General features: G+C 41.3%; 2 protein-coding genes and 1 long non-coding RNA gene across 7 annotated transcripts; all 3 read right to left on the bottom strand.

The window, feature by feature from the left end:
• Positions 1 to 2,457: 2,457 nt before the first annotated feature.
• On the bottom strand, positions 2,458 to 54,032 carry nsg2 (neuronal vesicle trafficking associated 2). 2 transcript variants are annotated; one of them, XM_080867777.1, is made up of 5 exons: positions 53,790 to 54,032; positions 53,231 to 53,400; positions 40,133 to 40,243; positions 9,042 to 9,152; positions 2,458 to 3,900 (listed from the first exon to the last, which is right to left on the bottom strand). In XM_080867777.1, the coding sequence occupies exons 2-5, from the start codon at positions 53,357 to 53,359 to the stop codon at positions 3,706 to 3,708; spliced, it is 546 nt and encodes a 181-aa protein (XP_080723903.1). In that variant the 5' UTR covers positions 53,360 to 53,400; positions 53,790 to 54,032; the 3' UTR covers positions 2,458 to 3,705. The 2 variants fall into 2 exon arrangements, with proteins under 2 accessions (XP_080723903.1, XP_080723904.1); XM_080867778.1 differs by having other exon boundaries at positions 53,231 to 53,397.
• A 9,635-nt stretch (positions 54,033 to 63,667) lies between these two features.
• Positions 63,668 to 98,689, bottom strand: cpeb4b (cytoplasmic polyadenylation element binding protein 4b). Of its 4 annotated transcripts, none has more exons than XM_080867139.1 (11): positions 98,241 to 98,689; positions 96,268 to 97,499; positions 81,311 to 81,401; positions 74,878 to 74,928; positions 71,302 to 71,325; positions 70,036 to 70,206; positions 69,658 to 69,747; positions 69,175 to 69,293; positions 68,894 to 69,008; positions 67,676 to 67,857; positions 63,668 to 64,823 (listed from the first exon to the last, which is right to left on the bottom strand). In XM_080867139.1, exons 2-11 carry the CDS (start codon positions 97,450 to 97,452, stop codon positions 64,596 to 64,598), a joined length of 2,256 nt encoding a protein of 751 aa, XP_080723265.1. In that variant the 5' UTR covers positions 97,453 to 97,499; positions 98,241 to 98,689; the 3' UTR covers positions 63,668 to 64,595. The 4 variants fall into 4 exon arrangements, with proteins under 4 accessions (XP_080723265.1, XP_080723267.1, XP_080723266.1 ...); XM_080867141.1 differs by having other exon boundaries at positions 70,036 to 70,182; XM_080867140.1 differs by lacking the exon at positions 71,302 to 71,325.
• Positions 98,690 to 119,306: 20,617 nt separating this feature from the next.
• On the bottom strand, positions 119,307 to 143,964 carry LOC308387159. Its single transcript, XR_013969895.1, has 3 exons — positions 143,888 to 143,964; positions 139,488 to 139,599; positions 119,307 to 119,851 (listed from the first exon to the last, which is right to left on the bottom strand). It is a non-coding gene; the product is annotated as an uncharacterized lncRNA (long non-coding RNA).
• Positions 143,965 to 144,179: the final 215 nt, after the last annotated feature.

The following is a 144,179-nucleotide window of genomic DNA, read 5'->3' as shown; positions in this document are numbered from 1 at the left end:
TGTAACACCAACATCCTGTACCACGGGAAGATGAATTGTAGATATTTGCAGTTACAATAGAAAAGCAAGAGATATTATTAAGAACCGTTTATTCCCATATCTCGATGCCAGCTGCTCATTTTAAAATAATCAGGACCACAAGGCTTGAAATTAATGATCTAGGAAAGTTTGATAGGCAGCAAACGTATCTGAGCTCATGTCAGCAAGGTTTACAGTTCTTCAAATGTTCTTGTGACAAAAGATCATCAGCCCCTTAGGCTTTCTGTATTTTCTCTTTGTGTTTACCCTTGTCAGTTACTTCTTCTTTTCCGACTTGCTTAGTCATTCAGAGGCGTACCTTGGTCTAGTCCCTGACCCTTGTTGATCTGTGAAGGAAACAGATTGCCACTTACTGTCTCTTGGACACGTTAGGTCATCAGCTGCTCCTCTTCACTTAACCCTTCAATTTATAACATGTCAGGGTTGTGTAAGCACGGCATAAAAGAACATCTGTCCATGCGTATGTCTGAGTCAGTACTGCTGTGTTGCTGATTTCCCTCCCTTTTATCAGTTTCTTTTCGTTTCCTGGTTGTTCGTTCTTCATCCTATTGTTCTGTTTGTTTTGTTCTGTTTTGTGTTGGATTATTTCATGATTCTGTTACCTCCCTCTTTCTTTCTGTGTGAGCGACAGTGATACCTGCAAACCATTTAATTAAGTTCCATTTGTTTTCATCTGGAAACGGGTGGCTGTTCTTTTATTTATTGACTTCGAAAAAGATGCAAAACAAAAAACGCTGCGTGTTGGACCGTGAGGAGTCGTGTTAATCTGTTATTTTGACCGGCAGCACGCACATGCACACTGGGCAATTCTTTAAATACACAGATATGTTTTCAGTTTAACAGGAGGATTAAGAAAGGTTGAATTATCAGTTTCTTTAGATCAACAAGCAGTGTTGTGTTTGGCAGTATGTCTGTGTACTCTTTGCATTATAAGTTATGTAGTGTGAACACAGGACAAAGAAGGACCTGTGACCTGCGTTGTAAAGAGCTTCATTTTTCGCTCTAAATGGGAAAATGTCCAATTTTAATCTTGGTCTTCAAAAATCAAGAGGAAACACTTTGCATTATTAATGATGGTATAAAATGGTTGACTCATGATTTAGAATAAAAGTAACCTCCCTATAACTAAGGAAAATCTGTGGTTGCTAGGTGACTGCATTGAATATTTTGGGATTCAGCGACTGACTGCAAGCAGCTCTGCCATTCAACTGGTCACCCAGAGGTTAAGCGTGCAACACCCTCAACCTCTGGGCGACCACTATCGATTTCACAGGTCAGCTGGTGACAGGAAACCTGTCGCCACAAAACAACTAACACTGACAGCAATCACTCTCAGAATGATTTGCAAATAATCGCTGTCTAATTTAAAAACAAACTGCCCCCAAGAGCGCCACTCCTCTGACACATCTCTTTGCAATAGAGGACTGATTGCCAATTGTTTGTATTCTGCTTATAGTCCCTGTTGATTTGCTTCCCCCTGCATAAGCTGCCTTTATAGGTTAAAAGTATCAGTATAGGCAATATTGGTCCTGTATTTACTTGGTATCCCACAGCACTATCAACAACAGTAATTAATTCCTGTTATGCTAATGGAGTTTTCTCAAACTTTTACTCGCATGCCTTCCTTGCAAAGAAAGTTCACATCCCCGCACCCCACAACTCTGTATTTACTATTAACAAAAATGAGAAATTAATTTAAGTGACAGTCGGCACTTGTTTATTTCCTCTAAATAAATTACATTTATTCCACTTCCCTTCACAAACCACCCTTTTTCTCCCTGGGCATCAACATGGTCCAATGGCAAGTTTCTCCTCTTACATAATGAACCATGGCCCCTGCATGATTTGCATCATCAAATGAACCCAGTGCTATTTGAAGTATTGAAACTTCATGGATATTTTAAACACCAAATGTATTATTTCTTTGTTTATTCTGCTTTAAATCCTACATAGCTGTCTTTTCGTCTTATGGTGCTTTCTTTGCTCTCAAAAAGCTGTTGAATTCAGGACCATTTTCACTCTGCACAAGTGATAAACAGCTGACAGATTCATTAGAATACACATTTCCGATTAGGACAGTCAGCTATTCATGTCACTGAAATGCCTTATCTGCCATTTACAAGACTATAGAGACATGTAATATATCCAGTAGTTATTATTCATACAGGTATTTTTTTCCTAATAATTTTATTTTACTGTCAATCACAGGTGCTCATTATTATAGCAGACAAATTTGCCCCACAGCTCTGGAAACTTTAACAACGTGGTTTGAATCCGAGTATGTACATCTCAATAACATAACATGGTGCAAAAAAGCCGTCGCTCTCTTTCACGATGCTCTGCCTCGGGCCCACATTAGACGCCGTGTGAGCGCTAAAGAGACGCGGCGGTGAGCGGGACTGACAGACACACTCGGCACAGGTCACACCTTGTTTTATTTTGAATTCGAACCAAGAGAAGAGGGACAAGGATGCACACGGATAAATTACACCAGGTATCGCTACATATCAACTAACAACATCACAACATCTCATTAAAGCGCTCTTGACAACAGATCCAACATTACCAAATTGAAAAAAAATTAATAATAATAAGAGTGCAGGAGGAGAACTCGGCTGCAGCTGAAGCCCATCCATAAATAGAACAATACACAGTGGCAAATAAAGAGTTTTGGCAAGAGACAGTTGTATGCACAATATCTTGTTTCCCATCTGCAACATTGTGTTTAATGAAGCTACAAGACTGGCAACTGAAGCAATATGTAGTTCACATAAAGGAATTGTACTAATTTTTAAAAAAAGGAGAAGAAGAAAAACTCCCTAAAGCTACTACAATGCATACACACAACCTAGCCTGAATGCACATCTTTATGTACAGCTTAGCTCACTGCAGGATCTCAGGATTTAAAATGTATGGCACATCACATTTAAAATGTTCTTCTTCTTGTGTATGAGCGATTAAACAGCAATGAAGGGGGGGGGAAAGTCGTTCGGTCAAGTCAGAACTGACGCGGGCCTTGGCCTCAGACAGACCAGCTGAAGCTTTGACACATTTTGGGTGATACGCCTGTGTAGTTTTTGACAGGTATGCCTGAGGTTGCCTAGTCTGCACAAAAAAAGCTAGAAAGAAGAGGGGCTGAGAATGACTATACAGTAACTACAGTATACACACTGGGGAAAATATGACTTCAAACTTCAGAGACTCGCACAAAGAAGCGTGAATCTCAGCGTCAACTCGTGCCTTCGTACAAAGAGTTACCTGGTAATCACATACAAAACATCCATAGATTACAGTAAAAAATAAATAATCATGATAGTCAATGAATAATCATTTTGAGGAAGGGAGTAAACAAGATAACAAGAGAGCAGACTGCAGGTGGATGTGGGTGTACGTCAGCAGATGATGATAACCTCAACAGAGTAAGAGATCGGATGCCCCTCGATAAGAATGAGCACATAAAAGAGCAGACAAGTTAATCTGAATACAAATGTGCTTGTGGGGTTTAATGTCTGCATGCACGATTTCACTCTATATATGTACTCTTGTGTGAATCTGTCTCTTTTGTCTACAAGTCTAAATATTCACTGACATGTTGTCGGCCTGTGTCTGCATGTACGTCTTCATGTCTGCATGTGTGTCTTTACATCCTTTAACCATTCAGCTAACTCAGTGGCCCTCACCGCCACTCGGGGGTTTGGCGTCGCGCCCTCCTGACCCTCCAGGCAGCCAGGGGGAGACAGAGTGCGAGGTGGTCTGCTTGGCCATGCTGTAGTGGCTGATCACTGTATAGAAACGGCCCCTGGAGTTGGCATCCTGGGCAGCGTAGTAGGCCTCAAGAGAGGCTGGGATACACCGCTTGTGCTGTAGGGGGAACAACAGTGAGGTTGGTGTGATTTAGCAGGAGAGTAACATGCTAATTAAAAACTCTACTGAATCATTTACAGAGTTAAAGCAATGAAACCAGAAGGAAAACATTAAAATCCCAACTTCAATTACAATCCAGGCAAAATGTGTTTATACCACATTTATTAAGTTTTTACACTGATTGTATACTTAGCATTGGCCACATCAGAAATATTCAAAGATAACACTACATCAAGGAAAAACAGGTACGGTGCTGCTACTGTACTATAATCACTTGTGCTCCAGTTCTGACAGAGACTAGAAACAGAGATGTCCCATATTAGCTTCTAGCATATTAGCGTTAAATCCTTCTGCTCATAAGCAAAGGTTTTAAATAACCAGGTCCAGTAAAGACCTCATAGTCCCATTTTATCCTAATAGCACATTCTAAACGAGCTGACAGCTCTGCCTCCCAATCTAAAAGTGGACCCGACTCCCAGTTTGGGTCTGGGAGACAGCTCTGCTTTTAAGACAAGACTTAAAGCTTTCCTCTTTCCTCTTAAAGCTTATAGCTAGTTGTTTAACTCTGGTTTTCTCTCAGAGTGTGTATCTTTTGTCCCAGAAGCTTGGAAAGAAAAGCATCTGGACTTCTTTAAGTTACTTGAAGCCGTTTCACCTCTCATCTGAGAAGCTTTTTCAGTTCTAAGGGAAATTGGTGGAGAGTCCCAGATTTTAGAACTGAAGAAGCTTCTTGGATGAGATGTGAAATGTCTTCAAGCAACTTAAAGAAATCCAGACACTTTTCTTTCCAAGCCCCTTAGACAATATACACAACTTTCTCCCCACAAATTTTAAGTATACTCTTCTCTATTTGTACTAAGTTTGTGCAGAAGAGACAGAAAAAAAGATTAATAATATTGCCACAACATAAATCTTCTGGTGGCATTTGACATAATACAATCAGGGTCTTATGAAAGGATGAGAAACCCACTGTAATATATAATAAGAACAAGGTAATTATCTCATGTTTTCTAATACTTTTTGTTAGAACACTGAACACACACAGTAATATTGTCTCTTATTAGGTAAGTCACAGTGAAATTGTGTGTACTCTGTCACATTAATGATTTTTTAGTTACCACATTACCTCATTGAAATACCTTATTTATTAAGCAGTTACCTTTTTACATTTTCTATGTAAATAACTGTATGTTTGCTCTGTTATCTGATGGTGTAGCCGACCAGCTACAGCTTTCATTATACATTGTAAAATGTCAATAAAAGGCTTCTATTTCTGATTCTAATATTAGTTGTAATAAGGAGGTAAAGTCAGAAGACACAAGAAGACGCCTAAAGCTCTGCATAAGATTTATAGGTCAGTGTGCTCCAGTGTGTACCCATTTAAAGCCTCACATAGTTGTGCTGTGTGTGGCACACTGTGTGAGCAGGCGTGTCTTTCTATTGACACCTTTCCACCTTGTGAATGTGGATGTGACACTGCTAATAATACCTCAGCAGACTGCAGTCAGAGCCCCTGCAGAGGTTGTGGGCCTCAAACTAGATTTATTCCACCTTAAAGACTACATCTGTCTAGAGACACAGACTTGCAAGGTGACCTCTTACAAGGTAGAGTAAAACTTATAAGTAGAGGGCAGTAGAAATCAGCAGAAAAGAGGCTGTCTGTATCCATACACTGTAAAACCTAAAACAGACTGTTGCATAAGGACATCAGTGTGAAACATTTTCTTTTACGACCTCAGCCGTAATGATCAGGAGTCAGTCATAATGTGGTAATTACCATAAAATATTCAGCATGTCTGATTTTTCTAATTTTCATCTAATTGTCAACCAAGCTATTAACATATGATAGAGGACTAAATTAAGTGTCTTTTTGGCTTCTGTGTCAAAGAATAAAAGCAGAAAATTACACCGGTCATAACAAAATCATTGACGCCATTGATGGATTATTGCCTGTCAGATAAGCCTCATCAGCCTCTTCGGTTAACATGAACTCAGAAATGAATAAAAGTAGGGCAGAAGTTTTTTTTCTTCACCCAGGGGAGACTGCGCTCACCTCTATTTCCTGATTTAGATAGGTGGGACGTTAGAGAAGAGCGGACAGGATTCTGCAGTTTATATGGCAGAGCAAATATTTGCCAACACGAATGGCCAATGACAGAGAAATTTATTGTGAAATTTTAGAAAAATACTTGGATGCTCCAGTTTCTCCTGCTGTCAGGGGAGGAACAACAGAAAAACAAAAAAAGGAATGGAAAGAAAATCTCATTATGGTGACATGTCGTAGCTGGACCTTAAAATATTCTTCACAGCTCATGCCTTCTTCAGGATGTAGCACGAATGAGCTGAAGGGGATGTATGTACAGGAGAGGCATGAGCACGCGAGCATATAATCAAACAACAGCTGCTCCACCTCCAAAACAATTTGATCCTATGAGCCTATTGATTTTGCACACGCTGAGATATCTTTCAGTTACACAGATGCTCAAAAACAACAGCAACGACCAAACAAAGAGGAAAAAATGATAAATGAGAACCACACATGTGACACCGCAGAGTATTGAACATTTTGGTGTTAAAGAACAGCACATATATTGATTTAAACAACAGTAACACACAAAGACGACATAAACCACACAATCATCACAAAAATAACTAAAATCTCTTCCTTAAAGACCTGGATCCATAGCTTACCATTGCTAAATCCAAAATGTTTTACAGTGTTAATGTGTGATGCATTAACATCATCACACATTTTTATGTTCTCACTCCTCAAACAAGCACATCAACTTTCTCCACTTGGCTATCTTTGCACATTAAAAAAAAAGCTTTCACACATCAATAAACCAGAAAATCTTTGCTGAGGGCTCACAGTTTCTTTTAATGGGGGCTTAAAATCAATATACCTCATGGATAGCTGAGTGTTTAAGAAGATTTTGTGCTGATGAGAGATTTGGAAAAGCAGGTTCAAGAAATAACATCCAGATTTTGTACCTATGAGCATAAACCGAGGCTGCAATAGCTAGGATGTGTTTAGAAAGCAATGTGCAACTAAAAATACTCACGTCTCAGTTCGATTAAGCAAATCATTTAATTGAACCCTATCTGATAACCCTGGGTGGTCTGAGGTTAAATATATCATTACTCCTTTGCCTGAGCAAACCATCTACTGTGAGGCTTCTCACCAGGTCCTGTAAAGGTCCCGTGTGACAGTAATTCTGTGGTCTTTACACTGACTCCCTGTAAAGTTTGGGGCTCAGTGTGAGACTTTGGTAATCACTTTCAGAGCGCTTCATGGTCAGACGCTTCCCCTAGTGAACTTCTCCATCCACGCGTAACTAATAAGCCTCTGAGGTCAGCTAATCAGTGCATTTGGTGGTACCTCGATCTAGGTCAAGGACAAACTCAGACGGCGCTTTTTGGTTTGTGGCTCCCAAGTTGTAGAACTCGATTTAATTCGACTTCAGCTCTGTGGACACTGTCTACACCTTTAAAAAGAAGCTTATGACCCACCTATGCAGGATTGCTACTTTTATCCATTCATAGCATTTTAATTGTTGTTTATATTGCCACACACTTTGCAACATTTATTCTTGAAAAGTGCTACATAAACAAACGTCACTTACTTAAATCTTTCCCAATCCACCCATGACTACACTCGGTAATGCACCATCCATAGGAGACAAGCTTTTAAGCAGTACACACCAGGATCCAAACAAAGAACGTGGCTAAACAAAAAGGCTTTGGAAACCTTGTGAGAATTTCACTTAGAGCAAGACATCTGCTACTGAAGAAAACACAGCAGAGCTTCATCATTTGTGTGTTACCTACTATTTACATCTGGATGCGTCTTTGTGGACTAAAAGAAAATTAAGCGACTGTATGTGAGGTGATGGGAGACACTTTGGACCCAAATCTTAAGAAGGACATAGATTATAGGCCTGTTCTTACTGTCAAGTGGCTCCCATGCTGTTCTTTATTACTAAAAGGTTTAATTTTCTGTATGCTTAAGACTTGAAGACCATGCTTTGAACACTGCAAGTATTTTTTTTTCTTAGTGCATGCATAATTAATAGGAGTGAATGTCTAAACAATGGAAGAGTTTTGGAGGTATGCTGATGTGCCTTACTAATTAACTGAACACAGAGGTGGGAAGTACCGAAGTACAAATACTTCTATATTTTACTTAGGTAGAGTTTTCAGGTACCTCTGACTGAGCACGTGCTGCATATTTTGATCAGTGTATTCTTATGACAATGCACTGCAGCAAAAAGATGTCAATATAATACAAATTTAATCGAATTATGGTTAAAATCTCGCTCTTTATTGATTGATTAAACATCAGATCATTTTGTACATCCCACTTGACATCCTGTGAGCATGACTTCCAGTTCAAAGCCTAAATTCAAGGGGTTTAACAAACATATTGCATTAACTATTTAGAAATTAGTTCAGAAACTCAAAAGTATTTAGATAATATGATACAGGGATTGTTTTGGGGGGTTTTTTTTATACAAGGACTCATTTACCTGTAGTAGGCTAAAACCTGATATTAGGTTATCCAAAATATTACAATATTCACAGAGGAATGAATGGGCAGTTTGAAGAAGTGCACCTCGATAGGCATGATAAACCAAATGACATTATATTATGTGGGGCTTTTACTTGACTCTGTGTCTCCTTTTGAGACCAACCAGATTAATTCAGACAAGTGCTATAGAAGTAGTGAAAAACCACAGTGCTATTGAGATTATTCATCTCTTCTTGACATGATCCTATTTAAGATGTGACAGATGTGTTTCCACTTGATATATTACCTGGAAATCTCCAAGACAGGAAAATATCTACTGTAGAATACTGATAACCCTCAAATATGTTGTTTTGGAGAAAAGGAAGAAGGTAGTCCAAGTATTCACAAAAGGCATGAAGGTGCAAAAATTAAGATAGACATATTAATAAAAAAAAATGCTAAGAAATGGCTCAATAATAATAAGTTATCGTGTGCTGCAGGCTTGCTCAGCACTGAAGAGGCTAATCTACAACCCACATTCCAGCACAAACCAGCTACTGTGTTAAACACCTCTCCTAATAAATGTGCTGCTGAGCAATAAAATGAAACACTGGCCGTTTATGGGTATTACCTTATAAATGAATCCATCTGGGCAGGCGTGGTCGTAGGTGAAGGCTTTATAAACCACCAGGAACACAATGCAGGCAAGGAAGGCCAAGGCCAGGATGATCAGAATCGTCACCTGCAGGGAGGACAAACACTGGTCAGAGCAATAATGGACGATTGTAGTTTTCGTGAGGCAGGTTTAGGGTTAGACAGCGAGAAAGACTGAGCGTGTGCACCAGTGCGTGTCTACATGTGTGTGTGTAGTCATGACAAATGGTAAGATGTTGTTGACTGAGGTCAAAAGCTCCTCAAGGCAAGGTGTTCCTGTTGAAATGTGTGATGAATGACTCAAGTGGTGACACTATTAAAAAGTACCTTGTTTCCACGGTGACAATGCTGCAAAGATAAGACATTAAGTGAGCGAGGTAAATCACTGTTCTGTTTACCTTTGTTCAGGTATATATGTGTGTTTCTCTGATACAGTACATGCATATTTTGCACCAACACCTTTGTCACTAAAAGGTCTCTTTTTTTTTTCTTTCAAAAACTCAGTTTGAATCAAAGCTCTTTTCTGTTCAAGCATCCCAGTAAGCTGTGACAGGTGTGACAGCGAGCCTCCACATACCATCCCTGGCCTGTCGTGCTACATATCCATCTAGATCGCTTTGGTGTGAATTACCCACCTTCGAAGACCTTGCTGTAGAAATGTCTGCCCTCTCTTGGTTGTAATGAAACTGGCACTTGGTTTATAAACCCACAATCCATGCTGAGAGCAATTTCATGTGGGAACTATTTCTAACAAACTACACCCACCAGTTGTATCAGTGCATAGCAAAAAGCGAATATCTACCCACGGCGAGAGGCTGTGTTCATGACAGGATGTAAATATTAGTGACCACACACTGCAGAACTACAGTATAATGTTAGTGAGCTGGATGCTTGTTTTACTTGGCAGTCAACCCACAACAGGGTAATTTAGATGGGTAAACAGTGTTACAGATAAAAGGAAAAGCAGGTAAAATTGATTTGGGGATAATGACCCCTTCAATTTTTGTCATCATCTGAATTCATTGTCTTTTTCCTGTCTTCCTCCATCCACCCCCAGTTGGGGGTAGAAGATTTAGATTTGTTCTGTTTGTGCATGATGTATTGTATATGTTGTTTTAGACTGCTGTATGTGAAGCAAATTAGCCCACAATGATATGGCATTAAATTGGTCCTGAAAGATACGTATCTATGAATTCTTATTTCATAGATCGAACAAGGTGCTGGAAACATTCCTAACAGGCCTGACGGCATCACGCAGTTGCTGTACAACCCTTATACAAATTGTGTATTTCACCAAAAAGGTGGCCTCTGGTGACTGTGAAAAACATTTGATTACAGTGAACTATTGCTATGTTCAAGAAACTATTCTAAGTTAGTTTAAGACATCAGAAGATGGGTACACTGTGGTCATAAAGGACTGTACATTGTCAGAAACAACACTCAGGTAGGCTGTGGCATTTCACCCTCTATCACCCAGGACTTACACTTAGTATAAGTAATTTTGGCTGTAAAACTATTTTAAAAATCTAATCTTTTAGGAACCATTTGAATGTTTTCCTCAGCCCAGAATAGTTGAGGAGTTACGGTAATGTGAAGTGCACATGGTAAAATCTAGGCAGAGCTGATTTTTCCGTCTGTGTTCAGACGGCAGAACCTAATGAATGCTTTATGCTACTGTGATACATCAAAAATCCCTGTAAAGCTCGTCTTTTCTTCTTTCTGAAGCCATTTTAATTTAATCTGTAGCACAAACAGTAAAAGAATGACAGTTAGTTAAAGAGCACCTGTAAAAAGAGCCAGGGTTAAACAATGCTTAGCTGGTACTAAAGGGCCCAAAGTGTGCCAAGAAAACCTCCTCCATGCCATTACATCACCACTAGCAGCCTGAATTGCTTAACAGGGCAGGATGGATCCATGCTTTCATGTTCTTTACACCAGATTTTCCATTTTTCTAAAGTAGAACAGTATTGTTTTTTTCTGTTTGCTTGTTTTGTTTTTATCCATGGAGATATGCTGCAGTCACTCTGTTGTTAAAAATGCTATCGATTGGTTTTTGGACGTCTTGTCTGTGAGTCATCCACGTGAATCAATCAGAACCCTTCCTGCCACCAAACCTGCGCTAATTGTCAGCGCACTTGAGTTAGTGAATTTGCCCACCATTTAATTTCTGAAATTCTCCAGCTGCTCACTGCCAAAAGCAGAAGAAAGAAAAGTGCCCTTCATTTTTCACTGTAAATAACAGGGTGCACAAAAGAGAATTATAAATTGCATATTCTTGATCTCAATGAAATATAATTTAAAAGAAAAGAAATGAAACAAAGCATAATGTTTGGGTCAGTTTCAATAACAAGGGCCAATGAAATGTTATCAGCCTGGACAAGCACTTGTATGGAATCAAAAACATTATGCAGTGTGAAAAATGCCCAAATATCAGCCCAAAGCAGAGCTAATCGAAAATGATGGAAGTAATGCATTTATTTCTGCATGCTGATGCAAATGTGTAGTTTGATGTGTGAAATATTCATTTCCCTGGCAGGCTAGACAATGTTGTAGTAAAGTAGATTAACATATAAAAGGATTTGTTTCCTCCTACTTTCTACTTGACACCCTGATTGGGTGCTTCTGAGTGAACATTTAATTAGAATTATGCAAATGGAGTACAAAGGATAGCTGTAGGTAAGTGTGAGCTGAATGAACATAGCTGTATCTCCTAAAAAAAAAAGAAAAACGTTAATATTAAAAGTCAGAGTTATCCCAGGGAGTCAGCTGAAATATGGACTCTTCCATAATGGATGAACGTATCTAATTTTCTCTTTTCATTTCTAGACCAATGTTAAAGCCCGATTTACTGCTGTGTATACAATCTGTCACAGCGAGATGTCAGAGCAATTACGCGCGGTTGTAATCATCAGTCTCCATCAGCGTTATGCGGGTGAACAGTGACACGCAAGCTAAGTGACTGTTTACTTGGTGTCAACCGGGGGACACGACTCTCAGCCTCGGTTGCTGCTGACACTTTTTGTAAATTACATCTCCCGCACTGCTAAACGTGAAAAGAATGCGCTGAAAGTCATAGCTAACTCGTATTTAGGGAGCAGCGGCAGACGTGGAGTGACTGACGAAGGACCCACCCCCTTTTTTTGAAGTCCTGAATAGCGATGCACATGAAACGGGCTTATTAAGAAGAAGGATTACTGTAAAGCTCCTCATATCATGAAGAAAGCAATGTGAGTTGCTCATGCATGTGGGCTTTAAAACTTAAAAACTCTGAAGCATGAAAAGAAGGCTGGAGTCTGAAGAGATCTGCACTTCTGTGTGCTGCTAAAAATGGAGGGAATTTAAAGAGTCTTCATCCACGCGCTGGAACCGTTTGTCTGAAATAGTCATTTAGGGGATTATTTACTAAATGACACTTTTAAAATTAGGTCGTGACATATTACATACGTAAAACAGATTAGCGGGATTAACCCTTGCACCGAGTGTGTAGCGTTGATGTTTATGTTCAGTCTCTCTCTGATGTTAATTGTTGTTGGAGTGATGACTCAAGCAGGAATTTAGCCCACCCTCGGTAACAGAAATGATCGCCCTAAAATCCCTGTTGATGCAGCTGCTGTGGCCATGTGGTGTGCAAATCCATTAAAAATCTATCCTGACCTTTCTCCATTATTCATAATCTGGCTGAACTCTGCAGTAAACCTTAGAAGGTTCAGCTGAGGGAAGTCGACTCCCTCCATGCATGTAATGGCTTCAAACTTCTATTTACTGTCTTACTGTAATATTTCGCTGCTATAGGATGACACTACTGTACTCATGTATCTGATCTGAGCGTAACAAAATGCGCATTTATGGAACAGAACAAGCTACACCAGAACATAACAGAGCAGAGAAAGGCTTTTTTTGATTTGATCACTACAAAACTATAATTATTCTAGCAAGGCACCCACATCAGCGTCATCCCATTTTCTTCTCAGTATACTCAATGTGACTGTTTTGTCACTAGCACTTCAGTATGTGTCATACTACACTACTATCACCACCAACACAACCACCATCCCGTTTGCTGTGCAAAACAGATAACAGACAAACGCTTGTTTGTCTTGGATGCAGGTAGAGGCGCAGCATGTTGTTGCGCTTTGAATAAAGAACAGCGTGTCTTTAACAAGGATTGGCTTCATGAGCAGAGGCTGGGTGGCTACAGGTAACCGTGCCTGCTGGGGCTTTAATCACTTCACCTAATCCACCGTGGGGGTGGGGCCGAGGGAAAAAGACCTCAAACTGTCTGCATTTAAAACCACACAAAGCAAAATAAATAAATAAAAATAGATTTGACAAGCATCACAGGCTTCCTGTGGATCCACACTGTTTGCTCACATGAAAGACTAATAAGAACTCATGAGTAAAGTAAGTACAACAACGTTGAGAAAAACAAACAAAACAAAAAAAAAAAAAAAAAAAAAAGTTGCTGTAGACTTACCTGACGGACTTTCGTAATTGAAATCTCCACCACAGAGTTGCTCTATTAGACTGAGATCTGGTGACTGTGGAGGCCATTTGAGTACATTGAACTCATGTCATGCTCATCACCCAGTTTGAGATGACTTTTTTCATGTTTATTAGCATTTGCAACTTACATGTTTAAATAAAGATTTAATTTGTTCATTCAAAATCAAATCAAACAAATGAAGTCAGAAACTATCGGCATCATCTTCTTGGTAAATCTATTTCAAAAATACTGACGGCCTGTGATAGTTATTTTAAAATCCTATAGGTGATTTTCAGAAAATTTGACCTCTGACCTTGACAAAGTCACTGAGATTTCAACTCATCGCCTCGTTCTTCTGGGGTTACTGTGTTCACAAACTTGGGTGCCTGCCCACCTGTCATCCCAGTTGGGTGACGACAATACCTCATCAGCCTTTATGGCAGAGGGGTAAAAACGTTATTATAAAGAATAAACTAGAATGTAGTTTAAGACCATCCACTTGAGATAGTTTCCTCAATCTGTTGACCTGTTTGGCATTTTTGCTCAAAATGGCCTGCAGGTCATTTTTCTTTCAATCAGGCTTAAAGATATTTATATTTATATATCTATAATCTTGTACTTCCCTATCTGCCTTTTATTCTTCTCTACAACAGGCAGCTGTCGACAGTTGTGAATTTCAGAGAAAGACAAAAAACAAAGCAGATTATAAAAGATCCATTAGGATTGTTCCTCTGCTCCCCGGCTTTCTCATCACTGACTGCAGATTACACATCTACAGTTTACCTGTTGTTTACCACATCTTTCATAACACACACACACACACACACACACCACATGCTTATTTTCTCAAACTCCCTTTGGATTGTAGAAAATAATTGATTGCGAGTGAGATATTTTCCACAAAATACATTTCTCTTTTATTATTTATGGCTGCACGGTGCATCACAAGTTCAAAGGCAGTGAGTTTTCTAAATAGATGTGCTTCTTCACAGTGTGTTTTCCCACCATTTGACATATGATTTCTCTCCTTTTTTTTTTTTTTTTTTCCCGACGCCGTGCTAGGTTAAAATGCAACACACCACCCACACTCTCTGCTGTAAGTTGACAGGCCATATGGGGGGAGCAGACACCTCCTCACATTCGAGGAACAGAGGAGAATATGTAAGTGCGCGTCTAAGCAGGAGAGAAAAGAAAGGTGGGTGTGTGACAGGAGAGAGAAACGGCGCTGATAAAACAGATAACTAAGTGACAGAGGGAGCAAAGCGAGAAATAAAGAAAGAGATGACAAAGGCAATAAAGCAGCAGGCAAAAGGCAGACAGCGAATGACAGAGATCCAGGGGCAGATGGAGAATCTTGTTCCCTGTTTTGGTAGCAGGTGGCAGGGACAGACAGACACACAGAGAGGCAGGCGGGAGGGCAGCAAACGCAATGGGATATCAGTTGTTGCATCGATCAATACAGTGCTGAAGAAAGCATGAATAACTGCTTTTCATTCATCTTCCTATTACCCCTCTGACATCTTCTCAAGAGCAGCACAAAGGAAGCTCAATCTCTTAAATTTTCAACTATTATTTTCCGTTCAGCAGTGAGCTGAATGAATCTGCGCTCGCACGGGCATGTGGCGCTACAAGCATTAAAAACAGCCACGCTATCGAATGAGGACTGTTCGAATGCTAAAAAGTTTCACCTTAGCTGTAATATCTCAAACGCCCCAAGGGAAATTTTGTTGATTAATGAGATTAATTATGTTGTTGACAGGCTGAGTTAGTGCAGAGTGAAAGCCTCCCCTACAAAAATAAATTATTTTTTTTAAAAAGCTTAAAGGTCACTGGTCAGCGGCAAATGCCAGTATGTCAATCAGACTCAACATCCAAAAATAAAGGATGTGGGGAAGGACCCTTTAAAAGTCTGACTATAAACTTGAGCAGTGCTTTTTATCCATCGTAACGCAGCCCGTGGGTTAAATTCTGAAACTACATCACTAGAAAGAAATCAGACGAGGCAAAAAAAGAGCAATTAGACGACTTAAATGTCAAATATAAATATCCATGAAAGTTTCCAGATCAAAATCCTCTTTGAAACTCGGCTTGCTCTTCCTATTTGATGTGGTGTTCTTGTCACACATGCGGCACAACTAATAGGATTTAAGTACAGGTAGTCTTTGTCCAAATCCTTCTAGACTTGAAGTTTTATCACCTCGGTGACTAAAAGTTTATTACAAAGCTAAAATCACAATGCAAATCTTTACAGAATTTTCAGATTAAATCCAGAATCATCGGAACTTTAGTAACATTTTGTTTATGAGTAAGGTCAGAACAAGTGCGACTGGAACTGGACTTCTAACACTGACTCGTGGCAACAAAGTGGAAAAGAAAAACGGTATTTTTGCAATGAGGGCTGAATTTTTGTTGTTTATTGATCATGCTCCGTTGATAAGTAAGTACGTTAAGAATGTAAAAATACACAATTTAGCAAAGCTAATCTTTTATTTTTATATTTTTTCATATATTAACATTTCAGCCGTCTTTGGAAACATACGATCCAATCCAGCCTAAAGATATAAGAGCAGAGATGAACATGTGCCTAATCCAGAATAAAACCCTCACCTATATGTCACATGCACAATGCTTTAAGCCATGGATCAGCTAGCTACATATAATTTTAAATTAAATATTCTCTTATCCTCTTAAGGCAGTTCAGTAAGGCAGAAACTAATGAAATGTGTGAACGGATACCTTTTAAGGCATTTGGTTGGAAGCTATCACTGATAACTGAAAGATCACAGGTTGGACCCTCATGCAAAATACACCACTCAAACATACTCTTTCACTGTATGCGATATAAATGTGGACATGGCCATTATTACAATGATGACAGAAAATTACCGGAATACTTTGTCACTTCAAGGATGGTAGGTGATGTGGTTAAAATCATTGAAAAAGAAAAAATAGGAGCGGACGTCTAGTCTTCAGGCCATTTTATTAAACTTTAAGGTAAATACTGTTTTTAATCATATATAAAGTAATACTATCAGCACCACAGACACAATCTGTGTTAGCCCTGCGATAGACCAGCGATGTATCCAGGCTGTACCCTGGCTCTTGCTCTATGGAAGGTGTGACAGGCTACAGTATCCCCCGCCCCCAAGTGAGCCTGATAAGGATAAGTGGAACAGGATGGATGGATAAATCCTCACTTTCTTTCTTCCACTCTACTTTTAAGGTTTTGTTAAAACTCTTTTTCCAACTACAGTCGAGCCATGTTGTGCAGTATTTAGGAAGAACAGCTCTTCTTTCATGGATTTTCTTCTACTTGGATTTTGGCAATTGTGCCTTCTAATCCTGCACGCTGTTTTTCTCTCCAAAAAAACTCGGGTGAAAAATTCACTTTGTTTTTAGTATATACAACAAAGGCAAGCCTCAAAGCCAGCTCTGTTTGGGGAGTATCTGAGACAGGGCAGCGGGATGTCAAGGAGACCATGTAGGCGGATTTGGGCTCTCGAGAACTGGTTATCCGGTTGAGACGAGCGCAGCTTCAGCAGCAGAGCCCAAACACTCCACTGTCGAGTTGCATCATGTCTCAGACGAAAACACAAACTATTAAAATGCCAACCTGAGAAAACGCACGATTTTGCCCTGAATTGAGGTCAGCTGAGGTTTGCACAGAGGAGCAAGTCCCCCTACCCAGAGCACCCAGATTCCTTGAGGGAGGTCAACAAGTTACACTTGTTCGCTCTTTCTCAAAAACAATGACTAGAACATCTGCGTTGTGATTATTCATGCAGAAAACCTGCTGTTTTTCTCTGCATGTGAGGTGAATTTCTTACAAATTTTAAATAAAGGTCACTTTATTTATTCTGTATATTCATGACAGCAGTCTTTGATCACCAAACTCAAGTTTTACAGAAATATATGGCAAAAACGGCGCTGATTAAAACCTGAATTCTGTCTGGTATGAACAAATATAATCTCCCTCTTTCTGACTGTGCATATCCGGGGGTGAATGAGCTGCAAACATCTTGCACTTGCAATGTCCTCTGCGGCCTCCTGCATTAAAGCACAGCAAGAGTTGCTGAATTTTCTTTTTAACTGAACCAGGTTGGCGGTTGCAACGGATTGCAGGAACACGATGAAGAAGGCTTTGCATCCCTCGGATTATGTGCTGAAAGGAAAGTACACAAGCCAAGCACAGACTAGCAGTCTTTTAAAATCCTAACCCCCCCCCCCCCCCCCCCCCCCCCTCCTCGCCCATGAAAAGAACATCACATGTGTAACAACTGCTTTATGCAGATTGTAGTCATCACAGTTTGAAATTTTCATCTTTTAATCATGTTAAACCACAGGACACACTTGCATATTAGTCATTTCCACTCATAATAATCAAAGATTTCTGATGTAATCTCAAAGGATCCAACAGCTCTCATGCTGTGTTCGAAGACTTATGTTCTGCTCACTAAAAGATAACGTAGCAGTGTCCACAGCCCATTTTTATGGAGACAAGCACAGCGTCTTTACACACTGGTATTTAAATGGGACATTTAGGATTATAGCAAGCTAACTTTAGCGATGATAAAGCCCTTTCTCAGGACTAATCTGTTATTCTTTTTGGATGTGTGTCTATAGACAATGTCATTGTTAATTTTTCACCTCCTCGTCTGTTTGCTGTAAGATGTGTCATTAGAGAGCATCAAACTTTTCTCACTCAGAATCCACAAGCTCAGCAGCGAGTGTGACAGTGCATGTTCAGCGGGAGATGAGTGCTAATTATGATAATGCATCCCAATTAGGCGAGGTCTCTATGGAGACAGAACTTCAAAGGTTTTGCCTGTATGCACTGCGTATTAGTTAGAGATGTTACACGGAGGAGAAGGTTCTTAGAGTATAGAGTCCAAATCAAATAGCAGGTGGGTTAGAATAAAAAGAAATGACAGAAATAAAAATGGACAGAAAGGGTGAAAGAGGCCAAAAAAAACAAACAAACCCACAACGTAAAAAACAACTGAATAAAAGTCCAGAAACCTGTTTTCCCTAAAATGTGAGTCTACAGTCCACCGGAAAGAGAGCCACTAATCAGTAATGATAACAAATCTGAATGCACCCTCAATAATATGAACACACAAAAACACTTAAATGCTAATCATGAATCCGTAGTAAATCCCTGAGGAGACTGAAATTCTCGATTAGGTTTGCTAATCAGCTCCTACTCTGCTAGATGAAGATGCTGCAGGAGAGGAGATATTATTAACCCTTTAAGACCTACCATAGAACCAAGTTCGCCAGAGCTTATATTATATTTTTACATGCTGTGGAGCCATTTTTGGGAGCATTTCAAGTTGCTATACATCAATACAACCATTATAGCCCAAACTTTAATAATATGTCTGCATTAGGTGCATAGTAATTACATAAATTGCAAAAAAGTGCAATAAACTACAAAAAAATTGAAAATCGTTTTTGTTTTTTTAACATATATTTCTAGTTAGAGAAATTTAAGAGGCTTATCCCTCAAAACTGTAAATACAAAAAAGTTACACAAACTAGTTTCCCACCACAGGAAATTTATTTTGAGTGTCTTCATAGTTTTATTTTTGAAATACACCAATTTTTATATACTGCAGGAAAAACGAAAATAAATATTATAGTGCAAATTTGCAAAATAACAGCATATGCATCAAAATAAACTATTTCCAGCAGTGCAATATGAGTCTTAAGCATCCCAGAAACGACACAGAAAGTCATAAAGTCAAACATAACTTTTTAAAACACATAACAAGTAAAACACAAGCTCATAAGGCCCCGATCGTAAAAAACTACATTTCAGCAAAATGACGTCACTTCCGGTTTCGGGCAGGTCATGCGGTCATGTGATAGTTCGCGCTGATGGACGTAGGAAGTGTTACAAACAGCTGATGGATCGGCGAAGCGTGTTTCTGGAATATCATGTTTTTGTTGCTGCAAGTGATTTTTATGCAGTTTTTGCAAAGCTATATGTGGAAGGAAACTGTGACCTAGGACAAGCTGATGGCATAAGATGTAAGTACAACTCCTCCAGTTTCATATGCAAAAAAAATTATTGTGCTAGCTTACTTGGTTGCAGAGCTACCGGGATTTAAAAATAGTTAGCAAAACAGAGCGTGCCCGCTCCGATCGGCTGTAAAGGGTTAATGATGGGACCTGCCTGCTAACACACAGCGCACCTCTAAACAGCTGTTTACCTCGCAAGACAAGGTCCATTACTCTAATGTATCCCCAGCTCTCAGTCTCCTGGGTACGTTTTATGTTCCTGCATTTGTTCAGCATGCGCACGGATGTGTGTGCATGAACGCGTTTGTGTGTACGTGTAACACAGTGAAAGTAAAATGTATCCATGTGTCCTGGGATTTTTCATCTTTGGAAAATGTTCACCCAAAGAAATTTTAATTTTGATTTAGTTTGGGATTTCATACAGTAACTCAAACAGTTTTAATTGTAGTAATTTATTTGAGATCTTTGGGTGTGATTTACATGCTTTACCTACGCACTGACGGGACCCCAACAGAAGCAGAAAACATTGAGGACGACCCGTTCAGCCATGACACAAAGTTGTAGAGTCGTTCACGTCTGGTACGAAAATTAAACACGCTTAAATTACTCAAAAGCCTCTTTAACAGCCTGATATGGTTATGGTAGTGGTTAGTAGCTATGGCTATAAATCAAATGGTAACGTGGTGCTAGGCATGAAAGATAATCAGCATTATGATCAATTCTATTTATTAACAGTCACATCAAGGTGAAAAAACCCCGACAATCACAAAACCCCCTATGAGCAAGCAAATATTGCCTTCATTTTTTTTTTTGCAATTTTTGCCCCTCTTAGTACTGAAAATGGAGTTGAGTATATATTTATTTGTATTGTTGAGTACAACAATATAAAATGTGGACGTAGCTTCTGAGAAAGGAAAAATGAAGCCAGTGCAGAAGTGGCTTAAACATTAATCGAGCCTTTCTGGTTTGTCCTCTGTAAACGTTTTCCTGCTGGGTTTATGGTCTCACACCCACATTTTGGGCAACACTGAATCAAAATTACATCTACCCGATTTCAAAATCAAGGATTATCTGTGGTATGAAACTGCATGCTGATTAGCTAACTAGCTGTCAATCACAAGTCATTAGCCCATTCTTGTTTTGTATGTAAATTTCTATCTTCTATTAGAGATTACTTTCCTAAAGTACTTGCTTGCTTTCTCTTTCAATGCTTTGCATCACAGTGAAACTCTCCCATAGTGTTTTGTTTCCATCTCTATGTTCTCTATTTTCTTTTCTCCTTCCCCTCATCCCACACACCGGTCACAGCAGATGGCTTCCCATCGATGAGCGTGGTTTCTTCCTTTTAAAAGGGAGTTTTTCCTTCCCACATCACAAAATGCTTGCTCATAGACAACAGTTTGACTTAAAGGGTTTTCTCCAGAATACTTTAGGTCTTTACCTGGTGATATATAGTGTGCCTTAAGGTGACTGCTGTTACAATTTAGTGCCACATAAATAAACCTAAATTGAATTCTCTACATCTCTTGTAAAAAGTCACTGTCCTAATTTTTCAGTAGCAGTATATAAATCTATGAGCTGTAGTAGCAGTAGTATTTTTATTATATATCTCCCATACTATAATAATTTTGTTATTACACAGAGCTCTGCTTATCTTATCTTAAGAAATTTTTACCAGAGAATAATAGCAAATAATTACTTCCTCACTTGTAGTTTACAGTCCTGTGTGTCCTACAGTGATCATGCAATCCGGTCATTAGGTCTGACATCACTAGCCGTGTCTGGGCCTAAACTCCGCTGCAGGTCCATATATCAAACGATCACTATGGCATTACTGAGAGTTGAAAAACTGTCTAAAGTCTTTCATCTTTAATAAAAATGATCAGCGTTCTGCTCTACCAGGTGTGACAATTGAGTTTAACATCCAGGCATCCATGAAAACGGAATTTATGACATTTAACGGAGTCAGAAGTTAGCAGGAAGTTAGCTCGCTAGCTTCTATCTAAATGCAATATAGCATGTCCTGACTGCAGGGTTTTGGAAACAAATTAAAACGTACAGCTCTGCTATCACTTCCAACATAAATGAAGACAGAAAACTAAAGCAGCAGCAGTGACGTTTGTATAGTGTTACTGAAGTTGGCTAGCTGGTATTTAATGATGTGCTACGTGACCGCTAGCGACACAGCTATGTTAGCATAATATAAACAAGCTAACTTTTTTTCCACTCGATAACAGTTAACGTGAGTGTTCTCGGTGGTCAGGAGCAAATGTAATCGCATGGGAGGATGCTGTAAAAGGACCAAACTTCAGCCAGGAGAACAACTGAGATAATCCATCCACAATACGAGGTTAGTCATTTATATACTGCTGCATGGGCTGGGCTGTAGTTACATCCTAAGGTTTTAAAAACTGAGCTTAAATAAATGATTAGCGGTAATAAAAGCCGAGGGAGGTCAACAGTGATCACTGACTGTTTTAGGAGCTTTTTGAGATTAAATAGAAGAAAATACAAAACATTAAACATGTTAACAACTAGGGCTGCTCAATTAATCGAATTTTAATCACGATTACGATCTGGGCTTTCAACGATCATTAAAAATGACTGAGCCGATTATTAGCCCCTCCCTCATGCTTTACTCTCGCGCTGCTCCATGTGGCAAATCAAGCGCACTGCTCTGCATTTCGAACACGCGTCACAACAATTAAGAGGACCCGAGGGAAGCTCGGAAAGCTAAGCAGAAGTTATTTGGAGAGGAGAGTGACTGCCGTTGGTTGAAAAGAAAGGTAAAGAAAAAAAACTTCAGTGGTGTGGAAACATTATGGGTTCGCGGAGTCAGATGTGGATCAAGTAGACACAGTGTGTAAACTTTGCTATGGTGTCGTAGCTGCACCACAGAGCAACACTGCAAAGTTCACATTTTTCATTTATTTCTTATATTGCAAACATTTGCACTGTTATCAGTATTTGCACACTATTTTATATTATTTTTTTAAAGTCATTATTCAATACATTGTTATTCTTAACCCTTTAAAGCCGGTCAGAGCAGCATGCTCGTTTTGTGTAACTATTTTTAAATCCCTGTAGAACCTGAACCGCTAAGCTTGCACAATAAATTTTTTTCCATATGAAACCAGAGGAGTTACATCTTATGCCATCAGCTTGTCCTAGGTCACGGTTTCCTTCCACATATAGCTTTGCAAAAATTGCATAAAAAGCGCTTGCAGGAACAAAAACATAATATTCCAGAAACACGCTTTGCCGATCCGATCAGCTGTTCATAACACTTCCCACATTGAAAAAGACGTCAACGCGAACTATCGCAAGTGACGTCATTTTTGCGGAAAATTGAGTTTTTTTTACTTGTAGGCCTTAGAACTCGAATTGCACTGCTGGAAATAGTTTATTTTGATGCACATGCACATTCTTTGCAAATCTGCATCATAGGATTGTTTTTTGTTTTTCCTGCAGTATATAAAAATTGCTGTATCTCCAAAAATAAAACTATGAAGACACTCAAAATAAATTTCCTGTTGTTGTAAACTATTTTTTTGCAACTTTTTTGTATTTAAAGTTTTGAGGGATAAACCTCTTAAATTTCTCCAAGTAGAAATATATGTAAAAAAACAAAACAAAAACGATTTTCAATTTTTTTTTTGTAGTTTATTGCACTTTTTTGCAATTAATGTAATTACTATGGACTTAATACATACACATTTAAAAAATATGGGCTATAACAGTTGTATTGATGTATAGCAACGTGAAATGCTCCCACAAATGGCACTACAGCATGTAAAAAAAAATATATATAAGCTCTGGCGGACGAAATAAATATCGTCAAATAATCGTGATCTCAATTTCAGTGAAAATAATCGTGATTATCATTTTTGCCATAATCGAGCAGCCCTATTAACAACACAAAAGCCATATTAAACGCAGACTACTTTAGGCCCGGAAGTAGGATTCGTCACATCATCACTTAACAACCGGATAAGAGTGATACCACTGGTGTCTGTAGTCTGAAAACACCACGAGGAAGACATAGGGAAGTGAGAGGTGGATCAATTTGGAGGACAGATGTTAAAGTGAGAGGAAGCAACAGAGAAGTATAAAGTGAAGGGTCAGACTAGTCATCCGCAGTCTGTCTGTCTCCTAATTGCTCCCATGGCTCAGCTTGTCAGAACACCAGCAGCCAGGAGGACAACTCAGGCTGAGGACAGGGAGCACACTGGCCACTCACTTTTTTCCTCCACTTGATTTTTTTTTTTTTGCCTCCCCAACATGGAAACATCAAAGCTTGGCTTTTTCTCCAATTTAATCTTTTTTAAGTTTTTAACGCTGCACAATTTGCAGAAATTGGCAGCCCGTGAACTCGATCAGCTGCCACTGAGAAGTTAAGAGGCAGCAGAAATGCGATCGCTGGAGGAGTCTTACAGGCCTTGTATTCCTGGTTGTAAAGATTACATTAAAATCTGGCATTTCTTGTGAAAGACAAGAACTCAAACAAATTCCTGCAGCTAATTTAAAAGATTTTCTGATCTGATATCATTATGGTAAATGTGTGGTTAAATTTAAGCACCAAAATAACATGGTCTCGGTAAGAGAAAGCCAGGGTTGTGAGCAAATCCTTTAGGAACAACTGTGTATCCTCATCAAATTACTCTTTTGGGGACAAATCTGATACATTACAAATTTATTTGATGCTCACCTTTAATTGCTTTTGCATAGTCCCGAGGCATTAGCGGCTGTCTGCACTGGCAGTTAAAAATCTGACTCACTAATCTTAAATTTTACACTCAGATGCAGATTTAGATTCATGGTTTTAAAAGAATGTCATCTTCTTTGCCATACAAAGAAATCCTTTTAAGCCACTCGATCAGCGCTAAACACTGAGGACTTTTCCTGGGGCAATGGAAACATTTTCAGCCAAATTTTGTTATAATACTCTGACACATTTTCCCATTTATCAAAACAAAAGAGATAGATGATAATTGCATTCGCAGGCAATCTCTAACCAACCAATTAAGCCTAAAGAAACTTAATTTTACATCTAAAACTGAATCAGATTTCATAGCAATGAACTCGTGGATTTCCGTTTTGTACCACGGTGGACTTAAAAAACAAAACCAACTGATACAGAACATTTAAACAAGTCAGGCTGAAACCGCAATATGAATGCCAAGAGATTTATTAGTGTCAGACTGCATGCACTTGGCCATTGATCAGCCTCAGACATCCTTTTTCGTCTTGGCATCCCCTTACAACTGAGTTATTATGTCCAACAACAGAGTATGAATGCAGCTGCCTCTGCAGCCTTGAATAAAAACAAGACAGGATGGTCAAGGTTGGATGGATTCAGGATTCACTTTTGCTTTCTGTAGTCTCAAATTGGATTGATTCTTCGCCTTGACCTTTAAGATAAAAAAGGGCAAAAAAGGGAATTTTTCCTTGTATACTGATTAAATAAGAGAGATGATTTATGCATATATATACTTATATCTGCTGAAATTGATAGGGAGACAGCATTTGAAGTATACCTTCCCTTGAGGTACTGATTGATATGGGAACTGAAACTAGAAGTAGAGCACAAGGGAAGCCATCTGGACCTCTAAATCATCCTAAATACCACTCACAGGGCAGCGATGTCTGTCCATTACGTGGCTTTCGTTGCTGCTGCCTTTCAGACGTGGAGTTGTCTGTCTGTCCAGCCTGTTTGTCAGTCTTTCATATGGTAGCTGGCACAGGGGACCTACAGTATTTGCGGTGACAACTAACTCATACTCAAGTCAACTTTGAGGCCTTTGAGACAGCAGACTGACCTGATCAGTGGCATATGAAGACTTACGTACACCCCCGTGGAGCTGTGCAAAGGTTAGACATAAAGAGGTATCCAAACTATTTTACACTAATAACTGACTTTTCAGCTCACATTAACCTAATACAACCATCACACATTCATTTCAGGTCCAAAGTGAATACAACAGCATGATCCAATTCATAATTTAACAATGACAGAGTGTAAGTACTTCAGGTGTGTGTGTATGTGTGTCTACTAAAGATCTAGGTATCACATCTGGCTTATTTTATCAGAAGCCAGTTTTGAAATAATAATGTGTCTGTGATAATCTGCCAGTGGGAACTGGCACAGTTAGAAGTGTGAGTGTGATTGTGTTAGAACTGGTGAAAATTACTTCCCAGCATAGTTTGCTGAGAGTGTGAGCACACTGGTGCCAGTGGTTGGTTAGCTATGAAACGATGGAAAGGGGAGAAAAAAGAGGAAGTTGGTGTATCGAGGCAAATGGAGGACAAGAGCACAAACTCCTAGTCTGCCTCTATACATATATATATGTGTGTGTGTGTGTGTGTGTATATATATATATATATATATATATATATATATATATATATATATGTATGTAAAAGAAAAGAAAAAGAAATTCTGAGGGTTTTTTGGAGCCTAAATGTGGAGCCAGTAGCGGAGTCCCGACTTAGCAAGGATGACTAGACCCATCTGTATCATATAAACTTAGCCCAGAAACTAAGGAAATATATGTTTGGTTTTAAAACAATGCTCCTTTGTAATAAATACTTTTGGAAAGCCTGTTTATTTCCCCTTACATGGTGCCACAGTTGTAAGTAAAATGTGTGTGAGCAGCAGAGTATTTGAATTGCACCCATGAAAAACTTGCCAAATCTTCTCTGCCAATGCCAAACAGCTTATTACCTCCTAATAAATAAACAAAATAAATAGTTTAATTAATACAGAAGACCATTATGGAAATGTTAAAAATGAACTTTGGATAATGTGTGGTATAGTTTTGCTAAAATAAAGAAAAACGGAGCAGCAAACAACAACAAAATAAGAAACAAATTATTAAAAATAAATTATTGTAATAGTAGAAAAAGTAGTTGGCTCTGCACAGCCAGCAACCCGCCCGGTTCTCCATGTGTCCATAGTTTGCTCCGTTGCAGCTCAATATTCCATGTGCGGTCAGTCCGCTAGCCGCTAGGTTTATGATAACAGGTGGCTAAGGCGGCTAACGGGTACGTGCTAATAATTAAGTTGCTAATGCTAACGTGTACGCTGGCCAAGGTAAGATTTCTAACTGTTTAAGACGTCAGTGACCTTCTTTAAATTCCTCCTAAAGTGTCCTTCAGTGTCATGTTAACTACTTCAGGTGTCAGCGAGGGGAGGAACTGTGTACCTGACAATTACTTAATTCTTCATCATAGATCTTTACTGACCTCCTTGGACTTTCCCGTTGTTCTAATCGATCAATCGTGATCACTAACCAGACGTTAACAGGCCTTGTGAAGTTAAAAGACATTGCAAAACTTCAGCACTACTTACTCGCTTAAAATATTTAAGAGAGTGTTTGTATATGTTTGACTCCATGCGGATTGGAGACAATCGAAAATAAATTCAAATTTGTGCACTTGACTCGTGTTTTTTAAATTCATTTAAAGGTGTACGCTGCACAATCATGAAAAAAAATCCTTAAAAGCCCCAAATGACCAAGAAATTCATGCCCATGTCAAGTGCATGTGAACTTCTGGCCTCAGCTGTACTGCAGATATTTTTGATGATTCTATACAATATTATGTGTGCTTTGGAAAATTTCTCCCTAATCAACAAAAAAGCATCTGGCCTGCCTCCCTCTTGTTTTTTTTTTTTTTTTTTTTTTTTTGCTTAAACAGTACTAAAGGTCCGGCGTTCAAGGTTTGGCGTTCAAATGTGCGCGAGTGCATGAGTGTGGGTGTTTAATCAAAAGAAGGCTGCAAATACTCCCTACAATCAGTGCACTATTAGTCATCCGTACAAAACAAGGAAGAGCAATACGTGGAACAGGAGGCCATGTAAGGCGTCAAACCACAGCAGTAATTACTTCCAACCTGACAAACAGTGAAGGCCTTCTGTGGAGGCGGCAGAATGCAGCAAAGCTTTTATCTGAAGGCGAAATGGAGGTAATAACGGGATAATTGTTCTGGACGATAGCTGCCTCTCCCACTGCTACCTGCTAAATTCTGCTGGCACCGAGCGTGTTCGGCTTGGCAGTCGTGGCACCGCCATGTTACCCGTGTCTATGCATGTGTATGTTTGCGCACGAGCGAGTTTGTGTTGGCATTTATCTGGGTGTGTGAGTGTGTCAGCACTTGATGTATGTGAGTGGGTTTGAAGTGTGTGTAAAGAGGAAAAAAGCTGGCCAACTACACCATGTTTTCTGAATAACAAGCGAGCCAGAAACCAAGCTGGACAACACAACTCTCCCCTTCATCAATCTATACACCTGTATCTCTCAATCCCTGCCCTGCTGTGCTAGACTAATCTTTCCCCCCTCTTCCAATCCACAGTGCCAGAGATGATCTCCGTACTATCATTTTATGAGACAGTCTTGTGGCTGAGAATGATAGATCTTTTGGAGCAAGGGCTGTAAGGTGAATTCAAATCCAAAACGCTGTAAATACATTTTTAAATTCGCAAACCACCCTCTTGACCACAGGTGTTTGTTTCTGTGTACAAATCTCTGTTCGTGTGGTCATGTTACTGTGTCATGTGCTATAAAAGAAGCCCTGTCTAAGGCTGTATGATCCCGTCAATCATCACTTTTACTTAAAACTGTGCATCAGATGAGATATTTCACTACACTTTTAAATCCACTATCTTAGGTGATGTCACACAGGTATAGTATTGCACAGATATTCTATTGCAAAGCATAGCAAGAACAACAGCCCATAGTAATAGTGTCTGATCAGCTGTTATGTACCTACTAATCTCCATAGACAGTATATTACCATAAAATGTACAACTCCTAATTAGTATACTGGGAGCTAATGTGAAAATGATTTAAAAATGCATTTAAGAAGAGTAATATATAGAAATAACTCACACAAAAGATGATCTTAAAACATTAGGCTTTAATAAACTACCATTCCTCATGCATATAAAATCCAGTGTCTGTTTTGAACTGAGACAAAATCACTTCCTGAGAAAATTTCCATTATTGGATTCTAATTTGAACAAATATGCTAAACAGACTGGTTGGATGTCATAATTTTCCACAGTCATTCTGAGAGTAAGTAGGAAAACTGGAAGCCAGACCAAAGATCCACAACAAGTAAAACACTATTAACTAAGAATTTTAACTTTTTTTTTTTAAAGTTCTTTCTTTAAAGTGATTGCACAGGAGCCTTTAAGACAGTATCAATTAGTACTTGATGATTGATGTTGCTTAAATGATTAAAAAAAGACACGAAATATATTGCAATATACCATAACACAATACAGGAGCTGGCTTCCTTACTATAGGGAGAAATATGTATACTGGGCCACCTATACATTACACCGACAGAAGCTGGCTAGGTGCTTGATATTTTATATACCTAAAACACTTAAAATTAAAGGTGTGGCCCAATACTTTACTTGTACTTTGTATGTTTTATTTTTTGGAATATACTTGGATATACTAAAATATGATGAGCTCTTTCTCTGCCTGCAGTATCAACTTTAATCTTCCTTCTCTACCTATCAGGGGCATGCAGTGAAATTCAGAAACTTATTGTCCGTCTTCATTATAGCTAATGAGGTGGGAAAGGTGCCCTCCTCGGTTCATTCATGGAACAAAACAACTACAGGGAATACACTGCAGCTCATCTCTACTGTGAGTAATCAGGAGGACGGGAAAAATGAGGGAGGGAGGAGGGTAAAAGAGAGACGGTGAGGGACAGAACAAGAGTAGGAGGGAGGGAAGAAGGCGAGGAAACAGGAATCAATGTCACATGAACCCGTTCTAAAGTGATGGATGTTTAAGAAAAAGGAGGATTGAACGACACAGACAAGGAGAAAGAATAATGGGAGAATAAAGTAATTACTAAATGTATCTGCTGTAATGCTCATGACACAAAAAATAATGAAATTTATTTTATGCTTTTTTTCCCTTTTAGGTAACAAAAGAATCAACTATTCTTTCGACTCACTTTTTCAGATCGACTATCCTTCATTCACTGTCCAGGCAAGTAACACTTTCAAATTTCTAAAATAAATAAAAGCTTTTTTAAATCCACCCAGAAAACAACATCAGTGCTGCGAGCAGAAAGAGGCAAGGAGAGGAAATAAAGAAGCAGGATGGTGAGTGGTAAGCAGAAACAAGGCGGTGGGGGGGGGACAGATTAGAGAGCATTTTACACTCTGAGCTCTTCATCCATCAACAAAATCTGCAGAGCTTTAAAGGGGGAAGAGATGTGCAAGCTTTTCATCTAGAAATGTCTGCACTGCACAGCGTGCAGCACTCTGTTCTGCATATATGCATGTGTGCCCGGCTGCAGGATCGGCTCTGTCAGTCAAACAAAGCGAGTCGGTTCAGTTGAGCACCCAAAACTACCCGACATACCATAAAAATCCCACGGACTGAAACGCATATCTAGCTAACAAAAGCTGACGTAGTGTGGTAAGCCAGGGATGACTGTAGAGTCTGCCGCAGCATTCTGGCCAGCTCAGAGGAGAAACACTCTCACTGTGTACATTTTTGAGTTTCCTCTATACGACAAGGGGCCACACATTGGAACGTGTGCAAAAGACCTATCCAGTGTGATATTAAATCCACACTTTTCCTTGTACTTGATAAAAGATATAAGGTCAAGGAAAGCTGTGAATGAGAATTCCAAGGAATTCCAAATGAAAATAAAACAGGACTGTTCAGGGAATTTCACTAGGCTGCTTAATTATGTAACTATAGATGTTATTTTTGTAGGTCTGCCATGGTTAAACTATGATTTTGGAATATGGAAAAAGTCCAGTATGGTGGTTAACACTGTTGCCTCACAGCAAGAAGGTTCTGGATTTGACTCCAACATCTGGCTGGGCCTCTCCGTGTGGAGTTTGCATGTTGCCCCTGTGTCTTTATGGCTTTCTCGCCCAGTACTCCGGCTTCCTCCAACAGGCCAAAAACACAAATTTAGTAGGGAATTAGCCCGATTGCTAAATCTAAATTGCCATAATCGTCTGTTTCTCTGTGTTAGTCCTGTGATAGACTGGTGACCCGCCCAGGATCTCAACCTATGGCAGCTGGGATAGGCTCAGGCCCCCACTCGCAACCGTGAATTGGATAAGTGTAGGAAAATCAATGGACAACCATGCTAAAAACGTTTTTTTGTTACCAGTGGTGCAATAAAAACACTCCTTAACCTTTTTATACAACATTCAATTGTAATGTATTTCGAGCCCTAAAAACTTCCCTCCTCAAAGAGTTGTTAAGGAAGGTAATTACTTGTAATTGAAAGATACTTAGATGGGTCTGTTTGGTCGTCTCACATTTAAAATGTTTCTCAATGAAATTCCTAAAATGTGCTGTATGCTATATGTAGATAGAGAACATTTTAACAAAAATGGCATCCTGTATAGACTATATTGACACACAAAATTTATTCAAACCACCTCCTAAACATGCTTAGCCAATAAGCACTTAAAACGGGACTCACAAAAGGCATCAAGCCCTTTAATTGGCTTCTTGAGAACTAGTAAGGGAACCCAGAGGCAGCTGCACTCCGTCGATATCATGAACAAAACTTATGTCTGATGTTCTACCAAGGCACCGAGCTCACCCCATGTGCTATGGGATAATCTAAAGACACATTTTTCTGCTCAAACTTCACAGCTTCAGTACAGTCCGAACACACAGCACATCTCATGTTTTCCAGGATCCGATTCTCTTCTCTCCTGCTTCGAAGGACATCTCAGACCAGTATTACACCTCATTTACACACCCTCACCTACACCTAAACATGCACACACCTCTGCTCGTGCACTTTTTCCTCCTCTCTTGCTCCCTGTCAGGGTTGCCATGGAGGGAGGTTTTCTTTGCTGCCATGACAACGTGAGATCTCTCTGGTCTCCCCTAACGACAGCGAAACAGAGCAGACAGCGCCCGTGGATGATTTTGGAGCGCTGTGATCCACACTCGTGCTGCTCAAGTCACCTGTTCTACCCTGTGGCAAAGAAGGGTGGTGTTGGAAGATGCACACAGCTCCCTTGCTTAGATTAAAATGCCAATAAAACCGAAGATGAAGAATTATCAATTATTTGTACTTGAATATTCAAGTAAAGGTCCTCGCTTTGCCAGAAAATGTGTCCTATTAGATTTTAATCCACACTGTGTAGGCACTGTAGACTGCTATGCTGTAGCTAGTTATATTGACAGTGAATATAATATCTATACTTGTAAAGCATTACTGGGTAAATCGAACCCCTGTACCTGTCAGCTCGGGTAGCTTCCACCTTCAAAGAGCTGCTTTTCAGTGGAATAATTTGCATGTGGTTGTTTTTCTTTCAACAAGGCAATTGTTATTTTTGTTGAGGATTTCATATGTCATGTCATTACTGTATGAAATAGTGTGCTTTCTGCCTTCTGACTGTGCACTGGTATATATAGATTAAAGGGGAAAAAATGCAAACAGCCAGGCAGTTTGTCTAGTGGTTACCAACTTCAATAAATCGTCTGGATTATTAGATTATTGATAAATGTAAATGAAGACAAATCTTCTCTGGGATGGAAAGTAAGTCTGTTTTTGTTATAAATGCTGACACCTATAGAAACGTGACATAAAGCCCCGACCAGAAGCACTGGATTTAAGACTTGGCTAGGATATAACATCAGCATAGTGAGATGGCTATACTGTCATCTTTTCAAAGATGGATTACCGGCCCTGGAGTGGAAGGAGTGGAAGGGGACGGACCCGCGGTCAGCAGGAGAGGAGGAGCAGCCGATGCAGTTAGGCGGAGCACGGTTGAGCTCCACAGATTGGAGGAAGAAACGCCAGACGGGTGAGTGTTTTGCATGTGGAAAGAAGGGACATTTTGCTGACGCATGCCCCTCTCGGGGAAACGACCAGGCCCGTCAGTAGCTGTGGGAGTACTGACGGGTGCGACCATGAACATTGCTCCCCATCTGAGTTGTTCTGCTAAGTTGGTTTTTCAATCTCACACTCACCAGTGCTGTGCATTAGTGGACTCTGGAGCTGAACAAAATTTTTTGGATGAATCGCTCGCTAGGCAGTTGGGCTTCCCCGCGGTTCCTCTCCAGGAGCCTCTTCAGGTTTCAGCTCTTAACGGCAGCCCGTTAGCGGCAATAACCCATCGCTCTGTCGATCTGACTTTAGTTCTTTCTGGTAACCATGTTGAGAGAGTTTCCCTGTTTCTGTTTAAAGCCCCCGGCACCCCATTGGTCTTGGGGTTCCCATGGCTTAAACAGCACAATCCGCAGATCGACTGGGCTCAGGGACGCGTGACAGGCTGGAGCGAGTGGTGCCATGAACATTGTTTACGTGCAGCGGTGCCTAGTGTAGTGCCCCTGAATCCGGCGGCTCAGGTGAAGGCACCCGATCTCTCAGCCGTCCCTCCGGAGTACCATGACCTGGCTCAAGTATTCAGCAAAGACCTAGCAGTGTCTCTCCCGCCTCATCGCCCTTATGATTGCGGGATAGATCTGCACCCTGGCGCCCCATTACCCACCAGCCGGCTTTACAGCATCTCAAAGCCTGAACGGGAGACGATGGAGCGCTACATTACAGACTCTCTCGCTGCCGGCCTAATTCGCCCATCTACGTCCCCTCTGGGGGCTGGATTCTTCTTTGTACAGAAGAAGGACAGGTCTCTCCGCCCCTGTATTGATTTTCGGGGCCTGAACAAGATCACCGTCAAGAACAGATATCCCCCTGGAGCAGGGTGCCGCCGGTGCATCGAGCCACCTGGGGGGCTCTTCAACTGGTGGGGGAGATTGTCACATCTTGCAGGAGCTTTCCTCTCCTCAGGAGCTCCCTCTGCAGGAGGGGGAGATACAGGAGAGGTGGAGGAAGATCTCAGCCTGGGTGTTTATTGTCTTATGTAGTCTGGAAGATGAGTGGATGGTGGGGTGGGTGCAGTTTTCTCTGTGGTGGGGTTGGGTGGACTGTCCTGGGCTCTGTGGGGCCGGGCGGCGCTGCTGCACTGGGCCCCGGTCTGGATGGGCCTGGGCCCCCTTTCCCTGGCGGGTCGCGGAGTGTGGGGGTGCCTACTGGGGTCAGCGGGGGAGCTGGCCCCAGGGAGGGGTCACTTGCCCCTCCCTTCCTTCCCTCCCCATCTCCAGCTGCCTCCCTCTTCCCGCTCCACCACAACCACCCACACATGCAGGGCCTTGGAGTAGGGGTATGTCACCAGGGTGCAGAGGAGGCTACCCCCCCCCTCTGTCCCCTTCTGGCTGCCTCTGCCTCAATTTTATCCCACAACTTAGACATTCACATTACTCACACTCTCATTACACATACATATAGGATCTTGGGGGTGGGCACGATACACGGAGTCCAAAGTACCATCAGGGTGTACACCCCACCCCTGGCATCGTTGCCCACCTCTCAATTTTAAATACACATAGACATTGAGGGCTAGCAGGAGGGACCATGCGCTTACCTGCTGCTCTCTGGCAGGTAGCTCCAAGCCCTCCTGGGTTTTAAATGCACCTTAAAACACACATGCATCAACACTACAATGAGCGGGTGGAGGGAGGTTTGGAGTCTTCTCTCACCCCCATTCTCTGCGACCTGCTTGGAGCAGGGGGGCTAGGAGGAGGAGTTGGCCGTCCGACTGCGGTCTGGAGTGTGGAGCCTTCCTGCTGCTACGGAGTCGGGGCGGTCTGCCTCCCCCCACCGCAGGGAAAAGGGAAACACCACCTGGGTCTGGGTGCAGTTCCCCCCTCCAGGGGCGGGGGCACCTAGACCCGGTTTGTAGAGTACGCTTGGGGAGTGTGATCGTGTGTACAGTGTCTCTTTATGTCTGTCTCCACGTTGGTTGAGTGTGGAGTAAGTGCATATGAGAGCATGAGGGTGGGAATGGATGTTTGTATCTGTGTGTGCCTGTATGTCTGTGTCTATATGTCAGGTTGGGTGTCAGGCGCCACCTCTCTGGGGACATCTCAGGCCCTCCAAGGTTTGGAGGCCTATCTCCCCCTACCACCACTTCCCCTGCCAGTGGCGGACCCCCTCAGACATCGGTGCATTGGTGGTTCTTTGTGTCCGGGGATGGGCGTCCAGGTACACACCGGCTCACTCCTTGGCGGCCGCTTATCGGGGCCTGGAGCCTGGGGCTCGCTCGGGCCACTTCGGAGGTGGGGTGCCCCCGGCCTCTCGGCCTGGGGCTCGGTCACTCAGGCACGGCTGGCTGCCGGCGGAGCTCACGGGCGCGTCACTGCAACTCCCCCTGGCTTCTGCTCCGCGGCTGCTGAGTGAGCCCTCATCTGGGACTCTCCTCAGCTCTTTCCGGGACAGTGGCGCAGCTGCCCCTCTGTTGGTCTTCCTTGGTCTCTTGTGTTCTGGGGGCCTCTGGATGTCTGGAGTTTTGATCTCCTCCACACCTGCTTCATGCCCTGGAGGACGGGGCTGTGGCCCCCCCACACCCTCTAGCAGATTATTACATGAAGGAACCTTTTAAAAAACAAAAAACAAGCGCGTCCATGCTCACAGGTGTACACACGGGTGATCACACCCACAAACTACACCCTTTTTGGCTCCTACCTCAAAGCACACTGTGTTCTGTTGATCTTATGTGCTGCACAATAATGTTTAACATTTAGTATTTACTGTCATATTCCCATATATCATTGTGATGTTGTTTATTCTATTACTCTTGTTCTCTTCTGCTTGCTTTCTTTTTTCTTTCTCAGCAGGTGACCCAGGTGATTGATATATGCATTTTTTTTTTCTCTGCCCGTTCTGTTGGTTTTTGTCTTTTGCCCTTCTCCCCCATCCCTCTTCTCAGCTGTTTCTCTTTCCCTCTTTCTTTCTCCCCTTCTTTCCCCCAGTCAAGTCTGTCCCGTATTCAGTAAGTGAAAATAAAATAAACAATAAAAGGTGAATCAAATGGACCATTACGGCAAGGCTGGGATGGTCAGTTTGGTAAAGTAAATCCGTTGGGCATCTTTCTTTGCCTTTAGACAACAATTCTGAGGGCAAAAGAGCCAAACGGGACAGGCCAAAAAAAAAAAGAAAAAAGAAAAAAAAGAACAGATATCCCCTCCCTCTTCTTGTCTCAGCGTTTGAACTACTCCAAGGGGCGACTATCTTCTCCAAACTCGATCTCCGTAATGCATACCACCTGGTTCGTGTTCGTGAGGGGGATGAATGGAAGACGGCGTTTAACACCCATTTGGGGCACTTCGAATATCTGGTCATGCCATTCGGACTCACCAACGCCCCCGCTGTCTTCCAAGCAATGGTTAATGATGTGCTGCGTGACTTTCTTAATCATTTTGTGTTTGTCTATTTAGACGACATTCTCATCTTCTCTAAGACTCGAGCCGAACATGTGAAACAGGTGCGACTGGTGCTGCAGCGTCTGCTGGAAAATCGACTTTTCGTCAAGGGTGAGAAATGCCAGTTTCATGTTCAGTCTGTGCCGTTTTTGGGGTTTATTGTGGAGGAGGGTCGGCTACGAGCCGATCCTGCTAAGGTGAAGGCAGTGGTGGAGTGGCCCGAACCCAAGACGCGTCGAGAACTGCAAAGGTTTATTGGGTTCGCCAACTTTTACAGGAGGTTCATCAGGAACTTTAGCCAGGTGGTTTCTCCCCTCACACAACTCACTTCTCCCAAACTGCCCTTTCTATGGTCTAGTTCCGCGCAGCAGGCATTTGCTCGTTTGAAACAACTGTTTTCCTCTGCTCCCATTTTGATCCAGGCTGACCTCACCCGACCATTTGTGGTGGAAGTGGACGCATCGGATTCGGGGGTGGGGGCCGTTCTCTCCCAGCGGGTGGGTGGCAAGCTGCATCCATGTGCCTACTTCTCTCGACGGCTGACCCAAGCGGAACAGAATTACGACGTGGGCGATCGGGAGCTCCTCGCCATCAAGCTGGCCCTGGAGGAATGGAGGCACTGGTTGGAGGGAAGTGAACACCCCGTTGTGGTTTGGACGGACCATAAGAACTTGGCGTATATCCAGGCAGCTAAGCGTCTTAACGCACGTCAAGCCAGGTGGGCCCTGTTCTTTACACGTTTCAATATCACTATAACCTACAGACCAGGATCACGCAACACGAAACCCGATGCTCTCTCATGCCAATTTGCACCACACACGGATGACGGAGAGAAGCAGAGACCCATTCTGCCCGCCACATGCATCGTGGGAGCTATCACGTGGGAGATCGAGAGGATGGTTAAAGAGGCCCAGCAACAGGAGCCGGACCCAGGGACGGGCCCTGACGGACGACTGTTCGTCCCCACAACGGTCCGGGGCAAGGTTATACACTGGGCCCATACAGCAAAGTTCTCCTGCCACCCTGGTAAGAACCGCACCGTGAGTTTCCTGCAACGTTTGTTTTGGTGGCCCTCTCTTCTCAGGGATGTTCGGGACTACGTTGCGGCCTGCCCTACCTGCGCTCGCAATAAGACCCCCAGTGCCCCCCAGGCCGGTCTCTTGCACCCTCTGCCAGTCCCCAAGCGCCCCTGGTCGCATGTTGCTTTGGATTTTGTCACTGGTCTACCGTCGTCATCAGGTAACACGACCATACTAACTGTTGTAGATCGTTTTTCCAAGGCGGCGCACTTTGTGGCGTTGCCCAAACTCCCGACTGCCTTAGAGACGGCTCGGCTCCTTACCGAGCATGTTTTTCGGTTACATGGGATTCCGCAAGACATTGTTTCTGATCGGGGCCCCCAGTTTACTTCCCGGGTCTGGAGGGCGTTTTGTTCAGGACTAGGGGCCCGTGTGAGTTTGTCTTCAGGTTTTCATCCTCAGACGAACGGTCAGGCGGAGAGGGCGAATCAGGAGTTGGAAACCATGTTACGCTGTGTGGTTTCCTCGAACCAATCCACCTGGAGTGACCAGTTGGCTTGGATTGAGTACGCCCACAATTCCAGCACGTCGGCGGCCACTGGTGTGTCTCCGTTTGAAGCGTCGCTGGGGTACCAGCCACCATTACTTGCCATCACTGAAGGTGAGCTGGCCGTTCCCTCTGTTCAGCATCATATGAGACGCTGCAGGCGGGCGTGGCGCGCCACCAGGGCGGCTCTGTTGAGGACGACGGCGCAGAATAAGAGGTTGGCCGATCGTCGCCGCACTCCGGCCCCTGCCTATCGTGTTGGACAGCAGGTGTGGCTCTCTTCCAGGTATATTCCCTTACGAACTGAATCCAAGAAGTTGGCCCCGCGTTTTATTGGGCCCTTTTCGATCCAAGCTGTGTTGAATCCGGTGTCTGTTCGTTTGGCCCTTCCTCGCAACATGAGGATTCATAATGTGTTTCATGTTTCCCAGGTGAAACCGGTCCGGACCAGCCCTTTGTGCCCGCCTTCCAGGCCCCCGCCGCCCGTCCGGGTTGTTGCCGGCGCTCCTGCTTATGCCATCACGCGGATTATGGATGCCAGGCGTCGCGGTAGGGGCTTCCAGTTTTTGGTGGATTGGGAGGGGTATGGTCCGGAAGAGCGTGCTTGGGTGCCGCGGTCTGCGATTCTGGATGATGCTATGGTGAAGGAATTCCGCCGCCGGCACCCTGACAAATTTGGTCGGTCGCCGGGAGGCTCCCGTTAATGGGGGGGTACTGTCATGGCTAGACGGTCCTCACTGATCGTCTTGCCAATTTGTTGTGGTGTTTGTGTGTACTGTGTCGTGTTCTCCTCTCCATCCTGTGCATGTGTTTTTCTGCTGGAACATGTACTTCCGGAAGCCGTGGCACGGAACGGCAGTTGACCGGAGGGGAGTGTCCTGAGCTAGAATCATCGCACCTGTGCAGAATTACCTTGCCAGCTCAGACCTATTTAACGGGGCGGTTGAGTCACAACCAACGCTGGAACGTTGAACTAAACCGGGTAGCGTAGTCGTGATCAGCATACTCGGTTTGTGAAGGAGAGAACGTTTTCGTTACTGTGCGTGTGTTTTTTCTCATCTGCCTCCAGGATTCAGGGATTGGAGGAGGAGCCGGCACCAGGAGTTGTTGTGGATTATTATTGCACTGTCACCGTGAGGAGAGATCGCCGAATCACTGCACTGCCCTTCTTGGATTATAGACTTGAACTATTAACTCACCTTTTTCACTGTAAATAAATCCACTGTTATTCTGCAAGGAGTCTCGCACCTGAGTCCTTTAATCCATTCACCATGACAGGAAATGCCTTTTGGTTAAACTGTCAGCAAGGAATTTGCATTTGCACTGTTAAATTTTTATATAGCTTTAATGCACATAAAAAACAGCTGCTTGTTTAAGTAAAAATACATTGATGGGTTTTTTTTTCACTTATAAAGTTGTGGCGTTGTAAAATATTTTGTCCAGTGTCAATTATATTGTCAGTTATATCATTATTGCAAATTTTCAAATATATATCGTGATAAATATTTTTGGCCATATTGCCCTGCTCTAATCAGTAGCAGAATAAGCTGTCTGGCATCGGCAGAGAAGACTTTCATGGGCACAACCCACACACTCTACTCTGCTGCTCAACCCACAAATACATTTTCCTGAAAAATGTGGCACAATTTAAGCGGAATAAAGAGACTTTCCAGCAGTATAAGATACAAAAAATAATCAACCAAACACAAATGTCCTTACTTTTTGTGCTAAGTTTATAATTATTCCACAATTAGAGTGTCTGTAAACATCCCTTAGTTTGGTTTGGTGGTGCAATGCCCTGCAGGAAGAGACACTTTTCCAAAAATAATCCAGAAGTGCCTACTCTGCAAAGACAATAAATGACATACGAATACTTTAAAGCAGCGGTCCCCAACCTTTTTTGCGCCATGGACCACGGAGTTTAATGTCCGACAATATCTTCACAGACCGGCCATTAAGGTGTCGCAGATAAATACAACTAAATAAAATAATATGACCAAGACATATGGTGGTATTTTGCAAATATAATAATAAACGCAAATTCACCAAATACTAGTATTGGCAAAGATTAATGACAGAACAGGGATTGCATCGTGTTACTACTGTAAACTTCCCCAGGACAGCTAACCTGACTAACTTTATTGTCCTGGAACATTTGTGTGTTTGTGTAGTGGTTGCTAGGCAGAGTTACAGCTATACAAGCAAGAAATAAATGACTATCCTGAGTGTTGTGAATAGCACGGATGCAACTGTGGCTAAATCAATTTCATGTTAATGTACTGTATGAAGCCTGTTGCATGATACACACAATTTCTTTTTAAACTCTGGCTTATAGAACCTAACTTGTTATTTCAGTCACCGGGGAAGACTGTGAGTTTGCATGCCAGTGAGTGAGAAAGATTGTTATAGAAAGAGCAGGAGTCTCATGTCTGCATGAGCTGATCATAACCCAGATTCATTCATTTGTTTGTCTACTTCCTGAGTATTTACACTACAACTGCAGCTGCATTTCTAAATGTAATGAGCAGTTCAAACTGGTCACATGGATTTCATTTGGGTAGGCCAAAGGGGAACATGTTAGATGAATCAATATTCTTCATGCAATTATAGCTGCGATGATAAAGAACCCACCGGACACCCATTATTAGAATTGTTATTTCTGCATCACAGACCCCGAAGATAATTAAGCACACTGTGAGTTTCTATTATGTAAATTCTTACCTTAAGTCTCTCAGACACTCCATCAGTAAAACTGATGGTGAACTCCTCCACTTTGGGCACCTTCAGCCGCTTCTTCTCTGTCTGGTACTCCGTGCGAGTTTTCACCACCACCTGGAAGCAGAAGAAGAGTCGAAATTAAAGCAGTTAAATACTCAAAGATGCTGAAGGCAGCGAAGGATTGATGGGTATTACCGTGGAAGGGAAAGGTTAATTTACGTTTAGCGTGTTGCCACAAAGGTCTTACAAACTGCATTAAATGGCAGGAGGTTTCACCTGACAAAATCAGTTCATTCAGGTCAAGTGCAAAAAAAAGGTGACGGAGGAAACATGTTGGCTTAATAAAAACTGGGCCAAAGTGCAGAATCATCCTTGGTTAACAATCTGTATCAAAACATATCCACATTCAGTAGACTGTAATGTACATTATGAAATATTTTGTCCAGAAAAAATGTGCAATAGCCAGTAGGAAACATTCATTTACTAATATTCTGTTTGTTTCCCACTGCCTTCAAAATAAAAACCAATTGAAACCAGAAGCTCAGTAACATTGTAGCTGAATTCAAAGGTTAATGTAACGTGCAGAAAGAAAGTTGTGTTTTCTTACTAGTGGTTGGTTTTGTTGCACAAACTATTGAGAATTAAAGAAGTCAAGGAGACTTGAAAAGTCGAGGATCAATGCTATTAAATTAATGTCACTTCACTAAAATACGACCAACGCTGTAGGAGGAGTGGTGATGCCTTGACATAGCAAAAGTTCATCAGTCCTTTGGCCGCATGAGCAAACAGCTGACAGATGGCGTGAATATCATTGATCATCTAATTACAATGCAGTGTTGTACCTGTCTGTGGTCCTGAAAATCATCTGCATATTAACAGGACACGTAGCACCCCCTTCAATATTGCTGCAGACTGAAGCCTGATTCAGACTTCTGTTGGGAATCTTTGTAGAGTCTACAATGTAACCTCTGTAAGTGGTCGACGTTGTCTATGCTTGCGCAGGTTCGTTACATGTTCATTACCATGTGGTCATGTCCTGATGCTTCATACGTGGTGCCAGCCAACAGACAAAAATAAAATGCTGGGTCCTTACTGTTTGTTGTGGTCAGTTTTCTTTTTCTTTTAGGGGTAAAGATATTTGTCCCTCATTTTTTTTTCCACGTTTTTGTTCAGTCCCTCACATCCATTCTGATAGTTTCAGCAATCTCCCTCCAGGAATCTACAGACATTTGTGAGTCCTTATATTGATGCTGTGGTTTTTATTCCTTATACTGGGCTGATGATTGTTATTCTCTCACTGATAAATTCAAAAACTGTGGCGAGTAGTCAGAAATGCACATGAGGAATCAACTGTGCTGAACAGGCCAATCACAGTAGTTGGGGGCTGCGTTGATGCATTGTGCAGTTATTTCTCAGGAGGTGTGAGCAGGTTATGTTTTACGTTACGGCATAGATTCCCCACTGAAGCATAAATGGGATGTAAGCACTCCCCTCATGGCAACGTCACTCTCCAGCAGCAGCAGCCTCCACCAGAAGGAAAACTCACACCCAAAGTAAAGGACCCAGGACCATTTATTGTCCAATATCCAGTTCCCATGTCTTAGCAGATCTGAGCTGTTTAAAGGCATGAGGAAGACCTACTCAATATTAGACAGGTAGTTTTAATGTTGTGGCTGGTCAGTGTAAAACACAAAATTCAGAAGCTCTTCCAAGATATTTTGACAGAGACATTTTCTTGGTCATAAAGTAACAAATCTTATGGTAATAACATTATAATATTGTGCTTAGCGCTTCCTCTACAAACAAATCCTATTCCTGTATAAAGATATGACAAAGAAGTCACCCCTCACCCCAAGTTATGTTTCCTCTGTAAAAGGCATAATTGTCATAGGAAGTTTGGACAAAGGCACATCTTTCTAACCAGCAGCAGGTTTAAGGGTTAGAAAATTCGATTCAGTTCAATTTTATTTATTCAGCACCAACACAACAGTCACCTCAATGCGCTTTATATTGTAAGCTAGATCCTACAATAATACATACAGAGAAAAACCCAACAATGATATGACTCCCTATGAGCAAGCACTTTGGTGATAGTGGGAAGGAAAAACTCCCTTTTAACAGGAAGAAACCTCCAGCAGAACCAGGCTCAGGGAGGGGCGGGGCCATCTGCTGTGACCAGTTGGGGTCAAGAGTGTCAGCTGATATTAGACAGTGTATGAGATTACAGCACATCAGTCAACTTTTCAATAATTATATTCTAAGGCAACAATGTTAGCTCTCTTATTTTGGCGCTGAATTAAACCTTGGATTTGGAAAGCTCATATCAGACACCTGTTACCGCTTACTAAGCTGTCTTGCTATTTTCTGCTGGCAGCTAGAGCAAAACAAAAGAAGCAAAAAACTGTCCCAGTAGTGTCAATTTTGCACTCCTCAAGCAAACAGGTTTGGAGCTGTAGTCCAAACACAGAGTCTTCAAAGCTCTGGTTTGCTTTCCGACTTCCAGTTGTGTTGTAGGAGGTCCACGTTCAAAACATGTGGGAGGAGAAAGCAGATGGGATTTCCTTAGTAACATAGGAATTACAGCTGAGCTTCTCTTGATGAAGATATCAACCCACGCACACTCAAACATAAAAAACAGTTTGCATTGCAAGTCACACTTCTGCAGTAGTGTCTGGCTGCACGCACATGTATAAGCAGTTCTTAAGATTGTCTGGAGGCTATATTTGCACAGTCCCCTCTTGCTAGTTTTGATTCCTCTGTGGTGCTTTTTGTGGCCCTGGTGTAAATGAACAACAAAAGAGGTGCTTTTTACCAGGTTGCGTGCACTTCACCACTGCAATTACTAAAAAGACAAAGTGTCCCTACTGTTTTTGTGCGTTTCCTGTATACTAATGCACAGAAGACAGGGCAGGGAATAGAGTACAAATGACAGAGCAGAGGAGAGCTGGATGGAGAGGAAAAAAAAGAAGAACAATGTCTCAGTGTCCTTGAGGCTAATTGTGCTGCCTCTGAGCGGCTCTCCGTCACTTTGAGACAAAGCCAGAAACTGCTGCGCACACAAACTGGCTCCACTATATGAATAACAAAGCTGTCAGTTGGCTGTAGAAACCTCTTATCTAACAGTTGAAGGCCGCAGTAGGTGTACTGAATACTGCGCATTTGATTGGACCCCTGAGGCGCTGGTGCCCCAAGGCTTTCCGCGCAGTAACACCAGACGTCAGGCTTGCCATAGTTGTAACTAATGTCTCAATTTTGGCTCAACTTTCCCATTCTCCAACTCATTTCACAATAACATGCTCGCAGCCTCTAGGCTCAAACACACCAGCGCTTTATTTTGCTTCATTACTCTTTCCCCTTCTCTAAATCTCACTCCTTTATTTCATATTACCTAATGAAGTGGCCATCAGTCAACATTGCCTCATTTACACAGCTGTTAGCTGTCAGCCAGCTCGTAGATATCCCCTGAACAAAGTGGCACCATCTCTGATCAGACAGGTCTAAATACTCTCTGGGAAACCTTAAATTTATGAACAGAAAACTCTTATTACTAACACTGGATGTAAATGTGTATAAATAATGCAGATGTGATATGAAGACTGAAAAAAAAGCAATTGCAGCTTGCATTATTATCATTGTGCATGAGCAGCCTTTTATTTCTTTATGTTAGTAGTATGATTGTGCACTTTTTTGGCAAAGCCTGCAGTGAAGTGTTTGCGATAGCAGTGAAAGTCAGGTAGGTGGCCAAAATTAAATATCTCAGCAAATATCAGATTTTCATGAAAGGCTGCTAAAGCTATTTTAGTTACCCAGCACATAAACCAATGTGGCTTTGGTGAAGCCTTGACTTTTTCTTTTTTTTCCATTTGAAGAAATAAATATGACAGCTATAAAGTGGAACACCGCAAAATGCTGTAGAGATGCTTATCAGAAGATCTTTCAACAAGCAAAGAACCATTCAGAGGTGGACTGTCCTGCTGCATAACCCAAGTGAACTTTAGCATCAGGGCACGAACTGATGATCAGACATTGTCCTTCAGGAGTTACTGGTAGAGAGTGGAATTAATGGTTTCATCACTTGCAACAAGACTTCCAGGTCCTGAAGTCTTTTTTGGTCAGCAGTGGTTTTTGCCTTGGATCTCTTCCATTTATGACATTTTTGCCGTGTCACTGCACCTGAGCCTAAAAGGTAGTCCGAATCTATTTTTCTGGTGTGCTGTAGGTTACTGTTATGTACTACATGTGCAAATATGTACCCATAACTTGTTTTTCAAGTTATGGGTACAAACAGCCATCTCTTTCCTGACAATTCGCTTTGTGCATATTCTCTTACATATGATAAGTCAACATTGAAACACCTGCGGCTTTTAGTCAGGTGCGGCTAATGTATGTACAAAACAGGATTTTCCCCTGATTTTAGCTTGTGCGGCTAATATTCAGGTGCGCTTTGTAGTCCGGGAAATACGGTAGTTAAAATAAGGTAAATCTGTTATAACGTTACTTTTGTTTTTTACCTGCTGGATCAGCCTATATTATCTTTAAATCTATTTACATTTTTTTTTAAATAATGGTCTTCAACACATAAATACGGGGATCTCTGCAAATCTAATCTGAGTACTTCATACTACAATGCACTTCATTACTTAAACCTGTCCAAGTCCTGGCTAATGCAAAAATGTATTCAGCGAATCAAATGGCAGGAATTCAAGTATATAAGAATTCCAGACATGGTTAAGACAACCTACTGAAATTTTAACTGAATTAAGGGAATTAATAGGGAACAAAGGTGATTTAAGTGACTGTAAACATAGCATGGTTGTTGGTACTTAACAGGCTTGGCTGAGTTTTTCAGAAATTTGTGATTGTTAGGGATTTTCCTACACGACCATCTCGAAGGTTTATGGAGAACGATCCATTAAAAGAGAAAAAGTGAGCAGTAGTTCTCTGGGTGAAAAAGCCTTATTGATGTCCAAGGTCAACAGAGAATAGCCAGACTACTTCAAGTTAATAAAAAGCCAATAGAAACTCAAATAACCGCTTGTTACATCCATGTAGAGATGTCATCAGAACTTAAGAGTAAAATTCTTTAAATGTGACTGCATTTGTTTTTATTTGGCACTGGAGGTACAGAGGCAGCAGAACATCCAGATCTGTTCAGAGAATTGAAGGTGAGTGAGTTTCAGTTTAAATTAAAAGTATCCAAAGTGTTATCTTTTTTTTGTTATCCTGAAATGCACGCTGCTATTTAGATTGACAGCTAACATTGTGAAATCAGCTTTGTGCGATGCGATATTAAATGCTTATAATAACGTGATGTAACTCTAACATTAGTAGGTTACATGGCAAATATTCTAATATTTCAGTCAGTGTCTTGTCAACAAAATGTAATGTTAAGATTTTAAATAAATGACCCGCCATCATGTTAGTGTTTTTAAAAGAACTTCAAGAAGTTCATCTTTAAGTATGTGGGATACAAATTTTGTTTTGATATCGAATTGGCTGTCCATTAATTCAACTACTGGTACTAACTATTCAATTTCTGGTATTGTGACCCTACAACCAAGATATGCAGAGGAACGTCTATGAACGCACGACATACTGAACCCTGAAGCGGAAGGGCAAGATCACACCAGGTGCTGTTCCTGTCAGCTTAAAACAGAAAACTGAGGCTACAATTCACACAGCCTCATCAAAGTTAAAAAACAGAAGAATGTAAAAATGTTGCCTGGTTTAAGGAGTCACAGTTTCTGCTGTGACGATGGTGGGGTCATCTGAATTGGCGGGTAACGAGCATGGATCATGCTTTTTATAAACAATTCAGGCTAAGGCTGTGCGATATGAACAAAATCTCATATCCCGATATAAGAATTCTATCGTTCCGATAACGATATAAATCACAAAAATGTAACATTTTCTGTAAATTCTGTGAATCTCGGGCAGCTCGACTTGCGTGAAGTGTTTCCAGCTGCGCGTCATGTAGCTGGAGTCGAGTGTTTTAACAGATGCATGAAACGATACATTTTTAGACATAAGTTGTAACGACCGCCGTTTTCTTTGTGAGTATTTATTACACAGCGTGCTGCGGGGAAAAGCCTGTTCTAACGTTTGAGTCTAAGGTTTATTTTTTTTTTGCTTCTCATCCATAAATAATCTGCTCTTTCACGTGATTCAGTTTATTTTGAAAAGTCTCAACAGGATCTTGAGCTTTATTGTGAAAGGTTTATGTGGAACATAAACAAGCTGACACGTGATGCTGTTACCGTCGTTGTTGCTAACCACAACGCATAAAAACAGGCGCTTGCCCGTCAGTAGTGTGGTTATATAAAATATAAGAGAAAGAGAGAAAGAAGAAATTAATATAGCCACTACAGTGACCATCAAAAGGATGAAAAAATATTGCCGTAAACTGTTTATTTTTGCGACACCACGAAACAAACGATAGCGTAAAATGAAACGATAGACGTTTTTATATCGTCATCCGATATATATTGTTATATCGAACAGCCCTAATTCAGGCTCGTGGTGTAATGGCATGGGGGGATATGTTCTTGGCAAACTTACTACCAACTGAGCATGGTTTTAACACCACAGCCTACCTGAGCATTATTGCGGACCGTATCCACCCTTTTATCACCACAGCTGTTTAGTTCATATGAAAATAAAAATCTTAATCATGGCGACCTATGAAAGAAAAGCTTTGCACCATTACCATGACCCAACAATTACTGGGGCTCAATCCTGAAAGTCTCTGTTAGCCTGTCAGAGTGAATACTGCTGGTCCTCTTATCAGGAAAGTAAGAGCAGCTATTTGCATTCCCCAGCATCTGAGGTAGAAATCAATCTGTGGCTACACAGACAGAATATAAACCAGCAGGGCTTTAAATCCAAAGGTGCAACACTCCAACCAACCAGCAGCACTGCAGTACTGTTGGATTACACAGTGGAAAGAAAGCATGAGCCCTGAATGGCTGCTACAGTATAAAATAAACACAAAACTGTTGAAGGCTGAACATGCATACATGTATTTCATTCATTTAAATACTGAAGATAAACTGACACTGTCTATTATTTTGCATGAATTTAATGGTCCTTAGGTCTCCTTAAGGTATTCATCAACTAACTAGTGTTCAGTCAAAGCAATACCAGCTGTTCGCTCTATAGTGATGGTAAACTCACTGTTAACCTTTTTTTATGCATGTTTCCCAACATGTTATGACAGATGATTGACAAAACGATTAATTTCTTCATTTGGGAAATACTCTATATGGAATCTAAATCTAATCATAAACAAAAAAAGATATCTAAATGATCCCCCGCTAAAGCTCGCTATTCAAACTGTTAAACAAAAAACAGACTGTGTAGGCTTTGCGTTTCATCTGATCTGGCCTACAGCCTCTGTGCACATCCAGCCAGATAAACGTATAAAAAATATATTTAGAATCTGTGGCGATTTGGCAAATTAACATGAGCGATGGTTCATCTGGTTAGGAGGCCCAAAGCCGTCACAACGCATAAGAAATCATCCGCTGATCCATTACTGATTTGACTGCCTGATGGAGGGTTCTCAATACCAGGAATTCCTCTTTAATTTATGAGGATAAGAACAAAGAATCGCAAAAAGAAAGAACAAGACTTGAAAGCGTCTCTGAAGTAACTGAGGGAAGTGAGAACAATAAAAGAATGAGGATGTGTGTTAAACAGGACGAGAGTGATTGTAAGTCTCTTACTGCCTTTGAAGCAAGTCTTGGTAGCTTAGCTTTGTTCTTAGAGGAATGATAAACAGAAACGATCTGCGTGTCTCTCTCAGAGGCAGTCCACCTCTTGCCACCCTCCTCTGGTTGTTGTTGTTGATTTTCTTTCAAACTACCAGAAATCCAATCAAGATATTGGTGGCGCAGCAGAGGCCGTGATGCATCTCTGCCCAAATGAAATCAAATCTAATGCTTTTCTAATGCCTCAGCAGCATTTTCCTTCCATGCGTTGGTGTGCCTGTAAGTGTATGAACTTTACTGTCATAAAGTTACCCCACCCCTGCAAAAGTCTGCAAATATCCCCGAGTAACCCTGTAGCCGGCAAGGTCACATACTCATCAGACAGGGATCAGGGAGAAAACAGCTGGACTCGTATTTGTAAAGCCGCTCACAACCGCACCGCTGATGTGGGGTACTAGTCGGGTCACATGGCCTACTAAAACCTCGCTTTGGCTTTAAAGGACAAAGAGAACAAAACTGGTCTCAGATCAGATTTTGAGAGAATGATAAAAGCTGATTACCAGTGAACTCTTTCTGGATAGGGCAAGTGGCAAAAACAGCAACCCAGTATTCAGTGAGATTATGAAGCCTGTCGCCGCAACGAGTCTACAGTTTCTGATTTAGACAAAGGAATGTTTTCCTACAGACACAATCAACGTCAAATAACAAAATGATTACCAGTATAGGTTCCTTACTCAAAAAAGGTAATGTATTACACTTCCTGTCATTTTTTAAACTTTACATTACTTAATGACTCCCTGAATAATGTAATTCTTTACACTACTTGTTGCATTACTGTGGATTAAGGCTTTTAAATCTTTGTGAATATTTTATTATTAATGAAGTCATTCACATCAACTGCATAAATCTGCAGCACAAATTTACAGCATTTGTAGCTCAATTTTTCAGATTTTTCAGATCAAAATAAACAGATCTGACCAATCAGACCACTGCATTTGGGAACATGTGTATTCATACCTCATGACACCAGTATTGAATATTCATCCATCCATCCATCTATTTTCTTTTGCTTATTCGCATGGGCAGCAGCCTAAGCAGAGAAGCCCAGACCTCCCTCTCCCTAGCCACATCCTCCAGCAACTCCAAGACCAAGGCACTCCCAGGCCAGCCAAGAGATATAATCTCTCCAGCGTGTCCTGGGTCTGCCTCAGTACCTCCTCTGACTGGGACATGCCCGGAACACCTTGTCAGATGCTCAAACCACCTCAACTGGCTCCTTTTGATGTGGCGCAGTAGCGCCTCTAATCTGAGTGTTGGATGGCCGAACTCCACACCCTGTCTCTAAGGGCGAGGCCAGCCACCCTTTGGAGAAAGCTCATTTCTACCACTTGTATCTACGACCTCGTTCTTTCAGTCACTACCCAAAGCTCGTGACCATAGGTGAAGGTAAGAACGTAGAACGACTGTTAAATCGAGATCTCCTGCTCCCCTTGATCGTGAACAAGACTCTGAGTTACGTTAGGGTCCACTTGGAGCAGTAACTCGTACCTGACATAGAGTCGGCACTCTAGCCTTTTCCGGCTGAAGACCATGGCCTCAGACTTGGAGACATGGAAATAGTAAAATAACACAGTTTTGCCACAGACTCATAGCTGGACGTTGCTCCGGGTCAATCAGCTCTCTGAAAAAAATTTTCTCCCTCCTAAAATGTGGTCTCAGCTCTGCCAACAAGAGTTCAAACTGCCCCACTGACATCCTGAAATATGCATGAAAGCAACCGTGTTTCGGCTTCAACTCTTGGAGAAAACCATGAAATTCTCAATGCTGCTGCCTTCTCGTGAGAATTAAATGAACCCAGAATCTCGGTTTCTTCCTTTTCTTGTTTTATGTTTAATTTTATGTTGCTTTTTTGCAGCACACTTGGTGTGTTAACAATATAAACTGTCGATTACAGCATGACATGCTGGTACAAATCCCTATCCTAATGAGGACATACACATGGTCTGTCTTTGATTGTTTAACTTTTAAACCAAAGTCATTGACACAACATTGAAAATCAGCCTAAAGGGACTTTTAAGTGATTGCTACAGTGACTCTGTCCAAAAAAAGGTAGAAATGGATGCTACATGGCTACAAGTCAGACTGCTCATCACTGTTGTTGTTTATGATCAGGCTCTGGCTGCTGGGCTAGACTCTGCATACCCTCAGCTTTAATGTCACTTTGGGTTCTTTGCTAGCTTTGTGTTAGCATGCCGTGCAAATGCTTGCAAAGAGCCAACGCTGTGTTAGCAGTACAGTGCCGCTGTTTCTTTCCTGGGTGCAGCTTACATTTTACCATCATGCTCTGGTATTTTTATACAATGAAAATGAAGGTAATTCTCAGACCTATACTCCTCAAAAGTCAAACACTGCTCCACCATTTTCTTCCTCCCTGCTAAACTGAAAACAGCCTATTATAGTGCAGGTGTGCAGGAAGAAAAGGGCACATTTTATGTATTTGTGTGCAAATAGTGAAATAACGTAATGTTATTTAATCAACGTGTGGTACTGAAAAAAATAGCAATGTGATTACTTTGTAATCTATTACACCCGACACTGGTGATAACAACGAGAAACAAGCTGTCTGGTCCTCTGTGCTTTCCAGAGCTGAATAGCATAGATTCAGCTTAATGTTATCAGTCTGACCCACAGTTTGACTGCTTTGGGTCTCATGTGCAAGATTGGTGGCTTTATTCAAATCAGGAACTCCAAAGAAAAGGGACTCCAAATGAATTATAAAGTTGTTGCATAAGAGCTTAAAATATAAACAGATGAATTTTCTAGAGATTTCATAAAATCTGATGTCTAATTAAATATTTCATTATTTCTTGGCCTCTCTTGCATTCATGCATCACTTACCAGGAGGAAAATTCTCACACTTAGAGCTCCAAACAAATGCTAAGATTAAGCAGCAAATTGACCTTTCCGACTCCCACACTGTCCTGACTGTTAACAAACGGATCCACTTTCGTTTGCATAGTGATAGATTAAAAGCAACACACACACACACAAAAAAAACTTGCCACTGTTTTGTTTGCTTAGTGTCCGAATGCACAAATGAGCATAAAATAAATGAGCACACGGAGGGGCTGAACTAACAATTTCCCAGTCCTGGGAGCAAGCCGGCAAAATCTGCATCAGCTGTCAGCAGATTTATCCAAAAGCAGCAAGCAAATGCAATCTTTGTGGATGCATCTCCTGAGGCATGTAAAAACTCAAAAACAAAGCCAAACAGAAAAAAAATTACATTAAAAAAAACAAAAAACTGCAAGCCATCCTGTTTGACCTCTTTTCCTCTTAAATGTCAACAGCAATAAGTCACTGGATGGGGACTTATACTCAACTCAGGTTATTCTCTCTGTCAGTCTCCCTTTTCAGGTAATCAATATAAGACATATTTGTGTAGTCACACAGTACAGTAATACAGCAATGAGTGTGTGTGTGTGTGTGTGTGTGTGTGTGTGTGTGTGTGTGTGTGTGTGTGTGTGTGTGTGTGTGTGTGTGCGCAAAGGCAGCTTCATCTACAGTACGTAGCAGTGTTGGTGAATCTGCTGGGACTGATTTAATCAGAGTAAAATGACTGACAGCTCTACTAAGAACGCCGTTTCACAAACTGGTGACAGAGACGACCTGTCACTCACGCACACGTGCACGCACGCGCCGCCTTTGTTGTAAGTATGCGCTGCCAGAATTCCCGCAAGCACAACCGTGAATGAAATTGCAAGTGTGTGCGCATGTGTGTGTGTTAGCACAGTGAATGGCAGGTCTCCTGAGTTAACAGGTAAATGAAATGGAAAGCGACTGTGCTTCCCTCAGCAGAATCCGCGCTGTGGGTTTCACGCTGTGCTATCTGTTTCGCCTCGCAGCAGGCCAAACGGGAGCTCGTTTCATACGGTGGAGTTTTGTGTGTGTACGCTCAAAAATTTAAACCCTTTGTTAACGCATTTTTCAAAAAACGGGGTGACCATGATATGAAGAACACAAGCACAGCTAAACTTCAAATTTAAACACACAGCATAAGCCTCTTAAATTTGCCACATACAGTATAAACGTCCGGAGAAATGACATCTCCCTTAATGGGAATATTCCAGCTATGGAAGCCAGACACTTATTAACATCGTCAGCTGTTATGCAGCAACATTTTCACTCATTTGTCATCGTATTTCTGGCCATTGCTGGCTGTGTAGCTCCAATATTGACTCTCTCTGAGCTCAGATGTTCTCCAGAGGGAAATATCCAGCTCCTAAATGCTCCACTCTACCACCAGTTAGTTGCTTCGTGTCTGTCATTCAGTGATGTGAATAAAGTACATTTGGTTGTTAGAGGCTTTTCACTAAAAATGGCTAAACAGCAACTAAATAGGGGGGATTAATCATGCCATAAAGCTTCTTACAGCTACACATGAAGCTGATAGCTCTCTGTTGGTTTACCAACTCCAATAAAATACAAAAATATGGCGTTACAGTCCAAAGTTATGGATTTATTTCTCAAAATGTATCTAATTTGATTTGTTTTTACTTCTACAAGTCATTGGTCACTTGGTGAGAGGAGAAATATGGATTAATATAGCTGAAAAATGTTCATCCTTACATCCAAACAGCGAAACAAACAATCCACAATAAAGCTTTCATGTGTGCAAAAAGTGACAATGAGCTCGCCTTGCTGCCTAATTCCATTAATTCTTATAATGCGCAATCAGTGCTGCTCTCTCTTCCAACCCGGCACATACACCAATCGGCGCTGCACTGCCACCATGGTAACTGGATTAACGAGCGGCGGCGCAGTTACTATGGGATGTCAAGATGACAAATGACAGTCTGTCTGGCACCAAATCTGTCTCCTAATCTCAGCTGGAAGACAAAGGACATGGCTGGGAGACAGATAAGATGAATGAATGTGTGAATAAATGGAGAAAGAAAACATAATACACACACACACACACACGGATGGCAAATAAAAGTAAAAATCGACATAATATAAATCAACGTGATTTTGAGACATTTAGTGACCCATTGTGAACTACAAATATGAGGTCCTGCAATCCTGGGATAACAGGAGATCACCTCCATCAGGAGTGAAATACTTCCTCACCAGATAAAGGTGAACACTCACATCAACTTTGTATTGATCTGCAATGATCCTCCCCTCAAGAGGGTGGGGGGGCAAGTGATTTCAAACAATAACAGCAAAATGCCTCCCACAGCTTAACAGAGCCATCATATCACCTTTTTTTTTTCCCTTTGCTGTGTTTGTCTGTGTGTGGGAGGATGGCACAGGTCAAAAGCACTGAGGCAATGGCAGCGAAGGCAGATTTGGGAAGAAGATGCACAGAAGCTGGTGGGCAGTCTCTCACCTTGTCAGGTGCTTGGCTCTGGAGGCTGCCAACATCCAGTGGAGTGATGAGGGGCACATTCTGAAAGCCGTCCTCCACGCTCACAGGTTTGGCGCCTTTGTCCTGCAGATTACTCCCCAGTTTCACCATCTTCAGCCTTTAGTATTCCTTTATTTCCCCGAAGCCTACTTCTGAAAAGAGGAAGTTTTGCACCTTTACAGCCTCTCAGGTCAATGAAAGCTGGCAAACGCTGGTTGATTGATGGGGACGATTTTTAATGAAACGGTGAATAAAAATGTTGAATTAAGCGGAGTGTAGCTGTGAGGCAGCTTACGCACAAAAAGGTGCTCAAATAATGCCTGAATGATTGATTGGTGAATGATTAGAGTAAAAACAGGAAATCGGAGGGAGGGGAATTTTTTTCGTTTACACTGAAACATGTATCTGAGTGAAAACTACCGAAAAACAAGGTGGGGGGGAAAGGAAATATGCATTCTGTCTTCAGCACCTTCTTTCTATCACAACAAAACCATCAGAAAATGAACGAATAACGCGTAAAAAAAAATAGGCTGATACTTACAGCTGCTCGTCCTTGTCCGCCCGGTTCCTCCGTGCTGCGGCACTGTTTGTGTGGACAGAGGCGGAGGGAGCGCAGATGAGGAGCAGGTGAGGCTGGAGGATGCTCTGCGGCGTCGCTGCTGCTGATGCTGCGGGAAAGCTGCGCTGCACCGCCGGAGACAAACTGGATGTCTGGCGGCAGGTTTCCTACCAGCAGGCAGCCCAACCCCCTTAATCCAAACAGCCTCTTCCTCTCCGAGCTGCTAACGCCAAGCCGCTGGAGTTGCCACTAGGGGGATGTTTGGGTTTTTTTTCCTCCTCTAAGAGTCTCGTTTGTTTTGCCAAAGTGGAAACTGGACTGTCGTTGCCTTTCAAGTTACCTGGTAAAGTCCGATTTTTCACCAACATATTTTAGAGCATTTTGGTCACTTTTGTTTGTTAAATGAATTAAAGCGGGTCCGGATCTAGCGTTGTGAATACACAGATCTAACCCGAAGAATAAAAGTGGACTGCTTGGAGCGGATTGATTTTGCTCTCCACCCTGAATATGACATCCCGATCACTTAGAAGTTGCTTAATATTCTCATTTCCCCAGTTTTAAAACTGACATTTTCCATAAAGAAGCAACATTACACGCATCACGTGAAGGCAGCATGAAACATGCGGGACTCAAACTGGTTTCTTTGGTCCTACAGCGCCACCTGGTGGTTTAACAAGTGACACGCAGCCAGTGTAACAGTGCAGCTGATATTTCAAAAGAGGGCGTGTCCGTAATAATTTACCATTATCAGGTGAAGGCTGCACAAGGTAGAAACACTACTACTGCTAAAACTACTAAAACTAACACTACATCAAATACAGTTGCTTATCATATGAATAATACTAATACTGCTGGAGACAACTGGCAACCTACAAATACTGCAAGTAATACTACTAATTTCATTGTACATATACAATAACAATAAAGCGCCATTCTATCCTGTTACTACTAAAACTAGCATTACTGTAAATTATCACTGCTTCTACTAATCCTACCAATGAAAATACCAATACTACTAGCATTACTGCTAGAGACAATTGGCAGGGTACAAATACTGCAAAAGGTATTACTATTACTTAATCTGACTTATTACTACTATTGCTTACTAATACGATTACTACTAAAACTAGCATTATTCAAATAATCACTGCTTCTACTAATGAGTGAAAATAATAATATGACTACTAATGCTGCTGGAGACAATTTGAAAGGTACAAATGCTGCAAATAATACAACTAATGATAATGGTATTCATTATTATTTAATCATTAATATTATTAATAATAAGCATAATCATATTTCACAAGTTTGTGGGGACGTGTAACCTGTATGCAGCATTAACGGGACATTTGGAGCCCAAGAGTCGGTATGTAGGCAGCCATATTTCACAGAGGTGGTGACTTTTTCATGCTTTTTCACCTTCTCCGTGGTTTAACCACCTTCTCTACCCTCCTGGCCAGGAAGCGCATTTCCATAGAGGCACAACAGGGGAAACGTAATCTTTTATGCACTTTTCTGCTTCATTGCTGTGCTTGCAGATCTTCCTGAGGTTATCAAGTCAGCTGACATAAACACCTAACTCCTCCATGGATCAAATATAATATTTTTTATAGCACATCAGATGATTAAAGATGAGCTTCCATTTATTTCCCTGCCGTCAAACGTATTGAAAGTATTTAGAAGTTTAGCTGAGCATGACCACCCTTCATCCTTTTGTGACGGGTGATTACCTGATTATTCAGCAGCTGAACAGAGATATAATCTGATGCCTGTTTCTGTATACTTACTGTAATGTTCCTACTGCGTCCTCTCAGGTTTAGGAATTAGCTCCTTTATGGTTCTCAGGGAACCGACTAAAATGGGATAATTGACTGTAAGCGAGACACAATACACCTAAAGTGATTTTGCAGACATTTTTTTTTTTTCAGCCATTGCATCATCTCCTTTTGTGAGAACCTCAAAGATGGAGCTCTGTTTGCAGTGGAGAAATATCATCCTCCAGCTGCCCTGTGGTATGAGGTAATACAAATTATTTCTTCATACAATTTCCTGACACAATCTAACAAGCTCCGTTTGTTTGTCCATGGGAATCAGATGATGACGTATTGATTTTCAGCCTATAAGCCGAGCACCAGGATAGTTTAATACTGCAGTCATCTTGTTATATTCATATTACTGGGTGTGGACGAGATATGTTTTATGTTATTCTAAACTTGTCTTCCTGATAACAACATGTTCTTCCCTCCCCTCACCTGAAAAGGTAGGCTGTATCACACTAACAACTACAGCTAGGTCCATATATATTTGGACATTGACACAAGTTTTGTTTTTTTACCTGCTTATCCAAACACTTTCCATTTATAATTATATAATGGACAGAATGTGTAGTCTCTCAGCTTTCATTTGAGGGTATCCACATTCAAATTGGAGAAAGGGGACCAAAAGTAATTGGACAATTAACTCAAAGTCATTATCAGTAATGCAGACAAAAGGCCTGGGGTTGATTTGAGGTGTGGTGCTTGCATTTAGAAGATTTTGCTGTGAAAAGACAACATGTGGTTAAAGGAGTTTTCCATGAAGGTGAACAAAGCTATCCTTAAGCTATGAAAACAGAAAAAAAAAAACATCTGCTACAATAACAGGAGTGGCAAAATCTACTGTTTGGTACATCCAAGGAAAGAAAGCACTGGTGAACTCAGCAACGCAAAAAAAGATGGACGTCCATGGAAGACAACAATTGTGGATGATCGCAGTATCATTTCCACAGTGAAGAGAAACCACCTCACAACATCAACCAAGTGAACAACACTCTCCAGGAGGTATGCGTATCAATATCCAAGAAGACTGCATGAAAGTAAATACAGAGAGTTCACTGCAAAGTGCAAACCGCTCATAAGCCTCAAGAATAAAAAGGCTAGATTGGACTTTGCTCAAAAAATAAATAAGTAAATAAAAACGTCTAAAAAAAAAGCCAAACCCCAGCACAGTTCTGGAAAAAAAATATTTCGACAGATGAAACCAAAATCAACCTCTACCAGAATGATGGCAAGAAAAAGGAGAAGAGTATGGAGAAGCTGTGGAACAGCTCATGATCCAAATAATACCACATCATCTGTGAAGCAGGGCAGGGGCAGTGCGATGGCTTGGGTGTGCATGGCTGCCAGCGGCACTGGGACACTACTGTTTGTTGATGATGTGACACAGGACAAAAGCCAAATGAGACGGAGACATACACTCTTTTCAGATCCAGCTAATGCAGTCAAATTGATTGGGCAGCGTTTCATAATACAGATGGACAATGACCCAACACATACAGCAAAGCAACCCAGGAGTTTATTAATGCAACGAAATTGAATATTCTTGACTGGCCAAGTCAGTCACCTAACCGTAACCCAGTTGGGTATGCATTTCATTTATTGAAGACTAAACTTTGGACAGCAACGCCCACAAACAAACAGCAACTGAAAGCCGCTGCAGTAAAGGCCTAGCAGAGCATTAAAAAGGAGGAAACCCAGCATCTGGTGATGTCCATGTTCAAGACTTCAGGCTGTCATTGCCAGCAAAGGGCTTTCAACAAAGTATTAGAGATGAACATTTTATTTTTAGTTATTTAATTTGTCCAATTACGCCGAGCCCCTGAAATGAAGGGATTGTGTTAAAAATGTCTTCGTTCCTCACATTTTTATGCAATCTTTTTGTTCAACTCACTGAATTAAAGCTGAAAGTCTGCATTTCAACTGCATCTGAGTCGTTTCATTTAAAATTAATTGTGGTAATGTACAGAACCAAAAATAGAAAAAGTTGTCTCTGTGCAAATATTTATGGCCTAACTGTATCAAACATCTCTACAAAATTTACATTTCTTTGACTAAAAATCACACTTTACATGGAAAGAGGACTTCTGTTACAAATAAGATGCAGCCAGCTGGTGGTGTTACCGAGCTGTCACACATGTTCAGAAAACAAAAGAACAGGTCGTGTCTGGGTTATTAGATAGGTAGTAATGAACTCACAAAGAAAAAGTGTAGACAGCTCCTTTTATACTCAAACATGAACTAAAAGGTAATTACTTAGTTACTTAGTTACTTTTTAAAAACACGATTTACAACCTGAATAGGTGATAAAGCGAAAGATCTTTCAGCCCAATTCTACTTTTTCTGCATAATCCATCATACAAAATGTAATCAAATGGAAAAGTCTCTTTTTTTAACTTGTTTTATCAGTTTTAATCTTTTAACTTTATGCATCAAGCAAAAATTTAATTATATGCAACATTCTCTGACTGGAAGAAATTTGTTTAATATTTAAACCTATTTTCTGCACATTCCAGCACATAAAATAATAATTATTTTTTTTTGTGTTTACACTCACTCTTTCAAATCGATGCAAGTAAAACACAGCAGAAAATAAATAAAGTCAAAGACTCAGCGGTCCTGTTGCTCTATTTTCACCTGTAAAGCAGGAGTGGGGTAGGCGGAGGTTTACCCTGGTGCAGGTGTGCCGCAGCGGTCAGTGGAAGGATACGGCAGTTTCTCTGTGAATTTCCCATTACGTCATAGCGCACTCGGTGCTTGCTTGGAAATTTAGGGGGGTTTTTTTTCGCTGTAAAAAGAAGTTTTCTTCCCACGTGAGCAGCGGACGCTAATGTTTTTGTCACTTTTTATGGAATCAAACTTAAAGTAAGGTCAGTACTTCCACGCTTTAAACGCTGCACGCTCATACTCTCTCCCGCACTCGATATATTATCCATTGTTGATCTGCACACAGCTGTTGTCACTAAGGTCGCACTCGCTTACGTCACTGTCATGAGACATTCTCGCAAAAAATCACGGTTTTAGTAACGCAGTAACGCAGCGTTCCTACGGGAAAGTAACGGTAATCTAATTACCGTTTTTGCAATAGTAATCCCTTACTTTACTCGTTACTTGAAAAAAGTAATCAGATTACAGTAAGGCGTTACTGCCCATCTCTTCCCAGGAGTGGCCGACCTACCAAAATTACTCCAGGAGAGCACTAGTGGCTCATCCAGGAGATCACTAAGGAGCCAGTTCAACATCTAAAGCACTGCAGCCCTCACTTTCCTCAGTTAAGGAGTTCATGATTCAACAATAAGAAAGAGACTGGGCAAAAATGGCCTCCATGGGAGAGTTTGAAATAAATCACTGCTGACCAAAAAGAGCACAAAGGCTCGTCTTGTATGAATAAATATATATAAAAAAAAACAAAAACAACGTCTTCATGATCCTCAAGACTCTGGAGAAAGAATTCCATGGACTGATGGGACAAAAGTATAACTTTTACACCAGTTACATCTGGTGTGAAAACCATTTATGCCGGAAAACCCTCCAATGTGGCTGAATTTAAAAAAAAAAAAAAAAAAAAGTGGACCAAAATTCCTCCACAGTGATGTGAAAGACTAATTACCAGTTACTGAAAGCCATGATTGCAGTTCATGTTGCCAAGGCACAACCATCTATTACTTTATCACACAGAGCCAGGTAGGTTTAGACAACTTTGTTCCCTTAACAATTTAAAATCCTGCATGTTGAATTTCTCCGGTTATCGTTGTTTGATATAAAAAATAAAATAAAATAAGGAAAACAATATTCTTTCATTCAGCTCATTCTTCTTCTCAGTTGTTGAATGCGTGAAAAACTGAAGGAACGTCAAAGTTTTCTCGTCATCGAGAAAAATCCCATAAAACAACAAATACGACCTTGAGCCATCAGATGACTGTCGTGTGCAGTTTTCTCTAGGAGTGGGAATTCTTGTGAATTGTAGAAGATCAGGCGGACAGCGGATGCCTTTAGCCAGACAAGGCATCGACACTCCTCTTTAATTATTCAACTTTCAGCCAGATTTGAACACTGATTAAGGAGCTGAAGGTTTAAAGCTGTGACAACACAACAGTCATAAATAATCACATCATACACAGGCTTTCATCACAGTTAAGATTTATTTCATTCAACATTTCACATTACAAATATTTAAAAATTATGCATACTGTTATAAATAGTTGGCTGCAAACAATTAAATAACATTAGATTTTTCTTTTTCGTTTCACTAGCACTTCTACAGACCAACTCCTAGAAATATGGACATATCCGTATTACATAACTTAATTAGAAAGGAAAATACAAAAATAGGAACTTATAAAGTGAAATGACAATAAAAATTAAGGTGATATCTTAAGTAAAAAAATGCTATTAATAAATACAACAACCTTCCCATACACAGTTAAAAACTATTGAAATCTTGCCATTAAGTAACATCATTAACAGACAAATATTTAAATATTTATTTTCCTTCAGAAAATGTGAACCATATATTGTGGAGCACAATATAGCAATTAGTAAAAACTAGACACTTTAACATATTAAAAGCTTCACCTCAAAAATATAACAAAAATCTGATCAAAATTATAAAAATCAATTATACATTCCAATTAAAAATATACCAATAAACAGCTAAATACATTGTTGACCTAATAATTACAATGCAATCAATCACAGTAGCTTAAAATAAACAAAATAAGCAAATGAGCACAAAACCTTTAATGTTTTAAAAATAACTTCAATTATTTATATTAGTACAAATAGTTTGATTTCTTTTCTTTTTTACAAACACCAGCATGAAAAGGATTACAATAACAGTAGAAAATGACTGTGAAAAACATATTAACATCTTCTTTAATTAAATGTCTGCAATTAAAAATGGCATTAAAGAATTACATTGCAAAGAGTCTTTATCTGGAAAAAGGTTCAAAAGAAGTATTGCACATAACAACTTGAAGTTAACTTGCAACATTTACCACATTCAAGTCTTTAAGCTCCCCTTTCCTCCAGATAGGTCTATGTAAGATCACCTCGACAGACAGCGGGGACAGGTTCTCAAGTCTTTTTAAACAGTGTTCTCTATATAAAGGATGCTCAAAGTCCTGCACTGCCAAATCAATTCAAAGGTAGGTTTCTTTTATCTCTCTGTCACGTGCATCCTGCAGAGGTCTGCGAATGGGGAAGCGAGGAAATCGACACGTGGGGCGGGAACATGGGAAGAGGGGAAGAGGGTGAGGTGAGAGCGGGTTCGGGGTGTCCTTAACTGAATAGTTGAGAAACATTTGGTGCACACCACAACAATTAATTGTAATAGCTAATTCATTGTACTTGTCATTTTCTTTTTCTTTTTTTTTTTCGTCATGCATGCTAAGGATTACAATAGGTGCTAGTTGGCAAGTTCAAGAATATATATATATACTTTTTTTTCAAATATTAAAATATCTAAACACCAAACATCCATTCTTGTGATACGAGATTCAGCGTTAAGCGTGAACCAAATTTTGCATTCTCCTTATATAATAAGTTATGCTCCATCTATGGAGAGGAAACCAAGACAGAAGTTACCATTTCCAACTAGTATAGCCATTTTTAGACACATTAACATCAATCCCAAATTATATGTCTTTCTTTCTTTCTTTTTCTCGCCATGCTCTTATTGACCAGATCGACTGGAAAACATCTAGTGTAAGAAAAGCTAAGACCAAGAGAGCAATACACTTTGGTCTCTCCTCTGCACATCTGAAGTCGCATCAACACAAGTGCGCACTTAGTTGTAAAGATTCCTCAGCACTGAAATGTATAAAAAGCATAATTGAAAATAATATATATTGAAATCACTCAACTTTTTTTGTTTTTCCTAAAATGAACATTTCCATATATGCAGATCTTTCAGTAACAAAAGTACAAAAGCTACCTTTCACAATGTGAAAAATTGAGGTATTGCAAAAAGGAGTTTCCCCATTTGTGAAAAATGTGCCTAAAATGACTGTTGGAAAAAGAAACAAAAAATATTTAGAAAAGTAGTGCATAATAAATGTTTATATGTGCATGACAAAATAATTTAGCTAGAAAACACTGTACCAAAAATCAGCAGGCCATGTATAAAATAATCTTTTTTTTTTCATCTCATTTAACAGCAAATTCTTCACAAAGTGTTTTAACTTCTAAAATGCTCACCCACCACACCCACAAAACTAATGTCCAGGGTGCAAAACTGGTGCCGACAACACCGCGCCGATATGAGGATTCTCACTAGTGTGTGTAATAATCAAGTTTCTGTACTAACTCCCTGACATTTAAATGCTCGGCTAATAAGGTTACCACTGAGTGACTCAAACAAAGGTAAGGATTAGTTTTACTTTCGCCGTGGGAAGGTGTACTTTTTGTGTTACTTTTCCCAAACGCACAAATCCATTTCAGATAAAAATAACTAGCGCCTAACTGACAGCACACACCTCCATTTTGAGCTACGGAGGGAGTGTGAGGCCTTGTTTGCATGTCTCGCAAGCCCTGTTTTGTCCCCCCCCCCATACTGATGTTCTGATGGTTTTCACGGCACTATCGTTCATATGCATAATGCATTCTGTAAAGACGATGTTCAAGGCCAATCTTTGGTTCGCTGGAGTCTATCAGGGCTTGACAGTTAAGCAAAACTGGGTAGAAATCACAGATTTAGGAAAACAAAAAATATATATATGCAAAACGTCCTTGAAGAAAATGAAAAAGAAAAACCAAAACTTCCACACAAGTAACAAGCTACAGTATGACCCACTACTGCACAGCCATCTTTGGTTCCCAAAAGCCGCTGGCTACAGTCGACTGGACCTGCAATCTCGTTATGGAAAGCAAACTGCATGTGGGTCACAAGTGTGCAGTAGTAGAGCACACTTCAGAGACTATCTTCATTTATGCTTCAAAAACACTGGATGCTGAGTTGGATTAGCTTGGCAGGGACCTGGCTTCAAGGGCAGATCCCTACATGTGATGACGATTCCAAAGTCAGATAAACTTTTAATTGCTTCTTTCATTAAATGTAACTAACCCTTGGATGCAAAGTAAAACTTTTTTTTTTTCCATTAAAGACTTGGGAGAATTGCACAAATGCATTAAAACAAAACTAACACAGACAGGTATTTCCTGTTTGGTGGTAGCCCCATTAAAAACTGCAATACCGTCCTTCAGTGACACGTTGCCTTAACCTCGGTCCTGAAGGACGTGGATTCAAGCCTCGAGCAGGTTGTGATCCACGAATGAGGCCTTCTGTTTGTTAGCTGTAAGCTTAGCAGCAGAGGCCGCAGGCAGACACGAGGAGGGGATCTGGGGCTGAATTTCTCTCTTCACCACTAAGCCTGTCTCTCCTGTAGCCTCCCTTTACCATACATTCCAATAATACACTGTATATTTTACGATGCTCTGTCACTAGCACAACCCTGGGTTTGATTACAAAAATAAGGAGGTGATGAAGCAAGTTGAGTAGAAAACTGTGCCAGTTACATCACTCTCTGCCTGTTGTATCACTTCCCTCTGATTATAGTTCTGAGGAAAGGAGAACACCAGAGAGCGATGATGTTTTCTTTCTTGGTTTCTTTTTTCTCTCTCTCTCTCTCTCTCTCTGTATTCGGCACATTAGCAGCGGAGTTTGAGGTATTAGTTTTTGCATGTCAAAATGGAGATCGAAACCCTAATCAGTGTTGCTAAAATTTTGTTTAGATTTTCAAGTAACATCAAAATGTTTGTATGGTCCTGGAAATCATAACGAGAGGTTCGAACGTTTTTGATCTGGGAAGGGAAAACGAATCCATTTCGTTCTGCAGTGGGCTCTTTCTGCTCGTCAGAGTGAATTAAGATTCAGCTTTGGTAACTACTAAGGGTCTTACGTACTGTGTATCTTCAGTACTTAAACTGGAAATAAGTGCACTCTTCTTTAGCAACACCCTTTTTAATTCACATTTGCTCTGGAGCCTCAGCTATCAATAGCAAACTTAAAGTGCCCCTATTATGCCTTTTGGGTTCTTCCATATCCTGGTGTGTGTGTGTGTGTGTGTGTGTGTGTGTGTGTGTGTGTGTGTGTGTGTGTGTGTGTGTGTGTGTGTGTGTGTGTGTGTGTGTGTGTGTGTGTGTGTGTGTGTGTATGTTGATTTTTTTATATATTAACTATATATAAAATACTGCTGTACTGTTTGAAACTGTCAAAGGTTTTTGTTTTGTGACTTATGTCACTGGGGGGGGGGGGGCCTTAAAGAGACAGGAGGCAAAACGGAGAGTTTCACACAGAGGGTTAAAGACAGGCACTGCAGCAGTGAACAGTATGACCCAAATCTTGTTTTTGGACTTCACAAAATCTATTTGAGTGAACACTCGCCTCCCTCACATGAAACACTGAGACTTTAAACATATGCAAATATGCAAAATAGGGGCACTTTAATCCTACCTCTCAGAAATAAATAGCCAATCATATTCTGTTCAAACAGCATTTGCTCTGGAGACTCGATACAAAATAAAATGTAAGAGCTCTGCTACAAAACAAGTCAGCTGAATGTCAAATGACAAGTATTTGTTTCGGGGCCTCTTGTATCAAAATTAAAATAAAATACACTGTTTAGAAAAATATCCCAATTAAAATAGCAGAGTACCATATCACACCTCAAACTTTTCTATATAAGTTTTTTTTTTTTAGAACTAATAAAAATATTTTAAAAATCAAACATAAATAAAATCATATTACACATCTTTTTTTTTTTTTTTGCTTCCTTGACATATCTGGATATAAATCCAATCTTTCTTTTCCGTCTTTAAATATTAATTTAACAAAAAAATTGCAAAAAATGTCGGGTGAAAGTGGAGCAAAAAGGAACCAGCAACAGAAAAGTGCATTTATTTGTACAATGATTTTGCGACTCCTGCACTACCTGCCCTCCTGCTCCTCTGTTGCCTCTCCCTCTCTAATTTCCGCTCAGTTCCAGCGGAAGGAGATGTGACGGGGTCGGTCGCCTCCCTCTTTCACCAGGGGTTTGTGAAACTCGCGGCCGGCGCGCGAATGGATGGCCGCCCAGCAGTACTCGCAATAATATTGTAGGCAGGTGACATTGGCGCAGAAGAACGGCGCAAACTTCCCACCGCAGCGAGTTCCCTGGCACTCATCGCACAGCTGGTCATCCAGCACATATGGCTTCACTTCCACCTGCAAAAGAGGTAGAAATAAATAAATAAATCCATACATACTACGAGCAGGGTGCAACGTGAGCCACAACAGGTGCTGCTTTTATTATTGGAATCATTACAGTAAGCAGGAAAGAAAATATTGTTTTTAATACCGTGAATTAATCCAATCAATAATTCACTGCATTTACACCTCTATGTAACAGCCTTCATTGTTATTTGAGGGGTCTGCTATTCCACACGCATGAGTGATGCACAGGGGAGAGTGTATGTCTATAACCCAGCTTACTGTTACTTTGTAATTCCATCTTTCTGATACGAGTCTCACCGTTTACTTTTCCCTTTCCTACTGTTGCATCACGTTGTTTTAAGTTAATGTGAATAAAAAAAATCCCGGGTGCCCTACTGCTGTAATTCTTTTCAGCAATTGGTCATTAAAAATATTTCCACAAAGGAAAAAAAAGGTCTCTTTTTTTGCACTTGTTCAGCATTTCTTAACCACATTTGTTTTTATGACAAGCAATCTCAAGTGTCACAGAATCAGCCTGGGCTCAAAATTGAACTTTCATTCACTGCAGACGCCACAGACCTCAATTTTGGCCACAATGCACAGTTTATTTTCATTATAGCTGATTAACAATCTGCTACGATTAGGCTGTTTGCCTTTTCTACCATTTTTATTGGAAAAACATTATCTTGATTTAGCTGACAAATAATATGACGTGCTGAGTGGAATAGCCGAAGCTTCACTTTTGGTGAGGAAGACTGTAGTATCTTCTCAATCCGTTATTTACCAGTGATTAGCAGATGTGTGTGTGTGAGAGGCTCCATACTGTGGTGGCCTGAGAGACAAAAAAAAAAGAAATCCAGAGTTCGAGACTGGGAGGAGACACAAATCCCTGTGGGCTTGTCTCAGGAAGGGCATCGCGATCCCTTGTGAATAAGGAAGCAGGTGTTTGTATGAGCTTTCCTCCTCCTAACCAAGCTAGCCAGGATTTGCTGTTAACTTAGCACCCCACACAGTGTGCTTTCTTTATTCAGTCTATGCTTCAACATACACAAATTAAACTAAAGATGCACTGATTGACCATCTAGTGACAGGAACTGGACCATTTTTATTGTTTGTGGCCCTGACTAGCAACGAGCAGGCCCAGTCCATGCATGTGCAACATGCACACAGTGGCACATGCAAATAGTTGCAGGTTTACTCAGTGTCACACGCAAACATGTCGTTAGCATGAAAGCTCTTCACTGTGAGTAAATACACAAATTTAGCCAAAGTGACCCATGAGAACGGGAATGACCACACAAACATTTTTAACAACAAAACTAATCAGATGAAAGAAGCTAACAAAGCCAAAGTGGTAAATGCTAAAGCTATCCAAGCTAACAGCCTCAGTATGAGCAAAGGATGTAAGCATGTAAATTGTTGATGTCCTGTTGTCTGGTGAATTTTTAAACATGTTGGAAAATGATCTGAGCACTTGACATTTGTTTTGTTGCATAAATGTGTTTCACTTGTTTTTGTTTATAAAAAGCAGAATGAATAAAAAGCCGAATAATCTCCTATTCCTGATCAGTATTCAAAAGAATGTTTAAAGTTGTTAATATCGCACTGCTGACTTCACCGTTATTAAAATACTAAAAATTTTCTGCATTTTAAACTTCCTGTTTATGACCTTTTGGAACACCTCTTGCTTCTTTATCTTTCCTGCTCACTGATGAATGACTGTAGTATTGGGAGGTGAACGTTACCAAGGCAGTCATTACACAAAATTTGCACAACATCACAATTATGCAAATCTTAAAAGAGCATACCATTACTCCAGTGTCTTAACTTATAATGTTACCTATACTTTACATGCATCTGCTGAGTCTCACGTTATCTTAACTCACCTATTGTCAGTAGAATTTGTGTCATATACAGTTCATTAGCATGCCTGTAGAGATTACTGTAATTCTTCTGCTGCTGACAGCGCTGGCTAAGTTACTGACAGTATTCTTATGAATTAAGGCTAATAAAAAAAATGTAATAAATAATAGACTGTGCACCATCTGTAGGGTTCCTGATACTGAAAGAGTGAGGCTCTGGAGTTCATAGCCTTTTTATAGAGAATAGTTTTCAGGTCACAGTAGGTATAGCACTGATAAATGAACTCAATGAAAGCCAAATTCCATTTAGATGCTTCACTTTCAGGGTTTTTGGTATTATGCATGCTGGTTCACTGACACATACAGTATGAATGTAAAAAAAAAAAAAAAAAAGCACTTGTTAACAAATTTGTACTCTTACTACTGAAACTGGTAAAAATAGCTGTTTTAACTGCTGACCAAAAAAACAGTCCACTCAGTTACAAAGTCTGAATTTCAGGCAGTTCTACAAGTAAAAATCTCAATTATTGCTTTAACAGGAGAGTCGTCATTAGAGCAGTTTTACAGCTTGCGAAGACATGAAAATCTTAAGCCCAGTTCAACCACACCAAGATATATTTCAGCTAAAAACATCCAATCATTTCTGGTGAACCTACATTATTCTGTTACACAAATCACTCTCTGCTCCAGTTACATCACAAACACAGCACGCCTATTATAACTACTCTGCCTGGATAAAGGTTAAAATGGATGTAAAATCTGAAGCTAAATTTAACAGCAGTCATTTATACTCTTCTGTTCATATGCTAGATGATTTCTGTATAAAATGCAGTATAGTATGACTATATTACTCCAGGAAAAACTGTTAAAACTTTGCATCACCTTTGCGCAACTGAAAGAAACACCACGAGTAAGAGCAGGAAGCAAGCTGAAGAAAGGAGGGGGCCGAGAGGGAAGACAGAAAAACACTGAGCTTTTTTTTTTTCTCCTCTTTCCACTCACCCGTTTATCGATTTCTCCATGCTGCAGCTGTACAAAGCGAGCACTGATAGCAGCAATGTAGCTCTGCTGATTAGAGAAGGCGACCCGCCCCGCTCCCTTGGGGTACTTCAGCTCGGGGTCTGTGTCGATGCCAGCGTAGCAAACTCCACCGTACAGGCGGTCCATTATCATGGCCAACTCCACTGCAAAGAGGGAGGGTGAGGAAGACGCACACAAGCAGATCAACAAAACATTCACAAAAACAAGTTTGATGCACAGATGGAGACAGCACACCGACACAAAGATTGCAGGACACAGAAATCCAGCAATTACCTGTGTGGATACAGAGGTTCACATAAACTCATGCCAGTGTAACCAGAAAACACAAACACATACTTTATGAGAACTGTTCATCTGAGAGTTTAAACCATTAACGTGGACGGATTAAAGTCCTGCAGAGTTTCACGGGGTAAATATGAAAGCAGTGCCCTGAATTTACTGACCGTCCTTATGACTGTTTTTCAGTTTTTTTAACAAGCATGCAGTTTGTGGAAAAAAATCCCTGCAAGTTTACATGTCAGCTTTACTTATTACGACATTAAAAAGTCTGAACGTCCTTTTTAATATGTGGATTTTCTTAAAATGCAAATCTAAACCCAGTTATTACACACGGTCATAAAATATTTAATGCACTGCTGGGCCTAATGTCTTTGTTCCTTTCTAAAACGGCAGCACAGAGGTTTAAGACACAGTTACACAAAGGTGGCATAAACTTGAACACACAGTACACGTGACATTATTATCAAGGGAAAAATTTTTTTAATTTTTTTTAACACTGCACAGTGTGTCATAGAGACTACTTCCTGAAATAACCAGTGTAGGTCAGTGTCTCTTTAGCCTCACCCTGTAGCGGGTCTAATTTTATAAGCACAAGCTGATCACATTTTGTCTCACAGAAGGAAGCATTTTGCTTACGGCTGATATTTCAACAGTTGGGAAAGAAAAGGAAGTAAGAGAAGACTACTACTTATTGTTCTCATTTGGTCATTTATGCTATAAAAATATTTAGACTACTGAATCAAAGGGAAGGGAAATAAGAACCTTTAAAAGGCTTTTGACAAAAAAACACTTGAGATGCAAAGCATATGCACAGAATACTCCTCAGATGTTTGTATTATAAACACTCATTTGTTGTTAATTCAGCTGGCGGAAAAATACCAGCATAAAAAAGAAGGATACCTGCACGGAGTGGGCGAGGAACTCCTCCCACAAAGATGGTTTTCCTTGGGTCAAGAGGTTGAGATCCATCCATCACAAAGTCGCTGTCATTCAGGTTCCATGGGCGGATCTGGACCTGTCACACACAAAACCAACAAGTGGGTTTTGGTTTTTTTTAGCTCTAGTCTACTAAGGGACTACCAATAGATTTAAGCAAATTGGTGTGTGGTGTGTGTGTGTGTGTGTGTGTGTGTGTGTGTGTGTGTGTGTGTGTGTGTGTGTGTGTGTGTGTTCCCACTGACCGGCTTGTCTTTGATGGTGGGGCTGGACACGCAGAGGTACAGCTTGCCATCCTCCTCGATGCAGGCATCGATCAAAGCCTGCACTGAGCTCTCGTCCTGGAACAGCAGGAAGGCATAGCCTGCACAGAACACAAGAGGGTTATTCTCGCTGCTGGGGCCGCAGAGTACTGACAGAGGATTGTGCTGGAATTTAGTTTGCTGATTACTGTGAAAGCATGTCTGATCACGACACTCTGCTCGCACAGCAGGAAGGCATAAGCTTTTACAAACATACAAACAATCTGAGCAGAGATGACAAATGCTTCAGATAACAGCCTGAAGACAAAACCAGATTGCTCAGATGTATAGATATCGATTGTAGCAGATTATCACTCATTGCTTTACCCAGGAATACTGAAGTCAGTTGCCAAAAAAAACAAACAAACAAAAAAAAAAAAAACAGCATAGTGTGAACAAGCTGTGAATTTAAGGAATTTAAGATACCTTTGGGAGGAAAATAGGATTTGCTCTCAGCTTTGTGAGGCCAGTCCACAAACAGGTGTCCAAAGCGTCTGAAACTGGCTGTTATCTCATCTGAAATGAAAAAAATAATAATAATGCATCCTCATCGTCAGCCCATAGCTTTTTCAAAGAAAACACCAGGGGAGATTTAGAGCAGAGGCCCTGCTCAGATTTCACAGTAAATTACAGGGGGGTGTACTGTAAGAAGCCCTGTGTGTTTCAGGCATGATTGCTTTATTTATTTATTTTTAACTTTTTACATTTTCCCTCAAGTTCCCTTGTTCTAAGTTTGATTACATAAAAGGCTAAAAGTAACCCAGGAATTCAATCCTTTTGATATTAATCATGTTACTACTGCACCTTCATCTATATCTGGGGGCAGTCCTCCAACAAAGACCTTGCGCGAGTAGCGTTCCACGCGCTCTCCGTTCTGGTGCGGAAAGCAGTGTGGGGAACCTAGGCCTGCGAGACCCTGGTCTCCACGTTCATCATCAGGGAAACCATCCTCTATGGGGAAGAGAGAAGAGTGGCCTGAGAAAGAAGAAGAAGGTGGAAAAGATTTATCTTTTGAAGAGAAAACTAGACATTTGTTTTGTTTTTTTAAAGAAAACAGTAAATCATGGTAATGGCACTACAATAAAGATGGCCGTAAATGAGCACTTTAATTTCATCCCTTTGTCTATCTGACCTCAATTCCTACTACTTTAATTTTCTTGATCTAACAACAGTAAACAAACCATTAACCTTTTTATCTTACTTACTAAAATATAACTATTTGATTCAAATTGGAAGAGAATCAGTTAAACATGTGCACGCAGAATGGAGATATTAGAGCCTGAAAGGACCACATCACAGTCTGACCGAATTAAATGTCCTTGATGTGTTGTTCTTTATTCCTAATTAGCTTCCATGAATCACACATGGAACTGTGCTGCCTGTGAACATAAAGGTTATCGCGCACACATTAGTCCCATCAGTGAGAAAGTATAAACACTTTCAGAGTGCACTGTGTGTGGTAAAGGTTAAGCTCTCCCTGCTCTATCCCTGCTCCTATACAACCTGCCCTGAGCTGCTTTATGAAGATTTATGAAGATTTATGCAAGGACGTTAGCCTTAACTGACAGTGTGTGTGCCTCGCCATGTGTCGGGCTCCTCTTGCAATGAGTGTAAATCAGGAATTACACTTTGCGCGTCTCCCTGCCTCATTAACTTGTAGCTAAGTGTGACACCGTCTTGTATTGTCTGAGTTAATCTTGCAATATGCAAGCAAAGATGGAGAAAAGCGAGCAGAGTGAAGCATAATGAGAGAAACAAAAACTTGAGGATAAAAGATGCACAAGATCACTTGACGACGAGTAACAAGGCTCGACACTAAAGACAATCATGCAGACAAACTCGTCACATCACTGCACGTATAAAAAAAAGAAAAGAAAACAAGTTTTAAAAAAGCACAGGGCCATTCCAAAACTAAATGCACGTGCCCGTTAATGTAACAACAAACAAGCAGACCACAGTCAATAAAATCATAACACTGCTTAACATTACAAGATTAGTTAAACACTGAGGCTTATAGGGCGGGAAAATATGCTGAAAACGAGACATGATGTATTTGTGATTGCATTTTACCTCGTCTCCTGCTATAATTCCTGGCTGCATGTGGAATAAGGACAAATCAAAGAAGAGGATGTTCACAAAAGTCCCATAATACACATAATACCAATAAAAGTGCCAGGTGGTGCACGACAATGGAGAGACGATCCACTTTCAGCCTGCGGGCCCTTGATTTTATTAATCACCGATGAATCATAAACACCCTGTGGTTTTGTCAGCACACCGACTATCAAGCAGGTTTTTGTTTTGTGTTTTTTAATTGTGGAACTGTGCATTTTGAAAGGTTGCAGACAATCATTTTAAACTTGCTGTATTTTTTATAAAGGACACTTTATATAGACACGCTGTAAAGGTCACCTCGCTATTAATATAGCACTTTCAAAATAAAATGCTGACTCATTATGAGAAGGGGATAAAGGAGACAATCTAAAGGCGCACAGCTAAAAAAGGACATCTCAGTTCAACAGCAAAACATTTCTGTAATTCAATACAAGCCCTGGGATAACCTTTAACAAAGAAACTGAAGGATAACATGAAGTGTTACGCTACATGTATGGATGCTCTGAATAGGAATATTGACAGAAATGGCAGAAAAATTGAAACTTGAAAGTGAAGCACATCAGGAACATCTATCAAAAATCAAATGAAGCCTTCAATTAAAAGAGGGGAAGAAAATGAAAGAGGAGGAAGGAGGAAAAAGAAAATAATAAAAGCATGAATAGAAACCAGTTTCGGAACAACTGCAGCTTTGTGTGAAGTTAAGTGCCAGATATAATTATATGTTCAATGCCAGCCAAACAGCCATGTGAATTATCCAGTTCACCTAGCTTGACTGCAAAGTACCAAAATTAAGCAAGTCTGCATAATTATGCAAACGGAAAGACGATGACGAAGACTTGATCCCAGGGCTGAACCTTAAACTGGATTTCAGGTTTAATTTAGCAAGACCTATAGCTAACAGCAAATGTGCTTTAAAACTGTAGGTCATATTTGACCTGCATGTGTGCTCCACACAGCATGAACCTGCAAACAGCATGGCAGAGTGAGTTGGTTACTTTGCTGGGAAGTTACAGCCTTTTGCCTGCAGCTCTTTATCTAATGGTTCACAGTGGCTGCTCCTGCTTGTTTCATTACTCCCTGCAATATTTCAAACCCATCTGTTATCCAAAATAAAATTAAAAAAAAAAAACATCACAGTGAATAATGGCATTAAGATACAAGTTCACTGATAAATGCACTGCACTTCCTGTGTGACTCTTTCATAATAAAAGTCAATTTACAACCTTTTTTTCTTCATTGAGCTGAAGAAAATGTTAGTTTGCACTAGAATGTTTTCCAGGAATGTAATGCTGCAAATAGATAAATATTGCCTTAGGCTCAATAAGTGTAAAAGACGTTTATTTATTTAAAAAATAAATAAAATTGAGACCTCTACTATAAGCATGACCTCAGTAATTTAGTGACTAAATCTGAACTCTCCAAGACATCAAATGCATCACTGAAGGTCAAGCAGCACTACCCCTGACAACAGCAGTTTCAATCTAGCCTCATTAACAGAAAGAAAATGTATCCAGTGTGTCATTATCCAAACTTTTCCCAGGGCAGTGGTTTCTCTGATGCTGACATCATTGCGGGGGGGGGGGACTATACTGGCCTTGAGCTAAAGTGACAAATGTTCAAATGTGCACACTGGAGTGAACCAGGCCTCAACCCATGTAAAAGAGCAACATGGAGAAGAGCGCATGAGCAACAATCCTGGCCTCCCTCAGTGGATTTTCCAACCCAGATGGACATCAACCGGGGGGGGGGGGGGCTACAAAGGCTAGCAATAGAGCCCAAGAGAGTCAAGAAAGCAGACTAAAAGGAAGCACACAGAGCTATAAGAAGTGCGTGAACAGGAGAAAAAGAAAAAATGGTCAAAGAAAATGAAAGGGTGAAAGAACAGGAGATAGGAATGCAATCTTTGTGTTCTTATGAGGTGGGGGTAGAGGGATGGAAGGGAGGGTTTGGCTAGTGTGCATCCTCTATCTGCTGCCTATCCGCTGGCACCATCTGTCTCGGGGCTTGATGACAGCTCCTGATCATGTGATCTTGCCATGTGACTCGGCAATCTTTTGAAGAAACTGCTGGCCTTTCATGTTTTACATCTTAGCCCCAAGCCCAGAAGCAAAAAGCTAAAAGGACAATAAAGGAAACTGTAGCGTACAAGGGCAAAGTAGAAGCCACTAAATTCCACATATCATGTGGACATGAATGGTTTGGTTTTTTCCTACCCGCTGAGGAAAGAAATAAAGTATAAAGCCAATTCTAATTTCGAGCTCCATATCTTATTTTTGAGAAGCACCAGGATTAAAGAATGCATTTAAAAGCAAAACAAACATAAGATGAAAGAGCCTCCTTAAGAAGCATGAGAACAGCAAAGAGGTTCATCTTTAGTGTAACTACCTATCAAACTATTTCTGGTATTTAGCAAATTATTCAAACCAAAGGCAGTTTCCCTTTCATTGCTGCTTTCTATCCACTTATTAAAGAGTGGTGAAAAAACACCATTTCGCTCCCTCCACTTGTCCACATTTCTCAATCCATTCTTTACCTCTTGGCTTTGGGGACTAAGCAATCTCAACAGTAACAGGTAGAAAGGGAAGAGCCCCACATTAGTTTCAAGCTAGGAGAAAGGGCACAAAAATATATGCTTGTTAGTTTAATTTCAAGCAGGCATGTGGGGATGTGCTTGTATTTAACTTCAGGTAAGACGAACAGAAAGATCTGCATCTCCACCTGCTATATTTAGCCTACCTCCCTCCTTTAAGATGTGCACTTTTCTCCAAGAATCTGACGGCATCTAAACACCCTACCTTTGTGTCTGCATAAATATCGTGGCTACTTCCTCTAAGAGTCACAATGGCACTCTTACCAACAAGTTTTTAACTGAAACCAGTCACACTAATGGTTACACACTCAAGATTACAACTGCACAAGTGTCTTGTGTCTAACTAACTTATTTTCCAATCATAAAATATGTATTCCTGCTTCTCTCAGTCTATCAGGGAGATCGCCTACTTTCTGATCCTGCATGCAAGGGGCAGGAGCAGCTGCTGCAATGAACAGTACACAGACAGAAACACCGCTCTTAGCAACAACAGCGGCAAACAACTAAACCTTCAAGTGCAGTTACGCTTCGCTAGAGTCGATACAATACAGGCATGCCATCACTCTCTCCCTCCATCATGGCACTGGCTGGGAAGCTATGAGGGACGTTAATGGAAAAGCATCCCATGTCTGAATGAGAGATTACTGCCATTTCCTCAGACTGATGAAGCCCACCTTGTTACGTCTCCAAAAAAACCATCTGAAACATCTGACTCTTCTTCACGTCGATCTACTGTCCACTTGTCCATTTTAACTTATTGGGCGTTTTTAAGCGATAAAGGCCCTTTTTTAAAAAAAATAAATAAATAAAATGAATGCCAGCTTGCAATAAATAAATTTATCAGAGATATCAGCATTTTATGATTTAATTTTTTAATTAGTTTGTTATTGCCCAGTTTGTCATTTTAGCAGACTCTTGAGTGTTTAGGTTACCATACGTACCATTGAGGGGAAGAGGGTTGTCCCCTCCTGGGTGAGGAAAACCAAGACGACCTACATAGGGAAACACAACAAAAAAATCTTTTGTTATATCATATAAACCTTCCTATAAAGCTATTATTATATTTTCACTGACCAGTTGAAAGAAAAATCTGTATTTTATTAAGAATATGAAAGATATAGTAATAAAATGGCTGTCACTAATGCGATGTCTGCCCTCCACACCAGCTACAGCCAGCTAAAAACAATGTGAGGCAAGACAGCACCACTAACACTATCAATCAGTACTTTGTATTTGGAAAAGGGCTGTTACCATAATAATCCTCTTGACAATTACAGCAGTGCACTAATTAAATTGCCGAGGGGCACTATTTGATCTATTCTGCGCATAATATAGGAACAGTTGGTGACTTTACTTTGTTATAAGTTTTTTTAAAGTGTTAATCCAGAGCAGACTTTAGCTGGGACAGCTATGACCACAACCTTTGTTACCGCTCGCTGCATGTTTCTCCTACATCTATGGGACATCAACTATCTCTTTCCCTCTTATCACCTCGTTATTCTCCAAGCCTCATGCTATAGATTTTAGCCATTTGCCAAGACCCTCTTGCATATGCACACACCCGCGCCTACACAAACATGTTATGATTCCAAACAAGCTTCGAAGTTATGCAAGGCCCACTTGCTGCAGAGGGATAATGACATGAAAGAGCTCAAATAGTACGACCATTGTTGAGTGGGTAATGAGTGCCCTGTGATTGGTGCATTCCAACGCCTTGGTCACATGGAAATGTGTTGGCTCCTCCCCCCATAGTTTGCCTAGAACTATGGGGGTGGAACAGAAAAAAAACAGAACCCCGACTCACAGAGCAGAGAAACCAGGACAGACCACCTGCAGCTTTGAAACACGCCGCTCGATGATAATATTCGACTGTGTAGCGCACCCATCATCATTATCTGAATAAAAATGCAATAAAATGAGTTCAGTTTAATCAAAATAAGCTCAAAGGTGGCAACCAAACCAAACTAAAATCCTCTGGACTACAATTCAGACCTTAGTGATGTGATGACACTAAGGTAAAAGTCCATCTGAGCACCACCTGCTATTCTGAATTTTAAAGGGCTATAATGGTCTCCGAGGATCACACGAGTAGGCACCATATCCCTGTGTGTCTGCAGGACTGTGCATGCCCGCTCTGTGAACCTGATTTGCATGCTCCTGGCTACATGTGAGTACAGTACTGTAACAGTTAAAGCACATGCATGCAGAGCACACAAAAGACGGGGGGGGCGTGTGTGTGTGTGCATGCATGGGGCGGGTGAACAGAGGGATCCTTTCTGTCAGTCAGGACAATGCTGGAAGGGATTCAAAGCTCCTTGTACTGTAGACATTTTGTCTCGCCCGCTCCCTTGCTTCATTGCTCTCACTTTGTTCAATATGTTAAGCCGGAATGAGAAATTGCTGCCCTGCTTATGTGCATCTAAATGTGCTTGTGTATGAATTCTGCCACAGTTTGTTATGTAGATGCATGTATGCATGTGACGGAGAGAAAGAGCAAAAACTGGCCCGGAGAAGAGTCGCTGTAATTATAATATAATATTTGTTATGCATCAAATTATTGTCTAAAATTATTTACTTTTTGTCATCTTTCTTCAGACAAGCTTTGCAGACAACGGAAAAATGTAAACATACCTGACCACACAGAAAAAGGTTCTGAGAATGCCACTGAGTAGGGATGGGTATCGTTTAGGTTTTATCCGATACCGGTGCCAAATCAGTACTTTTGAAACTGTGCCGGTGCTCAAACGGTGCTCAAACCGGTGCTTAAAGAATGGAGAACACAAAATTGGTCCAAAAACCTCTCATGTTCAGCTGGTTTTTTGTAAAAAGATAACAATGTTAGCCTTTTCTGCAGCTATGGGGCATATATGGTATCACTCTTGGCTGGAAGCAGTGCTTAATCAATGGAAAAAACACAAACTTTATCCAAAACCTCTCATGTTTAACTGTTTTCCACTTTTTCTTTGGTCATTTTAGCCTTTTTGGCCAGGGTGAAGGGAGTATCTGCCATCAAACAAGAAGACAGCTGCATGTAGCTATGATGATGTTTGCTAGTTCACCTTACCTGCATTAATGTAATAACATGGTTAGCCTACTCAACGTAAATTACACACGAACATTAAGCTACTCACGCAGAGAAGAACGGCTGCTGCTGCATCATCATCCTCATCATTTCTGATACACTGGCAGGGCTAGGGGCCAGGACTCTCCTCTTCGGGGTTTTTGGGGGATATTGCTAACTCCGGGTCAGATAACAGGCAACCCACGCACAGTAGATGCGCTCGGTGTGAGGTCTCGCAGCAAGCTATCATACGGCGCATTTCTGGGCTTTTAAAAAAAAAAAAACGCTATGCGTCGCCAGGTGTTTCATCGGATTTGAGGTGTTACCTCCTTTGACAGTATCACAGTATCAGCTTAAAGCACTTGTTGCAGGCTGCTGAGTTTGCATATTTTGCTGTGAAGTACAGCCAGACTTTTGACCGCTTCGCCTTGGGCATTTTAATCTGTAGCTCTGCTCTAAAAGAACGTACGTACCTGGACCCGCCTACTATCCTGGGAAACGTAAAATGATTGGCTAGAAGTGTATCACAGCTCAGGAAAAAAAAGCACCGAAATAAAGCACCGAAATGTGCGCTGCTTTTCGGTCTGGTTACTACCGTTTATGTCAGAACCGGTGCCATCATGGCACCGGACACCGGTACCATCATGGCACCGGACACCGGTACCCATCCCTACCACTGAGCTAATATTAGCATCAACGAAGCAGAGAACATCTACTTTACATGTATTATAGGATGTATACATATCATATTCTATCATATTTATAGGAAGTTGGGCTTAAAAATCACTTCTGCAAACCAGACTATGCAGTATTTTGAAATTGTGATGAAGTTATGTAAAGCAGAAGCTTTGTGGTTTTTAGAAGAGAATTTTGACTTCTCTTCCTGTGTTTTCTTGGATCCATCAGTGGAGCTAAAGCACCAAAACATGTTTAATGAGGCAGACTTCTAGTTTTCTTCTGCTAATACTGAAGAAACATTTACTAAGATTTGACAGCACAACATTATACCGCCACTGAGCCCGATAGGTCCGAGGTTTAAAGAAGTGATCTTACTGTAGCATCCCATACTTAAAAATGTATTTAAAACTTTTATTTTGTATTTATTCTGCTAATAAACTGATGTGTATAGTAAGCGTTTTTATGGAACATAAAGCTATGCATATATTACGCACGACATCGCTCCCATTTAGAGATTTTTTATACCACATTTTTACCTCATAAGAAGACTCCTATCAATTTCTGGTCCTTGACTTAAAACTTGTACAACCTAACAAAAACAACATAATCATTATCTAAGTCCTCTGTCCTATTAAACTACTATCAAATATAACAGTCAACTTTAACTGTATAGTTAGTTACCTTTTACACTTAGCCTAAGCCTTGAGAAATCAAATGTGCTTCCTTTCAAACAATGATCATTACTAAGAACTTCAGCTCTATCCTCTTAGCCAACACTCACTATTGGCCACTGACTAACTTTTCTGTAGTCAGATTATTTCTGTGAGCGTCACCCTTTAAAACAATGATCATTAGACTCCTGTAGAATTAATTTAATATTCAATTTCTGGGTTATGATAACCGGTCAGCAGCACTGTTTGCTATCAAATAAATGTTTCCTTTTAATGCTAAGACCAATACTGTATGTTAAAAAGTATCATTGTTCTTGGCAACGTCTACACCAACATGTTAAAAAATTAGCATGCAACTTCTTCACACATTTTGGACCAAAACTATTTCACAACACTATTTTGCATGAAAAGCTTAGCAGCAGCGATCATTAGAAAACAACGACAGTGTCAGTTCAGTTCAGCGAGGGCTCTCCCATCTCTCATAATTCCCATTTAAATAAAGCCTAAGCCCTCATGAATCTCTCTGCATCTGCTTCTTAAAATTCATGAGAAAGAGGTTATACCTATTGCACCATGCTCAGCTATCCTTCAGTTCAGTTTGTACACTTTGTGTTTTTAAATCTGGGATGCCACGGAAGTAGCTTTGATTGAAGCAAGCAAGTAATTTATTTATATAGCACTTTCAGATCAGCCCCCAGTTGAACACAAAGTGCTGTACACTTGACATGCCAGAAACGATACATTGAACATGTTAAAAAATAAATAAAAAAATAATATAAAATAAATTAATTTAAAAAATAAATAAATAAGATGATTATTAAAATGACATTTAAAATAATAAAATTAGCACAAATAGCAAAAACAATAATAAAATAGTATAAAAATGATGATGAGAATTACATTTAAAACAACTGACAGTATTTATCTTATGGTTCTTTTTGCATTGCCCCTCAGTTCATCACCGTTTCTAAGAAACAAGCTCACTTAAATGGACCCCTCTTCCTAAAGGCTCACTTTATGCTGATCGTGCAGTCATCTGTCAATATAAAAACCATCAGATTCAAAACAATAGTGGGTAAAAGTGCTTTTGAAAACTGCAACTTGTGGACACCACAAATATGTGCAGCAACGATGGCTATGGCTGGGCGTCTGTGTTTTGTAAATATTAAATTCATTAACTCCTTATTGTGTTATATAACAGTGGAAAAGCAGGTCAGTCAACTATTGCTATACAGGTCCATGGGAATCAACTTGCATAAGAAAACGCTAACTGACGTGGAAAACATCTGCCATCAGGGAATACCATATGTAACACAGCAAGTAGAATATTAACAGCTGCACAGGAAAGGCACCTCTCTGATGCAGTTTTATGCATGCTTCGAATCACACTGAGAGCATTTCAAAAGGTTTAGTCTTTTATTTTGATAAATGACCAGATTCTCTGTCATTTACATGTGTGGTTTTGTCTCCTCCTGACCTGCTCTGTACAGCCTGATATGGCTTCCAAGCAAAAACAGACTATTAGACACAGTTTCAAGCAATGCCATTTTAAATTCAGGGAATTTAAAATAGAAAGTAGCTCGTCCACAGAAGGACTGGTAGCTCCCCTTACGATAAGGGTTCAGATCGCGCGTACAGGTGTGAAATGTGTGTGTTTAGTTAGTTTGTTTGTTTGCTTGTTTTAATCAATTTTAAATCATGCTTTTTATTTGTTTTTGTTTCTAATGTCTCTGTAAAGCACTTTGAATCACCTTGTTGTTGAATTGTGCTATACAAATAAATTTGCCTTGCCTTGCCTAGAGCTGCTTGTGAAATCCACTGCCGTCAGCTCTGGCATAAGCCAGAATGCAACATAGTCTCACCCAGCTGCATTTGTCGCACCCAGAATAATCGCATATATGGATATGACAGAAAATGTAAAGAAGAAGAATAGAAGCCACAAGGAGAATTTTGTTTTTGTTTGTCTTGGTTTGTGTTTTTTATGATGAGTGGGAAGAAGAAAGAAGGAAAAGGAAGACAGAGGTGTGAGCTGACTGCTACACACTGTGGCCTTTCATAATATCGCCGATGATAGCACAAAAAGAAGACAAAGCCTCTACATGGCTGACCTGTGGAGGAGGTGAAACCTCTCTGCTAAAAACTGAGGCGTTAACTGATAAATTATTGTGTGAGAGCTGTTGTTCCTTTGTGCGGCCAAATAAGCTACAATCCATAACAAAGACAAGTGTTTAAAGGTAAAGCCTGCTTGCACATTAACATTTTTTTCCCTCTTGTATTGCACACCTTATATGAGGAAAACTGCCAAATGCAAAATAACGAGTGTACTGCAAAGTGTTTGCATGTTATATTGTGAAACTCATTTTCATCGAGATCAGTTGACATGCACTGAATAACTATTGCACACCAGCCATTTACTGGACAAATAATGACAAGATCAGTATCATAGTATGTGTGCCATCTGTGGGAAAATATGATGCATCTAAAGATAAAGGTCCATACAACTACCTCCAGCGCATCACAGGTTTTCTAAAAATACAGACATGCTAAATGGGAAGCATACACTTTCAGCATATACACTCATTTCCTGTACCGAATCCATAGTAAAAAAAGAAAATTCCCTGCCTATAGAATAGGGAAAAATGTATGGTTGCTGGAAGTTGTAGGCTGATGCTGGGAGACATCTGTCGCACCAAAAACCTCCTCGTTGGTCACAAACAGATTGAAACATATTGCCGCAACCAACACATTTCAAAAGGCGAAACCTTTATGCTGGAGACTCACTTTTTGCTAGCGACTGGTGGTTGTCAGACATTCACCAACCAGTGTCTAGGCCTGTGGCCTTCTATGAAAAAACAGCTCTGCTGTTAACGCAATGTCAAATTAAAAACAGAAAAAAGGAAGAAAAAAAAATGCTACTGGTCTGCTTAGTGTTTCATGATCTTGATTGACAACGGGCATCTTTACCTTTCAGACTGTCCTGCTCAGCTCTCATGATGTCAATCAGGGAGCTCTCCAGAGTGTTCATGTTGAAGCTGTCAAATGACCTGGTGCGCTCCTAAACAGAGGAGAGAAAAAAGAAACACTGTGTCACATTTTTAGCCTGCTTCAAAGACATGCAGTTAACACAACTATAAAAAGAAATGTGGTAACCAATGGTGTTAATTGTTAAAGCGGAGCAATGAAGAAATTGCCTTATTAATGCGACAATGACTTGGTTAATATCTAAGCTTGCCAAAGACTGTCTTGCCACAAGACAGACATGTTCACTCTTAACTTAGAAAATTTACACAATGGTGAAAACTTCCCGCAATACTTAAAGACTTTTGACCAAAAAGAGTTAAAAAAGGGGAACAGTCACATGCTTTCCTGTTTCTTCTCACCTCACTTGAGCTTGTTTCAAAGAAAAGACTTGACAGAAAGCTTTGTTTCTCTCAATGTGAGAGACTGTACAGGTACACATAGACTTAGTATTGGTTTAAATCGTTTTAAAAGTAAGAAATGAGAAATAAAAAAAGTTATAGCATTTTCTTGGCTCACGTTGTGTTCAGCTTTATTGTGTGGGTCCAGAAGGACTCATCCAAAGTAGCTTAAAAATTATCTGTAGGTGTGTATCTACCAATGGGAAGAAGAATTAAATGTTGTTCTTTTCTTTTATTAAATCTAGCTTTTGCTCTCAGCAGTTGATTTCTCTCATCTTATAAGATGCTGTTATGTGCTTAATTACTATGTGTTTAATTCAACCCTAATTTCTTTTCTTGCATGTTTTTGTGTGCTTTTCCTGCTGTGCAACTTGCAAAGTAAACACAAGCAATAAACAGACTCGTTCAATGAGGCAACATAATGAAAGTCAAGAGAAAAACAAGCAGTCAAATGGAGCATGAGCCAAGCAAATTCCTGGGCAAAAGCTTCGTCACCTACAACAAGGGCATCCTTGGCATATCAGCCAGCCACACTGGATATAATTGTATGCACACACAAATACGTGTTAACACGCACACACCCATACGATGTGTATATACAAAATATTCTCACACTAAAAACATGTACCCATAAACAAACACACACACACACACTCCAAGTGGCATGCTGATAAGGTTTCAGTGCAGACTCCACCTCAGCCAGACAAAATATGCAGTCTTTGTCAACAACTTCTAAAGAAAGTGATCAACTCTTTGGGTTTCCCTTCCTCTGAAAGAACCAAAAGTTAAATATGAAATAATTATTATTCGCATCTCGCTTTTCAATGTCTCATTGCTTCCTTCCTCCTCCTTCACCATTTTCCAAGCCATTCTCTAACAAATACCAACTTCAAAAGTAGAAATGCCTTAAAAAACCTTTTATATTCCTCATGCATGTGTCAGAGATCTCATACTTGACAAAGGCAGCAATTGTTCTAGCTAGAAGTTGTTGTTCATAGGCTGTACCCTATGACTAAAAAGTTTAGTCATGTTTATTCTCTCAAAACTTGGTCACGACTGAATATGCATGTCCTACTTTCAGTTTGGTATCTAGTCCATCGACTACTTGATTATTTAAGGGATTTTTTAAATGAGAAACAATCTCCAACTAATTTGTAGAGCGGCACTCAAAGAAAATCAACCGTTAGCATTTTGTGTAAATATGTAAAAACATAAAATAGATTATTACAAAAAAAAAAAAAAAAAAAAAAAAAAAAAGACAGGAGAAGGAATGGCTGCCTAACTACTAACTGTCATGCTTCTAAAATAACAATGCCAGAACACACCTGATGTGTTCAGGTTTAACGCTGTAAAAACATCCACTTCGAAGCAATTGAACCTGACAGGATGATTGACAGATCAGACTTCCAAACCATGTCAGCAACGCAGTGTTAAAATAACAAAAGCATCAGTGTGAAACAATGTGGCCTGTTTCTTTTTAAACCTAATCGGCGGACAGTTCAGATGAAATGTGGAAAACTCTAAATCCAAATTTAAAAACTATAAGCAAAGTAAGCAGTAAACTCATACAGTTCAGGTGTAGCAACAGTTCGAATGTTGGTCAGAAAACTTCTGCCTCGAGAAAAACGGAAGAGAAAAGTGTTAAATAACTGAAATAAAGCATGACACAGAAACAAGTTCACCGTTTCAGACAAAACAGAGAAAACATCCTGACAACAACACTACATAGTCAGCTCTGCCCTGGGCCTGACTGATAATGGGCAGAGAATTACCCATCATGTCACTAAGGCTGCATTATCAGTCACTCTTTAAATTTACTATGTTGTTTCTTCAGCAGCAGCTATGCAAAGATCTCTGTTGTTAAACCAGCAACCAATTCAAAGCCTAACGGCAAACTGCAGGCAGTGTCAGAAAAGACTAAGAAATGTTCATTGTCCTTTGTGTTACCATGCTAAAAGGCTCAGAAGAAACACACCTATCCAAGTGAACTACACTTCAAGGGTTGACTAGGAGGGCAACACACTTTTTCTCTTTTTCCTCATTAATCTACCGTCCGGTGTCTGGAGTTGTTCACCAAAATTCAATATCTACTATCTGATCGGCTTGAAGAGCGTGGTTGGGTATCTGGCACACTTGGCTGGTAAAACAGCCAAACTTCCCAGCTGTAGCCAAATTTCTTACCAGCATTTGAGCTGACTACAACAGAAACAACACTGTGGCAGAACACACCCAATGCACTAACTCTCTCTCCCTCAAAACAAATATCAACATGGGGATACAGGCCAGATTGTGTCCACCATTTTCTCATATCCGCTTCAGTATAATATGTGCACTTGCGCTATTGCCTAAGGACAAATAAGTCAAACACTCCAAGGCAAGGGAAGCAGAAACAGAGTCCAGGTTTGGTTTCTGCCTTAAGTATACAAGGGTAATGAGTATATTCCAACATGACGACAAATGCATACAAATAGGAAGCGGACAATGCTGTACGCATTTTTGGATTCGCACGCTTTGTGGCATCAGTTTATTTACCATCATATGTGGGCGGTGTAGTATGACAGGGTAATTCTATTATACTGTTTCTGGATAATACAAATTCATTTTGTGGCTGAGATGGACTCAGTATGGTGGACTTGAGGCCTGGCTGGTTCTCTGCAGTTGCTAAGCATTAGCCTGGAGAGTGATTAATCATCAGATTTCTGCATCTCACTCGCTCTCAACAACTGGCCAGCTGTCCAGCAAAGAGCTTATCCCTGACAGATTGCAAGCATGCACAGATGCACGCACATTAGCCACAAGCAAGAAAAATGACGGTTTATATGGTAGTTCTTGTAATCTATGAACACGGCCTAATGCATACACTTAAATTTGCATGCAGCCCATTCACACTGCAAAATCATCTCTTGCAGAAACGTGTAACCCTGAAGCAGTCTATTTGAAGCTGATAATGTAAACAGTGACAGTGCAGGGTTTTTTCCTTTTACTATGCATGATAGGTGTGAATTGTTGGTTGTATGCAGCAAGGCAACCTTACTCTACCAGGCCCGGTGCCATTTGCTGTTTGTTTGACACTGAATTAAAAACTATGCACCAAACTAATCATTTAAAAATTTTGGACTATTATCCAGAATAAGGATTATGGAACACACAAAAATGGGCTTATTATTTATTATTCCATTACAATTACCTCTCAGATAATTTGACTTTTTCAGCCAGTAATTCTTATCAATCTAAAATTAATAATCAATTCTTTTTTTCCCCCCTTTTCTTTCTTTTTTTGTTTAAATTGGGACCTATGCATTGTCTAAGAAGCTTATTTGAAATGCTTGACAAAAGCGTACTGGGTCACACATGATCAGAAATTGGTTCATCTGTCATTCAATCTATGGTTCATTAAATTATGATATGGGTTAGCTTTACAACCAGTGCATAAAGTGCTGCACACAGCACACACTAGTTGCTTAACACTGACTGAAAAAGTAGTCTAGGTAGATCTGGGCTTTGCCATTCTGGGCTCCCTGGTATATTTACACAGAGTCAATTCCAATCAATTTTAGACATCTATAAAAAACAATGTCTATTTTTGACAGGAGATATTTATTTGGACAGGAGAGCCTATCATCGGCTCCGTCTATAACAGAGACCACCGACAACACGCTGCCTTTAATATCATAAAAGCTCAAGTCAAGCATGTTTGGAAAAAAACAAAAAAGCAAACAAAACCAGGGCTGGGCCTGGCTACCACTGTGTGACTGTTCCCTCTAAACAGAATCTAATCTTTAGCAGCACCAAACTGAGCAACCTCCAACAGATTTTCATGGCATGTAGAGTCATCAAAGAATGATTAAATCCAACATGCTGTGGGTGATTAACTCTCAACATTAATCATCAATGTCATCTGGCTGTTAAGATAAAATGGAAGCTGTGGCAGGGTAAAGGGATGCACAACATAAAGGCAAAAAAAGAGTAACTAAATTACACACTGGTGATGTGTAATTTGTCAAGGCTGTAGAATTTGGAGGTTATTTAATAGTTCGCTTATATTCAATTGTCGGAAGGTTGAGCTTTTAATTACATCCCTGAGATTTGTAAAAGATAGAAAGGCCAAAGAAGGAAGGTAGATACAGCTGTTAAAGAAAGGGGAGAGCAAAAGTGAATAGTGAGGTAATTCATCATAAAAAGAGGAAAAATGTAGTACAGGAAAGGGAAACAAGTTGTTCTTTTGACGCTTGTGATTATTTAATTATCACAAAATAAATATAAAGTTGATAAAACTCATTCCATCCATGTTTTGACAGGCAACACAAAAGTCCAATGACAATGAGAATAGCAGAGTTTGAGCCATATCAGGTTAACGTGACCTGCAAAGCGTAGGAAGAGCAGCAGGTAGTGGCACATGCGCTAATGTCTGGGCTCCTGCAACCACGTACAGTAGAACGTCAGGAGTATGAGCAAGCTAAAGGACAAAATGACACCAGAAAATGTTAACGAAAACTCATGCATTACAGAGCACGACACCCCAGAGGACACAGTCCAAGGCTCAGAAGACTGGGACAGAACGGTTTGAATCAACAGAAAAGTATCGATGCCATTTTTAGTGATTTATTTTCCATTCTTAAATGTGGATCCATTTTATTTATTTGGAACTGACCAAAGAATTTAGACATTTGTTTGCGTTCTTCTGTCACAGAACTTTAACTGATTAGATTGTCACTTTGTTATATACCTATTTCGTTTTAAAATGCAGACCAGAAATAAATATTTAAATCAAAATCAACCTTACATCATCACAAGTAAAAAGTCAAAATTATATACTGATCGATAGACTGACATTAAAGAAAAGAATTGTGATAAAAAAAATTTTTTAAAAATTCCACATTGCTCAGCTCTGGTGATTGTACTAAACAGTAATATTAACTACTCCCAGCTGCCAAAAACAACCAAATACACAGTGTTGTCTGAACAGTGTGTGCGTTTGGGTTTTAAAACAAGTGACAAAGGGAGGCGTTCAAGCAGTATTTGAACTGCTTGGGGATTAGATTAAAACAACTCACTTACTGTATGCATTCAGCAAAGCTACCTATAATAAGACACTAGGGCTGCTCAATTAATCGAATTTTAATCACGATTACGATCTGGGCTTTCAACGATCATTAAAAATGACTGAGCCGATTATTAGCCCCTCCCTAATTTATCCGCGACACCTTAAAGGCCGGTCCGTGAAAATATTGTCGGGCATAAACCGGTCCGTGGCGCAAAAAAGGTTGGAGACCGCTGATTAAGAGGACCCGAGGGAAGCTCGGAAAGCTAAGCAGAAGTTATTTGGAGAGTGACTGCCGTTGGTTGAAAAGAGAGTTTAAAAAAAAAAAAAAAAAAAACAAACTTCAGTGGTGTTGCACACTATTTTATATTATTTTTTTAAAGTCATTGTTAACCCTTTAAAGCCGGTCAGAGCAGCACGCTCCGTTTTGCGTAACTATTTTTAAATCCCTGTAGAACCTGAACCGTGTAAGCTAGCGCAATAATTTGTTTTGCATATGAAACCGGAGGAGTTGTACTTACATCTGATGCCATCAGCTTGTCCTCGGTCACGGTTTCGTTCCACATATAGCTTTGCAAAAATTGCATAAAAAGCGCTTGCAGGAACAAAAACATAATATTCCAGAAACACGCTTTGCCGTTCCTATCAGCTGTTCGTAACACTTCCCACAGTGAAATGATGCACATGCTGTTTTCTTTGCAAATCTGCATCATAGGATTGTTTTTTGTTTTTCCTGCAGTATATAAAAATTGCTGTATCTCCAAAATAAAACTATGAAGACACTCAAAATAAATTTCCTGTTGTTGTAAACTATTTTTTGCAACTTTATTGTATTTAAAGTTTTGAGGGATAAGCCTCTTAAATTTCTCCAAGTAGAAATATATGTAAACAAAACAAAAGCGATTTTCAATTTTTTTTGTAGTTTATTGCACTTTTTTGCAATTTATGTACCGTATTTCCCGGACTACAAAGCGCACCTGAATATTAGCCGCACAAGCTAAAATCAGGGGGAAATCCTGTTTTGTACATACATTAGCCGCACCTGACTAAAAGCCGCAGGTGTTTCAATGTTGACTTATCATATGTAAGAGAATATGCACAAAGGGAATTGTCAGGAAAGAGATGGCTGTTTGGAGACACACCCCTTTTATTAATATTTTGAAAAACAAGTTATGGGTACATATTTGCACATGTAGTACATAACAGTAACCTACAGCACACCAGAAAAATAGATTCGGACTACCTTTTAGGCTCAGGTGCAGTGACACGGTTTTAACAAGAAGAAAAGTCAGTCATTCACCATCTTTCTCTTCTTCCTGCGCTCTAAAACCACCAAAGTCCTCTTCTCCAATGTCGGAAACGAACAGGCTCAGGATGGCTTCGTCATCCACTCTCCGCTTCTCTCCTTCGTTGTCACTTTCAAAACCAAAGAAATCCTCGTTGTCAGTGTCAGAGTCGAACACCTTCAGAAGGGCCGTGGCGGTGTCCTCCTCTCCATCATGCAGCAGTCCAGCCCTTCAAAATCCGTTGGTGATCATGGATGTTTTCGCACTTTTCCACGCTGCAGAATCCACCGGTGGAGTTGAGCATAACTTGCTTTTCGCAAGTTTATCGCCGCTCGTCATCCACGCCTCCCGCTGAATGCGTAGCGCTACTTTGAAGTTTGTTTTTCGCGCTACTTCGTACGGCACTACGTTGCCTGGCGGACGGACATGTGACTAACATACCACTCTTGAACCCCGATCCTTCCGCCAGGCAACGTAGTGCCGTACAACAGCGGAACAAACAAAACAAATCGTCTTACGATATCACAAAAATCATGGAAAATCCATAGAAAAGCCGCACCTGACTAAAAGCCGCAGGGTTCAAAGCTTGTGCAAAAAGTAGCGGCTTATAGTCCGACAATTACGGTAATTACTATGGACTTAATGCATACATATTATTAAAATATGGGCTATAACAGTTGTATTGATGTATAGCAACTTGAAATGCTCCCACAAATGGCACTACAGCATGTAAAAAAAATAATATAAGCTCTGGTGGACTTTGTTCTATAGTAGGTCTTAAAGGGTTAAATAAATAAATAATCGTGATCTCAATTTCAGTGAAAATAATCGTGATTATCATTTTTGCCATAATCGAGCAGCCCTATAAGACACCTGAACATAAACTTTCCTTTGTCAACTCTTTTTTGTTATATCAAATTTTGCTGAACACATATTTCAGTGACTAATTAGGGCTTATGCACACACGTATACACAAGTGCCCTTTCTTCCTGTTGCAGAGCGTCTGTCAAGGGCGTAAGAAGGGCACAATGAGGCTGTATGAGCAGGAGAGTTATGTGCTTGCCGGTGCACCGCTCATTAGTTAAAAAAAAAGAAAAAAAAAAGAAAGTTTTTTTTCTAATTTAACAACACTGTCACAAGGACCAGTGGTAATGGTTTTAACCTTGGGCTTCAAATGACCAAGAGAATTTGTCTGAAATGGCATGACAGTTTTCATGCAGAACATCACAGGTAGGCAAGGAAGGGTACCTGAAAGGCCTGAGGCTTATCTTTAAAGCAAATTTGTCAGTGTCAGCGTGATTGTGTACAGGAACAATAAGGTGTTGTGTTTAACACAGGAAAATGGGCAGGTCTACAGTTCAATTACCTGATACGTGAGTAGGGCTGCTCGATTATGGCAAAAATGATAATCACGATTATTTTCACTGAAATTGAGATCACGATTATTTGACGATATTTATTTAACCCTTTAAGACCTACTATAGAACCAAGTCCACCAGAGCTTATATTATTTTTTTTTACATGCTGTAGTGCCATTTGTGGGAGCATTTCAAGTTGCTATACATCAATACAACTGTTATAGCCCATATTTTAATAATATGTATGCATTAAGTCCATAGTAATTACATAAATTGCAAAAAAGTGCAATAAACTACAAAAAAAATTGAAAATCGCTTTTGTTTTGTTTACATATATTTCTACTTGGAGAAATTTAAGAGGCTTATCCCTCAAAACTTTAAATACAATAAAGTTGCAAAAAATAGTTTACAACAACAGGAAATTTATTTTGAGTGTCTTCATAGTTTTATTTTGGAGATACAGCAATTTTTATATACTGCAGGAAAAACAAAAAACAATCCTATGATGCAGATTTGCAAAGAAAACAGCATGTGCATCATTTCACTGTGGGAAGTGTTACGAACAGCTGATAGGAACGGCAAAGCGTGTTTCTGGAATATTATGTTTTTGTTCCTGCAAGCGCTTTTTATGCAATTTTTGCAAAGCTATATGTGGAACGAAACCGTGACCGAGGACAAGCTGATGGCATCAGATGTAAGTACAACTCCTCCGGTTTCATATGCAAAACAAATTATTGCGCTAGCTTACACGGTTCAGGTTCTACAGGGATTTAAAAATAGTTACGCAAAACGGAGCGTGCTGCTCTGACCGGCTTTAAAGGGTTAACAATGACTTTAAAAAAATAATATAAAATAGTGTGCAACACCACTGAAGTTTTTTTTTTTTTAAACTCTCTTTTCAACCAACGGCAGTCACTCTCCAAATAACTTCTGCTTAGCTTTCCGAGCTTCCCTCGGGTCCTCTTAATCAGCAGTCTCCAACCTTTTTTGCGCCACGGACCGGTTTATGCCCGACAATATTTTCACGGACCGGCCTTTAAGGTGTCGCGAATAAATTAGGGAGGGGCTAATAATCGGCTCAGTCATTTTTAATGATCGTTGAAAGCCCAGATCGTAATCGTGATTAAAATTCGATTAATTGAGCAGCCCTATACGTGAGTATTCATACTCATATATACGTGTGTGTGCTTTGGGGTTAGGGAGTTAAAAATGTACTTTTGCCTTGTTTGAAATATATTATTAATACATCTGTGAAAAACCGCAGCAATAATTCTACCATCTCACCCCCAAAAAAGGGGTTGATCCATGCAAACCATTTGCCATTGCCACACCTGACATCCTAGTGATCCCACAAAAATATATCAGTTTAAGAATAAGCAGATCGCTCCAGGACACAAATGAGCTATGAACAAATAAAAATGAGCAGAAGAAAATTACTTATCGGAATAAATTCAGGCAATAATAAAATAACATTTAGCTTTGCTTACTTGCTAATCCAGAACTTATACTTCTGCTGTAAAGTGAAAGTTTTATTTCAGGAGTTCACAGTACATATATGAACGGATGTTCACACATACCTTTCTTATCTCTTCTCAACCGGAGTTTACAAACAATGTTTTCTGTCTGCCATTACCAGACATAATAAATAGCTGCATTTTACTCTCGGTTTTATCAGGCACAAAGCAACAGGCCTTGCTTTTTCAGCCACTTCCATGGCTTTGTTTGTCTAACTTTTATTTACTGACAATTAACTCTGGACAGGATAGAGTTTACCCAACTGCACTTCCTCTAGTTCACACTCAATATTTTCTGCATCATATTTTCATTAAAGATTCAGATGTTAGCAGTTTTCACGCATGTACTGCCACCCTTGGCCTTTGTAGAATATAACCAACAAAGGTTCATGTAAATACTGAATATCATCTTTAGGCTCCTGAGCACCATCCGTCCAGTTATACATCCATCCATTTTCTTAATCTGATTCAGGATTGGGGGTGGGGTCTGAGGTCTGGAGACTCTCCCAACTGTCATGGTGTGAGAGGAGAGGTAGACCCTCGACAAGTCGCCAGTATATAGCAGCACTAACACAGAGACAGCCAATTAACCTAACATGGATGTCACTGGACTGTAGGAGGAAGATTTAGTATCTGGAGGCAAAAGGGAAACATGCAGACACAGGACCTTCTTGCTGAGAGGCGACAGCTCTAACCACTGTGCCGCCCACTCCAGAGCTACAGTATTTTCCAAACATGCATCCATTTTCTTAACCTCTTATCAAATTCAGGGTCACAGAAGAGCTGGAGCCCATGTAAGCTGACGCAGGGCATCCAACTACAAATATTTAAAGCACAGGCTTATCGAGTAAAAACAAACGGCCTAATAGTCTAATATTCGTAACGCAAACCAGCTTACAACCCCGTGTACTGGTCATTTACAGGTCTGATTTTACATAAAAAGTAGCGTTGTTTTGGTTAAAGCGATATGTAAAACCACACTCTGCAAAGATTTTCTGGACATACACAGAGACAGTTTTAATAATGTGCCTTCAGATAACAGCATCATTATTTCTAAGCTGCACAAACAGTCAGGAGCGCTGTAACCAACAGTTACCCAGGTGGCTTACTGAGGCAATATCCTGTGCTGGCTTCTCTACCTCAGACCCTGCAGGTCTTGACCTGGTCACTGGCCAGATTTACCAGTCTCAGTACACCTGACACAGCAGCAGGCTTCTGACCTTGAAATTCACGGGTGAAGAATTAGAGGACAAAGAAGGAAAGAATAACAGATAGAAAAAGAAGAAAATAAAGACTTCCCTGACATTTAAAAAGTACACATTTCTGGTCAAAGGTTATTTACTAAGTGAACTGTGTGCTAGCAGTTAGCAGCAGTGTGTCTGGATAGTTAACCACTGTAACATATCTGACTGGTTGCATACTATTGATTTATTGTGTTTATGTGCAGCGAGTTTATAGTGCAAAGGTCACAAAAGTACTGACTTACAGAAATCATCTATATTACATGTTTACGACATTAAAAATGCACAAAGAAGCAGATGTTGTGATGAAATAGGAGTTATTTCATCAAACACAGAAGACCTGAATAATGCCCAATTGATCCTTCATCTGTTGTGTGTGCTAAAACTCCAACAGTTGAGGCTTACAGGAGAAGGGATGTGACACAGGTCTGTTTAGTTCACAGTTACACAAACTACAGTGTTTCATTTACCAAATCCGGGAGTGCCTTGTGTAAGACAACTTGTGTAATCAGTCATCTGAACAATGCCTGATCTCAACAAACATTGACAAGAACCATTTTAAAAACAGTTTTAAAGAAAGCAAAACAAAGCCATCTTTCCCATAACTTCCTCTGGAGTATTTCTGTAGCTACGGGAGTAAATGGATAGGAAACTGCTTAAGGCAACTGATGAGACCGATGTGGCAATTTTCATGTCACATGTATATGCAAGCATGGATAATGAAAGCCAAACAACACTTGGATAGATGTATTTAAGAGTGAAATATACAGAGAAGGCACTGGCAATTAAATGTGACGCTTGGTTGGCTGTGCAGTAATTTAACAATGGTTTCTACAGTAACCACTTCACCACAACATCATGACCTACAGTACATGCTCACACCAAAATGAAACATTTCAAGATTCGGTTGTTTTGTGGTGGATCGAAACTGACAAAAAGAAAAAAGAGAAGAAAAACAACTGATGTGATTCAGAATTTGACAGACTTATAAGCAAATCCTCATTTACATGTAGTAAACTATCTCAGTTGGAACAAATCCTAATATCCACATGAAGTGCATATGAAGTGAATGTTCCAAAGCGGCTGCATTACACAATGCAACAAGCAGCACTGATACAGATCTGAGTGGAAGATGTAACTACGGGCAAAACAATACCGATCCACATCCACGCAAAGCGAGGCGAAAACAAATCTGCGTGAACTGATCGTGTCCGACTTGCCATTACGCCACCGTGCATATGCTTGAAAAGTACAGATTCACGAAGGAGATGTTCTTGAAGAAAAGAAGCAAAAGTGGAGATTGCGGCAGGTTTCAAAATGAGCTTGAGGACTATAAATATACACAGCAATTTCTTAACAGTCATTGTTATCCTTTGTTTGTTATTGAAACCTATATTTTAAATGTGTTGTTATTTTAAAAAAGGAGTTACACTTACATAATCAGTCCCTCTCCCTCTCTCAGACATGCACACCGACAGGGAGGCCATTCTACGCCCATCCTCCATCTGCCCTTGCAGTATCAAGGGGGCAAGAGGACAATGCTACTTTAGTTGATCTGATTCAACCACAAGGAAGAACAACATACTGCAGCTACAGGAAAGCTAGCTTAACTCTAACACCGGGATGTAACAGTCAGGCTTCTCAAAATTGTTGCAGAAACCCAAATCTGATCTACAGGCTGTTTGACACCAGTTGTAACGCCAGTTGTAATGCTTTTAACGCATTTAAATCTACAAAGCATGTTGGGAACTTCTTTCTCATTATACTTTTTCTGGTCTTTTTTTTTTTTTTTTATTAAGCCAACAGCTTTTTTTGTACCATCCAACCATGCTAATCTGTAATTTTGTGCTCATGAAGACATAACAGCTGCGTATGTGCACCTCTGCACAAAGCAGGGAGGAGGATGGAGACAAAGTGAGACACAGGAGAGCCTCCCTCCTTCCAGCATGAGCCGAAAGTGATGCTTCTATAAGATCATTATAGTATTCTATCACTGATGACCCCGTTCACATATCACAACAAATGATTTTGCATACAGTAACTAATTAACTTAAGAGGACGGATATTAGCTGAACAGGTAATACAGAACTAGGTCACAACATTTGCCCAGTTATTTAATCAATTTAAGCTTTTTAAATCTTTTTGACATGTAAAAACTGTTAATAGAAGCAATAGGATGAAGTTATAAATTAGCTAACTACCTTGTTACAATTTTAGTTATCTTTTTTTAAACTACAATGCTAAATAAGTGAGCCACCATCCTTGTAATTATGCTGCCAGAAAACTAGCTAAAAGAGAGAGGATGTTCCTAATATTGTCCTCTTAAGGGAAGTCCACACAGCAAGTGTGGTGACAATCAGAGACCACAGAAGGTCACTGACATTTAGTGGCTTTAAGCAATGATGGGGTGGGAGCTAAAAAAGCTCATTTCAAACGTTGGATGAACTGTACCAACACCCTGTACAAGACAAATGAGGATGTCTTAACTGAATCATGCAAAGCTAGTCTAGTGGAGTCCAAGAATAAAAATATGGAACTGTAAATGAGAATAACAGGCCCCCTTTAAATAGTCTCCTCATCAAAGCAAACTGGAACAGGTCAGACACGAACCTGGGCCGCACAACTACCTACAGCAATTAGCTGTTAACAACATTAATCCTAAATAGCTACTGAGAAGCATGTGCTCCCTCTCTAATACATGTCAAGACATGTCCGCACAACCTTCTGGCTGCTGAGCCTGTGGAGTGTTGAGTCATTAACTGCTAATGGACAAGAAGAAAGGTCACAACAAGCATCACTTTTAACAGTTTTAAGTTACTTTGCATCTTTAGAGAATTTTGGATTCACTGGTAAAGAACGTGTCCAGGAAATCTGCAATCTATACGTTCAGTTATGATGTTGACAGGCTGCTGAATCTAAAAAGACATGCAGCCACCAGGACTATTTAACACGATCTATTTTCATCCATGACGACGACTACGACTGACACCAACTTGCAGGGACTTTGTCACAACGTAAAAAAGTAAAGGATATGTAGGGTACTTAAAGAAACATTTCACTGGATAGGCCCAGATGGGTCTATAGCCACCTCTGTCTCTTTCCCCTCCTCCTTATAACGACCAGCACAATCAATCACGGGCTAGATCAATAGAATGAATTTATCTCCAGGCCCCTCTACCTCTTTCCATTACAGCTGGTTTCTACATGTGACAGTACAATTATTTAAGCAGTCTTCATTGTATGTGGACCCAGCTTTTAAAATGAATGAACAGGTTGGATTTTTTTTTTATTAAGGGGTGGCCACCCATGCCATGACATACAGTAAGTGATTAATGTAACTCTAAATCTTATAAATCATCAGGCTCTCTTTTACACAGTGTAATAGGTCAAGAGCCTAATATATGCAAAGCATAAAGAACTGAGCAAGGTTCATGGATCTACAGTATCACCGTTTGTTGCTAATGGTTGTTTACGACTGGAACAAAAGCAATCTAACCATAATGTATTGTTATTCATCACTTAATGCAGATATAGTTTTTGACACTATTGTCTGTCGTTATACCCTCCATCGCCGTCTTCATTTTGTACCTCGCTCTCCCAGTCTCCCATTATAAAATCTTATCATTTTTTTTCTGTCCATGCCGTCTTCTCCCCCATTCCTATATGCGCCCCCCCCCCCCAATTCACATGGCACACACCACTGCAGTGACAGAGCCACATTAGTCATCGCAAAGGACGCTCAGCTATAGAAGTACAGAGTCCAATAACAGGTTTAACACAGTAGCAAAAGCATCGTGTAAATCTGTGCCCTCCTGCTGTGTCTAAAAATAGAAGCTGTACCACATAATGCTATAATATTAATAGTTCACATAAATGACATCCTGCTGTTTAATAATTCAGGTGATTAGCAGCTACAACTGAAAAATATTCAGAACCAGACATATACGCTGGACATTCATGCTTAGTATACAACATAATTGGGAAGAAAAAGAGGACAATTCCATACAGTTAGTGAAAATTCCCACTCAACCATCTGAATAAACATCTTAGAGGCAAACTGACCTGAAAGGGGAAGATGTTATCGCTGCGGCCAACTCCATCATCCATCCAGGACTTGGGGTTAAAGCCTGCGGGACTGTTTCGAGGGTACTTCTGGGATGCCACATGGTTGTTAGGGAAGGTCTTCTTCAATGGGGAGATAGAGTTAATGGGAGTCATCCCGCCATTCAGCCCGCGTCGATAATCTCTGCCTTGAGATCCTCCCCAGCCGCCACCACTACCATATCCTCCTCCGGGACTCCAGGAAGTGGAGGAGCCGGGGGAGGGAGAGGGACTCTGGTAGCTGGCTGGACCCCAGGGAGACGGGGGCTTGTTCAGGCTGTTGGACAAATGCGGCAACTGGCTGAAAGCTGCATTCCTGTGTGGGAAGGGCGGTGGTGGGTGGGGAGAAGCTGGAGAACGCCGATGCTGCTGGTGTTGGCTGTGGGGGTGCTGGAAATGGGGATGAGGTGGGGGAGCCGGGTGGTGCTGGGACAAGGCAGCAGCTGGTCCGATCTGGGGGGAGAAGTTCCCACCAAACCCTGGACTGACGTGGTGTGAGAAGTTCTGGAACAGCAGAGGCCCGTTACTGGCAGACGCCGGGTTGAAAAAGCTGACATCCTCGTTGATGATTGTTGATGGCGCAGGTGGGATGGCGGGTGACCAGTTGTTAAAGCCAGAAAGCGATGACGAGGTTGTACTGGACTGAACTGGGCCCGTACCCCCGAGACCAGATGTCTCCTGGTAATCAAAGCCTGTCAGAACAGGTGACTCAAGACGGAGCTGCTTCTCTTTTCCATTACTGCTGTCAGATGTGCCATTCTCTGTCTTGCCTTCCTCGGACCTGGCTTTTTCCAATTCTGAAATTATCCCAACGCCACTTCCACCCTCTTGGTGACTCCCAGGAGACAACTGCTGCTTTTCTTGCGTTTCTTGCATTTCCTGTTGCTGCTGTGCTTTGGGTTTTTCTGGCCCCCCCAGGATTTCGTCTTGCACGCTGTTGTGGGTGGCGGAGGCAGGGAAGAGCCAGGGAGAGCCTCCCGTGGTGCCATTCCCTGCGGCTGTGGTGCTGTTTATGAAAGCGGCAGGGCTCTGCGACACATTTTGGTGATGATGAGGGGGCTGCAGATGCGGGTGGATTCGGACCGGGAATGCAGACTTGTTGCCAGTGTTGTTTTGAACTAGAACTCCAAACCCGTAATCCCCCATTTGTTTTCTCCCCCCACAGACAAGTGCTATCCCGTGATCGTTTGGTCCTATAGAGAGAAGAGCATACAAGCATGGCATGCACTGAGTTAGCAGTCACCCACTCACATTAACCAACAGATCAAGGGATTTAGAAAAAAAAAAACAACGAAGTGAGGGGACACAGAGGCATGGAAATCTCTTTATGTGTAGGTTCTAAATGAGATCCTACACACATATAACATTCACTGTACTGTGGCTTTAGAGCTCATCCTTAAAAAAAAAGCCAGCCAGTTAACGTTACATCTTTAGCTAATTATAACCCCGTGACGTTGCCAGATTGTCTACAGCTGAGCTGCTGGCAGCCACCAGTAAAGCCAGAACCACTGCTGTGTCGAGCATATAGTCTCCATTTGGGGACGTTTTACTAACGAAAACCAACTGACAGGCAACTAATTATCACCCAAGAAACGCACATTAGCACAAAATATCAACGAAGGCTGAAAATATTGACAAAAAACCAACAAACCCGTCAAAAATAAAACACTCGACCTTGTTTGACAGCTGTCAGCACCCTGGGAAGAGCCCACTATCAAAATTACGTTTATATTAATACGGCTTTTTTATCAGTCGGGCAAATTATTGTTAATTAATCGGTTTCACGCGTCGACGGAGAAGCAGTTTAAATCGCTGTTAGCTGACCAGCTAACTTTTCCATCCGTTGCTAACATTAGCTTGCTAGCTAACGACCGTTAGCACGAATGCTAGCTAGCTGGACAGGTTGAAGGCAAGCGAATAAAACATCTCCTCACCTTCTGATCACCACCTTTCGACCTCGGCGTCGTCTGTGTCGAGATCCTTTCCCTCGGGCTGAGAGCGAGACGGTGTCCTTGAAACAATGAGTGCGGCAGGCAAAGGTTTTCAGAGGCGGTTTTAGTAGCTGACTCGTACAGTGCAGTCGGTCAGCTTTTTTTTTCTCTCTCCCTTCTCCTGACGTGTCCTGCCTGCTCAATGACACAGCTCTCTATCTGCTGCCTGTAATCTGGACCGTATCATCGAAGAGCTTTGTTAACGTGGCAGTGTGTGACTTATACTCGGTTCGTTCATAAAGCCTTATTCGATCGGTTTCATTGTTCGCTTTATTTTCTTTTCTTCTCACTAACTGTCTCTCCTTCAGAGCCAGCCGATCCTCTGTGTGTGTGCTTGCTTGCTTCTTGGCTGCCCCTCTCTCCTGGAACCGACCGTGGCCGAATGACAGCGAAAGATCAGCCGAGACACACTTCCGCTTCTGGGACGGCCCCTCTTCGCTTAGACCACGCCTTCACGGGGCCACACCTCGGTACGCGATTGGTTGGACCACCGGCAACCTCTCTAAAATTCTTCATCATTTAACAGCTATGCGCCAATAATATAACCACGCCGTGCTTTAAGGGCCTGCCCACTCAGGGCAGAAAAAAACCCTCCTCCCATCGCTATCCTGTCTTTTCACGATGCAGCCTATATCAGGTCGTGAGAAAAATGAGAAACCCAACCCCCCCACCAAAGCTTCAGTAAAAGCGCATCCTTGGCTCGGGCTTTTTGATCCCTAGCTCATTTGTTGTGTGGAGATGAAACAAGGAGGTATGCTATCGTTTTTTTTGGTGGTCGTTTTGGTGTTCCTTTTCATGCATAACTTAAATGCAAACCTCGTCCTCTTCACACTGGCCACTGCACTCTGCAGTATTTTTCAGCATTATCATTTTTGTCAGGTGGCTAGAGACTCCTCTTTTCAATGTTTCCCAATCAGTCAATCTTTATTCAGCACTCATTGTCCATAGAAAGAAATACACCCACAAAGAGACTACAGGAGTGCCTCCAATAAAGACTCATGTTTTGCCAAACCTGATATCCATTTAGCCCAGTGATCTCATTCTCAGGCGTGTTGAGCCTGAATATAAATTTTAACATGAGATTTCTTAATAAAGCTTTAAATATACTGATTCCAGCAGTTACAAGCATCTCACTTGCCATTTTAGTCTCTTTAGTAACAACCTCATGGCATCATTATAAGCTACATGTAGCTCGCTTCCCTGTATTTCATCCACAGGTGTTCTGTATACAAATGTGTACAGTATGCTCTAAATGAAGAAATATTCACTCATTCTGTACATGCAGTAAATTTGCATAAGAGGATGTTCGCTTGAGCATACATTAACTGTCATGCCTATAAATATTGTTGTCATCTGTCATTGGATCTGCAGAAAGATCTGCAGGATATTTGATCTCATTACTGACAGTAAGATTATTATCTGACAATGTAAACTTTGGAAATCTGAGATAGATTTCCTCCTTAATCTATATAGAATCTAGAAATCATATCGCTCTTACAGGCATTGCGAGTAATACGCAGAACATATGTGAAGTAGCTGCTGGAGAGAAGCACTACTAGGACTGAAGACCACAAGATCATCTGCATACATGATGTGGTTCACTAAATTTACAGGCTCTCATATTCTTTGACACATCATCGACATAAAGATTCAAAAGAATTGTGGATAAAATCTCTCCTTGTTAGACAAGGAGTTATGTTGTATACCAAAAGAAAAGCTGGTTAATGTAATATCTCCTATCTGTGTTACATCTGTACTCACACTGTCTTATAATAGGTTTTATTATGAGAAAACAGCCTATTCAATCCAAAATCAAAAGCAGCTGTCATGTAATCATACAGTTAAATATGTAGTGACAACCAGGAAGCAGATTGCTTGGCAAAAAAGCTTCATGGCTATCAAATTGTCCCATCTACATTACAGGAAAAACAAGAGCCAGAAAGAGAGCTTTAAGTTTTTTAAACCCATTTCACCTCTCATCCAAGAGGCTCTTTCAGTTCAAAAACCAAAAGTCCCAGGTATTTAAGCCCTAATGCTGCTTAGGAGGTGGTCGTTGACACACTATTAATCACGTATGTCATCACATGAGACAAGGTGTGAAAAAAGGCGTGGGTCATTACCACCAGAGGTTTCAGGTGAAACCACTGTGAGACCTTGCCCCACCCTATCATGTGACCTGTTGAGGTTACTTGATGTGAGTCAGGGTTGAGGCACCTGCCGTAAGCCACCACCTCCTTCGATGATGGTCCTCCACAGTGGACATAGGTGGCCTCTTTTACTCCTATTTCAAACCATCTGTCACTCCTCACTGCACTGCGCAGCGTACACTATGTTGCTTAGTTTCTGTTTGGGAGCTTTGTTTTACGGATGAACAGGTTTATGTCCGAGGGTGTGGCTGGGTCTGAAGTACAGTATGTACTTGTGTACACGTATATGTTCCTTTTGTTTCCCTTCTGCCATAGGGAACATTTTCTGTCAAGTATGGCAGGGTCCTGATCACCCCAAGCTTGTGTTCCGGAGGGTGGTGGGAGTTAAAAGTACAGATTTGTGTATGTGGGCTTCCAGTGAACTTCAGTGTTAAGGCTTATATGTCACGATCCTGGGTCTTAGGACCCAGTGTTTTGAGTTTTAGTTCATTTTGATGTTTATAGTATGTTTAGCTCATTAGGCCTCCTATGTTGATTTGCTTATTAGTTCCCCCTTGTGTTTCAACCCATGTTAAGTCTCCCCTGCCCTTCATGTCTCTCTGTGCCCCCTCTGTTCTGTTTATGGTGTGTCTTTGCATGTTTGAGTTTCTTGTTTTCTGTCACCCTGCATTGTGCATTATGTTCTCATGGTTGGTCTTTTGTTACTCCCTCTAGTCTAGTCTCTTGTGTTCAAAGCTGAGTATTTCCCTCTGTGTATTTTGGTTCTTAGACCTCTGCCTTATGGTTTGTCTCTGTTTCTTAGTTGCTGTCTCCACTGTGTCTAGTTCGCGTCTCTGTGTGATACTTCCTGTTTTACTTTGAAGGTCCATGCCTCATGTGAGTGTTTCTAGTTTTGCGTCTCTGTCTCGTCCAGTCCTGATTTCTCCCAGCTGTGCCCTCCTTCTGTGTCTCATTCCCTCGTTATCCCTCTGTGTATTTAAGCCCTGTGTTTCTCTTTGTCAGTGTCGTAGTCTCCATCATAGCTGTGTGATTTTTCCCTGTGGCTCCTTGTGCTTTAGTTTTCCCAGTTTAGTTTATTTTGTATTGTTTTTCGTGTCCCACTCCACGCCAGCAATAAAGCTGTGTTTTTTGAGTTTACCTTTTGTCTCTGTGAGTTTGCGTTTGGGTCCTACTTTTGCCTGCACACAGCCGTACTGTGACAGAAGACTACGACCATTACATGGACCCAGCAAACCGCTCTCAGCTGCGTGAGCGTCAGGATGCTGCCTTTGCTGAGCTAGAGGAGGAGCTCCGCTTGAGGCCGTGGCGCACTCCTGACTACGGGCGGATTTTCCGAGGAACGCGGCTGGCTCTCGGTGGTCCCCGGAGCTGCCGAAAGCCCCCACCTGCCGCTTCACCTGCACCCAAGCCGCGGCCGCTTCAGGTGGGAATTCTCCGCGTCCCTTCAATTGCCCACGCTCCAGCCTCCGTGTCGCCGTTCTGCACGCCGGAGGCTCGGCTATTCTCTCCGCCCGCTTCCCCTCCCCGTAGGAAGCGGCGCACACGCCGCAATAAGATGGACCATGTTAAGCAACTCCCGGTGGTGAGTAACACTGATTATCCTTCTTCCACTTCTCTGGACATTAAGAACAATAGACACACTCCTGATCCTGTCGATGTGTCCCTGATGGACGATGACATAGACTGGGAGAAGTTTTTTCATTTTGCTCCCTCTGAACAGGGAGAAATCACAGACAATAAGCACTCGCCAAAGGCTGTAAATGCTGTTAAAGGGAAAACTGTGAACCACTCTACCAGGTCAAACACATTCAGTTTCGGTTCCGTCTGTTCGGGTTTTGTCAGGTCCGGTTCAGTCATCCCCAAGTCAGCTCACTCTACAACTGTCAACCCAAGGATTTCAAAAACTATTAAAACAAGGACTGCTAATACTAAGACTGCAAAACATGAAGTGGACGGCGGGTTCATTTTTGATAGATCTGTTTTTGTCAACCCTGAGCCTGCTGTTTCTAAGACTGTTTTTTCTGAGCCTGCTCCTTTTCCTGCTCGTGTTTCTCCTCCCGGGGCAGCTCGGGCCCAGCGTACCTCTGCACCCGTACCAGTTCCTCGGGTGGGGGAGGCTGAGGCCCAGTTGGTCCCCGCTCTGGTTTCCAGGCCGGCTGAGGCTCTGTCCCTTTCTGCACCCGTACCAGCTCCTCGGGTGGGAAGGGCAGTTGCCCTGCCGGTGCCTGTTCCGGTCCCCAGGGTGAGGTCAGCCAGGATACAGCCCGTCTCCGCACCCGTACCTACTCCTCGGGTGGGAGTGGCTAGTGTCCGGCATGTGCCTGCGCCCGTCCCTGTTTCTACTAAGGGCTCAGGAGAATTCGGTCTGCAATCCACACCGCCATCACTACTGCATGCCTTTCAGTCTTTAGCTCAGTCATTAGCGCTGTTAGCCACCCAGTCCATAGTACACTTTCCCGTGCTTCCGTTAGCTCAGCCCTTAGCCCACTGTGCAGCTCAGCCAGCTCCCCATTGTTCAGCTCAGTCATCTGTTCCGTCACCCACTCAGCCTTCTGTTCAGCCGGTGGTCTCTGCACCTACTGGTCATGCCACGTCAGCTGGTGGTTCCGGAGAACCACACCAGCCTCATGCCTCGTCCGCTGGAGGGCCCGAGGAGCCCGTCCAGCCTCATGCCTCGTCCGCTGGAGGGCCCGAGGAGCCCGTCCAGCCTCATGCCTCGTCCGCTGGAGGGCCCGAGGAGCCCGTCCAGCCTCATGCCTCGTCCGCTGGAGGGCCCGAGGAGCCCGTCCAGCCTCACGCCTCGTCCGCTGGAGGGTCCGAGGGGCCCGTCCAGCCTCACGCCTCGTCCGCTGGAGGGTCCGAGGGGCCCGTTCAGCCTCACGCCTCGTCAGCTGGAGGGTCCGAGGGGCCCGTTCAGCCTCACGCCTCATCAGCTGGAGGGTCCGAGGGGCCCGTTCAGCCGCCACCTGCGACCGCCTCGTCGTCGCCTGGTCCGGCTGCATCCGAGTCTTCGTCATCGCCTGGTCCAGCCTCTGCCTGTGCTTCTGCTACGCCTGGTCCAGCCTCTGCCTGTGCTTCAGCGTCGCCTGGGCCAGCCTCTGCTTCAGCGTCGCCTGGGCCAGCCTCTGCTTCAGCGTCGCCTGGGCCAGCCTCTGCTTCAGCGTCGCCTGGGCCAGCCTCTGCTTCAGCGTCGCCTGGGCCAGCCTCTGCTTCAGCGTCGCCTGGTCCTGCCTCTGCTTCAGCGTCGCCTGGTCCTGTGCCCTCCAAGCCTCGGCCGGTACGCCTGACACTTGGGCGCCGCCGTTGCCGTCCGCACGGACGGCCCCCTGATCAAATGAACTATGGACTTCTGGACCGTCACCCTCCGGGTCGGCCCCCTGAGGAGTTGTGAACTGTTCCCTGCGCTCCTGTGTTTTTGATGGACATTGTGTTTTTGTGGCTTTGTTTCTGGCCCTCCGTCCTGGACCCCCGCCGCCCGCCCTGGGTGGGTTGTTTTTGGTTTTGTTTTGTTTTTCCTGGTTTTGGGCGTCTGGAATCCGCCCTTGAAGGGGGGGCTCTGTCACGATCCTGGGACCCAGTGTTTTGAGTTTTAGTTCATTTTGATGTTTATAGTATGTTTAGCTCATTAGGCCTCCTATGTTGATTTGCTTATTAGTTCCCCCTTGTGTTTCAACCCATGTTAAGTCTCCCCTGCCCTTCATGTCTCTCTGTGCCCCCTCTGTTCTGTTTATGGTGTGTCTTTGCATGTTTGAGTTTCTTGTTTTCTGTCACCCTGCATTGTGCATTATGTTCTCATGGTTGGTCTTTTGTTACTCCCTCTAGTCTAGTCTCTTGTGTTCAAAGCTGAGTATTTCCCTCTGTGTATTTTGGTTCTTAGACCTCTGCCTTATGGTTTGTCTCTGTTTCTTAGTTGCTGTCTCCACTGTGTCTAGTTCGCGTCTCTGTGTGATACTTCCTGTTTTACTTTGAAGGTCCATGCCTCATGTGAGTGTTTCTAGTTTTGCGTCTCTGTCTCGTCCAGTCCTGATTTCTCCCAGCTGTGCCCTCCTTCTGTGTCTCATTCCCTCGTTATCCCTCTGTGTATTTAAGCCCTGTGTTTCTCTTTGTCAGTGTCGTAGTCTCCATCATAGCTGTGTGATTTTTTCCCTGTGGCTCCTTGTGCTTTAGTTTTCCCAGTTTAGTTTATTTTGTATTGTTTTTCGTGTCCCACTCCACGCCAGCAATAAAGCTGTGTTTTTTGAGTTTACCTTTTGTCTCTGTGAGTTTGCGTTTGGGTCCTACTTTTGCCTGCACACAGCCGTACTGTGACAGAAGACTACGACCATTACATGGACCCAGCAAACCGCTCTCAGCTGCGTGAGCGTCAGGATGCTGCCTTTGCTGAGCTAGAGGAGGAGCTCCGCTTGAGGCCGTGGCGCACTCCTGACTACGGGCGGATTTTCCGAGGAACGCGGCTGGCTCTCGGTGGTCCCCGGAGCTGCCGAAAGCCCCCACCTGCCGCTTCACCTGCACCCAAGCCGCGGCCGCTTCAGGTGGGAATTCTCCACGTCCCTTCAATTGCCCACGCTCCAGCCTCCGTGTCGCCGTTCTGCACGCCGGAGGCTCGGCTATTCTCTCCGCCCGCTTCCCCTCCCCGTAGGAAGCGGCGCACACGCCGCAATAAGATGGACCATGTTAAGCAACTCCCGGTGGTGAGTAACACTGATTATCCTTCTTCCACTTCTCTGGACATTAAGAACAATAGACACACTCCTGATCCTGTCGATGTGTCCCTGATGGACGATGACATAGACTGGGAGAAGTTTTTTCATTTTGCTCCCTCTGAACAGGGAGAAATCACAGACAATAAGCACTCGCCAAAGGCTGTAAATGCTGTTAAAGGGAAAACTGTGAACCACTCTACCAGGTCAAACACATTCAGTTTCGGTTCCGTCTGTTCGGGTTTTGTCAGGTCCGGTTCAGTCATCCCCAAGTCAGCTCACTCTACAACTGTCAACCCAAGGATTTCAAAAACTATTAAAACAAGGACTGCTAATACTAAGACTGCAAAACATGAAGTGGACGGCGGGTTCATTTTTGATAGATCTGTTTTTGTCAACCCTGAGCCTGCTGTTTCTAAGACTGTTTTTTCTGAGCCTGCTCCTTTTCCTGCTCGTGTTTCTCCTCCCGGGGCAGCTCGGGCCCAGCGTACCTCTGCACCCGTACCAGTTCCTCGGGTGGGGGAGGCTGAGGCCCAGTTGGTCCCCGCTCTGGTTTCCAGGCCGGCTGAGGCTCTGTCCCTTTCTGCACCCGTACCAGCTCCTCGGGTGGGAAGGGCAGTTGCCCTGCCGGTGCCTGTTCCGGTCCCCAGGGTGAGGTCAGCCAGGATACAGCCCGTCTCCGCACCCGTACCTACTCCTCGGGTGGGAGTGGCTAGTGTCCGGCATGTGCCTGCGCCCGTCCCTGTTTCTACTAAGGGCTCAGGAGAATTCGGTCTGCAATCCACACCGCCATCACTACTGCATGCCTTTCAGTCTTTAGCTCAGTCATTAGCGCTGTTAGCCACCCAGTCCATAGTACACTTTCCCGTGCTTCCGTTAGCTCAGCCCTTAGCCCACTGTGCAGCTCAGCCAGCTCCCCATTGTTCAGCTCAGTCATCTGTTCCGTCACCCACTCAGCCTTCTGTTCAGCCGGTGGTCTCTGCACCTACTGGTCATGCCACGTCAGCTGGTGGTTCCGGAGAACCACACCAGCCTCATGCCTCGTCCGCTGGAGGGCCCGAGGAGCCCGTCCAGCCTCATGCCTCGTCCGCTGGAGGGCCCGAGGAGCCCGTCCAGCCTCATGCCTCGTCCGCTGGAGGGCCCGAGGAGCCCGTCCAGCCTCACGCCTCGTCCGCTGGAGGGCCCGAGGAGCCCGTCCAGCCTCACGCCTCGTCCGCTGGAGGGTCCGAGGGGCCCGTTCAGCCTCACGCCTCGTCAGCTGGAGGGTCCGAGGGGCCCGTTCAGCCTCACGCCTCATCAGCTGGAGGGTCCGAGGGGCCCGTTCAGCCGCCACCTGCGACCGCCTCGTCGTCGCCTGGTCCGGCTGCATCCGAGTCTTCGTCATCGCCTGGTCCAGCCTCTGCCTGTGCTTCTGCTACGCCTGGTCCAGCCTCTGCCTGTGCTTCAGCGTCGCCTGGGCCAGCCTCTGCTTCAGCGTCGCCTGGGCCAGCCTCTGCTTCAGCGTCGCCTGGGCCAGCCTCTGCTTCAGCGTCGCCTGGTCCTGCCTCTGCTTCAGCGTCGCCTGGTCCTGCCTCTGCTTCAGCGTCGCCTGGTCCTGTGCCCTCCAAGCCTCGGCCGGTACGCCTGACACTTGGGCGCCGCCGTTGCCGTCCGCACGGACGGCCCCCTGATCAAATGAACTATGGACTTCTGGACCGTCACCCTCCGGGTCGGCCCCCTGAGGAGTTGTGAACTGTTCCCTGCGCTCCTGTGTTTTTGATGGACATTGTGTTTTTGTGGCTTTGTTTCTGGCCCTCCGTCCTGGACCCCCGCCGCCCGCCCTGGGTGGGTTGTTTTTGGTTTTGTTTTGTTTTTCCTGGTTTTGGGCGTCTGGAATCCGCCCTTGAAGGGGGGGCTCTGTCACGATCCTGGGACCCAGTGTTTTGAGTTTTAGTTCATTTTGATGTTTATAGTATGTTTAGCTCATTAGGCCTCCTATGTTGATTTGCTTATTAGTTCCCCCTTGTGTTTCAACCCATGTTAAGTCTCCCCTGCCCTTCATGTCTCTCTGTGCCCCCTCTGTTCTGTTTATGGTGTGTCTTTGCATGTTTGAGTTTCTTGTTTTCTGTCACCCTGCATTGTGCATTATGTTCTCATGGTTGGTCTTTTGTTACTCCCTCTAGTCTAGTCTCTTGTGTTCAAAGCTGAGTATTTCCCTCTGTGTATTTTGGTTCTTAGACCTCTGCCTTATGGTTTGTCTCTGTTTCTTAGTTGCTGTCTCCACTGTGTCTAGTTCGCGTCTCTGTGTGATACTTCCTGTTTTACTTTGAAGGTCCATGCCTCATGTGAGTGTTTCTAGTTTTGCGTCTCTGTCTCGTCCAGTCCTGATTTCTCCCAGCTGTGCCCTCCTTCTGTGTCTCATTCCCTCGTTATCCCTCTGTGTATTTAAGCCCTGTGTTTCTCTTTGTCAGTGTCGTAGTCTCCATCATAGCTGTGTGATTTTTTTTTTTTTTTTTTTTTTTTTTTTTTTTTTTTTTTTTCCCCTGTGGCTCCTTGTGCTTTAGTTTTCCCAGTTTAGTTTATTTTGTATTGTTTTTCGTGTCCCACTCCACGCCAGCAATAAAGCTGTGTTTTTTGAGTTTACCTTTTGTCTCTGAGTTTGCGTTTGGGTCCTACTTTTGCCTGCACACAGCCGTACTGTGACATATCCTTGTCAGTGTGCACAGCACAGTCCAGAAATGACAAACTATTATCCTTTGTACATTACACAAAATACACAAATCCATTATATTAGGCAGATTACAAGTGTCAGCTATGGTTCTATCTTGTGAACCAAACTTCATGTATGTAGTATATAAATGCTTTATTCATTAAATCCGTCTGTCTGTCCGTCCATCCATCCATCAGTCTATCCATTCATTCTCTTCGGTTTATCCAATTCAGGGTCAAGACAGGGCAAGAAGCAGGGTGCCGATGCCATTTTATCTTCAAATTATTTTGTTTTGGTTGATTATTTTAATCATTTGGCACATTTTCTGAGATGTTTCAATGAACAAGGAGCATACTAGGAAATATATTACTTTTACCTCTGACTCTGGTCATAGTCCATTGTAGTGATCAGAAGCTGGAATGAAGATGCTATACTTATAGTGTGTGAGAGAGACATAGTATATTCTGCCCCAGGCCCTAACAGAGTTTGAAGCCTGTGGGATAAAGCACCCTTAAGAGAGAGAGCTCTAGGTGCTTGTGTTTTCACCTTTGCACAAAGCCAGGTTAGTGTTTATGCTAACAAAACGTTGAATAAGCCTGCTTGTGTCCTGATTTAATGGACAGAAATTAGAGAGGAGACAATCTTATAATCTCAAATTCAGTAAAAAAGCACTCAAGAAAAGATTTCTTCTTTTGATCTAAAAAAGCTATTTTCTCCGTGTACAGTGTTAACTGACATCTAAGATTGATTTGATTCGTCATACCGATATGAATCTGTCCCAGTTTTTTTTCTAGGGTATCACATGTAGCCCATTTAAGAGATGTGGTTGTGTCTGCTTTACTCTGTCAGATGACCATCCAACCACCTTTTTTCCTTCATCACCCACCCACACCAATAACCTTCTACTCCTTTTATCTGTTTCCCTGTCCTTCTGTGTCCTTCTCTCTTGTATGGTCATTATCACAGAGAGGTCATCAAACAGCTTTGACTCTGTCAGTCTCACTGACCCTCAACTGGCAGTATTACACGCAAGCCGCAAATGGCAATCTCATAAATCTGTCACTTCAAATCCAGCTGGGAGAGAGCGATAAATTAGGGGAACATGCAGTCTCCTGCATTATTTAATATATACAGGAAGGATGAACAGGCCATGGAGCAGGTATTAGCAGGGTTAAGGAGTGACCGGATTAAAGCAATCAGATTAAGAGAATAGATTGCAGATGCCTGATAATGTGGCCATTCACATTGTGCTCAGAGGTTGGCGTGAGCTGTGCAAATACCCGTAGATGTGTACAAATAAGACAATATTGCAATAAGAAATCCATCCACCTATCCTCTGCCACTTGATCTGGTTGTGGAGACAGTTAAGACAAGATGCCCAGACTTCCCTCACCCAGCTACTTCCTGCAGCTCTTCTGGGGGAACTCCAAGATGTTCCCCAGCCAGCCAAAACGCAGTATGTCCAGGGGCCTCTTCCAACTTGGGCATGTCCAAGAAACCCTCACATATAAGGCATCCAGGGGGTGATCAGATGCCCGGACCACCTCAACTGTTTTGTGTTTTTTTTTTTTTTTACTGTAGAGGAGCTTAACTGCAGTCTAACACTCGTATCACAAATTTCTATCATCATTTGCATTTCCTCTCCTCATTTTTTAAAATGTCTGTTCTGTTCCGCAAACAAAACTGTTCAAGGGAAATCTTCATGCACTGGAGGGTGAAAAACAGGAAGAAGGAGTAATGTTTTTTTGTTTTTTGTTTTTTTTAAAAATCACAAATGAGATCCAGCTTTCTGCCACTCCTCATGCTCTACACTACAGTAGTATGAATAAAGAGTAGAGCACAAGGAATTCGATTTGTCTCAGTAGGAGATGGTTCTTACCTAAAGATCTGTGGCTTGGAAACAATGCCAAATATTATTTTTTGTTCATGTTCTGCTTCAGAAATATTTATATTGAATTTAAGTTGCACAATTAAATCCTCTTTTTATATTCTCCAAAATATAATTAAGCCCCATGACTGTCTAAACATAATAAAATAATCATTTTACCCCTACTGCTTTTGTTAATTAGAGTATCGTGTCCACAGTAGCTCCATCCTAACACTTTTATCTTAAATTTCTATCATATACACGTGACCTCCGTTTCCCTTTTTCATCATTCTTCAATCTCCACTCTGGTCTGCAAACAAAATTGCTTAAAAGAAATCTTCTTCATACACTGGGGGGAGAAAATCAGCAGGAGGAAGGACTAATATTTAAAAATCCTAAATGTGATCCAGTTTTATGGCCCTTCTTGAGTGTAGGACACAGTATTCCTTTCACAGTGGGGCAGATGATTAGGCAGAGTGCTCGGTGCTGTAAATGGATTTCTAGGACAGAATAACCGGTCCTGCTGGCCTCACTCAGGAGACAACACCCTCTCCTCCTACTGTCCCTTTTCTCTGCCTTTTGCTGTCTGTCACAAAAATACATTGTTTTGTTCCAAATTCTTCATGCCCAGAACAACCCTAAATAAAGCACGAGGCAGAAGGGGAAGTAAATTACATATTTATGAAACTATTTATAAGACCTACTGTGAATCTACAGTTTCAGCCTGAAATTCGACTTTTTTCAAAGCTACCGAGATGTGTAATTTATCTACTGTATGAACTTACTAATAGCCAGTTTTATCATGTATTCACTTTCTGGCAATGGTTTTCTGTGCGCTCTGCCATATTCAAGAGTGGATAGGTACTATGAATAAAACATTGAATCCATTAAAACATTAATCACCTCTACCTAAGGCATAATTATGGTGCAATTCCTCCCAGAGTGTACGCGCGCATGTGTGTGTGTTTGTGAGTCAAGTGTGCATTTATAAGCGTGCACAGAGGTGCCTGAGAGCAAATGCATACAAGTTCACAATATTTGATGTTTAATTTCTTAAAATCTCATTTCAACAATTTCCTGCCGTTTTGATTTTCGGTAGAAAATTCTGCAGCCAAACCCAAAAGTGCATAGAAGACAATTCTGCATTCCCAAGTTTACACATGAATAATACAGAATTTTGACTTTGACACCGATTGTATTTGTGTAAATTATGTAGATGTTTACATGTGTAGTGTTGACCAGCGCAACAAAGCCTTATGGTGTGCTATTGTAGAGTTGTGTTTGGGTCCTATAAAATATTCATTTGGATCGGGCATGTGGCTGAGAAAGAAAACCGTGTGGGTAGTTTGGGGATGCAAAGGACCTTGGGGTATGGATGGGAAGCTTCTCATTGATCTATGGGTAATATTTATAATCACTAACAACCTCACTCTAAATATAAGCTGAAAACCCCCCAACTTGCTCCACTTTTTATATAACAGAAAAGCTCATCTCCTCAATGTTTTTCTTTTTTCTTTATTTTTTTTGCCTGACAGCCTCAAACCCTTCATCCTTCCTTCATCCATCCAGTGTATTTTCCCCTGTTGTGCGCTCCCTGGGGACCCTATACTAATTAAGCCGAAGAGGTCTTTCTGGGTAGCGGGCTGAGATGACTGTTTGAAAAAGACACGTGAACTGTGTGTGTGTGTGTGTGTGTGTGTGTGCATCCATGTGGGTGTGTGTGTGTCACAAAGGCCAGGCTGATTTCATGACTCCACTGGGCACAGAAGGGATAATAAATTACAACAGAGCAGCAGCTGGGGGCCTGTGATGTGAGGGTCAGTGTGCGTGTGCATCGTATGCATGTGTACGCTACACTGAGCAAATAAGTGGTTAAGTGTGTTGAAAGAAATTTCAAAATTTTCCAGAGCAAAAACTGACAAATCTGCAAGTTTTATGTGATAATTATGCAGCTTTCCATATTGGTAAATAAAAAACTAACACAGGCAATGAAAAAAATAGTTTTTAATTTGCTGCATAATTTCAGGAGTGAAAACAATTATTTTATTTGGAGAGGCACCAAAGTCAGAGAGCAAACAGGAACAATTAGCATAACTGTTGTAGAAAATTAGTAGCGGTGGATTATCCGTTATTGCCCTGGTGGTAATCAGATGTGAACAGCACACATCACTGTAAAAAAAGGGTCATAAAGATTTTAGCCTCTATTCAAACAGGGACTGAACATGGTGTCTTGAGCAAAGTGGGTCAAGGATGTACAAAAGTACAGTTGTGTTTGTCCGTCTTTATATCTTTCACTACAGTACATCCCTGTATGTTGAGCCGTTTCTGTAGTATGCACGGCAGCATGCAATTTGTGAATTTGTTGTTACCATGGTGATGTCAAATTTGGGCGACTTGCTCATTCATTCACGGTTCGTGACATAAAAAGGAGTCTAATTCTGCTCATTTTCATGTTATCCTATTTTTCTTATGAAGCAACGCAAGAAACGTTTCAAACCCATTCATTAGCCAAAGGTTCTCTGTGTGTGTGTGTGTGTGTGTGTGTGTGTGTGTGTGTGTGTGTGTAAATGTGTAATTAAAGAATGTGCGCAAACGTGGGTGTGAAATCAATTGAGGACCTCTGCCTCTAAAGCCAGAGTGGTTTCATTTACCTTCTGGGCACTTCTCCATGGCCGAGGAGTCTGGCTGTGTGACAGGCTGGAAGGAGCCACAAAAACAGTCACTGGGTGGAAGTGGTGGCCAGCTTCAAAAAAAAAAAAAAACCCTATGAAATACACCATTTTTAGTTCTCTTCCACATGATGTGTGATGGGATGTATTAGGGCCACATTAAGATAAAAAGATATTATTGATCATTTTGAGAAGAAAGTCGAAATTTAGAGATTAGAGTTGTTGTTTCAAGACAAACTGCCACGGCTGCTATGGCCTCTACAAAACGTCTTGTGTAGATGAGTTAGCAAAATCGTACTTCAGAATCGGTTTTACTTACAAGGTAATGACTTCTCTTTTAGCACATAAACAAAAGGAGATGGTGCAGAAAACTGCATCTGGTCAAAATGAAATGGCAGGCAGTGGACAGGTGCAAGGGTAAGCGTAACCCGATTGCTAAAATGATGATCGAGACTAGTTATCTATGTTATCTAACATAGCCTGAATTAACTCAAAACTTTTTTATGATGGTGGGGTGTTTAAATTACTGGTGATAAATGGCTGATTAGGAATTAACTCGAGTCTAATATTGTTTCAATTTAATTTAAACCTGCTGACATCGCCAGTTGTTTCTTTGTAGCATAACCGCATTAACGCGGCAAATCTCTGCTAGCGAGTTAGCACGGATCATGGGGCTGCCCGGCGCTAACGCGTTGACGCCAGGCAGCCCCACGCACGGGGCGATCTTCACTAACTCGCAAACGGAGATTTGCCGCGTTAATGGTGTTAACGTCATTTTAACAAGATTAACGCAGACAAAGCTGATTATTGTTATTTAATTTTTAAACTACCAAGAAGCAGACATCATAGTTCTTAAAATTCCCAAGCCTCACACTATAAATAATGCCCAGGAGGCTGACACTCTTGCCAGCATTTTGTCATATCAGCTGAGCTGAAGCCACAGCTGAAGGACAAATTGGTGGCTCTGCCTCCACTATGAGTGCAGTCCTTCAGCTGTGAGGTCAACAGCAAAACCTGATGTTTGCCACCAGTAACATTTTATTTTCTTTCAGGAGTCTGAAAATTGCTATTGACCTACAAAACGAGATTATAAAGGTCCACTGACCTGTTAGTTGTTCACCAACTTGTGTCTCTTGTTTAGTCTACGTTGGCTTTATCGTCTGTGTTTGTCTGTCTAGTTTTCCCTTTTGTGTGTTTCTCAACAGATGATTTACCAACACACACTCACTGTGCTGACAGAGGCTGAAAGAAAAAGCAATGGACAGAGAAATGCTGAGTCAAGCCCACCCGAGACTCCCTTTGCCTCAATAAAGGTACAAAGCACGTGGCCTCATCAATAATTGAAAGTTCTCCTTAAAGCTCTGAAAGTCCCAGATGCATGTGTGTTTATGTTGTGTGCTTTTTTTCTTGGACTTGTGGGTATGAGGTGCTCTCTTTTTCATAGTTTATGTGTGTATACAGTTGTGGTCAGAGGTTTACAGACACTTATCATTGGCATAAAAGTCATGGTAATTTGGGGCTTTTAAGGATTTCTTGGAACTGTTCTTTTTCCACTGTGCACAAGTTTGATGTTATTTTGGATTTCTCTAATCCACACAGTATCAAAAGTATACATACATCCCAACCGATATTTGATTAATTTGGTAACCTTTAAAGAATTAGTAGAGTTCATTTAAATTGGATGGTTTCCTGACATGGACCCAGCCGTTAAGTGTAAGCCACAAATTTTGGTTTGTTGTGGTCGGGTTTAGGGAAGGCCATTCCACAAACTCAATGTTAGTCTGATTTATTCATTCCAAAACCAGATTTGATGTATGTTTGGGATTACTGTCCTGTAGTAGCATCCAGTTTTGTCCAAGTTTCCACCTTCTAGCTGTTGATTTGAAATGAAGGTAAGAATTTGAAGGTGGATCTCCTCCTTCATTATTCCATCCATTGAAAACATCACCTTATCACGTCATGTGATTATGCCTTGTCTTGTCTCACCCATGTTGGCAGCTGTAAATTTCAGTCAAGACTGAAGGTGTGTATTTTGGAGCAGGGTGAATCGTTCCAGTGCTGCAAAACAAGAATCAACACCTCCAAGTCTGAGGCCATGGTCCTCAGGCAGAAAAGGGTGGAGTCCCCACTCTGAGTCAGGGACTGGTTACTGCCCCAAGTGGAAGAGTTTAAGTATCTCAGAGTCTTGTTCACAAGTGAAGGAAGAGGAAAGCGGGAATTCGACAGACAGATTGGTGGTATGGACGCTAGGACGCTGCATCGGTCTGTTGTGGTGAAGAGAGAGCTGAGCATAAAAGCGAAGCCAGTTGATCTATATCTCCACCCTCACCTATGGTCGTGTACTTTGGGTGGTGACCGAAAGAATGAGATCGCAGATACAAGCAGCAGAAATGAGCTTTCTCCGAAGGATGGCTGGCCTCTCTTTTAGAGAAAGTTCAGCCATGTGAGAGGGACTCATAGTAGAGCCGTCTTCTCCTCCACATTGAAAGGAGCCTTTTGAGGTGGTTCAGGCATCTGACAAGGATGCCTCCTGGGTGTTCTGGGCATCTCCTCACCGGGAGGAGGCCCTGAGGCAGACCCAGGAGAGATTATAACTCTTGGCTAGCCTGGGGGAGGCTTGGTGTTCCCCAGACAAGCTGGAGGACGTGGCTAGGGAGAGGGAGGTCTGGGTTTCTCCGCTTAGGCTGCTACGGCATTATCCTGGCCCCGGGTAAGTGGAAGAAGATCGATGGATGGTTTCTTTCTTGGTCGGCGCCCTATCAGTTCTTGATGATGTAAACTCACTTTACTGTAGACAATGACACTGGTGTTCCAGCAGTTTCTAGTTCGTGACAGGCTTTGTGGTTCTTGAGTTGCTCCTGAGTATCCTAATAAATTTCCTCTCATCTGAGGGTGACAGTCTGTGTTTTCTTAGCAGACCTTAGCAAAATGGTGAGACATCTCAATAACTGGAATCCCTGGAATCTGAAGTTGTTTAGATATGGCTCAGAGACCTTCCCAGCTTGAGTAAATCTACAACTTTCCTTAGATCTTCACCGAGTTCCTTGGAATTTCTTATTGATCTGAATATTGGTCAGTCCAATGAGCGCTGTCAAACAATTCCTTTTCATTCTGGCAAAGAGAAACAATCATGATCACTAATGAAAAGTTAACAAGTCATGTCAAGTTAAAAGATGTCACATAACCTTCAGTACCACTTATTAAAAGGTTTAAGCAAGCGTATGTATATATTTGAACCTGTATGTATAGTAAAACAGTCACACTTCCGGGACTAAAGGCAAGTCACACATCAGTCATTTCCTTTTACAGTAAAAATTCAGCTTAATGTTACTATCATGCTAGTGTTTGTAGTTAGAGCTGGGTAAGGTTACTTTAAGTACATGTCAGTGCAATGTCCTTCAGTGTGATGGAAAAGCAGCTGTGAGCAAGTCTGAGCTTCCAGTTGGGAGGAGGATGCACAAGAAGAGATAATTTGGCTCATAGTATTTTCAGATCACTCGGAGGTGGAGCTTCAAGAGTCTCTTATCAGTCGACACAGCTGTACCTCCGAGGACACTGTGATGTACTGTGATGTGTGTCAGACGGCAGATGTAGCGAAAAGCGTGTGTGAATAATGTGAAACCTACCAGCTGAAGGTTTCCAGACAGGACTACATGTTACTCCCTCCAGCAACTCTGTAATCCCCCCAAATCTTAGTTTACTCAACTGCGAACTGAGAATTAAGGAATTTCTGGCACACGCTCCTAAAGGCTGAACCTTATGCCACAAGCATGCAAAGTGCCAGCCATTTCACTTTGCATTGCTTTGAACTATCAAAGTCTATCACTTGCAGACATGAATTAGGTGTTTTGAAACACCCAGGAGACTTTTCACGTTATTTAATGGTTTAATTGAAAGAAACCTTTTTGTTTAATTATATTTTCTCTCTTTGATTTCACAAAAACAGAAAAAATAACTGTGACCATAATTCCACGTGAATATGCAATGTCCAAATTCCAATGCAAATTACTGTATTTCACCAAATATAGCGTGGCGAATGCAAAACGACAGGGGCTTTTCTTGCTGCACGGCTTAGGGACCTACACGTAAAAATGGGGAATTCATCCAGCGAGGGAAATCTCAAAGGATGATGAGATGCTGTCTTTCAACAAAAATCGAAAGGGTACATTTAAGGTCAGGGTTAGGCCAGCATACATGGTTCATCTCAAATTTCAATTCAATTTTGAGTTATATAGCTGTCTTTTTATTTTACCTCATGGCCTCATGTATGAAATTACATGCGAAAAAGTAACAAATACATAGAAGCAACATGCACGTGCACTCACATTTTATTCATATTCTGCTTCATGTTAAGTGGGGTTTAAAAGTGTTTTTCTGCCTTAAATTTACACCATATGTCATAAATGGAAACTTGTCTGAAGTCTTAAGGTTTGATTTGACTTCTCAGATGAATATAACGTAGCCTATGCAAGTGGCTGATATCATTACCAGCATTCATGCTTTTGCATGGTATATTATGAATAAATTACCTTGTGGTGATTTCCCAGAGTTTTATATGCGGTGGCAGCCATGATAGAAAAGAGCGAGGACCCTCCTAGGGTTTGTTTGGTTTTTTCAGAGGCAAACATATTTGTCCTGTCTTTGTCCCTTCCTTCACATCTTTCAAGTAGTTTTGGCAATCTCCCTCCAGCTGTTTGCTGACATCTTTGAGTCCTTTTAGTAAAGCTACGATTTTGATTCCTTATATTTTGCTAGCGATTGTTATTTTCTCTGAAGAGTATGAAGAAGAACAAGCTACTTGTTACCTCTAACTCTATTCAAAACGTTTTTGTTTTTTTTTAACACCAGATCTCCTTCCTAATGCAATCTTACTGGAGATTTGTGCTACATCATAACTGCAAACCCTTCTGAAACATTACGGCATAGCCTTAAATGTAACTACATGTTGCATCCACACAGCCTGCAATTACTGTGAATGGTCAGTTCATTACTGTCGATTCCTCTTTCCAGCTACTTTAAGAAGGTATGGTTCCTAATTATAATAAAAACCATGCCTTCAGCCGTAGCATGTCAGCAAATGCCTGTAATATTTCTGAAACTATTAAAATGGACATCAGGGAATTGTGCAAAGAAGCGTGAAAACCTAAAGCATAAATATATTTGCCCCTGAAAAAACTACAACCACAACAGCATTAGTATATGTGCAACACTGTTAGCCACGTTGCTGGAGGAGGTGCACATTAGGTGATTTACATTTACCAACGTGAAACAAAGACTTTGCTTCTCACCACATTTTTGATGAAGCCCACTCGGCCGCATATGATGTAGACATCGCTGACAACATAACAGAGTCAGGACCAGTTTGCCAGTGAACTATTTTTATGACACATTTTTAAATTCCACATTGGCTAACTGATAAATAAGTCAAGTTCTAGGTAGACATAAAATATCTTCTTCCTTTCTTATAGATGTGGGTATTTTTTTTCTTCATTAAATAAAGCTGTCCCTTTAATTCATGACAGAATTTATCTGTATATCAGTTTAAGCTTTTGATATACCCCTATTTGTAAAATCCCCTGTTTAAAGCACTGATTGTGTAAATTCACAAATACATGTTGTGGTTGTTGCAACCCTGCTGAGAAAATTCAGTGTGATGGGTATTATCAGGTTCGTTTGGCATGCTTTTCTAATATCGAGAATCAGTGGGAGTTGCGAGCTTTGGAAGGAATAAGTGATTCCTCCTCGTCGAAGATTTATATTCTGACAGCCAGATTGTTCTATCCTAATTACTCCTCCAGATGTTTCTGTCCCTGCCGCAGTCCCCTTACACCTTGTAGCTCTGCCAGCCAAAAACTAACTGGGGTTAACTCCCTAAGTCGTAACGTGCTGAAGCCTCATTCCCGTTCAACTCAGGTGTCTCTCAAACTTGGTACAAGAACATTTTGAACTAGGAGCCCTAGCTGAAATAAAAGACGTTAATAGCTTTCTGGTTTAGTCCATTATAAGGGTCAAGCCTGTATGTATTTAGCTAGCTGGACGATACAAGGGCAAAGTTATATAACATGATATGCCCTAAGATTTTTTTTAATGTGCTATTAAAATGCTGATCTCAGAAGACTGAGTAGTTTTCTAAATGATCTGAGGGAAGGCTACTGTAAAATGAAGGTCACAGATCCACACAAGGTCACAGGAGTTTACAGGATCTAATTAATCCTTTTTGATACGGCTGGTTGATGTTTGTTTTATGAGCTGTGTTAGCATTATTATCAATGAGAAAATCTTGATGACCTTTGGAGTAAGAAAAAGTACAAGACAGGGCCCTTTAGTAAAGCTATTGAAAGCTTCCCCCCAGCTCCAAACCCTTCAGCTTACCCCCAGGATGTGTTGTGTTTATTGACACAATCTAACCCACTGGTAGTTAAAACACACATGATCGCACTACTCATCAGTCTATGGGGTCATGGAGGCACACAGCAACGTGACATCTGGGTGGGGTGCAACGGGTTGTCCCTGCATGCATGCACACAAAGCATTTTGTGTGTACTGATGCATATCTGTATCATACATTCAACAAACACACTCATTAAGATGCAGCATGCACTCTGTGTAAACATACATTAATCATCACATGCTTTCCTCACACAAAATTCCACAGCGAACCAGCAGATTCATTAATCAGGTTTAATTCTGCCCTCTGAAGGGCATTTTAAAGCAGATCAAACGGATAAATGGAGAGTAAATGTCAAAGTCTCTTTCTTCATCTTTACAGCAATAAAATCTATTTGCACAGTTCCATTCAAAAACAATTAAGTGCTTTACACACGCGAACAGTAAAAGTAAATACACTCAAACACCACCGGTAGGTTTCACTTTCCTCTTTTATTCATGTCATTTATTCATTAAATGGTCATAGAAGCAAAATAAGAGTCATGTGCAAATAAACAAACACAAAATGAATCTTTTGTGTGCAAAAATCATAACAAAGATTCCTGCCCAGAATTAGACCTCAGACATTACTGGGTTGTCTCCAGTTAATGACTGAAGATTGTAAAAACTTCATGTTTCTCAGGTGACCTGTTAAGGTTTTTACAGGATTTCCTAGAATGATGGGAAATATCTTATTGCTAATTTACAAGTGTATGGTCATCCGTTTGCAATAGAAATGTTGTGTATTTTAGTGCGTATGCTGTGAAGTTAAATTTGATATATTTGTAACAGGTGTCTGATTCCTTCTTCTGCAGATAGTGGACCTTCATAATGCAGCTCCATCGTTGCAGCAAAGACATTCCAATAACATTTTGAAAAGAGTCCAGCATCATCCTGAGAGCTGATCCTGTAAGCTGTTGCAAACTTAAATGAGACAGGAAATGCCCATGTTTTCCTCCTCTTGTCAAATTCAGGGTCGCGGGTGCGCTGGAGCCGATCCCAGCTACCATAGGACGTGAGGGTACACCCTGGACAGGTTGCCACCTTGTTGCAGGGCTAAAACAGAGAAACAGACAACCAGTTACACTCACGTTCACACCTGTGGGCAATTTAAAACCACCAATTAACTTAATGTTACAGAATGCTTATTAATGATGTGACTATGTGACAGAAGTAATAGGATAAATTCTGAAATTTCCAGAGCTATACTCTCGCTCAAATTTAGTCAGATGCAAAACTGATCGGACAGCGCTTCACAGTGTAAATGGATAAAGATCTGAAACATACTGCAAAAAGCAGCCCAAGAGTTTCCCAAAGCAAAGAAATGGAAAATTCTTCAAAACCAAAGTCAGTCCCTCGATTTCATTTCATTAAAGCGTGCTTCCAGTTACTGAAGACAAAACCTGAAGGTACAGAGGCCCACAAACAAGCAGTAACTGAAGGTGGCTAGCAGAGTGGCTCACAGAAAGAAATGCAGCCTTTGATGCTGTCCATGGGCTCTAGACCTCAAGCAATCATTGACTGATCCTTTTATTTTAAGTTTTGTTAGCTTGTCTATTTAATTGTGAGCTTCTAAAAAAATACCTTGAATTAAAGCTGAAACTGATTGTTTGGTTTACAATCCTTTGTTGTGGTGTACAGCAAAACAAATTCATCGAACTGTATATAGATTCATTTATACCATTCAAACATTACAGGCCTGCCATCAAACACCCTTAATCGTGATGCCTGTCAAATGAAATTTAGATCAAATGTATAGGAATTGTGCATTGAAAGATGAGTGGTCTATGTTAGTAATCTTGCTTAGCATGCTAATGCTATTCCATTCTCTATGTGTGCTTATTTTAACCCGGTCTCTCTGTAGTTCTCGTTCTCTTTGCCAGCAGTAGTGGACAGATGGTTAGATCAAACCCCATCAAACATTTACAACCTCACTGACACAGCCTCCTCACGGACGCTCACTCCGTGACATCACAGAGGTCCACCCATACCACCCCCACATGTGCATACAGATACAGTACCTAACCTTGTTGCAAGCTTAGAATTCTTTTATTTTGCTGAACTGTGAGTTTAAATGCATTTTGCAGTAGTGTGAATCGTAGAGAAACTCTCCCCTTCAACACTGACAGAAACGATCCTATATGCTCCACTAGACTTCAGGTTCATGCCAGGTTTCCTCTATATTGTTAAGATTTTGGTCAAGGACTTCCATCAGGACATATTGAATCCATCAGACTTGTTTTACTGCAGCCTCTAGTCCCTGGGGTCCTGTATCTCAAATAAGCGGAGAAGGACGTTAGAGGAAGGGAGGACAAGGATGATGAGTCAAGAGAGAGAGAGAAAAAAGTGAGAGGAGGAGGAGGAGGATGACAGTGTTGAGGAGGATGGGAAAAGAGAAACGTGTATGATAAGCAGCCAGGCAAGGAAAAGAAGGAGGAGGAGAGGTGGAGGTGGCAGAGGAGGCGGCACGGGAACTAATATGGACAGCTGCACTGCTGTCATGTTGCAGTGTCCTTCAAGCTTTCAGTAAAACAACAAGCAGAGTTTCGCGCCCACTGAATGATGACGACAATGTGCAGAAAAAGACGCTTTTCCGCAGAAAAACTCAGAAGACCCTGGGCGTCACTTCGTCACTGAATTCTACTTTTACCTTCTGACCTAAATGCAGGTTTTATTTACATTGCTATGCACCAATTCTGCTGCTCGGAAACAATATTTTTTCTATGAGAAACACACATAGACGCCCACGTAAACACGCAGAAACATCATCAGCGCTGACATGCAGACAAATACGTGCAACAGTTAAAAAGATCTTAATAACCATTGGTCTGTTTCTCTCCAACAATCCCACTGAGATTTGGTTGCCAAGTCAACCACGGCCACGTCGATGACAACCAGGCAGTAGTCAGCTTGTCTTCACCTCTATTGTGAATTCAACTGAGTCAAGCTCACCGCTTGTATTGTGACTTAGTGTTTTGCTCACTTTTCTCAGAAAAAAAAAGAGCAGCTTGCCGTGGTTTAAGTTTACGGTTTTGTTTGCTGGATTAAATTGTACGTTTGTCTATATTATGCCTTTTTGCACAAATGAGTCACAGCTGTGTCTTTTCCCAGGCTATGAATTGGCTTGATGAGATCAAATATCTTTCAAGAAGCAGGGTAAAGACAAGTGGTCAGTCTAGCCAAGCCAGCAGGATTTAAAATTGCTAGCTTTACCAACAGGCATAGCAAGTTTACTTGTGAAGCACATTTGAAAAACCACAAAGACCATTTGAAGTGCTTTACATAATGAAGAACTTCAATGGCAGTAAATAAACTCAGAATTTCTGCGTTTCATTTGCACTCTGGATAGTCATCAGACACCCGATGAAAATAGAAGCCACTGAGAGGCTGGCAGCAGTACTTTAAACTATTTTCTGACACAGAGAGGTGAAGCACTTCACTTTTCTTAACCTTTGTTGGGACTCTACAGTCACAGTTTGTCAGTTGAGGAACAGGAACTTGAAGGAGCCTTCAGCTGTGTTGCAAAAATACTTTTTTCCTTCTTTTTTGTAGAAAGTTGACAGGTCATCCTGAGCTGCAAACAAGATCCATTATAACTCTTTTATAATGACTTTTAACTCTGAACTTCAAAAACTTTCTCTAGGTTAAAATAAGAATAACAACATCTTGAGTCAAAGTTTATCTGAAATACAGGTGCAGGTTTGAGCAAACAAACCATGAGGTTGCACCAGATGGCATGAATAGCCACCTTAATGGTTATTGGAACACCACTTCTTAGACCTGTATAGCACTGGTGTACGATAATAGATGGACATAAAACCATGGTAATGATGATGTATGTTTCAGTGTAGAAATGCTGAACATTTCACAGGATTTTGATGAAATGTGCCTCAGTGGAGGAAAACTGCCTCTGAGGTCAGTACTGCTGGAGCAATGCCTAATGGAGCTTAAAGTCGGACTGCAACAGAGCGAGAGAAACCTCGGGGAAAGGGTGTTACTTGTGCCACAATATATTTTGGTACAAAAAGCTGCAATCCAGATGAGATATGTTGTGTTTACAAACTGCAGGAAGACTTTAAATAGCCTTACCATCAGGAACTTTGCACGTCAGAAAACTGCCTATAGCATGCTCATACCGTATTAACTACGTGTTACTTCTTTTGAACAAAAAAAATGTAAAAATAGTTTTAATTCGTGTGCAGGTGTCATCAGACGTTTGCATCCACTCTTCATGGTATCTTTGGGCTTTTAATAATTGCTTTAAACTGTTCTTTGAGGAATGTTTTCATGAGTAAATGTGAGGCTTTGAAACCTACAGTAAGAACACTATAATAGCTGTCAAGCATGGTGACAGTAGCATCATGCTCGAGGGCCGGTGTCCTGCAGGTTGTAGTTAACACCCTGGGTCAACACACCTGAATCATATGATTAGTTCATTACCAGGCTTCTGGAGAACTTCAAGACATGTTGAGGAGGTAATTTAGCCATTTAAATCAGCTGTTTTGGATCAAGGACACATCTAAAACCAGCAGGATACCGGCCCTCGTGGCCTGGAGTTTGACACCTGTGCTCTAGGGCTACTTGTGATATTTGTACATTGCACAAATGGGATGAAATAATGAATAAGGACAACTACCACCTTCTTCAAGGTCATCTCAAATTAACAGTTAGATAGTTGAAGGTTGGACACAGTTAGGTGTTCCAAAAGGATAATAATCACAAAAACACACATACAAACTTTTTTTCTGAATGAATTAAGCATTAAACTTCTGAAATGGCTTTCCCAAAGCCCCGATCTCAACCCTATTGACAGTTTGTGGTTTATGTTTAAAAGCCGGGTCAAAGAAATCCTAAAAAAAAACAAAACCAAAATTACCAAGATATTCATGTCCCTGATGAGTGTATGCAAACCTCTGTCCACACCTGTAAATCTGTTTCCACAAGCCCCACTGATAAGGGTGGTAAATTTTCACAAATTTACAATGTGAAGCTTTAAACTAAAAAAAGAAATACTGCATTGAGGCCTTTAATGGTTTAAACACTGGTACTTTACTTACTAGCTGCTTGAATTCCAAGCAGTGATATGACATGACTGAATGGTTTAAAGTTATAAATGCTTCTGAGTAGCACAAAGAGGCTTTTATAGCATATTGTTACACCTCCACCTATAATAATCCATATGAGTCGCCATGCAATTTTTTTGCAGACAGGTAATTTACTCCTAATGACACCGGGCACACAGGTTACCAAAACAAAAGTGGCACAGACTAACAGAGGTCACAGTAACACGGTGACGTTGTTTGCAGAGAGGCAGAAGTTTCTAACGCTTGCAGATTGAAAGGCCATCTTTCATATGAGATGATTCAGAAAGATGGTTTGCAAAATATTTCTTTCTGTTACGCCTCCACCCATACACGCACATTTCAACACACATACACGCCTTAGCCTTGAGAAACTCAAACCCAGAGCCGGTGAAGAGACTAAATGCTCTCTCCAGTGTTGACAGTGCTTGACTCATTCTGCAGTGTCCCTGCAGTCATTGAGATGCATAGCGAGGTCTAAACAGAGCTCTGCCAAGTTGTGGGCACCCATTTAACCATCGCAACGAACACGCGCGCACACACGCACATGCAGGCACAGATTCAGAGCGAGGAAGAAACACAGTGACCAGGCTCATATTAAAAGGATATTCATTCGGAGCTCTTAATTCTGTGGTGTAAATGCAGAAAATATGTGTAATTGTAAAGTTGATGTTTTTTTATTTAGTTAGTTTTCATTTACAATCCAACATCAACACTGGTCATAAAACCTGCAAGAGCATGGCCATGCTAGGTATGCTTTAATTAGGCAAGCCATTATTTCAGAGCTAAATACTAGCTGAAGTGTTCTAGCGTGCTAACAGTGAAAACAGACCACTATGTTAGCTAAACATTTAGCATGCTAACATCAGTCTAGCACAAAACATAGCTGAGGCTTTCAGATATTTGTATGGGTATCCTGGAAAAGTTCTTTCCAGCAGAGCCCAGAGGAAGATTCGGGGAGAAAGTAAAATCATTCAGACTCATATATCTGGACCACATTTAAAGGTGCTCTATCGGGTAGGTATTTTATAGTACGGTGGGCCAGTGGACAGAGCACACCTGTTATATTTGGATCAAAACAGTTTCCTCTATTTACTTGCAGACAGGGCGCATTAAAAGCACCATAATATTTGGGTCAATAAAAATATAAAATGTAGCTTTTAGTTTGCATTTGTATCTTTTACACCTCTCTTCCACAGCAAAGAAATAAATAAAATAAATCTTAGCACTACAAAGGAAAAACTGAAGTTCTTTTACCCACCTGCTCCTTTGAAAAGATAAATAACGCCACTTTTTTAAGAAGCTCAACAATTTCTCAAAATTTCTATTGGGTGTGACAAAAATATAAAGAAACAGGTTGGTTTAAAGGTTATTCGGGCTCAAGCTAAAGCACAAGTTTCCTAAGCATCAGTGTGAGTCTGGTATCCAGCCTGATATTACAATCAGCTTCTATAATAGTGATTTTGTGGAATGAGCTTTTCTCTCTTGAGCCAAATGTTGGCTTATACCCCACTAACCTCAGCTTTTCTTCTTTAAAAGTCATTTTACTTTAGAAGAAAGCATCTCAATAATTGTATTTGCAAAAATGCTACAGGCATTCACTTCCTGTAAAGTCAATTAAATTTGCAGCCCAATAAGACATCAAATCTAAGTATTACCACCAGTGTGTTAGCTTTGCATGCTAATATTGTGCTTTAGCTCAAATGTCCTCAAAGCATACTTGTAGCTCCCTGCTGCTAGCATGACTTTACACTCTAGTCTTGTTTAATTGTGACTCTTGAATCATCTAACATTGTTTACTGGGCTGCAGCTACTGCTGCTCTATAACAAATAGCAGTAAATGTGTCACACTATACTGAACTTAGCTTAAAATTCACCATCAGTCTTTTTATTGTCATTAACAATATGCTTCTATTAATGGAACTGACAGATGTGCAGATACTAGCTATCTGTTATCACACCTCTGCTGTTGGTAAGTAACTAAAATGTAGTGAAAAGACCACATGAAACTAGAAATAGCAAGAAAGTTTTTTTGCATACACATTCAGAAGCAGGTGTGTGTGAGCTGTAAGAAGCAAGAAGTGAAACAAAGGTTAAAAGGCAGTGGTTTATCTGTATGCATGTAGGGAGAAAGGTTAGCACCATGAGAGATAGACAGAGATGTGTTGTTTTGTAGTTAGATTTCTCTTCTTCCACTAAGTCACATTTACCCACCAAGAACATGATAGTATCTAGAAAGACTGGCAACAGCTGTATTAAATTTGTTGTAAAGAGTCACTCCCTTTTAACTGGAAGAACCCTCCAGCCCAGCAGAACCATTAACCATTTATTACGTGAGTTGAATCTCTGTCTTTAAGAGGGAATCTTTTTATATATACATAAATGACACTGGTAGTGTCAATAACCTGATTTTGACCCTTATATTTACATTTTTACATTACCAATTCAGTTGAGATTTGCTGCCAGAAAAAGACCAACATTCATCACACACAAGTGTCATGCAGAAGGACACTTGAAGAATCTTGCTATTATTGCACCGGTGTGAAATCTTTTTTTCCCCAGTCCTCTCCTCAGCCATGCTCAGAGCAGAATGGATCTTTTCTTTTTGCACAGAAAAAATAATAATCACATGATCATGCTCTTCTAATTGGGGTCAAGGAGAAATAATCATTTAAGAAGAAAGATCTCCCTTCCTCTCCTTTTATCGCCTTGCCCCTTCATTTTATCATCTTCTGGGGACGGTGTCACAGCACACACACAAAAACGCGACCTTGCCGTTCCACTCCAATTTATAACAATTGCTGTGTGTGTTCTATGTCTGTATGGGCTGTGTGGGCTTGTGTGGATGTGATTGTGTGCATTTTACATGTGTGGTCATCTTATAAGGCCACAAAGGAAGCTTCTTTTTGTTCTCCAACAAAAGCACCTGACAGAAATGTCTCAGATATCCTAACAACTCTAGACTCTACACACACACATGCATGCAGAACAAACACACACACCTGAAGGCAGAAACAAAGGATAGAAGAGCATGCAGACAGCAGAAGCGTGACTGTGCACATGCAACGTCATTTTCTAGGAAGCTCTTTAATTCCTGTAAGAGAGAAACTGCATTGTCATTTCTAACAGAGAAGCCATTTAGTTTCTGACACAGAACTGCAGCATCAACGTTAGCACTGACTAACAGGCACAAGCAAGGTTTCAGAACATCTGACTTTACAAAAAAGTCTTACATTTAAACTACAGTGCAGCAGTTGATGGTGACGTCAGGCAGCTCCTGTCTTTCCCTGACTATGGTTATTTACACTCACACTGCTGATTAACACACCCCACTAAGATTGTGGGGTTTTTCTCAGATGAACGTTGAAACGATTGCTTTTATCCTATTCCTCATCTTCTCCCTGGAATATAATGCTTGTGGAGTGTGCACTGTATATGCTCTATACACTGTGTTAGCAAACTTAAAGGCTGTGTATAAAAGATGGACATTTAATTTGCTAATTGCCTAATTGATTATATTTTATGTGTTTTTGATGTGAGTGGGGCAGAACAGGTTGTATTTGCAGTGTGATCTTCTGAGGATATAAATGAAAAGTTACTGTTGTGAAATTAAAATGAAACAATGCTTGTATCAGATGGGACATTTTAGCCTGTTGGTATTTGATTGCTAGATAACATGATGACATCATATATCAGGCGATTTAGCGAATTATATCAAGATTTCTTTCACTCTGCTTGCTTTTACTGCAAACGACAGGTAGTATATAAGACAACAGGATTACCATGACAACCTAAAAGTGTGATTGTAAGGGGTTTTTCTGAGATGAATACGGATTCTTCCTAATTAGTGTGAAGTAACATACAAACCACATACTAGTATTTCATTCATCAGAACTGAACCGCAGACTTCATGGCAGACTTGGAGTACAGTTACCTGCACAACAGGCCATATTATTTGGCACATAATTGCCTTCAAAACACAAAACAATGGTTCAGTCACACTAGAATAAAAATTGGATGCTAACATCCTTGTGACTAGCAAATATCAGTAGTTGCTCTGCAAGTCGGATTTACCAGCTGGTCACCAACTATTTTCAATCCTAGCAACCTGTCTCCAAGCAACTGGGGTCTGACTTGGACTGACTGCAACCAATCTCAGACTGTTTGCAAATAATTGCTGTGTAATTCATTAATGCAGAGTTTGCTAAAATGTTAAACTCAGTAACACATAAGTGTGACATATGTGTGTTACATATGTGTGACACATTTCATTACAACAGGGGACTCAGACTTGACTCGACTGGTTGCCAACTGGTTGTATTCTAGTTATATTCCTATTCAAAAACAAGGTTTTCTGTTTAATGTGAACTCTTGTGTTTGTGGACAGCCACAAATGTACCATCCTCAATCAGTTCATCGCAGTTAGTTGTTGTATTATTAGAAACAGGTTGCATTTAATTGATTTTATTCAATGGTCACCATCTTGATGCACCAAAGTCACTTTGAAGATGGCAACTGACTGCAACTGGTCCCTGAAGTAACCATTAAAGGCACCGCACTGCATTTGGGTCACAATAATTTTGGTTGTGTCGTAGTCTCCAGCTACTGTTTTCCCCGAGTATGTCTGTTGCACAAATCTGTTGGGATTGACTCACTTTTGGAGCAAGTCTCAAGTGGTCATTCAGAGATTTTTTTTTCTCACATTGGGTTTGCTTTCGCTTTGTCCGGTGAAAAATTGTTTGATTGTTCAGTTGACGCAGGGATAGTGTAACTGTTTATCAGCATTAGCGTCATTTGCACAGATGGTGGCACATTTTCAGGAGTGAGGTTTGATGCTTTGCTCATTAGCACCTTGTCAGTAAGGAGACAGTAGTTATTCTGACGCCTCACTCTGATTTTACAAACAGATCGACTAGAACTTCATCTTTAACCTTTACAATCAGAAACGTATTTCACACCTCTTCCACACATTTGCACCTCATCTCCACCTTGTTTCTTTTTAACATTTTTTTGCCTCCTCCTGTTGTTTCTTTCACCTCCTGCTGTCTCCAACTCGCCTCGCCCCATTTTGCTTTTGTGTTTCTCCTCCTGCTCGTCACCATCATCACCACTATTTTCCCAGCCTTCATCTTTCTATCTTTTGTGGTAGTCTGGAAAGCACAATACTCTGCTTTCGCACCAACAGACTCGTCATAGCAACAGAAGTGACTGTGACAGGCTGTATATCTAGGAGAGGACAAGAAGAGGGAAAATAGAGGGATGAGAAGGCAGTCGGGAAAGGAGGCAGAGGGGTGGAAGGAAGAGATGCTGAAATTTGCCTGCCTGATGAAAGATACTGTGGGGAAAACAGCAAGCTTTGCTATCCGAAAAGATAAGTAGGTCAGTCCTAATCTGGGGTTGAGTTTAGCATATAAATAAATAATGCAGTCAGCTTCACAGCAAAAGCACCATCTAGGTAGAAAAACTCATAAATATAGAAGCCAACTGCACTGCACTGTGTGACCTACGCTGCATCCAGCTGCCGTCCACTAATGTTCACGTCTCTGATCACAGCATCAGTTTTGTTTTCTAAAGTGCAACGATGATGATGTACAGCATCATAGTGGTGAACAGACGTGTGGTGACAGAGGCAGATGTTGTGTATAGCCCGAAAGAAGCTAACTGTAACAGAGCCAAGATACAGCAGATAGCGAAGAGGTAATCAGTACCAAATGTTGTCACTGCATGCATGTGTGCAGAGAGAAGAGAAAGCCTGGACTTTGTTGAGGAGATGGCACTGTTGGAGATATGAGGTGCATTAGACAGATGGGACATGTGATAGGTCACATCTGGTAATGGGTGGAGAGGACAGGAGAGGAGATGCTGGAAATGATAAGACAACAGCACAAAGTGAAGGTAGTAAAAGGGCAATGCACACTCACTGGCCACTTCTAATGCGATCCAATATAACAGCTCTGCCATAAACACTACTTTTTCCAAGCATCTATTGTTTTTGTTTGACTGCTAAAGGTTATAAGTCTACCGGGGTCATATTGGTTGAAGGGCACTATATTTAAGTGCTCCTAATTACCTGGGACATAGAAATGCCCCTCCTAGATTGGCATTTCTCAGTAATAAAGGTTACTGTTTTAATCATAGCCTGTCTATACACCCACTGGTTTTTGACTCTTTATTTTGAAGCTTCAACATTAGCATTTTGGCTGCTACCATGTTAGCTTTTCAGAGCATGAAGTCACTGAATTTGCATGATTATGGAGCAGAAATACAGAAATAGTTCATTATTAGCTAAACGATGTGCAGACACAGGTATTTGCTAATTAATGCTATGTAATAATGCTATGTAACTGAAGCATGAGCTTCTTAGACTGCTTCTGCAGTACCACACAGCAGACTGTCAGAAATTACATTGACAATGCTCCAAAAATCCACAAACACTACAAACATAACTGAGAGGTCCAGTTCACTGACTCCAGTTAGCTGAGGTGAAGCAGCACAGATGCCTGTGTTAGCAGTCAAAGCAGCCATCCATCTGGATGTGTTAAAAAATGCCCATCTTTATAGAGGGGTATATAATAGTATATTTAGGTACATCGGTCGACTTGCCTTCTTCATTTGTCATTATCACGCTCACCACATTAGTAGAAACAATGTTTTAACTTGTTGATGGTTTAATTAAGAAGCTAGAGTTTGTCATGAATGATAAACATGAAACAAGTAGCCTAGCTTTGTTCAGAGTTTGATGCCATTCTCAACTCAAATGCATTAATACAGAATCCAAAGCAACTTTAAATATGGATACATTTTTAGCACTTATGTTTATAATGTTTTTCCCCCTATTAATACAGTTAATGTCACAGTTCTTTCAAATTCAAATTCAAATTCAAATTTTATTTGTCACGTACACAGTCATACACAGTACGATATGTAGTGAAATGCTTGGACAACTGCTCGTGACCTAAAGAGAACAAAAAAGGAAAAGGCTATGAATAAGATAGGAAATAAATATGAAAAATTAAAAAGGGTAAATTTAACTAGGAAGGAATAAAATATAAATTAAGGTTAAAAATGAAATAACTGTACAACACAAATTAGAATGAAGGGTAAATTTAACTGGGAAGAATAAGATAAATATATAAATTAAAGTTGAAAATAAAATAACTGTACAACAAAATACACAATACACAATATAGAACTATATAAGAATGTATGAAGGAATCTAAATATAAATAAATATATACACAATAACAGCAGCTGTACAAGTATTAACCGGAAATGAAGAATATAGTGACCAGTGTTGTGCAAAACCAAAGTCCAGAAAGTCCAGTGTGTGTGTAAGAACCATATGTGTGGGTCAGTACTGTGTGGTGGTGTGATTGAGAGACCGTATCGCCTGCGGGAAGAAGCTCCTCCTCAGTCTCTCTGTGTTGGTCTTCAGGGAGCGGAATCGCTTTCCTGACCTCAACAGAGAGAACAGTCTGTTGGGATGGCTGAGGTCCTTCACGATCTTCCTGGCCTTGGTCCAGCACCGCCTGCTGTAGATTGAGTGCAGATCAGGGAGCTCGGAGCGGATGGTGCGCTCAGCTGACCGCACAACCCTCTGTAGAGCTCGTCTGTCCTGCATGGTGCTGTTCCCGAACCAGGTTAAGATGTTTCCCGCCAGGATGCTCTCTATGGTGCACGAGTAAAAGTTCCTGAGCACCTTGGAGGGCAGTTGGAAGTCTCTCAAGCGTCTGAGGTGGTAGAGACGCTGTCGGGCCTTTTTCACCACGGTGTTGATGTGACAGGACCATGACAGGTCCTGCGTGATGTGAACTCCGAGGTATTTGAAGCTGTCCACTCTCTCCACTGGGCACTCGTTGATGACGGGGGTCTGGTAGTTCCTCTCCTGCTTAGTGCTGAAGTCCACTATCAGCTCCTTTGTCTTACTGACGTTTAGAAGGAGGTTGTTCCTCTGGCACCAGTTCTCCAGATTCCTAATCTCCTTCAGGTAGGCCGTCTCGTTGTTATCAGAGATCAGGCCCACCACGACGGTGTCGTCAGCAAACTTGATGATGGTGGTGGAGCTGGTAGTGGCCACACAGTCATATGTGTACAAAGAGTACAGCAAGGGGCTCAGAACACACCCCTGGGGGGCTCCAGTGCTGAGAGTGGTGGAGGCTGAGACATGTCCGCCCATCCTTACTGCCTGTGGTCTGCCAGTTAGGAAGTTGGAGATCCACTGACACATAGATGAGCTGAGTCCCAGATGCTCCAGCTTGGTGGTGAGTGTGGAGGGAATTATGGTGTTAAATGCAGAGCTGTAGTCTATGAAGAGCATTTTAACATAATTCCCCCTTCTAGTGTCCAAGTGAGTGAGTGATGTGTGGAGGAGATGAGAGATGGCATCGTCTGTGGAACGATTTGGACGGTAAGCGAACTGTAGTGGGTCCAGTGTGTCTGGTAGTGAAGAAATGATGAAGTCTCTGACCAGGCGTTCAAAGCTGTTCATGAACATCTAAGGTAATATTTCTGACCCTGAGCCATACACAGCTTTGTTCATTAACCTGGTTCTATAACATACATCTTGCTTTGAGAAACAACACCTACACTTAACCCTGCACTGATATCTGGGACACTGCTGTGCACCCTGGCACGCTTCTTTATCACCATCATCCTCTGCTGATTTTAATCTGCTTTCCTTTACACCAGCGGGGTGTTATAAACCCCCACTTTCATTTCCCTGTGAGCTGAAACAACACCTTCCCTGCTGGCATTATTCTTTAGGTTTCTAATTCTTCTTTGCAGCAGCTCAACCATTTTTAACCCATTCCATACCATTTTATGGTCCTTATGGATAACCATGAGTATGATCTAACATCACACGAGATGTTTCCTGTTATACTAGATTGTTTGTAGTTTCCTCTAAATAATTGTATACAGTAAATACATAACTTTAATTTTGATGGGCGTAACTATATAGGCTACACTGAGAACAGGCATGTATTGCACAGTCAGCTGATGACCTGCCCATAATTGTAACCAATTTCAGTACAGTCTATGTTATTCTGCAAGAAAGTACAGTCTCTTAGAAACCTGATCCATTAACTAAGAGAGACACAGCACTCAAAGACTAAAGAATTTAAATCTATATGAGAACTATTTAATGGCAAAGACAGTGGCTGTCCTACTGCACACCCCAGACAATCAATCATTGGCTCTATCACAGCCAAACCGGGATTAATATGCTAATGGTGCTGTTGCAGTGACACATGTGCACCTTGTAGGTTCATGTTTCAGCAATGTGGTGGCAGACATATCTATTCTTTAACATAATAAGGATAAACCTAAGTGTAATTTACATTTTTCTTGGGTGATTGTGATTGGCTCTTTCTGTTGTGCCATCAATGAAGCCATAACTGTGTGTGACTTTTGTGCAAGCAAAGTAGAAGTAAGCTGCAGAGAAATAAGCCTCTAAAACCTTTCTTTAGAGTCAAATCAACAAACTTTTTATTATTTTTATTTTAATCAGATATCACGGTAGACTCTAGGCGTGCACAATAAAGGTTATATCTTTTCTCTCTCCTTATTCATTTAGACATGCTAGTCAAAATAACTCGTAGTCCATTTGAGCACTCACGATGTTTTCTGCTATGAGCCTCATTCACCCATTCACTTTTTTCTATGCCTTAGTGCTTTTATCTAACATCCACACACACAATCTGATGAATATATAGGGAGAACTCAGGCTTCAGCATCATGCCCAAGGATACTTGGAGTGGAGGAGCCACCCAACTGACTGCAATTTTTACCAACATGGCTTCCAAGTGGAAAGAAATGCTTTTGTAATGACTTTGGAGAGACTTCCTTGTAAAGTCCAGCAAAAATAAAATGCTTATTGAACCAGTTCTCCTGCATGGGACCAGCCATAAGCTGTTATAAGAGTCAAGGTGACTGTGCTGGCATTTGTGTTAATAACAGCATGACAGAGGGTGACTTGTCACACAACACTGTGGGCTTATACAATATTTCAGTACGTAATGAATGAGCGCAGTGGAGTCTCATGTGGACAGACCATCACAATGTCCAGTTTTCAGTGATGAAGTTAGTAGTTTAATTGAGTTGGTAGTTGTCATAATGTACTATGTAGACTAGTTATAATAGATGGTAAATTAACATAACTTTTACACCCGGCTTAGGTAATACCAGAGTGCACAAACGAGGCCGCAGCTGAACTGTCATTTAAGCATTAATTTCATTAAATTTATAATCAATGATATTGTCCAGCGTCTTAATGACGGAGCTGTGATATTGATAAATCTGTTAACTTACACAGACTGTATCCGACTTTCCTTCCTGCCTTCAGATACGCTAACCTTTATTAATATAGCAGCTTTTTCCCAGTCTTACTGACCTTTTTTAACACTAAACCACTGTACAGCACTTTTACTCTCATACATGCTCACTCCACTGCTTTATCTGCAGCAGCTATGTTACTATCTGTCTGTACTATGTTTTTAACCGCTTTATATTTTTCTAAGTTTATCTTCATTTTTAAAGTGAGCCGCTATGTTATCGGTAATCTCACCCATTTTTGTAATTGCTCAGTTGCTTTAAACACAACCCTCTTCGTGTGAACAAGTGAAACCCTGGGTTAACGTGGCACGCTGATGACCAGCTTTAAGTGATTAGGATAAGTGAATACAGATAACGGATTGTTGAAAGGGTTGCCACGGCCAAAACAACAGGGGCGACCATGGCTCAGGGGGTTGGGAAGCGTATCTGTAACCGGAAGGTCGCCGGTTTGATCCCCGGGCTCTCTGTCCTGGTCGTTGTGTCCTTGGGCAAGACACTTTACCTTACCGCCTACTGGTGTTGGCCAGAGGGGCCGATGGCGCGATATGGCAGCCTCGCTTCTGTCAGTCTGCCCCAGGGCAGCTGTGGCTACAACCGTAGCTTGCCTCCACCAGTGTGTGAATGTGAGAGTGAATGAATAGTGGCATTGTAAAGCGCTTTGGGTGCCTTGAAAAGCGCTATATAAATCCAATCCATTATTATATCACTATATAACCCCCTATAAAAAAATTAATAAATACATTTTAAAAAAAATTCAAGTGTCTTAGCTGCCTCCCCAATTTAAAAAGAAGAAAAGGTTGTTAAAAAGACGACACCTACAGCACCAGGACTGCTTTTTTAAAAATATATTTCCAATATTTACATTATATACACACTTATTTAACTTTTTCAGAGCCAAGAACACTTGTCCACACAGCTGTACCGAACACAACACACAGGAAGTAGGGAAAGCCAAGGTGGTCTAGCCAGGTCTCAGTTCAAAGTTGATGCTTCCAGTCTCCAGCCAATGGCAACCTGCCACCTAGAGCTTATGTAACTGAAAACACAGAGCAAATTTAACAGCACCACACCCAGGCGGTGGGGATCACATACAACAGACAATACAAAATTACGATCTGGGTCATAACAGTCACATGGATGTGAGTCTGAGGCTCTTCATTATAATCCACAGAAAACCTGTGGGCCAGTTTTGTTGCACAGTTTGATGTATAAATGGGCACAGAGGGCCGGCCATAATGGGTGATTTGATTCCCGAGGGCGACGAATGACCTCACCATGTGATTGAACACCAGCGCTGGTATCTCTGGTTACTGTCGTCCTAGCAACAACCGCTAATTCTATGTGTCCAGATCTGTGTTGATGACGACAGCCTGGTTTGGACAGTTAATCTCATCTTATCAGCAGAGTCTTTCTTTTTCCCCCCTCTTTCCCATTAAATCTTGCAGACCCTCATCCTCCTTATTTATCTTATCTTCACCTCTATCACTGTTTCTGCTGTTAGGACAGCACACTGGTTCCACCCAGTCTATATAAATAACCCTAAATGTTGCTTTCATTCATTGTGTTTCTGCTAAAATATGTCAGGGGCCCAGCTATAATTGGGCCTCTATGGCGGAGACAGCCGCAGCCAGAGGCGTTATGTTTTTGGCTTGCCAGTCTGCACAGACACTTGGACTCTGGCATTAACTGTTCAGAGTTTGGTGGCTAAAGGTCAAGGTCCCTATAATCACATCCATCCCATTGTTCTGAATCCAATGTGTCAGGATCCTCTGAAGAGAATTACATTACTTAGCTGGCTTAACTTGGACTGAACACTGAACCAAGTAGAACTTGATGGGCAGAGCTTAAGATCACTGTGACACTAATTTCAAGAAGAAAAATGATAAAATGGTGGCATTTTATAATCAAAAGGTCAGAGATCATGTCTGGACAGTCATGAATTTAAACTGCGACATGACTGGTTGTCAGAGCCGTACAAATGTGGAGCTGTAGCTCCCATTTTTACTACACTGACTGCCTGCTTTTTACAGTGCTTATGGCTTCCTCTTAGCCGTAAGCCATAAGCATTAACCAAAAATGTCTATCTTGTTGTGGCAAGTCTTTAGCATGCATCCTAGAGGGAGGATGATTATTTTTTTACTTTTTGCACCAATTAATGTAATTTATTTTTTACAATAGTGACTGATCTACCAACCCAGGGACAAGAGAAACCAAGAACTTGCTGCCTGAAGTTGAATAAAAGACTATAGGTGCAGAAAACACACTTTGATGGCTTTGATCGTGTTCTGCTTCTTTCCGTGCTGCACTCCGTCACCTTCGAGCGGGTTTCATAAGACCAGTTCAGCTTGCTGGTAGAGTGCAGTGTGTGGCCTGACCGAGCACAGCTGCTGTTTATGATCTCCTGTTGTTATTCCTACCCCATTAGGACACCACAGAGCAGCTGAGGGAAACAACAAAGGCACAAACACACAGGCACCAACACAAAGGCTGAAACTACATCCACACATCCAGCACGCTGATTGATTCTGAACCTGGTGTCTGCACAGCACCTGTTAAAGTACTTTGATTCTATTTCTCGATGTTACACTCTGGCATTAGTAACTGTGTAATTACACATTTGTGATTAGTAATTCCAAGTTTGGTCCGGGATCATGGCACTTTGATGCTGGCAGTGGAACAAACGGAAAAGCTACCAGTCCAGCGTGGCAAAAGTAGGTTATTTATTCAGAAAGGGTGCGGCTCTGATTCGAGGTCTATTTGAAAACCAAACATGTTAATTCAATGTCAAATATACAAACTGAAAACAACAATTATACTGAGGGTTAATAAACTCAATTTATTCTTTAATGACCTCCTTTTTATATGAATCACAACCTTGCTCTCAGTGTTACTTCCAGATGGAGCAGCCAGCTGTTCTTAGTGAAATGCTCTTGCTCAGCACCAGTTAACAGATACCAATGAACACAGTGGAGCAATTAGCAGCTAAAAAGCCAAATATTTCCTGTTAAGAGTCGATGGACAACAAAATGGAAATGCTTAACACAATATATTGGCCACGTTGACACAAAAGCAGCAAATAAATGCAAATATACTTTCACTCCCACTTTCTGTGCAAACAAACCACTTTTTGTTAGCAAGTTTGTTTTACCACCATAAAAGCTGATAACATCAGTATTGTGCTGCTATGTCTCAGTTTAAGAAGAAACAGATCATCAGGTTTAAATAAATAGAAACAAATACTTGTCTATTTATCCAAAATACAGTACTCTGCAAATGTCACGAGGCAAAGTTCCTAATTTGTTTGTTCTTCCAAGGACCCAGGCTTTCTTTTTTTTAAGTGATCTTGAGCAATAATTCTCCAGGCTTTCTGAAGGTCTTTCACAGTTTTTCTTTGGCCATTGGCTGATTTTTCACTGTTTTTCAGTCCAGTCCTTGTAGCTGACTATTTTCAGAGGTTAAGCCACTTAACGCTGATCTATAAAAGATTCAAACATCTAATTTAAGATATGAACCAGTGTTATGCCTACACATAACAGAAAAGTTAGCAAAGAAACCATTTTACATTGTATCTTTAAAAACTTTGTTAAAACACATTGTTCCCCATTTCTTTAGATGAATTCAGTTCAGTTCAGTTTTATTTTATTTTGTTTGTACTGTGCCAGATTACAGCAACTGCCACCCTAAGGTCCTTTATATTGTAAGGTAAAGATCCTACAATAATACAAAGAAAACCCCCAACAATTAGAGTCCTTTTCCATGCCACGTGGCTCAACTCTATTCGGTTTCGGACTTTTTCCATTTCAGTCAAGTACAACCTAACGTGCACGCAGTTGATCTAGCAACGTGGCCAAAAGTCCCATGATGTAATTTGTATGCAACACAAACGCCACAACAAAGGAGCACATCAAGGCGATGGCATACCTACTGCTTGGTGTATGACTCTTTGTCAGACTCAAGGACAACTGTGTTGTTTTTTTGTCACCATTTCCCCTTATGCGCAAGCATGTGGTGAAAGTGGGAAGGAAAAACTCCCTTTAAACAGGAGGAAGCTCTGACAGACCTATGCAACCTAAGAATGTATAAAAGATTTCAAAGTTAACACAGTTTGGCAAACATAAAATTGTATTCTTGCACCAAAAAGAACTGTTAGTTGAAAACATAACATGTCTCACCACTGTGTGAGTGTGTCCTTAAAAGATCTGAAGAATCTGGACAAGTTGAGGACAAAAGAAGAAGCAGCAGGCAGTATGTAAGAAGTCGTGTCTCTTAAAAATAGGAGGAGGGGGGGAATCCAGCAATGATCCGACATGTGACTGAAAGATGCATCTGGCCCTTGAGATGATCCACCTATTGTTCACTGAAGCCTCAACAGAAATGGTCTCAGTGGAAGGCTGACTCTCAAGAAGCCATTCTTAAAGGAGCCAAACAGTAAGAAATGATGATGGTGTGCCAAATTACACAAGAACTGGACTGAAAATCAGTAGCAACAGATCGCACAGAGTCAGGTGTCCAAATTAGAAATTTTTAGTTTAAATTGTCAGGTGCTCATAAGAGAGCTACAACAGTGAGTCTCTATAATTATGAATGCAGAAAAGTAAAATCAGATTTTCAACAGTTTAGTTTTTTAGACTCACACTGCCAGTGCAATAAAAGGATATCTGGAACTCTATCAGCCATGGATTGGCCTCCCCACAGCCTGAACCTCAGCTTTATTGAAAGCAGTGTGGGACATCACTTAACTGACAATGACACAAAAGGCAACCAACATACAAAAATGTGCTTTGAAATATCCTGGAAGAAGCCTGGAAAACTGTTCATGAAGACTACTTAAAGAAAGATTGCCTAAGAGAGCTTAGACTGCGTTAAAGACTAAAGGTGGTCTTATTATCAAATACTGACTTTCAGGCTTGTCAGAACTGTACAAACTCTGTTTTTGCCTTACATACTGTATTTCCATGTGGGTTTGCACATGTGTCAACAAATTGCTGTCCCCAATTCCCCACATTTCCCCTGTCCCCAAATAACATATAAAGAAATAAGGCATAAATCAAGACTTTCGTAATGTAATCTATAATAGCTTATGTTCCCTTTACTTACTTCCCAACCTGCCACGGCAAATGGTCTGATAGTTACTACTGCACGCTTACAAGTCCTAGCTAGCCACAGTGTGTTTGGTATCATCTGACCTCTTTCTCTCTCTCTCTCTGCTCTTACTATTGACTGTACTGTGACTCAGAGATGTTGTTCACAGCTTCCTTTTCAGACATCTGTGACCTTACCTCCTCTCCTCTCACTTGCCTCCTCCTCCTTTTCTTCTCCTATTCTCTTGGCCTCCAATTGACTTCCCACCTCCCTCATCTCTCTGCAGTCATTCTTCCACCCCTCTCATCTCTGGACATGGGAGAAGGAGTCAGACAAGAGCACAGATGCAGTGACAGGCATAGAAACAGGATGGAGAGCTGTCTCCTCCCAAAGCATATAAAGAAGTGTGAAGAGCTTGAAACACAATCTTTTTGAGCAATGACATCATTATGTGATGCTTTATTAAACTCATTTAGGCTTTATCAGGTGGCAGACAGGCCCGATTTAACTGACTGTCTATTTTCAGCTTTTTATAATCTTTTTAAAATACACTCTTTTTCATTTGAATCCCAGAATTAGACTACCCAACTCCTTACTGCAATCTCTGGCCTCTTTGAGATACAGTACATTGATAAACAAATATTTGAGCCTCTTTCAGGCATAATTGCATATGATGCAGAATTCATATTAGAATCAATGAGTGCAAGCTGCCCAGTCCTAGAAGCAGTGAATCAACCTATTACATTCACACCCGTCAATCTTTGTTAGTATGATGTTTTTTTTACCATACAGGATGTTTATTCTGCATACATCTAAAGTCAGTGTCACACAGCAGGAAGCGTACACTATGACGCTAACTGCTTCAAGTTACCTGATTTTCTGATAAAAATATTTTGGCCTAAAACTATCTATTATACTGAATGCGGTGTTCCTCTAGTTGTCTAAATGGACATTTAAAATCTACAGCACTAGTAAATGATGGTGAAGTATTATGGAGCTCTTTTGAAATCCCTTACTATACTCTTAGGTATCCACAGTCTTCTTTTTTTTCTCTTCCTGGGTGCCTTTGAGAGTTCTCGACATCTTAGATCTTGGCACGATGACACCAAAAGCGTTCTCATCCCAGGGTGACGCCATACACAGCAAACAGCAAAAAGAAGACCAGACTCTAGATTTCAGCAGTTGAAATCACCCTGGCTCGCCCAACAAATGTTCATTAGCACCTAATCTGAAACCCCTAATTTAAATTTATGAAGCTGAAGATGTGAGTAATGTTGATTTAACTATTTCAATGTGATGCGCTCTTTTTTTCCCCCCTTGACAACAGGTTTTGTGATTGTAAATGGCCTTGACCTAGCTCACGTACACGGTAGATTGAACCTAAGTCAGCGGTTTTACACTTTGGTTGATGGGCATTGATGATTATGGGCAGCAATAGATCTACCAGATCGAAGATTTTTATTCACTTATGTTTTTACTTTTATTTTTAGGTTTCCTTCATAGTGGATGTTTATAACACTAAATGACGTCATTAACACACCACCCAAATTTACACTCTTCCTCCTTAGGTACCAAGCATGCTTAAGGTATTTCTACCGCTGTGACAATCCACTGGTGGATAAATATACTGGACATAGATGATTGGGTGTTTGCGCTTTTTGTTGTTCTGTGGACTCACACAACTGAGTAGTTTGGTCTGTTATAGCCAGTGTTGGGTAAGTTACTTTAAAATAGTAACTTAGTTACATTACTAGTTACTTCTCTCAAAAGTAACTCAGTTACTTCAAGTTACTTGTTACTTTCAAAGTAACTAGTTACTAGGGAAAGTAACTTTGGTTTTACTCAGAATTCTCTTGTTAATGTGTTTCTTCCATAACTTTGCCAGTCTTCTAGCTTGCTTACTTGCTACAAGTGCACTGTGCCACCTACCAATAGAAAGGATATGATAACGTGCATATTTCCACGAGAGAAATCCCACGCCTGGACCGTCATTGACTGCTGCCATGATTCTAGCCTACGTCACAGCGTCATGTGCGCCTTTTACATCCAACACAAAAACTGCAGTCGTGGTGCTTTCGATTGTACTCAGAACTCAGAAATTCTGCCTTCTGAATAGGAAGATGTAGGTAACACCAGACTGCAGATGAGCTGCATACAGGGCTGGACTGGGAAAGAAAATTGGCCCGGGCATTTTGACTAGAAACTGGCCCACCATTATAGGAAAAATCATAAAGCCTTTGAATGAAAACAAACACTGTTGTGACAGTGATGTGCACTGTTTTGATGGTATATATGCATCAATCTATCAATCGTTTGTTGTAAGATTCAGATAATTATTTTTTTAAAGCTAGACATTTTAAATGAGAATAAGAAAGAAAAGTATTTCTTTGTGCCCCCCATTCCCTGTTAATGCCCTACATGCCCCCTTGGCCACACTTTGCTAGATCCGCACCTGCACAGTTACCAGCTGTCAGCTACATAAAAAAGGATCCTGGTGTTATTTGTCTCTCAGAAACAGTTCATAACTTCCCTTCAACTCATTCATGTCACCTAAAAGGTAAACCTGTTTCTCCATCACCTGCTCAGCTCTGATGATCCAGTAAGGACATCTCCTGGTTTCATCTTCATGTTTCCCTCTCACCAGATAACCAAACCATATCATGACCAGCAGCTTTTTTTTTTACAGCTGTGGCTCCAGCAAACATCAGCTGATACTAGAAATTAATATTAAATAAATTCTAACAACAGCTGATCAAGCTTAAACGTGCTGCTGTTGTTTAGCGCGACATCCGCTGGTTTCCTCTTTCGGCGCAAAGTGGGCGATAAACAAACAAGAGAGCCGATCAGCTGATCATTGATCAGTTTCATGATTGAAGTAGAAACGGGAGAGGGAGGGGGGAGAATGAGAGAAGAAGAGGCAGCTGTGCAGCGTAAAGACACAGAATAACTCCAGCTTTGTGCCTTTTTCATTGTAGCTGAATTACGGGACAAACTGTTCCTTTTCACCTCAATAAGAAACGCGTAATATTTTCTCTGAATACCAGATGGGACGGTTGGCAACTCTAATAACTTATGAACAAAATAAGGTTCAACATCATTAACTTCATAGCACCCACCCAGCTGTGTAGAAACTCCGTCATGCTAGCTAGCACGCAGTACGGAAAAAGTCAGAATAACGAAAATAAACTCCACCTAAACTTGGTTTATATCTGACCCAGAGAGACTGCAGGTCATAACTTCTTACCTGAAGTTCAGTTCACACTTGGACCGGTGGTGTTGTGCCAAAAAGTGATTGTCTGCCAAAACCTGATTTCCAATGTTTCTGTGTATTTTTTTATGCGTGATATCTTTACGTATGTTCGTAAATAGACTTCGGTGAACAGGGGATACAAAGGGGTTACATAAAGAATTAAAAAATTATCTGTTTTTTAAGTATCTTTACAACTTGTACTTACATTATAACCAATCCGGTCCTTTATCCCCACTTAAAATATTTTTACAGAACTATTGTAATATTTGCTGCCATTTCTGCTGTCCTGTTGGGCAACTTACTCTTACAAAATACATTTTTAATGTTAATGAGATTTTTTTTTACTGCATAAATAAAGGTTATATAAAAGTCGCTGCCAAAAACTGATTGCGGCTTGTATCTTGTTACACGAATGTTGTTTGTGGCTCAAGATGACTTTGTGTCATCCATAAGGGATGCATTTGACATATGTTTAACATATTATAGCCCAACAAGTTACTTATAGCACTTTAAATATGAGCAATCGCTTTTTGGCAGACAATCACTTTTTGGCACAACACCGGCGGCCGCCTCGGGTCTCTTTTCCTTCTGCGTCCCTTTTCCTTCATCCACCTGCTGCCTCCACCACTTGCTAATGTTACTGAATCTGTGGAAACTCCGCGATGCCACCACACGAAGTAACGAGTAACGACCCTATCTAAATCCCAGTAACGAGTAACGCGTTCCTGATTTTAGCATAATAACTAGTTACCGTGCTCGTTACCACAATAATAACGTAGTTACTGTAACGCGTTACTTAATAACGCGTTGGTCCCAACACTGGTTATAGGCATCCAAATTTTAAGTCTCACATTTAGCCATTTCCACGTCCAAACTCTTTTTCAGTTCTCAAACTCAAACAAATACTGTAGCATCACTGAGAACTGAAAGTGGCTCAGTTTATTTTATCTTTAATAATAATAAAAAACGACCTGTGTGGCCTCTCCCCCAGGTGTTACAATAAAATTTAACATCATTTTCAAAAATCAGGAGAGTCAGGTCACATGTTAGTTAGGTATTACCCCCATTAGCTTTACGGATCTCTTAAGGTTTCATAAAGATGTATATTTTTTTCAGTAAAGGTTTAATTGAGCGTACCTTTTTTTATTATTATTGTTTTGGGTTTTTTTGGCGCTATGGACTGCATCCCACGCAGAGACTAAAAACCCATCAACTTTCTGTGGCAATACAGACACTCCCCTCTCCTCCTCTTTAATCGGGGTACCGGCGGCACAACAAAGGTTCCTAATGACAATAACTTCCAAAAATGTAGAGAGAGATCATTTAGCATATTTTGGTGTCCCATACCTGTTCGCAGATGCAATTTTGTTGTCAGAGAAAATTACACTAAAGCTTTCTTAATCTTCCTGGAGCCCTGATTGTGCGGCACGGTACTGTTCTGACACTAATTTTCATTCCCGATGGCCCCCGCCTGTCACGTTTAGCTAGTTTTTGGGTTCATACCGTGTACTCTCACCCCAGCAATTAACTTAGATTCACTTTTTTTTACTACAGCAATATTTTTGCTGTCTTTTTCTTTTCTTTACTTTTTTTGTAGATTCCAGAACCACAAAATAAACATAAGGAGGAAATAGGTGTA

The sequence above is a fragment of the Rhamphochromis sp. 'chilingali' genome (genome assembly GCF_963969265.1).
Source record: "Rhamphochromis sp. 'chilingali' genome assembly, chromosome: 19".
Taxonomy (NCBI): Eukaryota; Metazoa; Chordata; class Actinopteri; order Cichliformes; family Cichlidae; genus Rhamphochromis; species Rhamphochromis sp. 'chilingali'.
The sequence above is the reverse complement of the archived record's forward strand: the minus strand, read 5'-3'. Positions and strand labels throughout refer to the sequence as shown.

Bases quoted from the DNA above. Each gene is read 5' to 3' on its own strand.
- nsg2 (XM_080867777.1), bottom strand. From the start codon at position 53,359: ATGGTGAAACTGGGGAGTAATCTGCAGGACAAAGGCGCCAAACCTGTG. The intron at 9,153-40,132 runs GTAAGAATTTAC...TCCTCCCTGCAG, and splicing joins GAGTGTCTGAGAGACTTAAG to GTGACGATTCTGATCATCCT. The intron at 3,901-9,041 runs GTAATACCCATA...TTCCCCCTACAG, and splicing joins CAGATGGATTCATTTATAAG to CACAAGCGGTGTATCCCAGC.
- cpeb4b (XM_080867139.1), bottom strand. From the start codon at position 97,452: ATGGGGGATTACGGGTTTGGAGTTCTAGTTCAAAACAACACTGGCAAC. The intron at 81,402-96,267 runs GTCAGTTTGCCT...TCCTCTGTTTAG, and splicing joins ATAACATCTTCCCCTTTCAG to GAGCGCACCAGGTCATTTGA. The intron at 70,207-71,301 runs GTAAAATGCAAT...CTTCTTTCTCAG, and splicing joins GAATTATAGCAGGAGACGAG to GCCACTCTTCTCTCTTCCCC.